The sequence below is a fragment of the Amyelois transitella genome, chromosome 18, assembly GCF_032362555.1.
Source record: "Amyelois transitella isolate CPQ chromosome 18, ilAmyTran1.1, whole genome shotgun sequence".
Lineage (NCBI taxonomy): Eukaryota > Metazoa > Arthropoda > Insecta > Lepidoptera > Pyralidae > Amyelois > Amyelois transitella.
The window spans coordinates 251,029-395,207 of record NC_083521.1 but is presented as its reverse complement, the minus strand read 5'-3'; the positions used below and the strand labels follow the sequence as shown (position 1 = coordinate 395,207).

General features: G+C 37.1%; 6 protein-coding genes across 6 annotated transcripts in view; 3 read left to right on the top strand and 3 right to left on the bottom strand.

The window, feature by feature from the left end:
- The window catches only part of LOC106141970 (paired box protein Pax-1), a 23,426-nt gene extending 8,302 nt beyond the window's left edge, over window positions 1–15,124 (bottom strand). Inside the window, exon 1 of the mRNA XM_060949092.1 lies at window positions 14,979–15,124. Within this exon, the coding sequence (XP_060805075.1) occupies window positions 14,979–15,060 (82 nt within the window). The 5' untranslated portion in view covers window positions 15,061–15,124. The remainder of the gene's footprint in view (window positions 1–14,978) is intronic.
- A 16,279-nt stretch (window positions 15,125–31,403) lies between these two features.
- On the bottom strand, window positions 31,404–38,366 carry LOC106133041 (uncharacterized). Its single transcript, XM_060949218.1, has 2 exons — window positions 37,741–38,366; window positions 31,404–33,603 (listed from the first exon to the last, which is right to left on the bottom strand). Exons 1-2 carry the CDS (start codon window positions 38,364–38,366, stop codon window positions 31,701–31,703), a joined length of 2,529 nt encoding a protein of 842 aa, XP_060805201.1. The 3' UTR covers window positions 31,404–31,700.
- Window positions 38,367–45,632: 7,266 nt separating this feature from the next.
- On the top strand, window positions 45,633–58,664 carry LOC106138877 (pinin). Its single transcript, XM_060949170.1, has 7 exons — window positions 45,633–45,829; window positions 45,903–46,043; window positions 46,542–46,764; window positions 52,136–52,430; window positions 54,375–54,509; window positions 56,316–56,444; window positions 57,661–58,664. The coding sequence occupies exons 1-7, from the start codon at window positions 45,702–45,704 to the stop codon at window positions 57,912–57,914; spliced, it is 1,305 nt and encodes a 434-aa protein (XP_060805153.1). The 5' UTR covers window positions 45,633–45,701; the 3' UTR covers window positions 57,915–58,664.
- A 727-nt stretch (window positions 58,665–59,391) lies between these two features.
- On the bottom strand, window positions 59,392–64,222 carry LOC106138804 (ADP-ribosylation factor-like protein 2). The gene is made up of 5 exons (XM_060949395.1): window positions 63,936–64,222; window positions 61,896–62,142; window positions 61,658–61,813; window positions 60,980–61,178; window positions 59,392–60,495 (listed from the first exon to the last, which is right to left on the bottom strand). Exons 2-5 carry the CDS (start codon window positions 61,958–61,960, stop codon window positions 60,361–60,363), a joined length of 555 nt encoding a protein of 184 aa, XP_060805378.1. The 5' UTR covers window positions 61,961–62,142; window positions 63,936–64,222; the 3' UTR covers window positions 59,392–60,360.
- LOC106138353 (protein kinase C) lies at window positions 63,141–95,642 on the top strand. Its single transcript, XM_060949396.1, has 19 exons — window positions 63,141–63,452; window positions 63,624–63,756; window positions 64,077–64,191; window positions 65,221–65,281; window positions 65,721–65,910; window positions 67,093–67,124; window positions 68,007–68,077; window positions 69,277–69,424; window positions 72,129–72,271; window positions 73,421–73,532; window positions 74,696–74,755; window positions 76,935–77,059; window positions 77,632–77,864; window positions 78,084–78,238; window positions 79,375–79,421; window positions 80,610–80,796; window positions 81,921–82,060; window positions 84,036–84,134; window positions 84,626–95,642. Exons 1-19 carry the CDS (start codon window positions 63,356–63,358, stop codon window positions 84,695–84,697), a joined length of 2,220 nt encoding a protein of 739 aa, XP_060805379.1. The 5' UTR covers window positions 63,141–63,355; the 3' UTR covers window positions 84,698–95,642.
- Window positions 95,643–124,681: 29,039 nt separating this feature from the next.
- On the top strand, window positions 124,682–126,720 carry LOC132902822 (uncharacterized). The gene has a single exon (XM_060949269.1). It carries the CDS (start codon window positions 124,822–124,824, stop codon window positions 126,016–126,018), a length of 1,197 nt encoding a protein of 398 aa, XP_060805252.1. The 5' UTR covers window positions 124,682–124,821; the 3' UTR covers window positions 126,019–126,720.
- The last annotated feature ends 17,459 nt before the right edge of the window (window positions 126,721–144,179 follow it).

Sequence of the window (144,179 nt, the reverse complement as noted above, 5' to 3'; positions counted from 1 at the left end):
TACTCATATATTGATAACATCTTTATTTATACTCTTAAAAACAATAAAAAAATTGTCGGTTTGTTTATATTTTGGCACAAATCAGTAGTTACTATGTTAATTTTATCGTTTCAATTAGACTATTGATAAGATAAAAAACTTAAATCTGGTAAAGGTAACGCTAGACATATTGATAAGATGAAATCGATAACCAATATCAGCACATCACTATGCATCATATGGGAGATTCGTTTTTTGAGTCGGCTAATTGGTGTTAGAGGAGGAGGGTTATAATTAAAATGCTGTAAGTAAGAGCGAGAGAACAATACAGCGGGAAACATCTTTCTTTACCGAGCTAATTTATGACTTCTCTTTGACGTTTCTCCGTTGACAGTTACTAGTGTTTTCGGCGAATATAAGACATTCATTAATTCAACCGCGACTTCTGAGGAGTTTAATATTTCGGAATACATTGATGTTTTCGCTTGAAAGAGCCCAGATTGGTAAGAACAAAGGCTAAAATGGTTCGTTAAAATTGTTAGTGTGCGTTCGATATTTAAAACACGCGCACAAATTGTTTAAATGTGTCGTTGAAAGTATTCTTTTCCGAGTTCCATTTTCAAACGATATCAAATGAAACAGTTTCTTTTAATGTTTTCGATACGACGACGCAAAGGAATTGTGATTAACGCACGAACTTAAAACGCAACAATAAAAAAGTTGTAATTCTTATCAAAGTGGTTTTTATTGATGTTTTTATTTCCTATTTTTTTGTGTTGCTTTATCAGCTCTGAAATTCTAAGCAAAGGTATAGGTAATTTACATTTCTCATTACACAAGTGTATGTGAAATAAGTACCTACTACTCGACGAGAAATATTTAATGTTTATTCCCTGATTTAGTTCGATTTAATGATAACTCTTCTTCTTATGTTAATTAAAAAAAAATTGGAGATTATTTTTTATTTGTAGCGAATTCCAAAGATTGCAAGTATATTTATACTCTGTGCGAATCATACAATTCTAACTGTTACCCGCACAGTCTTGAACTTCAAACCCATATTGCCTAAAAATCGTCCTGTAAAGAATAACAGACGGCCTTTGGTATTTATAATTTATTTAAAAAAAAGTCAAGCACATCTGACGGTCGCGTCGCCAAGTCACTCGACTCTTGACCAGCCGAACTGGACCTCACACGACGACAGGCGCCGACAGTGGACACCGCTAAGCAAATACCTCGAGGGCCCTCCACGCGAACTGAGCTGGGGATCGCTGCCTGTTTTAACCTACGAGCGATAATGGAGAGTGTCTCGCCGGTATACATATGGTCACGTCTATGCCCCTTGCGGGGTAGACGGAGCGAACAGTCTTGAAAAGACCGAATGGCCACGTTCAGCTATTTGGCTTAATGATAGAATTGAGATTCAAATAGTGACAGGTTGCTAGCCCATCGTCTTAAAAAAGAATCCCAAGTTTGTATGCCTATCCCTTAGTCGCCTTTTACGAAATCCATGGGAAAGAGATGGAGTGGTCCTATTCATTTTTGTATTGGTGCCGGGAACCACACGGCACATCAGTTACAGTCATTTCAGTCCATCATTAGTTAAATCCCATCCAAACTGTAATAATTAGGTGCACACGCCGAGAACCCTTCGGAGAGCCATCCACTTGGCTTCAGCTGCCCTTATTAACCCCTATAAACAGTGTCAAACTATTCCTAAACCATATTTCATGTCCAACTAATTTGGCCACGTGCCTCCACAGTCTAGTGAAGCGTGGAACAAAGACGCCTAGTGAAACCACACCATTCTTAACTGATTTGTTCCTCTGTGGCAGTTTTATGGAGTGGTAGGTGATTTTGATTTGTTAAGCTATTTTCGGTAAGACAATTGGCCAGGTGGACCACCATTGAGTAATGATGGTGGATGTTTGACTTGGCTGTCTGAATGTGCAACCCCTCTTTTGGATATCATTAGTCAAAATTTTGTAAAAGAAATAGGTATGTTACGAAACTTAGTTACGTATTGTCAGTCAATTTGACTGGAAGGGAATGGAGTGGTTAGCTTCGTAAACGAAAATTAAAAGCGATTGACGCCATCATAATGCTTAAAATACATACAATTATGTCCACATCCCTTGCAAGGTATACAGAGTTAACAGTCTTAAAAAGACAGATAGGCCACGCTCAGCCGTTCAGCTCAATCAATATTACTAGCCATTCGCCTAAAATAATCCCGAGGTTATAAAAGAATAGGACCACTCCATCTCTTTCCCATTGATGTCGTAAAAGGCGACTAAGGGATAGGCTTACAAAATCGGGATTCTTTTTCTAGGCGATGGGCTAGCAACCTGTCACTATTTGAATCTCAATTCTATCATTAAGCCAAATAGCTGAACGTGGCCTATCAGTCTTCTCAAGCCTGTTGGCTCTGTCTATCCCGCAAGGGATATAGACGTGACCATATGTATGTATAAGTTTACTACTAGCTGAAAAGGCCGCATTTTTCAAGTAGCTGCTACCTCATGATTAAAAAAAAATTATCACAAAATATCCCGCTACTTTTGCATCTGTCAAAGCCGGTAGCTCCCACAAGACCAGCAGTGAGAACGAGGGGGGGGGGGGACAGTAGTCGGGGGGGAAGGGGGGAGTGTTTACCGCCATTACGGTGTTTGTCCTCGCCGGCGACTAATGCGTTGGTAAACATGGCCGACTCTAGTGGTCTCCGGCCAAGATAGGAGGCGAAGTCGGGTTTGAAGCTTTCTTTTGCCGTGTTTAATGCACGAGCACGTCTTCTTAATTGACGGGGTGAATGGCGCTAATTTTTTTGTTCTGTTACGTCGGAGTGTTCATCTCGGAAAAATTACATGGAACCATATTATGTCAAGAAACTTTTTCCCGGAAAGTTATAATTTGAAATCTGCTTGTGAGCGATGAGCTAGCAAACTGTTACAGTCTGAATCTTAATTCCATCGCCAAATCATTAAACTGTCTACCCCGTAACGTAAAAACAAGAGAACATTATATGTATGTATGCACGTTGAAATTCATGGCATGTACTAAAGGCTAGGATCTAAATCCATACTACATAATATTATAAAGCTGAAGAGTTCGTTTGTTTGTTTGAACGCGCTAATCTCAGGAACTACCGGTTCGAATTGAAAAATTATTTTTGTGTTGAATAGACCATTTATCGAGGAAGGCTTTAGGCTATAAAACATCACGCTGCAACTATAAGGAGCAAAGAAATAATGGAATATGTAAAAAAACGGGGAAAATTATTCATCGTTGAGGCAATGATGCCCAAAATAACTTTTCCACGCGGACAAAGTCGCTGGCACAGCTGGTAATAACATAAATTAAGAGTGAATCCGCAGACAGAAGTAAGATGAGTTGGTAGTCATTCAGTAGCAGTGTTTGTATAACTCGCGCCGCCGCCCGGGTTCGCCTGCCGACCGTAAGCAGAGCCGGCAAACACAAATAGAGGTATTTGTTTGTGTGCTCAATAAACTAACGACATCATTGGCTCCTAATAGTTCAAGTTAAGTTTTATTTTAAATATAGTTTTTACGAGGATCAAAAAAAAAATAGTTGTAGGTAGTTTTTTTTTAATGTTTATTTGGAGCTTGTTTCAAACACAATTACAATTAAAAATTAAAAACTAGAAAATGTATAATTGATCAGTTTAAAAAAAAAGAATGCTTTTTTTTTCTCAAGATTCAACGTTTTTCGCTGAGTCAGTCAGTGTTCTCTTTTTTAAATTTGGATTTTATTATGAATTTTTTTTGTTAAAGTTATTTTGGTTAAAATATTAATCCTCTTTCGCATTTTTTTGGAACAAACAATTCGAATTCAGTAACTTGATAGTTTCTCTAAGTAGATACACAAACAGGCGTAATGTTACAGTACCCACTCAATTTGTATCTCGGTTTGTTTGAACTGTCAGCATTCGATAAACTCGGTTGTGATGGAAATTTGAACTCAAATTGCAAATAGATTAGAGTTCGTTTTTAGATTTTTGTTTGTGTTTTAATAAATAAACAATAATCTAGTGGAACAAATGTGGATATGTCGTCACGTCGGTAAGTAAATCGTCTGAACTAAGCGCATTGCACATTTTGGTATTACAAGGACTATAGCAGCGGTTGCCCGTGTGGTTCCCGGCACTTTAGGATAGGAACACTTTATGTCTTTCCCATGGATGTCGTAAAAGGCGAATAAGAGAAAGGCTAATTAACTTGAGATTCTTTTTTTTAGGTGATGGGCTAGCAAATGTGTAAGCCATACAGCTGAACGTGGCCTTTCAGTACTTGCGAGTTAGTTGACTCTGTCTTCCCCGTAAACGTGATTATATATATGTATGTATGTACTACAACATTATCAGTTTTTCTATTTTGAAGTACAATTTGATTGAAGAAGGTGGAAAAGAGTTTTTATTTTAATCAAACTTTCAATCGTAAGAATACTTATCGGGAATGCGGTAACACACAAACGAATAAACTCACTTTTGCATTACAATATTTATTGGATTCGGATTATTTTTCTCGTTTCTTGTTTCTCCTTTAATCACGTTCCTACTTCATAAAAAGAAAGAGATTTCAGAAGAGAATAATTAAGAACCTCTTTATTCTTCTGAACAATGTCTACATACATACATACATATGATCACGTCTATATCCCTTGCGGGGTAGACAGAGCCAACAGTCTTGAAAAGACTGAATGGCCACGTTCAGCTATTTGGCTTAATGATAGAACCGAGATTCAAATAGTGACAGGTTGCTAGCCCATCGCCTAAAAGAGGAATCCTAAGTTTATAAGCCTATCCCTTAGTCGCCTTTTACGACATCCATGGGAAAGAGATGGAGTGGTCCTATTCTTTTTTGTAATAGTGCCGGGAACCACACGGCACAATGTCTGCTTGGACGAAATCTTTATTTCTCAAAAATTATAAAAATAATGCATTATACAACAATGTGAGTTATTGCGAGATTGTTAGATGCGCATGGGTTTCTCTCGTCGGCACGTTTGTTTTCGGCCTAAAACCACAGACGCCGAGACGAACACTCCATTCTTTGCTCATTCTAGTGTTTTCTGTCAATTTTGGACTTTATCTCATAAATATAAAGTCTCTCCTACAACCTCTGAGTAAAACTACGAGAAAATACGAAAAAACAAACAGACATTCGGTAGCTGTTTGCCGATATAGAACGCATGACGAGATTTTCCACTTCACCTAAAACAAATAGGTATTAAGTGCACCCGTTGAAGTTACGTCACTGGACGTAGACGGCGGTGACAAAAGTCTTAATCGCGATATGTAAGATCAATATGGAACAGATTTATTTCCAAAATTTGAAAAGTATCACTTATTGACGTCAATATAACTTAAGTCTTATTATATCTACTACCGCTTTCAAAGCGCATGTGCTAAAGAAGCGTCGGAACAAACTAAATTTAAGTATTTTCAACGGACGTCAATTTACAAATATAGATCTCTTAAATATAAATCGTGGACGAATGCAACTTTTGGATTACCTATTCACGTAAAAATTTCTTTCAGTATTTGGAAGATGTACTTTTTGCAATGCTAACTCCTACTATAACTATAAGCTTATCTTAGCCTTGTCATTTAGTAATGTATAAAATAAAATTTAATGCATTTAAATTTATTTTCAATTGACAAAAGGAGAGTGAATTAATCAAAACTTGTTGAAAAAACATTCGCACGGATTTCTCCTTAGTACGAGCCCAATAGGTAAACTTGTAAGTTTAATGACAATATCTGAAGCCACGGTGTAAATAATCTGACCACCGTTACCTTTGCAGGGAGACCTAACCCGTATTGGATCATATAGTTACACATCCAGTTGTAGGTCATATTTATAGTACATTTAAAATTTTAACGGTTTTATTAATCTCATTTCTATAATTAAACCGTACAGCTGCACGTGGTCATAACCTTCTCAAAAGACCGTTGTCTCAGTCTGCCCCGTAGTTGATAAAGACGTGATTATATGTATGTCTGCTGTAACGATTTGGATACAGTCACAATACATAATTTAGTTGCACTAACAGGTTGTCCGCCGGGGACCGTCGGCACATTAGTGACGCGCGTCTGTTATCGCTATCGATAACCTCTGGCCTTGTCGATAAACTGCACTACGCACGACGCCTACTAAACAGGTAATAAATTAAAATAATTATTTTCGTTATAAATTGAATTAAATTTATTTTCATTCAGAATTAGGTACATAACTAAGGCTTATTATGCTTTTGGCTCTGTCTACCCCATAAATGGTGTATATATAATAGTTTTAACTGTTAATATAACGATATTGGTAAAGGATGACCATGATGACATATTGTTTGTGCAAATAATGTATGGGTTAAAGATAATTATCTTAAATCCATAAAAAGTTCGTGTTAACTTACTTTAATGTTGTTAAACATTAAATTTTATAATTTAAATATTAACTAAAAGTGATACAATATGGTTGACTGGAAGAAATCCCAATTGGGATTATTCCGGCCTTGTACATACTCTTCTAAATCCAATAACTGTTTTGTAATTTCTGGTATTTACTTTAATTTGCAATAAAGATTTAACAAATAAACAAACAATGATATTACCTAGTGATCACAAACTAACTAGTAAAATAGTTTAAGTTTGTAATCACTAATGTTAGTTAACAAAAGAAATATAAAAAAGAGTAATTATAGTTTTAAGGTTTATATAATAATGGTACTTGTCTTTTCGAGTGATAAACACAAGTGACCACCCACCACGCTCGTTGTAGGTATGATGATGTACATCATACTACGTACTGGTACTATCGGCAACAGCGAAGCCTATCTGGTTTTACGACAAAATAGTTTGCACGTAAAGATACATAGTAGACACGTCTCTAACTATGACAACCAACTAACCAAACATGTACTTTTGTACTTAAAAAAACATGCGGAACTTATTACGTCTCAAGAAATAAGTTATAAACAAAAGAAAAAAGATTAAGTGGATTTTCGCAATACTTATAACGACAACAATCATGGATCCAATTCGAGGCACCTGCAAAGGTTGCAAAGGTCAGGTGGGAGTCACTTCGTGTAAAATCCAGACTCACCCACTCCAGGAACCAAGGTCAAAGGCATACCCCGGGCTCCTCTCCAGAGAGGTGAGGTGAAGATGCAACCGGGACTAAAGCCAGGAAGTAATATACATATATAGAATGCCTCAAAGTAACGCTTACCACCGACTGAAAGTCAATAAATATACAAATAACACTAAAACATAATTAACAATATATAATGCCTGCATTCCGATAAACTACGCACTGATAGTGTTATTATTTAAATGATTTATTTTTGGTTGTTATTTTTATGCGACTCGAATCGTGTGGTGCCGTGACCCGTGACACTATTGTTTGGAAAGATTAGGTGCTATGGATTACGTTACAAATTTAGGATCACTCCATATCTTTCCCATGAATGTCGTAAAAGGCTAATAAATTTGAGATTCTTCTTGTAAGCGATGGGCTAGCAACCTGTCGCTATTTGAGTCTCAATTCTATCATTGAGCCAAACAGCTGAACATGGCATTTCAGTCTTTTCAAGACTGTTGGCTTTGTTTACCCCGGAAGGGATATAGTCGTGATTATATGTATTTAAACTATATAAATGCATGTCAAATGTGATGGACTTAATGCCACAAGTATACTTATATATGTATACTAAATATAATTTTAAATGCGAACGAGAGGTATCTCTAATTATAGCGCTTTCCTATAGTAGATATTTTTTACTGTACTCTCTTATTATGCTTTATGCAGAACACATATGTATTTAGCATAGATTGCATTCAATATCTACCTAACAAAAACCACCTCGCACCAGTCTCCTCTTAAGAGCTGCTGTGAAGTGTACACACTTTTTTTTCTGAAGCTTTACTATGTTTGCCGTATGGTTTTTGGCACTTTAGAATAGAACCTTCGGCACTTTAGAAGGAATGTTTCCCATGGATGTCGTTAAAGGCGATTAAGTGTTAGGCTTATAAACTTGGGATTCTTCTTGTAGGCTATGGATGGATATAGGATGGGCTAGCAACATAAAACCATACAGCTGAACGTGGCTTTTCAATATTTTCAAGACAATGAGCCCTGTCTACCCCGCAAGGGATAAAGAGTATATGCATGTATGTATGTCACTATGAAAAGTAATATTTTACTGTGATCCGTTTTTAAAACATCACGGGCAAAAATTTACTTAAAGAAATCCCATTCTATAACATTCGAGCGCTCAAACTTTCAACTAAAGCAAATGTTTTATATATAAATAAAGACATTATTTATTACAATACATGAATGAAACTCACACACGTGTCAAACAGTCGATTGTCAGTTGACCCGCGACATCGACACTCGATAATCGCGCGCGTCACGCACTATCGATGGTCTGACGTCTTCAATGCAACATCAGTACTTATTCTAAGATCATTATGTAATTTTTTTTATTGTTGAAATATCTCTATCTCTTTACCATGGATGTCGTAAAAGAAGATTGAGGGATAGGTTTATATACTTGGGATCTGGTGATGGGCTAGCAACCTGTAACTATTTGAATCTCAATTGTATCATTGAGCCGGGTAGCTGAGCGTGGCATTTCAGTATTTTGATGACTGTTGGCTCAGTCTATCCCGCGGGGGATGTAGACGTGATTAAGTGTATGTATATATTTTCAATTTCAATTTATTTATTGCATATCATTTTGTACAATTTAGTTCTAACTACTACAATAGGCACTGTTTTAGTAATGGGTAATGTTAGCGCCAATTAGTTATCTGTGCGCAATTCCCATAGTAAAAAAAAAAGAAAAACCCCCGTCTTTTTTGAACGTTTACCGAATACGCATCTTTTTATCGAGTCCAGAGTTTTATTTCGTCAAAAAATTATAAATCAGCACTAGTTGTCCTCATCAGGTACAACATGAACCCCGAAGGGTATAGCAACATTATTTGTTTGTTTGTGGAGGGAAAGGTCGGAGTGGGAAGACCTAGACGAACGTATCTTGATCAAATTAAGGACGTCCTGGTAAAGGGTCAGGTCAAAAGTACCCGAAACCGCCGAGCTTGCATGAAGAGAGTTATGAATGTGGATGAAGCGAAGGAAGTATGCAGAGATCGTGGCAAGTGGAAAGAGATAGTCTCTGCCTACCCCTCCGGGAAAGAGGCGTGATTTTATGTATGTATGTATGTTGTTTGTTTGTAATATCTTTATTGCATAGAAATTTACACAGTAACAAGAAAATAGTATATAGTAGGTATATTATTATTGGAACAGCAAGCGGTTTTGTCAATTTAATTAAGTAAGTATAATTTGATTTTATTTAATTCGATTTTTTTATTTAATTCAATACAAATTAGCATAATATAAAATTTTATTGCGGCAATAAAATTAATTTTATGTAGGTAATTGTCTTTTATAAAGTTTAATTAAACTATTTGTCTCTTAAACCTCAAATCAATCAATGCATTTCAATTCAGTGCCTTAGAATATTTTTTTGCCACGAATTAAGAACTTCTTATAATTCTTTTATTTTACTAAAACTAAGGTTTCTCCTTTCCCAGATCAAAACTCTTTGGAGACGTGATCAAATACTATGAATCACACATAAAAATCGGTAAGTAGGTAAGTGCTTTACATTAAATATTTTTCCAAAAAAACTGATAGGTAGCGATTAGAGTAACAGAAACATACATATATATATACATACATATAATCAAGTCTATATTCCTTGCGGGGTAGACAGAGCTAACAGTCTTGAAAAGACTGATAGGCCACGTTCAGCTATTTGGCTTTATGGTAGAATATTGAGATTCAAATAGTGACAGGTCGCTAGCCTATCGCCTAAAAGAAGAATGCTAAGTTTATAAGCCAATCCCTTAGTCGTCTTTTACGACATCCATGGGAAAGAGGTGGAGTGGGCCTATTCTTTTTTCTATTGGTGCCGTGAACCACACGGCACAGAAACATTGTATTTTTTTTCTATCTGTCTGGTACGTTATAACTTGGAAACTACCTACCTACGCGGTTTTCACAGGTGAATAACATATAGGTAATTAATAAGAATTTATAGTCAATTGAACATTTACTTCAAGAACTGCTTCAAAATTTGGACAGAGTTAAATATGCGGTTTACATAAACGTAAGCTAAACGTGTGCCGTGTGGTTCCCGGCACCATTACAAAAGAATAGGACCACTCCATCTCTTTCCCACGGATGTCGTAAGAGCCGACTAAGGGATAGACTTGGGATTCCTCTTTAATGTAAATCCCTGCCAATCTAAGGTCTGCCGCGCCGATGGATGCATGGCTAGGGGCGAGCCTAGTCTCGAGCGTGCCACTTCCGCCATGGGGTTGGGCGACCCCCAGGTAATGGCTAGCCTTACCCTGGCATGCGGGGCTCTGCTGGGGCGGACAAAATTGTTCCCTTGCGTCTCGTGGGAATCGCATAGATGCAAATTTTTTAAAAGAGCACCTAAATGGCGGCGATGGTGTCCGCACCCCATCACGTCTCGTTCCCGGCGGGAGCGGTATGCGGTCTGCTGAAAGCCGCTTTGCGACGATGAATGTAAGAGGAGGAATGAAGGATAAGATTGAGGAAGTATGCCAGATGATGGATGAAAGACGTTTGGATGTGTTGTGCGTGAATGAAACGAAGCGGAAAGGATGCGACGCGACGCAGCACGGCCCTTACACGGCGTATTGGTCTGGAATTTCCAGTACCAGCCGAGGCTGTCAAGGGGTCGGTCTAATTCTTTCTGCACGAATGGCTGAGTGCGTGAATGAGTATGAGTGTGTCAGCCCTCGTCTTCTATGGATTAGGCTGAAAGTTGGAATCACTCGGATCTTCGTTCTAGGTGTTTATGCACCTTGGGATGTGGGTTCGAGGGGTACAACATCAGCAAAAAGCGAAAACGAGGAGTTCTGGAATAGTGTAAGAGAAGTATTGAAAGTTACCAAGCCAAATGAGAAGATTATTATGTTAGGTGATTTTAATGGATGGGTGGGTGTAAAGCGTGATGGATATGAGAAGGTGCTTGGTGCGTTTGGTGACGAAAAGGTGAATGATAATGGAAGAAGTGTATTAGAAATTTGTCTAGAGTGGGATCTTTTTGTGTCGAACTCAATGTTTCAACATAAAGAGATCCACACCTACACAAGAGTGGAAGGTATTTTAGAAAGTATGATAGACTTTGTGATTGTAGATGAAAGATTGAAGAACAAAGTGCTGGATACCCGTGCATATCGCGGTGCTGGCATTGACTCGGACCATTTACTGGTGATATCCCGGATAAGGGGTATCTTCAATCGCTGGCGGCACAGGGTAAGGGAGCAAACCAGCGCTTTGGAAAGAGTAAAAGTAGAAAATTTGCAAGATATGGATGTAGGTAAGAAGTATATTAATAGACTGAAGGATGAATTTGAAGATTTAGAGGAAATGAGCGATATTGAAGATGGATGGAAGGAATTTAAAGAAAGAATTGTGAAAGTAGCTGTTGAAGTGTGTGGTGTAAGTAGAAGAAGGAAAGGAAAAAATCACAAAAATGCGTGGATGAGTAAAGATGTGCAAGAACTTGTGCGATTAAAGAAGAAAGCATGGCTGGATTTGTTAGCAGCAAAAGCTAACTTAAGAATGCAAGAGGTTATAGATGAAGATGTGAATGAAGCACGTAAGGAATATAAGAAAATGAAAGATTTGGTTAAGAAAGCTGTGATTAGAAAGAAAGAAGAGTATAAAGAGGATTTTGATAAAAGGCTATCAGAAGACTTTCAGTCAAATCTGAAAGTATTCTGGAAATCCGTAAGGTCAGCCCGAGGAAATACTATAACCAGAGAGCTGACTAGGATCAGATGCCAGGATGGTAGCGTTGTGAAAGGAGAAGAATGTGTACTAAAGATATGGAAGGACTATTTTGAAAGTTTATTTGAAAAAAAGGAAGGAAATAAGAAAGATTTCTGCTATAGCGAAGAAAAAGAGAATGAGATGGAAGGCGAAATTGAAATGTTCGAAATTGTGGAAGCACTTAAGAGTATGAAAGCGGGAAAGGCTGCTGGGTGTGATAGAGTGTCGGTCGAGATGCTTAAAGCAGGAAAAGGCGTAGTAGCTAGTCAGTTGTACTGCCTTTTCAATTTGTGTTGGAGAAGCGGCCGAGTACCAAAAGATTGGTGTAAGGCTGTTATCGTGCCACTTTACAAAGGAAAAGGGTCACAGCTGGACTGCAAAAATTATCGTGGTATAAGCCTGCTTAGCGTCGTCGGCAAATTGTATGCTAAGGTATTGATTAATAGAGTCAGGAATGAAACTGATGACAAAATATGGGATGCTCAAGCGGGATTTCGAAAGGGAATGGGATGTACTGATCAGGTCTTTTCCTTGCGGTGCATAGCCGAAAAGTTTTTGGCCAAGAGTCAAAAGTCTATTGCACATTCGTAGATCTGGAAAAGGCCTATGACAGAGTTGAGAGGAATGAATTGTGGTCAGCACTTTCTATGCATGGGGTGAGCAGTCTCTTAATACGAGCACTGAAATCCTTATATGAGGATTCGAGTGCTTGTGTCAGGATAAACGGAGCGCACACTGAGTGGTTTAAGATTGAGAAAGGCGTTAGGCAAGGATGTGTTGCGTCACCGTGGCTGTTCAACCTATTTATGGATAGCTGCTTGACAGATTTGAAAGAGTCTAAAAGTGGATTAAGGATGAATGAGTTACTCGTCAAATGTCTGCTCTATGCCGACGATCAGGTTATACTGGCGTCATCAGCGGAGGAGTTACAGGAGATGGTAAACTGTATGCATGAAGCTTTAAAAGAGAAAGGAATGAAAGTGAACGTAAGTAAAACTAAAACACTGGTTTTTGAAATGGAGAAAGAAATGACAGCATGTAATATTTTGATTGGAGGAGAAAAAGTGGAGCAAGTGAAAGAGTTTGTATATCTAGGATCAAAGTTTACATCAGATGGCAAGTATGATAGTGATATTGAAAGGAGAGTGAACGCGGGGAACATGGTGAATGGAGCTTTGCATGCCTTTATGAGCAGTCAGAAACTATCCAAAAAGGCTCGACTGGCTGTGCACAGGGGCGTGTTGGTCCCGACATTAATGTATGGGAGTGAAAGTTGGGTATGGCAAAAGAAGCATGAAAGCAGAATAAATGCAGTGGAAATGAGAGCGTTAAGGAGTATGATGGGTGTGAAATTGAGTGACAGGATAAGGAACAGCGTGATAAGGGAATGTTGTGATGTGAAAGAAGATGTAGTTACAGGAATAGAAAAGGGTATGTTAAGATGGTTCGGTCATGTGGAGAGGATGAATGAAAGCAGGTTGACTAAGCAGATATACAAGGAGAGTGTGGAGGGAAAGGTCGGAGTGGGAAGACCTAGACGAACGTATCTTGATCAAATTAAGGACGTCCTGGTAAAGGGTCAGGTCAAAAGTACCCGAAACCGCCGAGCTTGTATGAAGAGAGTTATGAATGTGGACGAAGCGAAAGAAGTATGCAGAGATCGTGGCAAGTGGAAAGAGGTAGTCTCTGCCTACCCCTCCGGGAAAGAGGCGTGATTTTATGTATGTATGTATGTAAGCTAAATACATCCATCCATCCACATAATCACGTCTATATCCCTTGCGGGGTAGACAGAGCCAGCCACTTTGAAAGGCTGACAGGCCACGTTCAGCTGTTTAGCCTAATTATAGAATAAGTAAGCTAAATTAGTCAATAAAATTGAGTAATAATTTATCTTAGCTTTCAAGTGTTCTGGGACCGATTTCCGAAAACAAGTTGAACCTTTGGGTTATTTTATAACCACACAGGGTATTACCTACCCCACGCATCATTTAGAGGGCCTGTCACTTAAAAGGGACCTCTGATATTTAATTTAGATAAAGCTAGAATTTCTACTTGGTTTTATCAATATCAATACAGACAAAAGAGAAAGCCGTGTGGTTCACGGCACCAATATAAAAAGAACAGGACCACTCCATCTCACTCCCATAAAAGGCGGCTAAGGGATAGGCTTATAAACTTGGGATTTTTCCTTTAGGCGATGGGCTAGCAATCACTATTTGAATCTCAACTCTATCATTAAGCCTAACAGCTGAACGTAGCCTATCAGTCATTCAAGACTGCTGGTTCTGTCTGCCTCGCAAGAGATATAGACGTGTTTTTATAAGTAACAAAAGAAAAACACGCTGCAATCTCTACTTAATTTAAATTAAACAACAAATTGAATGTGGAAACAAGTGTAAACGAACACAGATTAAATTTTATCTGTTTACAAGCTGTGCCCGCGACTTCGTCCGCGTGGAATAGTTATTTTGGGCATCATTGAAGCCCTCAAGGATGAATAAGTTTCCCCGTTTTATTTTTCACATTTTCTATTATTTCTTCGCTCCTAATAGTTGCAGGGTGATTTTATATAGCCTTAAAGCCTTCCTCTATAAATGGTATTTTCAACACAAAAGGATTTTTTCAATTCGAACCAGTAGTTCCTGAGATTAGCGCGTTCAAACAAACAAACTCTTCAGCTTTATAATATTAGTATAGATTAAAGGTTTGGCTAACTCTAGTTTCTAAAGGTTACGCGCGGGCGGAGTCGCGAGGCAATAGCTTATAAAAAAACTGTCACGTCTAAGTGAGCTTTCTTATGTAAATAAGTAGATAGATAGTTAAGTAAGTACTTATTTTGAATTGCGATTGACCTCAGTTAGTAGCCTCACGTAAGTAAGTAGTCTAGCTGAATTATATTTAGCTTTTTCCCAAGTGATTTTTTTTATATTGAGATGGCGAAAAAGTTATTTTATACTCATTTTATAAAATTGACTCATGCTTCATGTGTTCAATTATACCTTGATAAGTAGCTCATGAATTTGAAATGTTGATATGCATTTACTATCAGGAAACGATACAAGAGATATCCTAAGTTACAAATAAGTATGACACGCTACTCACCACCTTCCATGGTGTACCCGGCCGCAGCCGCCGCGGCATGCAGCGCCCCATACTCCTTGCCGTCCATGCCGCCCAGCATCATGTCCGTTTGTCTGTCACTCACTCACACCGCACCATAACACCGCACACGAGCGCTCGCCCGGCCGCGACCGTGACATGTGTACTGCTGCGCGGGCGCACGCGACCCCGCCCGCGCGCCAAATCGAGCGCAGCCATTGGTGCGCGTCCGCCAATCGCCGCGCTTCATTTCGAACGCTTTCGTTTTTCCATGTCGCGTTCTATTTGAAGCGTGTTGATGCATCTTTCGTTCTGAGTAAAGGATTTTCTACCCTAAGTTGGTGCGATAGGATTGAGTTTTCTTTTCTTTGGGGTTTCGAAATGTCTGTTTTCCCGTTCGGTCGGTTGCGCACGGCCTGAAGCGAGACGAGAGAAGAGGAACGAGTGTACGGTCGAGTAGGCAGGCTGCACAATATAGGCAGGCTGCCACAACTCAACTATGTATGCAACTAGTTATGTAACTATGTTTGTGTATGTAACCGCTCGGTTACGACCTCTGTCGCGATGTAATTGATATTTTATGTTCGTTAATTCGAATCGGGAAATGGGTACAATGTATTTTTCAATTTTCCGTAGGTACCTACATGTGTTAGCGATAAAAGTAATCGGGACAAGGAGCGCAGTTAATTACTCGGTGGAAATGGTTCTGAGTTGTGTTGAGATCTAATTAAATATTTTCTCTATCTATAGGTACTAATACTTCTGAAGGGTTTGTTTGTATGTTTGTTTGAACGCGTTAATATCGGGAACTACTGGTTCGAATTGAATAATTATTTTTGCGTTGAATACTTAGACCATTTGTCGAGAAAGGCTTTAGGCTATATAACATTACGCTGCAACTACTTACTTATAAGGAGCAAAGAAATAATCAAAAATATCAGAATAGCTACTTCCTTAAGGTAATAAGTACCTTTAGTAAGAAAATAAAGTTTTGGATTTGTGTGTGTGCTTCAGAAGCAGATCACAGTTTGATTGTCTTAGAATAGTTATGTACTTACTAATGTACTCGATCAAAGCAATCAAACTTACTTTTCATAACTTTTATGGATTTTACAGAAATTCTGGAAGAGCAGATCTTCCTACTTAAATCGTTATAGGTAGACTAGCGGTGCCCGCGACTTCGTCCGCGTGGAATACTTATTTATTTTAGGCATCATTGAAGCCCTCAAGGAGGAATAATTATCCCCGTTTATTTCACATTTTCCATTATTTCTTCGCTCTTAATAGTTGCGAAATTGCATTAATAAATAGCCTAAAGCCTTCCTCGATAAATGGTCTATTAAATCCTGAGTTTAGCGCGTTCAAACAAACAAACAAACAAACTCTTCAGATTTATAATATTAGTATAGATTGGCAATACTAGCATACATCAAAATGCAATTTATAACATCACCACCGCGCCGGCGGCATCACAGAAGCCCACATGTCGCCAATAAACGTGGTAGCGTCAGCAAAAACGCTTCACTAGCGCCGCGGGCGGGACCCCGTTAATTACCACAAATATGTCTGCAAAAACAGACGGACACGCAAATTGCTGCGAGCAATGAAGCAGCGAGCGAACAGACAGACGCGCCGACGCAGGTATTTGTCGGACTTAGTAGAATGTAGTGAGCGTACTTTTATTAAAAAAAATATATGAATAGTGTGGTTCCCGGCACCAATACAAAAGAGAATTGGACCACTCCATCTCTCTCCCATGGATGTCGTAAAAGGCGACTAAGGGATAGGCTTGCAAACTTTTGGACGATAGCCTAGCAGCCTGTCACTATTTGAATCTCAATTCTATCATTAAGCCAAATAGCTGAACGTGGCCATTCAGTCTTTTCAAGACTGTTGACTCTGTCTACCTCGCAAAGCAAGACGTGAGCGTATGTATGTATATGCATGTTGAAATGATAAATAAATAAATAAATATAAATATATACGGGACAAATTAGGTACACAGATTGCGTTAGCCTCGAAGTAAGTTCGAGACTTGTGTTACGAGATACTAACACAACGATACTATATTTTATAATAAATACGTATATAGATAAACATCCAAGACCCAGGCCAATCAGAAAAAGTTCTTTTCTCATCATGCCCTGACCGGGATTGGAACCCGGGACCTCCGGTGTCACAGACAAGCGTACTACCGCTGCGCCACAGATGCCGTCCAAGATACTAAGCTATATTAGTGTGCCTTATAAACTACTTAGCGATTTTTACTGGTCTATTCAACGCAAAAAGAATTTTTCAATTCGAACCAGTAGTTCCTGAGATTAGCGCGCTGAAACAAACAAACTCTTCAGCTTTATAATATAAGTAGGTATAGACATGCACAAACTCATGTATACATTTGTGAACATATTGAAATATGGATTAAGGTAAAATTTTTGCCTTTTCAACAATAAAAATCGTATTTAATACATTTTCCCAAGCTATACATATATTTGGAACGCCTCATACTGCGTAATGAGCCGCCGGCCGCGCATTGTGCGGTTGCAGTGCGTGACTTATGTGCGATTGTCCGGGGCCCAGGTTCAATCCGGGATTGCTTTGTTTATCTTTTCTATAGCTATTATATGCGAGAGTCGTAAAATTCCGTCACATTTGGCGAGTGTTAGTAAAATTGAATGTTACGAAGGATTTTCTATAAAGGATTTTTGTAATTACAATAAAGCCAAAGAAGGATAGGTGTTTATTTTATGAATTGCGTTTAGTAAGAGGAAATTTATTAAACAATACATTAACGTGCCGTGTGATTCCCGGCACCATTAAAAAAAACTATAGTACCTACCACTCCAAGTCGTTCCCATGGATGTCGTAAAAGGCGACTTAGGGATAGGTTTATAAACTTGGGATTCTTCTTTTAGGCGATGGGCTAGCAACCTGTCACTATTTGAATCACAATTCTATCATTAAGCCAAACAGCTGAGCGTGGCTTATCAGTCTTTTCAAGACTGTTGGCTCTGTCTACCCCACAAGGAATGTAGACGTGACTAAATGTATGTATGTATGTCTTATAAATTTATGTACTCTATAAAGAATTTTTGAATTTGAATTTGATTAATCAAACCGGCCATTACAATGTCATAGAAAAAAATTGTAGAAATAAGCTATGCTACGATGAAGCGACACAGTGCTACGAATGTTGCTACGAGCTACGAAAGAGCTACGACACAGCTACGAAATTAAGCAATGCGCGTATCATTTTTAACCGACTTCAAAAAATTAGAAGTTCTTTATTCGACCGTATTTTTTTTAAGAAAAACGTTCATACCTACATATATATAATCACGTTTATATACTTTGCGGGGTAGACAGAGCCAACAGTCTTAAAAAGAGTTAAAGGCCACGTTCAGCTCATGGCTTAATGAATGGATGGAATTTCTAAAACTAATTATTTCTTTTATACGCAAGAAAAACGCCGTGTGGTTCCCGGCACCAATACAAAAAAGAATAGGACCACTCCATCTCTTTCCCGTGGATGTCGTAAAAGGCGACTAAGGGTTAGTCTTACAAACTTAGGGTTCTTTTTTAGGCGATGGGCTAGCAACCTGTCACTATTTGAATCTCAATTCTATCATTAAGCCAAATAACTGAATGTGGCCATTTAGTCTTTTCAAGACTGTTGGCTCTGTCTACCCCGCAAGGGATATAGACGTGACCATATGTATGTATGTATACGCAAGTAAAGCAGCCAACATACAAATATCACGGATTCATCACTTACGGGTTGTCAGAGCCAATAGTCAGAGGTCATATTTAGCTAGTTGTCTTAATGATTTAAGTGAGACCAATAGATAATGAGATTTTTTTTTCCTTATTTTAATTGATAATTAGTATTTATTAACTTATAATTTGAACCTGAATTGTATGATCAAGCCAAAAAGCTGAACGTGGCCTATAAGTCTTTTCTAGACTGTTGGCTCTAGCTACCCCGCAAGGGATATATTATACGTGATTATATGATGTACCTATGTTGTATTTAATTAATTTTGATGTTAAGAAATCCTGAGATCCTTGACAATCTATGAAGGAATTAACATCAATGTCAATATCCTAATATTATATGACTCAATATAATTACCGTGTGGTTCCCGGCACCAATAGTAATCAATAGGATCACTCTATCTTTTTCCCATGGATATCGTAAAAAGCGACTAATGGATAGTTCCTATAAATTCGGGAATCTTCTTTTATGCGACGGGTTAGCAACCTGTCACTATTTGAATCTCAACTCTATCATTAAGCCAAACAGCTGAATGTGGCCTATCAGTCTTTTCCAGGCTGTTGGCTCTGTCTACCCTAAAAGGGTTATAGACGTGATTGTATGTATGTATGTATGCAATAACAATAACCACAATATGTTTCTGCCAGTAATTTAACTAATTTCCTTTCAAACTTACTCGACCAATCTGAACATTTCCTTAATGTTATACTTACAATTGAATGTGCATTTCTGATAAAATAGTTATTCAATAAAGCGAATGTAAGAACATCTGATTATAACTGTGTTTTTATGAACACTTTTATGTAAATGTGCCGTGCGGTTCCCGGCACTCATAAATAAAGAATACTTTAGAATAGAATCACACCATCTCTCATTTAAATAGAATTACTTATCATTGACGTCCTCGGTGGCGCAGCGGTAGTACGCTTGTCTGCGACACCGAAGGTCCCGGGTTCGAATCCCGTCCAGGGCATGATGAGAAAATAACTTTTTCTGATTGGCCTGAGTCTTTCATGGTTATCTATATAAGTATTTATTATAAAAAATAGTATCATTGAGTTAGAAGTTCGTAACACAAGTCTCGAACTTATTTCGAGGCTAACTCAATCTGTGTAATTTGTCCCTTATATATTTATTTATTATTTGTTTCTCATTGATGTCGTAAAAGGCTACTAATAAATATACTTGGCATTCCTCTTTTAGGCGATGGGCTAGCAACCTATCACTATTTGAATCTTAATTCTATCATTAAGCCAAACAGCTGAACGTGGCCTATCAGTATTTTCAAGACGTGACTATATGTATGAATGTATGAGGAATAATTTTAAACATAGAGTGATGAATTTTCAGAGATTTTGAATTGAATTTTATTGAGTACAAAGCAAAGTCACTTTCCGCGTTATATGTAGGTACTTAGTCAGACAAAGATCTATCAAACTTTACAAGGGATTTTGATGTAGTTTTTTTAATAGATAGACTAATTCATGACGAAGGTCTAAATGTATAAATGCAACCCGTGCGAAGGTATTGCCGGGGCGTATCTCTTGTGTCTTATACAAAGTGTTATTCCAAAAATTAATACAAAATCATCAACTTGTACTGCACTTGTTAAAAGGAATAAATGAATTTTGAATTTTGAATTTGAATCAACGAGTAGTTTTTTTTTTGCAAACCACACGGTTTCTGACACAAAGAGAGACAAACATACAGATTTAATAATATAAATATTTTTATTTCTACATCTACATTAATTTACGCTGTCGCCTGTCCCTTCGCGTCGCGGTCGGCGGCGCGTGACGCCGCGTCGCGCGGGACGCCGCGGTGTGACGTGACAGCGGATCTGCGCTTGTTTACAAAAATGCGGTGTTTTGTTGCACTTGTAATAGATACAGTTAATGAATCTCGAGTTAAACAGTGACGTTTCCGTTGCATCTTGTTAAATTAGCTTAAAGTTTATTTAAGAGTTCTGAAAATGATAGAGATATCATCGTTATGTTATTAGTAAACACATAAAAACTTTAATAAATGTGACATTTTGGGACTTCCCGAGACTTTCTTCGCTGTGTCTACTCCGTAAGGGGAAAAGGACGTGATATATGTATGTAAGAATCCACATGACAGATTAACTAAACAAGTGAGGAGACCCAAACCCGAAATAAAGATAAGGGTTCGACAAAAAAGTATAAGATATGTATGTAAGAATCTTTACATACATACATAAAATCGGAGCCGCGGTTCGCCAGGCATAACACCTAGCCTGGTGGAAGATCTTCGCTTTGGTGGCGGTCGAGCTGAATCATCGCTCCCGCTACAAATTCTTTTTGCATTGATGGTCTATCCATTTATCGAGGAAAGCTTTAGGCTATATAAGTAACATCACGCTGCAACTATGAGGAGCAAAGAAATAATGGAACATGTGAGAAAAAAGGGGGAAAATTATTCATCTTTGAGGGCTTCAATGATACCAAAAATAACTATTCCACGCGGACGAAGTCGCGGGCTCAGCTAGTATACTTATATTCACAGACCAAACTTTTGTTATAAACAATACATTTCTCCTCAGTATCCGCTCATAACATAATTCCTCAAACGAGGCTCTAACTGCGCCGTAAAGCCACGAAATGTCCCAAAGCGGCCGTTGCCAGTCTGTCAAAAGCGGCGAGCGACAAAGAGATGGAGCCAGCCACCGCAGCCAGTGTTGCCAACTTAGAGCTTTAGGCGCTAAAATTCGCGCTTTTTAGAATGTTAGCGTTCCAATTCGAAACTTTGCGTCTAGAGTCCATTTTCGGTAATCGTTGGCATTTTTTAATTGTTTAATTATAAGCGTAATCTGATGTTAAAATAAAACAGTAAGTATATTCAAATTCCAAATTTTTATTCATTATTATAGGACACTTCATATCACTTAATAATTGTCATCTTTTGGTTTTACAACATTGGTTGACGTCAAATTATTACTTGAAACTAAGTTTACTGCCGCTTCCAAAGCGTCAGTGCCGAAGAAGCGGTAACAAATTGCAATGCAGCATTTTCTTCAACAACATCAACATCTTATCTTTATTACAAAACCTGGAAGGCGACGTTTTCTGTTCCTCAAATTTGTGAATGTTATATGTACAAAAAGACACACCTCTTACCGAAGGGGTAGGCAGAGAATACATCTTTTCACATACAGCGATTCTTGCATACTTCATTAACCAGTAGTTCCTGAGATTAGCGCGTTCAAACAAACAAACAAACTCTTCAGTTTTATAATATTACATACACATACATACATATGGTCACGTCTATATCCCTTGCGGGGTAGACAGAGCCAACAGTCTTGAATTTGCCACATTCAGCTATTTGGCTTAATGAGAGTTTGTAAGCCTATCCCTTAGTCGCCTTTTACATCAATGGGAAAGAGATGGAGTGTCCTATTCTTTTTGGTATTGGTGCCGGGAACCACACGGCACTTATAATATTAGTATAGATTTACCGCCTTTTCTCCAGAGACAGTTGGCAACCCCTACCGCAGCCCGTCAGATATAAATACCGCATATAATACCGCCCTGAAGCCTCTGATCTCTGCGGCGGGCGCTTCGGTCCACCGCCCGCGGTAATCGTACCGCCTACCCTACATTGAAAACAAACTTAAATCATGTCAAAATCTACTTTAAAGCACTGTAAATTGAGTCGAAACTCGAGTGGTGATTCAACAAAGTCGTGAGGTTATTCTGAAACTTTGAAAACGCAAGTTATTTTGAAGCTTTGTGCGAGGTATTAAAGTGTGTTTTTCATTGGATAGAGTACAAAGGGCGTAAAAGACAACGGAAGCTAAATAGCCGATGGTATCGAGTCTGTAATTAGTAGTTTAATTAAGAAACGTTAGTTAAGAAGCGATAATTACGTCATTAATTTGAATTCCGCCGCGGAGGGAGAATTGGATTTTTAATTGGAAAAATTACATACATACATACATATTGATATAATCACGTCTATATCACTTGCGGGGTAGACAGAGCCAACAGTCCCGAAAATACTGATAGGCCACGTTCAGCTATTTAGCTCAATAGAATTAAGATTCATATAAAGTGACAGGTTGCTAGCCCCTCGCCTAGAAGTAGAATCTCAAGTTTAAAAAATTAACTGAAACTATTTCAGTGTATGAGCTATACAGTTATTCAATAGCTTTAATTGGATTCTCGAAAAGTCAATATAAATCTAAGATATTGCTTAAAATAGTTACATACATATTAAAACGTCTTTAAATTTTGCAGGGTAGACAGAGCCAACAGCCTTGAAAAGACTGATAGGCCACAATCAGGTATTTGGTTTATTGATAGAATTGAGATTCAAATAGTGACAGGTTGCTAGCCCATCGCTTAAAAAAAACCCAAGTTTATAAGCCTTATAGCCTTTTACGACATCCATGGGAACGAGATGGAGTGGTCCTTTCCTTTTTTTTTATTGGTGACCACACGGAAAAAGTTGTATGATTGTAAATATGTATGTTATGTTACTTTTAAACATTAACATAAGATACAGATAACTTTTTTACATTTTCCTATCGTGGGCCTGCTGGAAGAAATTTCTCTGGAAATTAGTATTGCCGTTGTATTAAATTACTCTTTATTTTAAGTTCTATTCATATTTTTTTAAGGAAAATTTAAAACAGGTCTTAGCAAGGGATAGATTTATAAACTTGAGATTCTTCTTTTAGGCCATGGGCTAGCCTGTCACTATTTGAATCTTAATTTTAACATTACGCTAAACAGCTGAACTTGCCCTACTTATTGGTCTTTTCGAGACTGTTAGCTCTGTCTACCCGCAAGGCATATCTATGATTGTATGTATGTGTAGAATATAAAAATAGGCATTTATAAGACAAAAAAATGTGTTCCCGATTTTCAGCTGGCGCCCCCAGAATTGCGCGAGCTATCAAAATACAAAATTCAAAATTTTTTGTTCATTATTATAGGATACTATATATCGCTTAATAATTGTCAAAACGGTTGGTTTAACAACATTGGTTGACGTCAAATAAATTACTTAAAAACTAAGTTTACTGCCGTTTCCAAGGCGTCAGTGCAGAAGAAGCGGTAACAAACTGCACTGCAGCATTTTCTTCAACAACGTCAACTTCACAATATTAATTATACTTAGAATAGAATGTGGACGAGAGAATACATTGTTCAGATTTATATATTTATGAGATTTAATATTGAAAAAAGAAAAATATATTATGGATTGCCAATTTTAAAAAGATTTATGTACAGAGTGTACTGAATTTTGATTTAAGTTCAAATCAAACTACAATTAATTACGAGGTTCCTGTGCCATCTTTTTCATTTCAGTGACACCACACAAAAACTGAAATGTTAACAAACAGGATTAAGTTTCGGCTTACGTACTCATAGAGGGGTCGGGAGTTGGTGTATCGATATCAAAGGAGCCGCGTTTCCCACACATTGCACCAGAGTAGGGCTACGCCAAGATGCGAGGGTTTAGTTACTAGCTGTACATATCATCACGTCTATGTCCCTTGCGGGGTAGACAGAGCCAACAGCCTTGAAAAGACTGAAGGGCCACGTTCAGCTGTTCGGTTTAATGATAGAATTGAGAATCAAATAGTGACAGATTGCGAGTCTATCGTCTAAAAGAAGAATCGCAAGTTTATAAGGCAGTCCCTTAGTCGCTTTTTACGACATCCGTAGGGAAAAGATGGAGTAGTCCTATTATTTTTTCCATTAGAGCCGGGAATCACACGGCACCTTTACTAGTTATACTTACAACTATGGTTTAAGCGATATTTTATGTAGGTACATAAGCATTACTACATATTCAAGGAACTGACTCTGTTTACATACATACATATAGTCACGTCTATATCTCTTGCGGGGTATACAGAGCCAACAGTCTTAAAAAGACTGATGGGCCACGTTCAGCTGACTCTGAAGGACTCTTTTTATTTATGCAAGATTCTCATCATGGGTTTATGGTACATAGTTATAATTGCAGCGTGATGTTATATAGCCTTAAGCCTTCCTCGAGAAATGATAATCAACGCAAAAATAATTTTTCAATTCGAACCAGTAGTTACTGAGATTAAGGCGTTCAAACAAACAAACTCTTCAGCTTTATAATATAAGTATAGATTTTTAAAATAAATCAAAATATGCCGAAGTATCAACCCTGCGCATGTCATGACAAACAGACACAGCAATGTGACAACCGTATCTACGTTTGTTATGTGGAGAGCTACTGAACTGAGGACATGTGGAGCTTATTAGTCGGAGGCGCCTCGCCGCAGACGACGGAATATACTAGCTGCCGCTTGTTACTCCGCTCTTGTGGGAAATTTGGGATATCTCTTCAGCGATATAACATATGTACATACATACATACATAAAATCACGCCTCTTTCCCGGAGGGGTAGGCAGAGACTACCTCTTTCCACTTGCCACGATCTCTGCATACTTCCTTCGCTTCATCCACATTCATAACTCTCTTCATACAAGCTCGGCGGTTTCGGATACTTTTGACCTGACCCTTTACCAGGACGTCCTAAATTTGATCAAGATACGTTCGTCGAGGTCTTCCCACTCCGCCCTTTCACTTTCTTTCAGCGATATAATCCTACGAATATTATAAATGCGAAAGTTTGTGAGTATGTCAGGATGTCAGTGTGGATGTTTGTTACTCTTTCACGCAAAAACTACGGAACCGATTACGATGAAATTTGGTGTGTGGGTAGCTGAAGACCCAGAATAACATATAGGCTACTTTTTATTCCGAAACTCCCGCGGGATTGATAGGGTTTTCATTCCAGGGCGGACGAAGTCGCGGGCGGCCTCTAGTATATAATAAAAACAGCACCACTATCTCGTTCCCATAGATGTCGTAAAAGGCGACTAAGAGGTAGGCTTATAAACTTGGGAACTTGTTCTTTTAGGCGATGGGCAAGCAACCTGTCACTATTTGAATCTCAATTCTATCATCAAGCCAAAAAGCTGAACGTGGTCCATCAGTCTTCTGAAGACTTTTGGCCATGTCTACCCCGCAAGGGGAATAGACGTGACTTTATGTATGTATGTATATCTCCTACTCACAATACCTACTTAAAGTATAAGCGTAAAGAATGCGCTTGCGCCGCACGGCTGGCGTGTCGGCGCGCCGCCGCCCCCGGCTGCCCGCGACTTCGCTTCAGCACACCTCGACGCGCTCCGCACACACGAACATACAATAATTTATCCAATTTATATTGATGAATGTGCCGTGTAGTTCCCGCCATTTTAATACCTAATAATAATATGACGTCAAACAATGTTGTGAAACCAAAAGATATGGAAATTATTAAGTGATACCATTATCCTACAAATATTATAAATGCGAAAGTTTGTAAAGACTGAATGACCACGTTCAGCTATTTGGCTTAATGATAGAATTGAGATTCAAATAGTGACATGTTGCTAGCCCATCGCCTAAAAAATAATCCCAAGTTTGTAAGCCTATATTAACCAGTAGTTCCTGAGATTAGCGCGTTCAAACAAACAAACAAAATCTTCAGTTTTATAATATTACATACACATACATACATATGGTCACGTCTATATCCCTTGCGGGGTAGACAGAGCCAACAGTCTTGAATGGCCACATTCAGCTATTTCGCTTAATGAGAGTTTGTAAGCCTATCCCTTAGTCGCCTTTTACGACATCCATGGGAAAGAAATGGAGTGGTCCTATTCTTTTTTGTATTGGTGCCGGGAACCACACGGCACATATAATCTAGAAAAAAAATGTCTCACTCTAAAAGCCAGAACTCCAAATTTAGACTAAAGCTTACTAGAGCTTTGAGCTTTTGATGTAGCGGGTCGTAAATCGCGTGACGGGCGGTGCGTGACGCTCGCCGCCGCCGCGACGTCACACACAAACCAACCTTAGTCTTATATTGTCTATACTAGCTGTGCCCGCGACTTCGTCCGCGTGGTATAGTTATTTTGGGCATCATTGAAGCCCTCAAAGATGAATAATTTACCCCGTTTTTTTTCACATATTCCATTATTTCTTTGCTCATTATAGTTGCAGCGTGATGTTATACAGCCTTAAGCCTTCCTCGACATAACAATATTACTTTCTAATGAAAATAATTCACATATTTTCCAACTAATAATTATATTATCAAATTAAGGACGTCCTGCTAAAGGGTCAGGTCAAAAGTACCCGAAACCGTCGAGCTTGCATGAAGAGAGTTATGAATGTGGATGAAGCAAAGGAAGTATGCAGGGATCGTGGCAAGTGGAAAGAGGTAGTCTCTGCCTACCCCTCCGGGAAAGAGACGTAATTTTATGTATGTATGTATGTGTATGTATTTTCCAACAAATAATTCCAAATCTAGTTAGTTAATAGTAAACCTGGAATTTTCCGCCGTCAACCAACCGGTCAAGCGTGAGTCGTGGAGTTGCTTTACGACACTATTTTAATATATAAATGTCACATAATTTGTGGCTCTCTGCTTGATAAAACTTTAGTGATTATGTTACGGCTATACGAGTCGTTAATATTCTAATAGGGGTATGGTTGATCAAAGGAATTCATATTATGCAGTCCTCTTAGTGGTAATCAAATAATTTTCTTAACATAACATATAATGACGTCTATATCCGGGGTAGACAGAGCCAACAGTCTCGAAATACCAATAGGTCACGTTCAGCCAAACTTAATGATAGAATTGAGATTCAAATAGAGACAGATTACTAGCCCATCGCCTTAAAGAAGAATCTCAAGTTAATAAACCTATCCCTTGCTAAGACGTTGTTTTAAATTTTCCGCATAGATGAAGTAACTCTACTGTCACACAATATAATTCTAAAATTAGAGAGAAAACGAGACAACGGCTAATTCATAAACGTAATGTAATATCATTGAATCAAAGATAGTGAGCCGAAATAGACCCGTCCACTCCCAGCGAAGCGAAGCGACGCGACGTAGCTGACACTGGCGGCATAGTTTCAGACACGCTTTCATCTTATACCTATGCAGTTGTCATCATAGCTTCCAAAGTAATGAAGGGTTAATAATTGAAGTTGCAATATAAAGGACTTAATGTAAGGGGTATTGATTTTTATATAAGTTATAAAAAAGTATTGCCGTGTGGTTCCCGGCACCAATACAAAAAGAATAGGACCACTCCATCTCTTTCCCATGGATGTCGTAAAAGGCGACTAAGGGATAGGCTTACAAACTTGGAATTCTTTTTTAGGCGATGGACTAGCAACCTATCACTATTTAAATCTCAATTCTATCATTAAGCCAAATAGCTGAACGTGGCCATTCGGTCTTTTCAAGACTGTTGGCTCTGTCTAGCCCACAAGGGATATAGACGTGACCATATGTATGTATATATAAAAAAGTATTCGGGAATAGTAATATTTATAAGGTTTAGGTACGGCAGCTTAAAATTGGGTTTGTCCAAGGGTTATCTAATAATATACTATACATAAATAAATAATGTAAATATATACGGGACAAATTACATTATATTTTATAATAAATTCTTAGATAGATAAACATCCAAGACCAATCAGAGGAAGTTCGTTTCTCACCATGCCCTGACCGAGATTCGAACTCGGGACCTCCGGTATCACAGACAAGCGTATTACCACTGCGCCATAGAGGCCGTCTATAATAATTTCAATTGTAATATTTAGGTCATATTATATTAATTGGGTTTGTCTCAATGCCGTTCAGCTGAACGTGACATTACATACTATTGACTGTGTCCATCTCGTAAGGGATAAAGATGTGGTGTACTTACTTATGTATATAAGAACCAGCGGCGTGAGCTATAAATCTAAACTATCTTTAGACTCTTTACTAATTCTTTTTGCCCCGTTAGTATTTATTGAATCAATCCCGCGGGAACTCCGGGATAAAAAGTAGCCTACATATTATTCTGGATCTTCAGCTACCCACATACAAAATTTCATTGTAATCACTTCAGTAGCTTTTGCGTGAAAGAGTAACAAACATCCATACTGACATAGTACTCACAAACTTTCGCATTTATAATATTAGTATAGACTGATACCACCGTAGCAATACCGCGGCACATCGTCTGAAGCCGGCTGTATCCGCCAACGGATCGCAGCGGACCGCAACGGATCGCAGCGGACCGCAACGCAACGCGACGCACCGCGACGCACCGCCTCGATGCAGGTGCTTAGTGGGATGATTGCGTGACGTGGGGCTGACAGCTAGTTACTTAGAGAAATGAAGTGATACATACATACATATGGTCACGTCTATATCCCTTGCGGGTTAGACAGAGCCAGCAGTCTTGAAAAGACAGTATGGCCACGTTCAGCTATTTAGCTTAATGATAGAATTGAGATTCAAATAGCGACAGGTTGCTAGCCCATCGCCTAAAATAAGAATCTCAAGTTTAACCTATCCCTTAGGCATGTCGGTACCTTTATCAAATAGCAGGTACCTATCACCGCTAATCTTCCGACAATTAAATGTAAGTAGAAGACTTACCATATCTATTTTTTTTTGCCCAAAAAACACATTTGCGAATAAAAAAAAACCTATCCCTTAGTCTTACGACATCAACGAGAAATTAGATAGAGTCATCCTATTCTTTTTTATATTGGTGCCGGGAACCACACGGCACTAGAATACTCATTTAAGATTTTTATCTAAAACTCAACCTAATATTTTTCCATCTTTTCGTGTGGATAATTGTAAACATAATTTATTGTCCACACGTAATAAAAACTTAAAAGTTAATATACTTACTTAAATGTCATGAAAATCGTTTTACGAGGGCAAGCTTCGTTTCCCTTTGTTCCGGTGGTCGCGAATTAAAAATATTTTCCGTTCCGCTTCGAAGCGACGGCGACGTCACGAACTGAAAAACGCGCGCGCATAATATTTCGATTATTATGCGCGCGCGTTTCTCAGTGGTGAAGGTGTCCTGTGGTTCCCGGCGCCAATAGGAAAAAGGAATAGGACCACGCTATCTCTTTCCCACGATGTCTGAACCTGTCATTATATGAATCTCAATTCTATCATTGAACCAAAGAGCTGAACGTGGCCATTCAGTCTTTTCATGACATGTCGGTCTTTTTTAAGTCTGTTAGCTCTGTCTACCTTGCAAGGGATATAGACGTGACTAAATGTAGGTATGTATGTGTGTTAAAGATCCTTTGCAGTCTTTTAGAATTTTGTAAATCAGAAAAGACCGCCGTATGTACTCGGCACCAGTTCAAAAAAGAATAGGTCTACTCCATTTTTTTCCCATGGATGTCGTAAAAGGCGACTAAGGAATAGGCTTATAAACTTGGGATTCGTCTTTAAGGCGACGGACTAGCAACCTGTCATTATATGAATCTCAATTCTATCATTGAACCAAACAGCTGAACGTGGCCTGTCGGTTTTTTTTTAAGTCTGTTGGCTCTGTCTACCTATGTATGTATGTTAAAGATACCTCTTATTAAGTCGCTGTAAATAAATAATCATACCTATTTTGTAAAACAGAAAAAACCGTGCTATAATCTTCATTTAACTAACAAGCCAGCCATCGCCATTATAGAATATTCCTATTCCTATACAAAACATTGCCTGTCTGTCTGTCAGTCCCGACATATCTGGCAGAACGGCCGCCGCTCCCCGGTAATAAAACGCATCCCTGATTAATTGCGACGTCCATGTACGCATCACTCAGGACACGGCTTGTCTGTTTGTCTGTGCAGTGAAACCGTCTGAACTTTATGTCATACAAATTGAAATGAGTAAAAATAATATTGTTGTTGGTATTCGCGTACTATCTCTTGTCCAAACTTTATATAAACTTCAATACACACGTCACGTGTATTCATACTTTACGGGGTTAACAGAGACTTTTGTCTCGAAAAGACTACAACCTCTTTTCCCCTATACATACAAGGATTTTCAGGGCAAGAGTGAAAAGGTACTATTTTAAGTATCATGCTTACCACAAGACAGGTAAATCGCACTCAAATTCTTATAAAAAAATCTATCTATCTTTGTTTGACACATACAGATATACTAAGCATTCAAGTCTATGGTCTGTATTTCTGTTACTAAAACTATTTTTAAGTTACTTTGTAAATTAGGTACTAACAATATATGAATTATGTCCGAAATAAACATTTATTTATTATTTATTGTCAATTCAGCAATGCATAAAGGCATGATAGTAAGAACTGAAAACAAAAGATAAATTAAATGTAAAATAATGAGCACTTTTTACAATAAGTGATATAGAATTAATTTTTCAAACCTTTAATTATTCTCTAATAATTTTGTCTTCATAAAGCTATAATTTTTCGATTAATTCATGCACTTTTCATCATATCGCGTTCTTAGCATTACAAAAATAGTTTGACACAAAAAACCGGAAGATGGGCCAAGGAAAGTCGCGTTCAATCTTTCTATTTTCAACAATTTGTTGTACAAGCTACCGCGAGGCAATAAATGTTCATCGGAGCGCACATCCCCGGCGCAGGCGCAGGCGCATCGCTTTGTGAAACCGCCGGGTGTAGTGAAAAAAGCAATTAACTGAAATGTGGAGCCGCTAAATCCGTTCGATTCCCGGCCGAGCGTTCACGCGTGCCATGAAAAATGGTGCGCGTACTGTTACGCGGACAGCGTTGAATGCCTTTTTAAAAAAAAAGATTATTTAAAGAAACTTAATTTTATTCACTGGATAAAAGTACATGAACTTATTTTACTTATTGGATAGATTTATAACGTTATGGAGGCAACCGCTCTGCAAGAGGTTCTAATGTGGACTGGCTATGAGAGCAACGCTCAGGACTGAGGCGTTGTGAGGGGGTGATGAGCAAGCCTGAAGGGTTTGCTCTGTCAGCACTATCACTAACATTAGCGGGATGTAACACCTCCCCCTTTAAGAGGAGACTTTGGGGTAGTTTCAAAGTATCCGTTTAAATTCTAGTTCTAAGAGGGGCAACAGGGTTGATTGTCTCAGGTCCAGGGTCATGTCTGTCGGTAAGTTCTACGGTTTCGGGGGTCGTTTGAGATTTTACTTTCTTTAAATTGAGATTGAATTTAACAGGGCGGTTGCTGCCAGATTTACAGAAATTTTTGATAATAATAAAACTTAAAAATACTATGAACATAATTGCTAATATTATAGTAACGATAGAATAGTGTGTCCCATATTTTATAATATGTGGGCTTTGCTGATTTTCCAAAGCTTCTAGGTCGCTTAGAAGGGACTTGACCATGTTATTGCCACGTTGGCCGAAATCATCTAAGTCTACATTACTTAAGTGTACAGGGGGTGTATCAAATGCTAGTCTATTTAATTTTATATAATTACAACATGAATCGTTAATTAGGTTGAAATCCGGGAAATTGTTTATAGGTGAAGTTATATTAAAAATATTATATTTAGGTGTTAGTGTAGTACTTTTACAATACCCAACACAGTTCTTAGGTAATGTGAGTATTCCCGTTCCTAGAATTGTGGTCTCATACAATTGAGCGTTAAGACAGTCTATTGTTATTCTAATGGGTTCCGTCTGAACAAATATCCATTTATTGTTTGTAAGGGGTTTCCAAATGTCTAGTGTTCCGATGATCACTTTAGTTTCACACTGTAATGGTTTTACACTATTTATTTTTGTTAACAATTCACTTTCACATATAGGCTTTACGTCGGTTGAATATATACTTCCAATATCACATATATAGGATCCGGGATTCACTAGCTTGCAGGGTTTTAAATCATCGAGGATGCAGTAGTAAGCCTTGTCTTTGGTCATTGCTATGTATTTATTGGCCGGAGAAATTAGGCTAAAACTATTCGGTTCACGAGGGTCATATGGTACAGGTAATGCTATGTTATGGAATAACACATATTCTTTAGTGTTCACAAGTGGTACTTGTAAAACAAATACTATCTTATTACTAACATAATAACATACTAATTTTGATATACTTAAAATTAAGTGTATAGAATTAATATCTAGTGTTACAGGCAGCTCAAGGTCACTAGGCAAATGTCTATAGTTATTGGCAAGCTCTCGATGTAATTGAATGGGTGTTATGATAGCAGGATGTAGAATATCCTGGCTACTAAATAAAATGCTATTAGTTATATCTTCTAATTGGAAGGACAATGTTAGTATTGATGTTTCAAGTGAATCAAATATTCTGTTAATATCGGTAAGTATTTGTAGTTCGTTGGTAGCGTCGGATATATTTTTTATAAAAAGGGAGAGCTTGTCAATAGCTTCGTATAATTTTATTTCATTTTCTTTAATTGTAGCTATTGTTTTATTATATTGTTCTAGTACAGAAGTGGTGACCAAAATATTTTCTTTCATGAGTTTAGTTAGGCGTTTTTCATCATTCTGTAAAGTGGCTATTGCTTCTTCATATTGAATGCCGTCATTTTCATCTAATGTGCCAAAAATATATTTAAATACTGTACCTATACCTCCTATCCATGCACTACGCTTAGCTCTATTATCTATTAGATGCGAGATAGAATCATATTCTCTATTCATGTCCTTAAATCGCACTATCAGTGGTTGTAACCAACTGTTACATTCGGCAATAATTTGTTCAGCCCGTGTTGCTTTGCATAATAGTCTGGTGTTTTCTAAAGCTATTTTAATATTCTGTATATGAGGTTGGAAATGCGAGATATCCACTGGAATTATAATTTTCAGTTCATTGTTTTTAATCTTAAGAGTTCCCAGGTAGTCATAGTAGAGGCCCGAACTGAAGGTGATTGGTTGGATGAAATCTCCGTGAGATTGCCCTCGAGCTGAACTGTAAGTAACATTACTTATTAATATAAGACTACTAAGGTAAGTATTTTTTGTTATTTATTTTTTATTTATTATTGTTATTATTTTTTTTATTTATTATTTATATATCTATGTTTACTACTAATATTTACTTTACTCATTTGCAGGTTTTACCTGGTCATAATGATGGGTGACGTGACGTCGGTTTATTAACAAGGTAAGTGTATTGTTACCGTTAATCTTAACTACTTTATAAGGTCCTTTCCAGAGGGGTGAGAGCGCTTTCCGCATTCTCAAATGATTCTTTAAATACACATAATCACCTATTTTATATTTAGATGGGCGAGTGTGCGAGTCATAGTAAGTTTTGGATGACTCTTTTGATCTCCTTATGAGGTCCAGAGCCTTTTCACGTGAATACCTTAATCTGTTCTGGAGCATGCGGACATAATCTGGGTATGTTGCCGCAGAAGAGTCTTCATAGATGGAACTCGGGAGTGTCGGTTTATTACCAAACATTAATTCATATGGAGTGAAGTTTGTTGTGGAATGTACTGTGGTATTGTATGTGAGCATAGCTGTATATACGTAACGAGGCCAATTAGTTTGTTCTTCATCAGTAAAAGACCTAAGGTACTCTTTGAGAGTCGAATGGCTTCTCTCAAGAGCACCTTGGGTTTGTGGATGGTAGGGAGAAGACCACAAATTCTTTATTTTAAGGAACTCACAGGTTTTCCTGAAGAGTTCAGAAGTGAAGTTTGTACCCTGATCCGTGAGGATGGTTTTAGGTATACCAAAGATAGATATGTAGTGAAGCAGGCATTCACTGGTTTCCTCAGCAGTAGTGCTGCGGATTGGGTATGCGGAGGAGAATTTTGTAAGATCATCTTGTATTGTTAGTATATATCTTAATTTGGCAGGTCCGGCTTCAGGTAGAGGCCCGACTATATCAAGGGATACGCGCTGACAAGGTTCAGTAGAGGTGCTTGTGATTTGCATAGGGGCGCGATTAATCTGTCTCAGGGCTTTATTAGTTTGGCATTGTGGGCATTTCTTTACAAAATTTTCGATATCACTGCGCATATTTTTCCAATAAAAGATTTCTTGGATTCTTTTAACCATACGATTCATGCCCAGATGACCGGCTATTGGGATATCGTGGTTTTCCCTAAGAATTTTGGGAATTTCAGAAAGTGAAGGGTATATTATTTTATCTTTATATATATGTACATTAATATTTGTATTATTAAAAAGGTAAAGTATCATATTATATATTTTGATAAATTGATGGGTATCGAAAGGATTTTTGAAATCAGTTATGGCAATATCAGGGATAGAGTCAAAGTTAATTACGAATTCATTTCTGAGTGCTTTTAGGCTTTCATATAGGTCTTTGTAACTGGCTTTGTCAAAGTGATATACTTTAAAAAAGAGGAGGTATATTGTTTTATTACCTAGATTGAACGATATGAAGGAATTTAAGGTTCTTTCTTTTCCTAAAATTTCAGAATTATCAGGTATATTTTCAAGATAGGTTTGAACATAGGGGTTTGATTCATCTAGATCGATAGAGGTAGGGAGAATAATGACTTTATGTTCCGTTTTAGTGATTTCTTGGTTATGTTCTATTATTTTAGTATTAAAAGGTTTATTTTTATTCATTATTTCTTTTAGGAAGGTGGAGTAATCATCATTAGGTAAATCCAGGTTAACAGTGGAGGGGGCAGCGGTTTCTCTTGTTGTGATTTCAGGAGATAAGGAGTTTTCGGGGCCTTGTGTAGGCGTACCGCTGGGTGTAAGGACTTCAGGATTATCAGGTAAGTTAATAGTTTCATTATTTTGAATATTAGGCAGAGACTCAGTTTCGGGTAAAGGAAGAGTGTTATTATCGATTGGATCAGGATGATTGGAAGTAGGTAAGTTAATGTCGGGAAAGGAAGGATCGATGTCACCCAAGTCGAGGGGTTCAACTGATGTTGGTCCTAATTCTTCTGGATCGAAGGAGGCAGGAGATATTAATAAATCCATTAGATCTCTATCTATGGTTGTTGGAGATTGAGAGGACGCTTCTTTTGAAGAATCAGGAGCAGGATCATCATTATGCTGGACAGGATTGACGGGGTACCGAGAGAGGGCATCAGCGTTAGTATTAATTTTCCCTTTTTTATATTTAATGTCATATTCGAATTCTTCTAATTTTAGGCGCCATCTAATAAGGCGTGACCCTGGGTCTTTGCATTTGAACAACCATTCTAAGGGTTTATGATCTGTGACGACTGTGAATCTGTGACCATATAAGTAGGGTCTGAAAGTTTTAGTACCGAAAATGACTGCCAGGCATTCCTTCTCAGTAACACTATAATTGCATTCCGCTTTATTGAGGGTACGAGAAGCATATGCAATAGGGCGGTCCTGCCCTATTGGACCTTGAGATAGGATAGCGGATATTGCATAGTTAGAGGCGTCACACGTTAAAAGAAATGGTTGTGTGAAATCAGGATAAGCAAGGATTGGGGCAGTAACGAGTTTATTTTTCAAGGATTCAAAGGCTAGTTGTTGTTCGTTCTGCCAATTGAAAGGAATGTCCTTTTTTAAGAGGGATGTGAGAGGCTTGGCGAGTTTGGCAAATTCTGGTATGAACCTTCGGTAATAAGATACGAGACCTAAAAAGGATTTTATATCCTTGGGGGATTGAGGGATAGGAAATTCGGATACTGCTTTTGTTTTTTCAGGATTTGGTTTTACTCCGATTTCACTTATGACGTGGCCTAAATATGCTACTTCTTTTCGCAGAAATTCGCATTTTTCTGGTTGAAGTTTCAGGTTGAACTTACGGATTCTGTCAAAGACAGCTCTTATATTTTCGATATGTGAGGGAAGATCATAGCTATAGATAACGATGTCATCAAGGTAGACGAAACAGCGTGTACCCTGAAGACCGGAAAGACAATTATTCATAAGTTTTTGGAAGGTAGATGGGGCATTTTTCAGTCCGAATGGCATACGGTTAAATTGGAATTGGCCTTGAGGCACACAAAACGATGTTTTAGGTGCATCTTCAGGAGATATTAAGATTTGGTGAAAACCAGAAGATAAATCGAGTGTGGTGAAGTATTTGCTGTTTCCTAATTGGTCTAAAATCTCAGATATTTGTGGTATAGGGTAGACTTCGCCGATAGTGATGTCATTTAATTTTCGGTAGTCTATTACGATGCGCCATTTGCGCTGGCCTTGGGAATCTAATTTTTTCGGAACTATCCATATCGGTGAGCTCCAGGGAGAAGAAGAAGGTTCTATGATGTTTTGTTCGAGCATTTTGTCGATTTGTTTTTCTACTTCCTTTTTATGACATTCCGGAAATCGGTAAGATTTGGTATGAATTGGGATATCGGAAGTAGTTTTGATTTGATGTTGGATTGCAGGGGTATGAGTGAGTTGGTCGTTAGGTAGGTGAAAGATGTCAGAATACCAAGAGCAGAGCTCTACGAGGGCATCCCTCTCTTCTAGATTTAAGTGATTTAACCTTAATGAATTTATTACATCCTTAGTTCTTGTAGATGTACTTTGGGAATTTGTATTGACGGGATAAGATTCAGAGAATAATGGTTGTACATTAAGTTTTAAATTCGTTTTGACATTAACGTAGTTTTCGGAAATATTAGCTACAGTAAGATTTATGCGATTATTATCTTTGATTTTCACAATACAGTTGGATACTAATATATTATTAGAAATATGTTGGTCTACAATGATGCCTTCCTTGAGGTCTGTGTCCTGAACAGAGCATTCAACGACAGCCTCTGTCCGAGGTGGAATAATATAAAATGGCTCTGAGAAATGTAATTTAACATTTAAAGGTCCTATTTTTAATATATCATGAGTATAGTCGATTTTGCAACCAAAAGCTGTTAAAAGATCGGTACCAATAATACCATCGTAAGGTAGGTTAATATTTTTTACAACATGAAATTTGTAAGAGATGGATTTTCTTTTATCTAATTTTAGTTTGAGTTGAAAGTGTCCTTCGGTTTGGGTTGGATCATCACCGGGGTCAATGCCTTTGAGTTTGATTGATTCTTTAACTAAGTTCATTTTATTTTGGATACTGGATTCCTTAATTAAACATATGCTAGATCCTGAGTCGACTAGTAGTGATAATGGGATATCTGATATTTGGGATTCTAGTAAGACATGAGGCAATAGCCTTTTGGTTGTATCTATGTTGATTTCATAAATGCGTTTGTTGCAGGAAGAGGAGTTCGATTTTGGAATATGGGTGCTAGCTTGGGGCTGGTTACCCGTGTTGTGACCCTTGGATACAGAGTTATGGGCGCTGGCTTGGGGCTGGTTACCCGTGTTGTGGCCCTTGGATACGGAGATATGGGCGTTAGCTTGGGGCTGGTTACCCGTGTCGTAGCCCTTGGATACAGAGATATGGGCGTTAGTTTGGGGCTGGTTACCCGTGTCGTAGCCCTTGGATACAGAGGTATGGGCGTTAGTTTGGGGCTGGTTACCCGTGTCGTAGCCCTTGGATACAGAGGTATGGGCGTTAGTTTGGGGCTGGTTACCCGTGTCGTAGCCCTTGGATACAGAGGTATGGGCGTTAGTTTGGGGCTGGTTACCCGTGTCGTAGCCCTTGGATACAGAGGTATGGGCGTTAGTTTGGGGCTGGTTACCCGTGTCGTAGCCCTTGGATACAGAGGTATGGGCGTTAGTTTGGGGCTGGTTACCCGTGTCGTAGCCCTTGGATACAGAGATGGTGTCTTGAAAGGTATTAGTGCTAGGTAATGATTTGGATTTGGGACTCGCGAGACACCGCCGCGAGCCCATTAGTCGTTTAAATCATTATTAGGTTGGAGGTCTACTTCATCGTGACCTTCTTCCTCATCAGGTTGTTCGAGGAAGTTCACACGTGGGGGTGGCCTAAATGATCCATGATTAGAATGAGGATTTTGATTCACTTTGTATCGGTTATTATTAAATTCCCGTTTTTTGCAATTTAATAGATCGTGCCCAAATAATTTACAGTAACGGCAAAATAGGCTAGAGGAGGCCCCTTGCGTCATTGTATTGGAGGTTCTTGGTTGCGGTTGGTTTGAGTAATAGGATTGTTTTTGAGAATTATTAGGCTTAAATTTATTGCTTTGTTGATTATTAGAGTTGGATTTAGTATCAGGTTGGGAACGTTTATATATTGTTTGCTGGATACGTTCTTCCGAAATCGCAAAGTTAATGGCTTCATTGAGGGTTTTGGGAGATTTGCATCTAACGATGTTGGATATACGGGGATGGAGCCCCATTACGAAGTGATGAAGTGCCAGGTCTTCCATGGCTGCGGTGCGACCAGGGAGCTCTTTGGGTTTAGAGGTAGAAAGTGATATTTCGGTAAGTAATTGAGAGAGATATGTTTCCGTTCTCAGAGCATAAACATTAACTGTTTCTTGGGGACCTTGTTTATTTTCTTGAAGGTCGGTTAAAAGATGTGAGTAATGTTTACGCTCACTGAACTGGGTTTTTAAGAATTCTTTTAGTTGTTCCCAGGATAGAAATTCTTTTATAGAACATGCTACTTCGGCTTTGCCGTTTAACTGACTTAAGATGAATTTGAATAAAATGGGTTTCTGAATTTCGGTAGCTAAATTTAGGGCATTATCGCAATTAACTAAGAATGAATTAAGGGTCTCCCGACTACCATCGTATGATTTAATAAATTTGAAAAGAACATTTAATTCTAGAGTAGACATCGCGAGAGCGGCTGTGGTTCTTCTTGTGATACGAGGGGAGCCGGGGGCGGATTTTGATTTTTCTTCCGTATCGCTAGCGGTTAGATCAGGGATATTAAGAGATAGCTCGCCTTCCTCAACCTTAGGCACTTTTGGCATTATAAAATAATACTATTATGATACAATAATTCTTTTGGTTCACAAAAAATAAAGTCTAACAGAACCCTAAGGTAACAAGCAATAAAATGTTATGTCTAGACTAAACAAAGCAATGACCAAGACTCACTACTCACAGGATGTGGGCGACTGATAAGAACGCGACGGCGGCGGCCGGGAACATTCCGATGTAGTTCAGCTTACTGTTTCTTGTTTCTTTCAGGATAATAGCGTGATTTGGATTTGAGCAAGGATGTCTTCTAGGATGAATGTCTTCTCGAGGTGTAATGTTGGTAGCGAAACAGGCTGCAGACTATGAGGAGTAGAGGATGTAATAGGTCCCTTTGTCTTCTTCGCGACACCGGGTTGAACAGGGCAAAGGGCTGGATACGAGCACCCTTCGCTTAAGGGTAGGGGGTTGCGGCTAGTGATGCAACCACGGGATAGACAGATCACTTGCAAGATCTCTCTCAACAGGATATTTTCTTTCACAGTAGCACTTTACACTCACTGCACTGGATTATTTATTTTATTTTGGATTTATTTAGGATTTTACGGGATCCGGGGGTGAGTCCACGAGCGGGCCTGGTTTACGATGTCGGATCCCACCGCTTTGCCACCAAAATGTTACGCGGACAGCGTTGAATGCCTTTTTAAAAAAAAAGATTATTTAAAGAAACTTAATTTTATTCACTGGATAAAAGTACATGAACTTATTTTACTTATTGGATAGATTTATAACGTTATGGAGGCAACCGCTCTGCAAGAGGTTCTAATGTGGACTGGCTATGAGAGCAACGCTCAGGACTGAGGCGTTGTGAGGGGGTGATGAGCAAGCCTGAAGGGTTTGCTCTGTCAGCACTATCACTAACATTAGCGGGATGTAACAGTACGCTGGGTATAGTCGAATGGAAAGTTCAGGTAACTTTGTTTCATTCGTTTTAGATACATATTATTAATAAGTAGTTGCTATCTCTTTGATCTAATTACATATTATCTACATATATCTATCATTTGACGGCCTCTGTGGCGCAGCGGTAGTACGCTTGCCTGTGACACCGGGGGTCCCGGGTTCGAATCCCGGCCAGGGCATGATGAGAAAAGAACTTTTTCTGATTGGCCTGGGTCTTGGATGTTTATCTATATAAGTATTTATTATAAAATATAGTATCGTTGAGTTAGTATCTCGTAACACAAGTGTCGAACTTACTTCGAGGCTAACTCAATCTGTGTAATTTGTCCCGTATATATTTATATATTTATTTATTATTTATTTATCTGCCTGGAATGCTTGAAAAACTTTAACGTCATCTCAATCGCGTCTCAAAAACTATGATCCTACTAATATTATAAATGCGAAAGTTTGTATGTCAGTATGGATGTTTGTTACTCTTTCACCCAAAAACTACTGAACCGATTACGATGAAATTTGGTATGTAGGTAGCTGAAGACATAGAATAACATATAGTCTACTTTTTATCCCGGAATTCCCGCAGGATTGATAGAGTTTCCTTGTAAACTATAATCGCCGTAAATATTTGGGTAACTGTGCACCCTCAAAACGAACACCTATGCTTCATCGAAGTTCATGAATAACCCTACAGCCACATGACCTAACTGGTAAAGCTTAGAGCACTATAACAAATACTAAGGTAGTGGGCTAAAACATGTTTAACTGGATTTTGATGAAATTTGGCACAGAGAAATGAACTATTTGAATAACAGGCTTTTTCTATACAATATCTACACTTGAATGGATACTTAGCAGCACTTTGAACAAATCATTGAAATAAATAATTTCTTAATTGTTTTTAAACTCTCACTTTGCATGAAACTATTTATAAATATACCTACAGGTATTAAACGCGCACGTAACGTAACTTATATCTCGGACGTTACGAATCATGTTACAATGATCCGTCGTCATCGTGTGATATTTCTTATAACTCTCCTACATACATACATATGATCACGTCTTTATCCCTTACGGGGTAGGCAGTCAGTAAGTAACAGTCTTGAAAAGACTGATAGCTGTATGGCTTAATGATAGAATTGAGATTCAAATAGTGACGGGTTGCTAGCCCATCGCCTAAAAGAAGAATCCCAAGTTTATAAGCCTATCTCTTAGTCGCCTGTAACGACATCCATGGGAACGAGATGGAGTGGTCGTATTCTTTTTTTTTATTGGTGCTGGGAACCAGACGGCAAACTCTAAGGCCCATAGCACACGGCGTATTTTAAACGCGCAGAAGACGCGCAGGAGACGCGCGTATAAGCACTTCAAACGCGATTCGGACGCAACTTTAGAACCTAAGCACACGGGGCGATCGTGAAACGCGCCTCTACTGCACGTAAACGCGCACCCCCTTCCCCTTCTGCCTCACTCCGCTCCTTTTTACGCGCCGCGTTTGAAACGCTTCAAACGCGCGTAAACGCGCTTCATATGCGCGTTTGTATCATCGATGCAAACGCAACAATCGACGTATACAGTGCCGAAAACGCGCGTTCGTAATACGCGCGTCGCCTGCGCGTTTAAAATACGCCGTGTGCTATGGGCCTAACTCTATTAAAATCAGTTTGGTCCAAAGGTTCGACTGGCAGAGAATGCCTTGTGGCATTAAGTCCACCTGTTGTACATTTTACGTGCATGAAGTTTAGGTAAATAAATAAATAAATAAAATAAAATGAAACATTTCTTATAACAGTTTTGCGTGGAACTGTACCCGGCGCGGTGTTTGTGTTGGTGTCGCGGCAACATTTTGTCGCTCGTCAGTCGTCACGGTGTCGCCTGTGATGGATGTCCTCGGGTGACGGACTCTGGTGGGTGAGGTAGAGAAGTATTAAAAAGAGAAGATTTTTCAAACATGCCTAGACTCCAATTATTTACCTCTTTTTTATTTCTCTCTCCAAATTGTTTGGTTATTGAAGACCAAAATTAATAAACTTGGGATTCTTCTGCATGGACCTGTAGGGACTATTCGAATTAAGCCATGCATCTAAATGTGGCTTTACAGTCTTTTCGAGACGGTTGGCTCTGTCTACCCCGTATGGGAGTCGTGATTTAGTTTTAAATAATTAAATAAAAAGTGGGGCTACGTAGGTAAGTAGCTAATGAAAAAATAGTAAACTAATTATACATACATACATACATATGTATGTATAATTAGTTTACGTCACGGTCACGTCTATATCCCTTGCGGGGTAGACAGAGCCAACAGTCTTGAAAAGACTGAATGGCCACGTTCAGCCATTTAGCTTAAGGATAGAATTGAGATTCAACTAGTGACAGGTTGCTAGCCCATCGCCTAAAAAGAATCCCAAGTTTGTAGCCTAAGGTAAAAGCACCTATTACGGAGGTATTTCGCAACATTTGAAAGTAAGAAGCAAAAATAAGCATAAGTAAGTATTTTTAAAGGTTCCAAACAAAATTATTATCTAAAATGGAATTTAAATTTTGTATTGCTGTTGAGTCTAAGTATCCTTTCATGCGATTTCTTATTTAAAAAAAATATTTAAAAAGGCAGGTCGATTTTCCCTAATACGGAGGTATGATTTTGGTCAGAGCCTATTACTGCGGTAGACGGCTCCTAATACGGAGGGTCAGGAAGTACATTAATTTAGGTTCCCTACAAATAATATGTATAACAATAATAGAAATGTGTAAGTACCTTTATTGTAAGTTTTTCGTTCATTGACTATTTAATTACATTATTTCACTTTAATGAAATTAAAGACGACTTTGAATTTTAAGTATATTATTTATTTAAAGTATATATATGTATATATTATTATTTAGTGTTTTCTACACGCGTGTGTACAGCTTTCACGGATTTAACAATATAAAAAAATGCAGGTTCATTTAGGAATTAAGTTTTATTTTTTATTACAATTAGTTACTTTGGCTAAGAAATAATGACGAACAATAACAATCATCTAAAATCTTTTAAAAATCAACACTTCGTAGAGGAACAAAAAGTAACAATAATGAAATATTTATAACATCAGTCTTTCAAAAACTAACACTCCGCAGAGGATAGTAAACTGTAACTAAAAGTTTTACATATTAAAAAATAATCACTTTAGTAATGGGAAGTGAACTTAATATAAGATACCTAAGTAAAGTTTAGGGTCAATTCAGGCTGCAGTTACAGTGGTCGACAGCAGCCCTAAGAGCATTTACAGCTTCGGAAGAATTTTAAACGTTCGCTACTAGACTAGCTTCGCTTCAAAACTGCTGGCTGTCGTCAGCAACCGACGCCGCATCAGCCACCAACAGTTTTATTTTTTCGAGCGATTACTGGTCTATAAAATAATGAAAATAAAGTTTAAAACTCTTTTAAAACTTGCGTCAATGCTGCCCGCTGCCACTGCTGCCTGAATTGAGCTATGAATAAAAGCGTAGTAAAAAATGAAAAGAACAATTACGTAGATTGCATTAATTTATATTAAAATATTTAATTATTTCAATGTTTTTGATTTTACAAAAAAAAAAAACATTTATAAAAAATAAGAATCAGAAAAAAGACGATTTTTTTATTTATTTACGAAACCCTAAAATCTTGTGATTTTCTGTTTAATTAATAAAGCCATAATAGGAAACCATATTACCTAATACAGAGTTACCTGGAAATAACTACCACCGTATCAGGAAAACTACTCGTGTTTTTAATAATCCTAATTCTGACCCATCAAAATTCCGATTAACAAAAGAGTGTAAATTTTTAATCAAACGACAACTATTTTGTGGCTAAGATGTGTAAAACTGAAGTAACAGTTATACACAGGATATTATTTGTGATAAATTAAAACACACCTCTCAATTTTTACCCCTCCTAAGAAACTAACATTTTGTACTCAACAGTTTTATTATTTAACTAGATTTCTAATTGAGAACACATACCTCAGAATATGGTTATTAATTTATGAGATTAATAATTATTTCAATTGAACTTTTAACTAATTCAAAAACTTAATAATTTGAAAGTTATAAACAATTAAATTTTATCAGTATTTTTCCTATTACGGAGTTATACCACCGAGTTAGGATTAGTCTATAAAATTCGTATCCTATTACGGCGATATTTTATTTCTTATTTTTTGGGTAAAAACTGAGTTACAAACGTGAAACAAGCTATTTAATTTAAAAATTTAAAAGTAGGGAAATGCTATAAGTTATTCATAAACAAACTTGAACGGCCTATTAATACGAAAAATTGCCTTTGTAAATATTAGTGTGCTTACTTTTGTTGTTCCGCGTTTGTATGAAAACACCTGTCCCGTCGATGCCGTGACATAAACTGATTGATTTTGTTGTGTTGCCAATGTGTTGTAGTTGCAAATGTCGGTTAAGTCGTGCCGTAATAAATTTAGAATAACACATTTGCGTTATGATGTACTTACACTGAACAGAACAGGAATAAAACTAAGAAATATAAATACCACCGTAATTGGAAGCGATTTTGACTACCGCCGTATTAGGAGCTTTTACCTTATATCCCTTAGTCGCCTTTTACGACATCGATGGAAAAGAGATGGAGTGGTCCTATTCTTTTTTATATTGGTGCCGGAAACCACACGGTACTAAACTAATTATTGCAGTACGAATATCGACCATGACGAAGCGCCTCGATGACAGCGAGTGGGTGCTCCGCTGACCGGCGTTTTAGCGTGAAATGGAACGTCTAGCGTGGTGGCCCGCCTCATCACTGCCAAATTGAATGATTTATAATTATGACCCAACTCAACTTTAGTGAGTGAATATTACCGGAACTTCAACAAGTACACACGAAACGAATATCGCGCGACATAGTTTCTGTGTAACCGATTCCCTATATTGTACATATATTAAAACCATAGAAACGGGAACGGAATTATTTCGGATTCTGTCTGTGATTTAAATCTTTTTTAACATGGACACTTACATTAATTGGTTACTAGCACGCCATCTAGGGACGAGTAGCTCGAATTCTACATGAGTGAGTTTAATAAGTAGTACAATAATAATTCAATAGAGGTCGCTGACACTAACTTGTGCTTTCTTTATTAAGAGCTTTTTTCGTCCTTTTGAAAAAAGTGGTATTTCTTTTTCTTTCACGTAATATTTTTTATCCCTTCTTTCAAAACATTAAAATAATTACAGAATATATTTTGTGGACAATATTTAACAACACTGTAAAGCACTTCCATGGCAACACCATCAATCGACATCAAACAAAAGTAAAAAAAAAGCAAAGCAAGCAAACGTCTAATGAAGTTATTATTTTGATATTTTTCCATTTCTAGAAAAATGGGGACAGAAGTAGCAATATCATTTAGTTCTTTACGTGCTCAACTAGAAAGTGAGAAAAGTAGTTTATTTAAAATAGACGAAAATATAAAGAAAATACAAGTTAGCGGAAGGTTTCCAAATGATAGGTTAGTGCTACCTAACTGTTTGACGTTTTATCGTATATTTTACAATATTTTACATGTGATTAATAATTTCCAGGTTCAATAATTCTTCCGGTGAATATGTGAGAGCTGGAAATCGATTAGGTGGCCGAAATTCTTTTCCAGACGCTGGCAATAATTACAAAAATGATGAGCTATACAACAAGCGGAAACATGAGACTAAAACTGTGTTTAGCAGGTAAATACAATCGCAAATTACTATGACGTTACTCATTACTGGTCGTTTTTACAAGTTTGGCCAAACGACTTGGCCATTTTTTTACTTAGCCAACTAGATGTTCTGCTTTGGACTGTCATAAGAATACAATCAAATTCATTAAAAAGATGACTAGAAGTAAGTCTATGTGAAGTGAAAAATCTCGCTAAATAATATCCATATAGGGATTGTCTCTTTATGCACTTCTAGACCACATTGTAAGGTCTTGCTTTTTGAAATAACCACACATACAAATTTACATATACAAAAGCTATGCTGAATTTTGTGAAGCCATGTTTCTCTGCAAGGAACTATACTATATCTTTTCCCTTTTTATATTCTTATGGACAAAGAACTAATTGGCTATAATTATCAACTTTGTAGGGAATTGAAGTTTATTTAATTTTTGTAATAAGAAAAGTCTGGGAAATTTTCACATAGATAAAATATGAGTAATAATTTGTTTTTTTGTCATAACAGGCTATCAGCTCGATCACAAGACAGCGATGGTGAGGAAGAGGGGCCTGGCGGTAAAAGAGCTCGGATGCCATCAGCAGTGACTCGGGAACTGCCCACCAGGGCCGCAGTGCTCCGGGCACAGGGGGACGATGAGCAGGCGAGGACTCGTAACAGACGCATCTTTGGATCTCTACTCGGGACGTTACAAAAGTTTAAGCAAGAGGAAATTGTTTTACAAACCAAGGTTGGTGACTAAATGAACTATCTTATTCATGTTATTGCTCCTAATTAAGTCATAAAGCATAACATGGCCTTTTCGAGACAGTTGGCTCAGTCTAACCCCATAAGGGATAAGACCTGATCATATTTATTTCAAAACAGAATACAATGTATGTCAACAAAACTTTATTATTTATGTATTAACCTTCAAAATTTGAGAAAGAAGCTAATAGCCAACAGAGTTGAATGCAAGATCAATTATCAACATGAGTCATGTTATCTCTTTGTAAAGATTTTCTATTTATATTGCAAATCACTATGTCGGCTGTCCTCAAGTTAGATAAGTTTGACTGCCTCATAGATTGAGGACAGCAGATGTGAATTTCAAACTTACAACTTTTAAATAACATAATATAATCACGTCTATATCCCTTGCGGGGTAGACAGCGCCAACAGTCTTAAAAAGACTGATAGGCCACATTCAACTGTTTGGCTTAATGATAGAATTTCAGTACCGGTCATCGATCTCTGCTATACGGACCGTGCTACGGTTATATCTAAATTCCATTGTTCATCAACATTTTCTCTTTTAGAATTTTATTAGTTATTTATTAAAAAAATTTCAAAGATGATGAAGTGTTCCGTTTGTGACGCGTCATTTAGTGATGGCGTGCAGTGTATGCATTGCAAGAGACACCTGGACTTCAGTTGTGCAAATATCACTGAGGCTGGATACAGGAAGCTGGGCACGGATAGAAGAGCTGCCTGGAAGTGTCCTATGTGCAGAAGGCTGTCGCCTACACCACCCACTATACCCACTAGTAACACAGTTACGCTTGATACTATTCTTGCCGAACTACGCGATGTTAAGAGTCAGCTATCAGGTCTCCCAGCTTTGCAAAAGGATATCAAATGCATCAGGGAAGAATTGGGTGATCTTAAGCATTCGCTTGAATACAATAGTGCTGCTATTACTGAGCATGCTCAAAGGATTGAAGCTCTCGAAGGCAAGTTATTGGTGATTGAGGATGTTCAGACTGGCATAAATAAGGTCCACCATGAATTAAATTTGGTAAATGGAAAATTGGCTGCATTCGAGCAAAGGGCAAGACTAAGCAATGTGGAAATAAAGGGAATCCCTCTGAAAAAAGATGAAAATTTATTTTCAATTATGGAATCCATTTGTCGATCTATTAACTTTAACTTCTCGAAGGAGTCTATCGGTTACATAACCAGAGTTCCAGTTTTTGGTGCTAAGGAAAAGTCAATTATTGCCACTTTCACCAATAGATATACTAAAGAAAATTTTATTGCTGCGGCACGTGCAAATAAAATCCTTCTAGCTAGGGACCTTGGATTCTCAAATACAGATGGCCGGGTATTTGTTAATGACCATCTTACGAGTCAGTCTAAAAATCTTCTCACTTTGTGCAAGACAACCTTAAAAGCTAAGGACTATAAGTATATTTGGGTTAAATTTGGAAAAATACATGTTCGCAAATCTGACACTTCGCGAGTTATTATTATTAATAGTGAATCCGATTTAAATGGTTTAAAATAATCTGTTTTTTGAAAAGTCTAGGGATTTTTGTTGATTTAAAAATATCTCTGTTTATATACATGTTTTTGTTTTCTTCTCATATACAATATTATTTCGTCGGCCAAAAATTGCATCGTTTGTTTAAAAATTATAAAATGTTTATTAACGCTGGCGTCGTTACCGGCCTATTGATTGTCTTTTGTTCTCTGCGTCGACGCATCCCTACCCGCTTTCTATACACTGTTTGCGCTCGGATCGTAGCATTTGTCACTTTATGTATCCTTTTTTCGCAAATGACCATTTGCTTTTGTTGTTTCTTTCTATTTTTGTTACCTGTCGCGGGCGAACATGTTTACATCAATGACCTGCATAACAACATAATAATATTTTATTTTGATTGCACGTTTCGTATTCCATGCACATACGTAGGTTTTATTTATATTTTGTTATTTACTTTAATGCTACATAATTTAAAGTACGATTATGGCTAATTTGACTCATTGTAACAGTACTGAGAAATTATGCATTTATTATCAGAATGTGCGTGGTCTACGAACGAAAACTGAAACATTTTATCGTAACATTTGTTCAATCAATATGTACCATGTTGTAGTCTTGACGGAAACATGGTTATTAGATAGTATTCAGGACGGTGAGTTATTTGACGGCAGGTATGTAGTGTGGCGGCGGGATCGTGATTATGTGTTGACGGGTCAGACGTTGGGTGGCGGTGTTCTTATTGCCGTTCGTAAGGACTTAGTTGCACAACAAGAAACTTCTCTGAATTCTTGTGCGGAGGATCTATGGATTAGCCTAAAAATACCGCAAAGTAAATTCAAATTGTATTTGTGCGTACTTTATCTTTGCGTACAGAATCAGGGCTATACATTTTCGCAACAATTGCATAATTTTTTTCAAGGGCTAAATGATAATATGTCTTCTTTCTGTGAATCGAATAAGTATTTAATTATTGGGGATTTCAACATGAGCGATATCAAGTGGACCCTGTCTACGGATACTACAGCACATCTTTTACCTACTAATTTTTCTAGACCTGACGAAACATTCCTGGTTGACGAGATAGCATTCCACAACTTGCACCAGTACAATGGAATTCAGAATGATTATCATAGAATACTTGATTTAGTGCTTTGTAATGACAGTGTGTCTGTCGCTGAATGTCCCGCTCCGTTAGTACCTATGGATAAAAATCATCCTGCTTTAGATATATTTGTGGAGTTTATTGAAGTTAAGCCACTAAAACCTGCCCCTTTACTCAAATATTTATTTAACAAGGGTGATTACGATAATATTACTCGGGAATTATTGTTGGTTGATTGGGAATTTGAATTGTCTAGTGGATCGCTTGAGGAGGCGACTAATTATTTTTACGACTTCTTTCACAGATTGCGGGATAAATACATACCTACTAAATTAATATCATCTGAAAATTTCCCTATTTGGTATTCATCTGCCTTAAAAAAAGCTATTAAAGAAAAGCATAAGTTTTATCGTAAATATAAGGTCTATGGTAATTTTGCTGATTTGCAGTCTTTTCAGATTCTTAGGGACAGAGTGAAGCGATTGGAGCGTTCCTGTTTTGAGTCGTATATCGCGTTGGTTGAAGATTCAATAGGTCGATCTCCAAAACAATTTTGGGCCTACTTTAAATCTAAATCTAACTTGAATGCCATGCCTAGCTGTGTCAAGTATGAGGATGTTGAAGCTAATACAGGTGAAGCGATTTGTGAGTTGTTCTCTCAGTACTTCAATTCCAACTTCTCTGCTCCAGATCCATTTGATTCGCAGAATGCCTTAGTCGACTCGAATGCTACAGTTAGTGACATTCACTCAATCGTAACTGATGAGGTTGAGGTGTATGATCTGATTACTCAGCTTGATGTGTCTAAATCGGCCGGGCCAGATAAATTGCCGGCTCGGTTTCTTATTGGCTGCGCTGGTGCGATTGCTATACCTATCTCAATTCTATTCAACAAATCATTTAGAGAGCATTGTGTTCCGGTAATTTGGAAATCGGCCTATATTACACCAGTTCCGAAAAAAGGCTCTAAGACTGATGTTAAGAATTTTAGACCGATCTCTAAACTATGTATTATCGTAAAATTGTTGGAAAGGCTAACTTATAAACGTATATATTCTGTTCTCAAGGAGTCAATAAGTATTGAACAACATGGATTTCTGAGAGGACGCTCAACTACATCTAACCTAATCCTGCTTAATGACTTTATTACCGAATCTATGGATAATGGATCTCAAGTTGACGTCATTTATACCGATTATAGCAAAGCTTTTGATCGAATAAGTCATAATTTGCTTATTAGAAAGTTGTTTGCTTCAGGCATCCGTGGTGACCTTCTCAGGTGGTTTATCTCATACCTGGAGAATAGATCACAAGCTGTGGTGGTTAGTAACTATATTTCTAGTTGGATTCCTGTCCCAAGCGGCGTTCCTCAGGGTTCACTGCTTGGTCCTTTGCTTTTTACTGTCTTTGTCAATGACATTACTAGCTGCTTTAATTCATCACAACTTTTGTGTTATGCAGATGACATGAAAGTTTTTCGTTCTATTTCTTCCGGTGTTGACGTTGAGCTACTTCAACAGGACTTAGATCGGTTATCTGACTATTGTCTACGTAATAAGTTGGATTTAAACGCTGATAAATGTGCGTTTGCCACGTTCACTCGAAAACGTAAACCAGTAAATTCACGATATTTTCTTAAAGGTACCGAATTGAAAAAACAGTCTGGCATTCGTGATTTAGGCGTATTTCATGACTCTAAATTATTATTTGATACTCACATTGCCAATATAATTAATAAAGCCTCCAAATCCTTAGGATTTGTGATGCGCAATTCCAAAAGTTTTAAAAAAGCCAAAACCTTAAAAATTTTATACTGTACTTATGTAAGGAGCCATCTGGAGTACGCTTGTCAGATTTGGAACCCAATTTATGATATTTATATTTCCAGAATTGAGGCAATTCAAAAAAGATTTTTACGTTATTTATGTTTTCAGTTACATATTTCTTATAGTTCTGATCAATATGACGAGTTGTGTGCGAAGCAACATCTCGTTCCTCTAGTCACTAGAAGGAATGTGGCAGATTTAATATTTTTCTCCAAAATAATCAATAGTATTGTTGATTGTCCTGATATTCTTGCAAAAATAGGCTTTAAAGTCCCACCTAGAACTATGCGTAGTAATCCATTGTTTAATACCCCCTTCGTCAACACTAATTATAGACAAAATTCTTATTTATGGAGAACCGCTCATCTGTACAATCGAATTTCAGTAGACGCTGATATTGATATCTTTGATTTTAGCATTCCTAAATTGAGGCGGACTCTTATACAATTCTTCTTTCCAAGCGATGTGGTTGATGGCTGACCGGAGATGATATCACAATAATTTATATATATTTAACTGTCGATAGAATTAAGTTCTTTTAAATTTAGTAACTAGACGTTAACTCATAGATTGTTATTGTTGATTGTTTAGAGATTGATGTTCCTTTTTTTTTTATTGTATTAGTGTTTTGTATCTGTGAGGACCTATAATTGACCATTTGTTTTACATATGTGACGCTATTTTTTGTAAACGGTTGTTGGTCTTCCAAATAAATAAATAAATAAATAAATAAATAAATAGAATTGAGATTTGAATAGTGACAGGTTGCTAACCCATCACCTAAAAGAATAATCCCACGTTTATAAGCCTATGCCTTAGTCGCCTTTTACGACATCAATGGGAAGGAGATGGAGTCGTCCTATTCTTTCTTTTTATTGGTGTCGGGAACCGACAACAACACTTTTAAATAAATTGTATCAAATTACAGGAAGAGAAAAAGGCGCAAGTTGAACGCAAAATAGAAGAGCAAGCGCGACAAGAAAAGGAAAGAGAACAGAGAGAGAGAAAGACTTTGTACGCAGAGAGAGAGCACAAGAAAGCCACTATCAAGGCTCTGGAGGCCAAGATGGCGCGCGTGGAAGAGTTTGAGCGGTGGGAGGCGTCTCAGAAACACTTGGCCAACTTCATACTGACCAAAGCGAAACCACACATATATTGGCTGCCAAAGAAGATGACAGATAAGGCTACGGAGAAGCTGACTTCCAGTAGAAAGTTCCATGAGAGTAAGTTTGTCTATATTTGCCATGTGGATGATATTGTATTTCAGTTTTTGTTATTAACAAAGCTCTGCATGTATGATCTGTACCCTACTGACGATTTATGATGTATGGGCAGAAATACATACATACATATAATTACGTCTATATCCCTGTTGGGGTAGACGGAACCAACATTCAGGTGTATGGCTTAATGATCGAATTGAGATTCAAATAGCAATAGGTTGCTGGCACATCGCCTACAAGGCAAATTCCGAGTTCATTAGCATTTTTCCTTAGTCCCCTTTTACAACATCGATGGGAAAGATATGGAGTGGTCCTATTCTAAACCACACGGTATGGGAAGAAATGTAAGTACTTATATGTTCTCACATATCAAAAATCGTCAGTGATTTTAGTTGAGCTTGAGTTGAGGTAGTTAGTATGGTAACCTATCTTACAGCAGATTGTCATGTAAGTACATGCCACCAAAATGATCTACCACACCACTTTTTTCGTAATCTTGTATGCAAATCAATTGTTTATTTTGTTGAATAAATAATGGTAATCGGAAAATTCATTTAATTTTTATGTCGTCTTATCACTCATTGTTGATAATTCCAGCTGTTTATGGGCCCTTGTATCGCAGTAAGTAGTTATTACAGTAAGCAGCATATTTTTAATACATACGTACATAAAATGACGCCTGTTTCCCGGAGGGGTAGGCAGAGACTTCATCTTTCCACTTGCTACGATCTCTGCATAATTCCTTTGCTTCATCCACATTCATAACTTTCTTCATGCAAGCTCGGCGGTTTCGGGTACTCTTGACAAGATACGTTCTTCTAGGCCTTTCCACACCTTTCCCTCCACACTCTCCTTGTATATCTGCTTAGTCAACCTGCATTCATTCATCCTCTCCACATGACCGAACCATCTTAACATACCCTTTTCTATTTCTGTAACTATGTCTTCGTTCACATCACAACATTCCCTTATCACGCTGTTCCTTATCCGGTCACTCAATTTCACACCCATCATACTCCTTAACGCTCTCATTTCCACTGCGTTTATTTTATTATTAATGTAAGAGTTAAATTGATGAAAACAATGTCATACTGCTTAATATTCAAAGGTGTGCCCCGGGCTCATTTCCAGGATGCCACTGGACTAAGAAAATAATGATGTTATGTAAAAAAATATTTACCATAAAGATGGCTTTAAAGTTGTTTTTTAAGCCAGAGGATCCACTTTGTCCAAAATGTAAATGAACGTATTATTGTGAAATTATAATTTTCTTGAATACAATCAATGTTAGTGAGTTGTCCATAACCAACCACTTTTCATCGTATGTGAAAAGAAATACCTACTTGAAATAAGTTTTTTACAAGTTTTAACATAATCAAAAAGAATAATACACACAGTAAAATTATTTATTTATTTACCAAACCACAATATTCACATAGAACATAATACTCGTATTATTCCGCAAAACTTTGCACAGACACACTCTGTTTTAATAACGTATTAATTATTTTTTGTTTAGCCTTTCAGCTTTGGTATACAATTTTGTTTTTTATTTTATTGTAAAAATTACATTACAGTTCATTAAGATTAAATTATAATCGGATAAGGTTATGGTCAGACATACAAATACTGATTGGTATAAATATTTTATTAGTTTTGCATATGTACTTAAATGGTCCTAGCAATACTATTTAAATCTCAATTCAATTGTAAACCATGCCTGCAACTGAACGTGGACTTTCGGTCTTTTCGAGACTGTTGGATCTGTCTACCTCGCAAAGGATACATACTTCGTTCACTTCATCCACTTATTATACATAATCTTCATTTTAAAAATTAAGAATAAGTATAAATTTAATAATTTCAATATAAATATTATGTCTATTAGTATAATAATATATGTACCTACTGTACAAATAATGTCATCGGTTACCAATTCTGCAGAGTGCATGTCTAAGAAGCGGCAGGAGTTGCAAGATGAGTTGCAGCGGATAGAGCAGCGCTGCCTGCGGCCCCGCGCCCCGGGCACCAAGGAGAACCTGCCGCAGCCGCGCGCCCACGTTGCCAAAGAGGAAGAAGGTAACACCTGGAATCATAGCCGCAGAAGAAAAGGCGGACGGGGTTTTACTATACGGCGAAATGAAGCACCAATCTATATTAATATTATAAAGCTGAAGAGTTTGTTTGTTTAAACGCGCTAATCTCAGGAACTACTGGTTCGAATTGAAAAATTCTTTGTATAGACGCATATTTGTTAGTCTTTCTCGCAAAAACTACTGAACGGATATGGATGAAATTTGGCAAACAGTTAGTTTTGGCTTGGAAATAACAACACTTATGTTACTTTTTACCGCGGGATAACATCTCAGACCCACGCGAAATGAAGCACCAATCTATACTAATATTATAAAGCTGAAGAGTTTGTTTGTTTGAACGCGCTAATCTCAAGAACTACTGGTTCGAATTGAAAAATTATTTTTGCGTTGAATAGACCATTTATCGGGGATGGCTTTAGGCTCTATAACATCACGCTGCAACTGTAAGGAGTAAATCAATAATGGAAAATGTGAAAAAAAAAAACGGGGAAAATTATTCATTATATCATCCTTGAGGACTTTCATGATGCCAAAAATAACTATTCCATGCAGACGAAGTCGCGGGCACAGCTAGTTGTTAATATATACGGCTCACGTGCACACTCCAACCAATAGTGTGAGTCGGCCGCCGTTACGTCATAGATTATGTCACGAATTGGAAAGTTTTCTCTCGTTCACACATGTGTACAATGCCGTCATAACGATGCTTCACTTTTTCTGAACCACACTCCGTCCGCCTTTTTTTATACGTCTATTCCCGGAATATAATATGCATCTTACCGATATAAATGGTGGTAGTGGCCTCACCCGGTTTCGCCTTGGCCAATATAATTATATACGGGACAAAATACACAGATTGAGTTAGCCTCGAAGTAAGTTCGAGACTTGTGTTACGAGATACTAACTCAACGATACTCTATTTTATAATAAATACTTATATATAGATAGACATCCAAGACCCAGGCCAATCGAACCAAAAATTCGAACCCGGGACCTCCGTTGTCACAGACAAGCGTACTACATATGTATGTATGATATGTAAAAATGACGTGAAAAAATGCCTGCCGCGGCCTGTTACCTGAATAAAATATTGATTTTTTTTTTGTCGTTCAAAAGAAGCCAAATGTGTGGGGGGCCTTAAATACGAAGCGAAGATAACATTGATATAAATTTGTAGGCAGCCTTCTTGGTATGCGCCATAGCAACGGTTACCATGATGTTGTTTGTTAGTGATATTTCAAAAATAATAATTTTTATTGTCAAATATTCTTAATAAATTTACGTTGAATAGACATTTTAAACTGAAATAATTTTAATTATTAGAATTTTAAACTGATTATTTCCTCCTCTTTTCTCCTTCTATCTTCTGTAGGAATAACATACATACGTACATAAAATCACGCCTCATTCCCGGAGGGGGTAAATAAATATATATGGGACAAATTACACAGATTGAGTTAGCCTCGAAGTAAGTTCGAAACTTGTGTTACGAGATAGGTACTAACTCAACGATACTATATTTTATAATAAATAATTATATAGATAAACATCCAAGACCCAGGCCAACCAGAAAAAGTTCTTTTCTCATCATGCCCTGGCCGGGATTCGTACCCGGGACCTCCGGTGTCACAGACAAGCGTACTACCGCTGCGCCACAGACGCCGTCTAGGGTAGGCAGAGACTACCTCTTTCCACTTGCCACGATCTCTGCGTACTTCCTTCGCTTCATCTGTAGGAATAACTAACTTCATAACTAAGTATACTTGCTACATATTGATTTGGCTTACAGGCGAGAAAAGCAGACGCAACAAGTTCGCAGCGGACGCCGACCAGAAGGAGGACAGCGACGCTGACGATCATCACGATGACAATCATCACGATGACGCCCACGTGGAGGTCCAGCCGCGGGTGGAGGAAGGTTTGTTTGCTCGGTCAACTTTTCCGTGCCTCCCTCCTATCCCTTAGTCTCTTAGTGTGGTTAAAGGCGACTATGGGATAATAAAATTGTGATTCTTCTTTTAGATGATGTGGTAGCTGTTTGTCACTGTTTGGATCACAATGCTGCTGGTTCCCAGCACCAATACAAAAAAGAATAGGACCACTCCATCTCTTTCCCATGGATGTAGTAATAGCGACTAGGGGATAGGCTTAAATCTTGGGATTCTTCTTTAACGCAATTAGGCTAGCAACCTGTCAATTTATATGAATCTTAATTCTATCCGTAAGCCAAACAGCCGAACGTGGCCTATCAGTCTTTTCAAGACTGTTGGCTCTGTCTACACCGCAAGGGATATAGACGTTATATGTATGTAGCAACTTTCCAGGGTCATGCCATGTGGTTGCCGGCATTTTAGAACCAGACCACTCCATTTTCTCCCCACATAAATTCACGCCTCTTTCCCGAAGGGGTAGGCAGAGACTACCTCTTTCCACTTGCCACGATCTCTGCATACTTCCTTCGCCACGGTTGTGGTTAAAGGCGACTAAGGGATAATAAAATTGTGATTCTTCTTTTAGATGATGTGGTAGCTGTTTGTCACTGTTTGAATCGCAATTCCGTAATTAACTAATATTAATACAGCTGCACGTTGCCTTTCAGTCTTTGCGTGACGTTGGCTCTGTCTACGTCGTTAGGGATAAAGACGTGATTAATGTAGTACCTATGTATTAATGTAGTAACACGTATTAATTTGGTTTGCAACATAGTTTTTGTAAGTACGATTTTTTCAATCTTCTAATTGTAAAAATAATGCTAGTACAAAGTTCATTCTTGGCTTTCTGACATTTTTTCCATCACTTTATCGCTTTAAAGCTCATATCAACCTTGGTGACGCGATGTGAAGTTAGGTTTTTTTGGTCTACCTTTCCTACCCGGGCTTTGAGGCGACATGACCCAGATATTCAATATTCAACATAGCTTTCAAGTGCTTTTAATAATTAACCGTTTTAATTGTTCTAGATTCTTCTAGAAATTTTCCTAATTTTAGATTTAAGTTCTAGAAGCAAAATTGTTGTTGGTTCCTGTTTAAAAAATCAACTCGAAGTAACATAATAACTACCTACTACTTTAAAATAATATGTGGTCAACCGAAGACCTTATTGGTTCTTGTATAATCAATTCTATATTATATCAGTTTCAGACGACTTGAAAGCGGACACCATCACAGATCAGAACACCGCCAGTATCGATGCCAACACTAGTAGCGATCACAACACAAGTATCGATTGTGACACAAGTATTACTAACACGAGTATCGAAGCCGCAGCTATCGACCCCAACACTAGCATGGTCATAGACGGACAGAACACACAAACAGACAAACATACAACCGCTGTTGAGGAAGATAAGGAGGAGATGATGAATATAGATAACTTGGAGCATTCCTAACATAATAGTACAAAGGGTTCGACTAGTTCTAGTAAATAAGATGAAGTGTTGGACAATCCTTGATAATACAAAAAATCGTTTTTAATTCTGTAACTGAGTTAATGGAACGCTTTGGCAATTTTAGGCAGAATTGCTCAACCTACCACCGAAACATACCGTATGAAAACACAATAAAATAACGACCTTATTACATTGACATTAAACTTAAAATACAAAATTTCTCCTGTCATGTCGCTCTTAATAACAGATTGCTTCTGTCATACCCAACTTTCACTCCCATACATTAATGTTGGGACCAACACGCCTTTGCACATCCATGCGAGCCTTTTTGGACAGTTTCTTAGTGCTATGCAGAGTCGGCTATTGGATATATAAAAACAGATTGACAGCTGCATATTTCATTTCGTGTAGAATATTCAAAGAATAGAATAGATTTATTTTCAAAATTGGATACAAGGAATCACTTATTGACGTCACATAACTTAAATCTAATTATAACTACTAAAAAGATGCTATATTTCTTTTATTTTATAACTTTATTACGACTACACGACCTCAGACCACCACAAAGTTATGGAACTAAAAACGCAAGCTCCTAAAGTGATAATCGTTCGAAGGTTGCGGTGACCGCTTACCATCAGCTTCAGGATTCGCGCACAGATTCAGTTTGCCCGGAAACGTGTGATGAAATGTAAATTGTAATTGAATTGTGTGAGATTTAGGTATAACATTAAATTGTACACAACTAGATTATTTGTTTTTTTTTTAGACACACTTTATAAAACCACTCCATATCTTTCCTATGTATGTCGTAAAAGGCGACTAAGGGATAGGAGGCTAATAAATTTGGGATTCCTCTCGTAGGCGATGGACTAGCAACCTGTCACTATTTGAACCTCAAACCATACTGCTGAACGTGGCCTTTCAGTATTTTCAAGTGCTGCGCCGTAGCATGAAATGCGCGACGGAGACATCATCGCCGCGCGATAAACTATCGCTGTCCCGTTTCACGTCATAATAAAAAATAAAATCAGCAACAATTTATCGCGCGATAAAAACGACGTCGCTCGTGCCATGCTACGGAGGCAGGTTTCACTCAACGTAAGGTGGGTTACCTATGGAATATCCTTTAAAGCTCATCAATAGATATATTATCTAATAATAATAGCCTTAATTCGAACTTTAGTTTTTTTTTCTTTCAATAATTTTCAACTTTCAACAATAATTTCAATAAATTAGAGTTACGTGTCCATTCATTCGTCTTTTGACGAAGGCCTCCTCCAACCTCTTCCACGTCTCTGTTACGTGCCTTTATTGTCCAGATTGCACCTGCAACCTCTGATTCCATCCACCCACCTTTTGTAGGGTCTACCTCTTTTTCTGGATAGGCCAGTCTTTTTCCGGGGTACCAGTGCATTACTGTTTTTGACTATTGACATGGACTATCCTTACCCTGACTAAAATAAAACTTTGTATATTATGTAAGTAAAAGAATATATTTTAATCAAAATACATCACAGTTTTAATAGCGTTAAGATTTTAAATTATATAAGATCGAACGAGTATGTTCTTATTGGGTGTACACCACAGAGCGTGCATTAGGATAACTGACTGGCTAACCTTGCTCTGTGATAAAATAAATTAATAAATTATAAATTAAGTTCATTATTTTGCATTTAATTAAGAAAAAAGACAAGTAATAAAAACGAAAATTGGAATTCTTCATGATGAGGAATAGATAAATATCTATATCCAATAGGCTGCTGACAATAGATTTGGCAGTTCCACCCTTTATAGGAAACTAGCGACCCGCCATGACATCGCACGGATAGCGTTTTTAGATATAAACCTTCCTCAAACAACTCTATTTCCAACATTTTAATACAGAAACAAAATCCATCCCCAACTTTCCGAAATCAGCGCATTCAAGCCAAGAGTTGCAGTGTTCCCTTTAAACCCTGCTAGAATCCATATTGCCAAACATGTGAGATCATATGCTTTACCTAATAGAATCTATTAAAAAATTAATCCAAAAGAACAGGTGAACAAAACGTATAAATTTGTAACTTTTTACATCAGATATTTTTTACCGAGAAATGTCAACAAATATATTTTACCTGTGTTGTAATTAATAAATAAAAAATAATGTTTAACCTATTCTTGTTAAAGGTTGATTGGAAGAGATTGCATTAGTGATAATTCCACCTTTGTGCCTGTCTCTATTGTGTTGTTATTCTATGTTTTTTTTATGGTATAATGACAAAGATTTTATCTATCTATGTTCATAATATAATTTGAAAGCATATCTACCCAATGTCTCATATTTTAGAAAAACTTAGCAATTTTCTTATGATAGCCAAACAAGGATCAAAAGCTAGTTAATTATTAGTTAAATTACTCCACAGCTCCAATGGCAGTAAAAAAGCGTCATAACACGTAATCTATCTCAATCTAAGGTAAATATTCTGGATGCGATGTCGTCCAGCATCCAATCCATTCCATCTAGAAGGTTCTCCCCGGTGACAGCTGAGCAGCGAACGATCCGCCAGTGATGCGTCTTGATGCTGTCCAAATCTAGAGCCTGGAAGATTGTTATAGTATACATTAGAAGATTGAAATAGCCTTAAAAAGAAATACAGAAGATTTTAAAATTGAATCATAATTTAAGTAAAAAGCCCATCACCTACAAGAATACATGGAAGTAGATGATTGATAACAATATGTACAGAAAAAATGGTTGTTACCAGACCAGTATTTAGCCTTCATTAGATAAATTTGCATATTCTTTTTCACTAATTATAAATACTAGAGGTATTGAAGGTGCTCAGTCAGTACCTTTATTCATGTTTCTTATGTAGAATTTATAAATAGTATAATGCATATAATAAAATCAGTTTTTTCACTAAAATTTAAACAGTTTTTGCCTTATTTATTATCTCTTTCTATCTCTCTAGTTATTCAAAATAATAGAGTGAAAAAGAAGATTTGTCTTATCTTCTATGCTTTGTCAACATTAATTAAACGGGGCAGAGCTGTATGGTTCCCTCCACTGCCAATAAACATACCTCTCTTATCTCCTGGAGTGTGAGCGCCCCGGGCAGGTCCGCCTTGTTGGCCAGGACCAGCAGTGTGGCTCCAGCCAGCCGCTCTTCTCTTAACAGTGAATGGAGCTCCCGGGCACAATCCGAAAGTCTCCGAGCATCAGCACTGTCTACCACCCACGCTACACCATCTGTGCTTTCAAAGTAGTTCTTCCAGTAAGATCTGAAAATAAAATTGGAAATTGACTTTATTATAGCGGAATAAGTTTCAGATTAGATTTTCTACTTTTTAGCAGATGTCTCATATGACAGCCTCCGTGGCGCAGCAGTAGTACGGTTGTCTGTGACACCGGAGGTCCTGGGTTCAAATCCTGGTCAGGACATGATGAGAAAAGAACTTTTTCTGATTGGCCTGGGTCTTAGATGATTATCTATATAAGTATTTATTATAAAATATAGTATGATTGGGTTAATATCTCGTAACACAAGTCTCGAACTTACATCGAGGCTACCTCAATCTGTGTAATAACATATATATATTTATTTATTTACTCTCAGCACTCATACACAATAAATGCTCAATTTTAATGAGATCTACAAGGACGCAGTTTGGCTGCCTGGAGTGAAAATGTGGTAAGATGTAAGTTTCTATCTTCCCCATAAGAAAATCAACGCGATTATATTTGTGTATATAAAACATACCGTAAAGACTTCTGCCCTCCCACGTCCCAAATATTTAGTTTAAAACCACGATGTTCCAAAGTTTTTATATTGAAGCCTAATGTTGGAGAAATGGTGTCTATTGGCTCCCCATTGAACCTCTTCAATATTGTAGTCTTCCCGGCGTTGTCTAGTCCTCTGAGAGTGTAAGTTAAAGAAATACACCTAATAGGAACACTGAGTCAGACAAAACAAAAACAACAGATTTTCAAAAGGATACAACATGAGTATTCGCATTTCTTTCTCTTTTTGCCGCAATTTCTTAAGAATAGTGAGGAAACCCATATCGAAATTTATATTACTTCCCTTGCCAAATGTTTTGATTAGGAATGTATAGAAATCTCCTACTTCTCACAAAATAAACCAATTCAAACAGCAATTTCTTTAAGTAGAGAGCTGTTCTGTCAGTGAAGTGACTTGACACGTCCTGCCAATAGTGACTTTGATGTAAACCGCCTAGTGCTGTGCTGAACAAAAAAAAACTAGGTATTGTCTAAGTAAATTGGTTGACAGAATTTAAAGGGATGTTGTAATGTGAAAGAAGATGTAGTGACAGGAAAAGAAAAGGAAATACTTTGATGGTTGTCATGTTGACAGGATGAATAAAAAAGCGTAGTAAAAACAGGCAACTAAATATGGGTACTTAGTGTGAATGGGAATATTGGAGTAGGAAGACCTAGTCGTATGGATCGTAAAAACATAGGGATCTTAATCAAATTGGAGAAGTTTTGGCAAAAGTTCACGTGGATACTTTATCCAAAACCGACGAGCTTTCAAGATGAGAATTATGAATGTGGATGAAACAAATGAAGTATGCAGGGATCGCGGCAAATGGAAAGATTAAATTTCTGCCTACCCCTCCGAGAAGGAGGCACACAATTACCTTAGCTCAGAAGATTAAATAAAAATGATGATGAAGAAGCAACTTCTTCATCATTAACTCCAATCCTTACCAGCATCACGGACGGACGGACGCATCTACCGCAGCCCACGCCTGGATCTCTTCGACGGCCGCTCTTCTCTCTAGCGTGGCAGCACTGCACGATATCTTCCGGCGCTACATAACAAAAGTCTACTTCGCTCTTTACTGTCTCGACTTACCGCAGATTATGGACAACGCAATGGCTCACTCCTAATTCACGAAGACTTCGAGCAACTCCCGACTCACTGGGATATAACTGGAACTTCCAAGCTACAACTGTAGGACAGATTGCACAATAAGACTCCAGGTCTCCGGTCCTATAGGGAGTGAAGAGTCTAAATCGTAATAACAAATATTTCACGGATTGGACCAAAAATACAACCACTGACCCAACAGCATCGGAGCTGCGGTTCCTAATCGCTTTCGCTACAGTTTCTTCATAATTAATATCTTTTTTTTAATAGGTATCAGATACGAACAGAATCTTATCTGATTGAATCTTATTTGATTGTTATATCCTCATCCCTCATCCCTAAAATCCAAAAACAAAGGTAAACTTTTTTGGGAAATCCAATAGGAATCCATTATTGACCATAGAGTTTAATATCCATCCATGGCCGATCTCGTCGCTGTCAAGCCTTTTATTTAATTTCTATTTTAAAATGAAGCATCTTCAATGATTTTAAGTGGGTTTGTAGTGTGGTAGTGATCGTGTGGCGGCGCGGTCTTGGTGATACGGTTCCTTGGTCGGCGGCACCATGTTCAGCGGAACGGTGCGCTTGAAGATTTGTGAGGCCACTGGTCTCAGGCCGACTGACTTCCAAAAAAGGCACAACATGACCTTCGGGAAGCCAGGTAAGCTATGTGCGGAAGCTTAAATTTCTTCTCCAGTTGATTCTGCGTTTATTTAAGTCAAGATTTCACCGATTTCGTTGTTGTTTATGCCCGAGATTGCTTACGAAATAGGCGTAGCATGTTTACCAAAATGGGTGTTGGTAATATATGTAAATACGCGAATGCTTGCAGACGACCAGCCGATTGATCCGTACGTCTCGATCGACGCCGACGAGCAACATATCGCGCGCTCGACCACCAAACCCAAAACTTTCGACCCTGTTTGGAATGAACACTTCACCCAAGATGTGCACGATGTCACCAGGTACCTAACATCGTAATCTCCAAACTTTTTTGTCATTCAATTAGTGGAATGAGTCAAAATTGTGTTTCTTGTTAGAATATTTTTTTAGTTCAATGTGATCAATAAAAATATTTCTAAAGTATAATTAATTAAAATATATAATATATTTATATTGTTGTTTACAAAATAACTACAATTACCAAAATAGTTTGTTCACAAATATTCTATGAAAAAATCTGTTTTGTACACAAGAGATTTTCTGGGCCAAAATATATTCTTGAAAAGTTACAAATTTTACACAAAGCACACCTGTCTTATACTAACAATGCTTTCACTTTCAGTCTGGGCATCACCGTATTTCACGATGCAGCCATACCACCAGATGACTTCGTCGCCAACTGCACTATCCTCTTTGCGGATCTAATGCAAAGAGATAAAGACGCCTCTGATTTCTGGGTGAGTGATAGACCGACAATTTACAACTGAAGGCAATCACTATAGCTACTTATCTATAAATCTTTAGATAAGATAGATGTGTAGTTCGAGCAAGGCGCTATCAAGGATCAGTGTATTGTTTGTTTTTGCTGATAAGTGTTTGAGATGATGTTTAATCACTTGTGTTTAATTGTGAAATTAATTGAGAAACTGGATAATGCATTACATTAGACGTAGATTCTCATCTCCTGACCCTCGGTATATTGAATTGGAAGATCAGGTGTGTTAAATAGATATTTAATAATTTTTTCACAAATATTTAAAGAGACCAATGATTTAAAAATGAAATCATTAGACTATAAATAAAGAAAAAAATTTTTGAATTATAGAAACTATTATATAAATCAAGAGTCCACTGATTATTGTTTGTTATACAAAAATTAAAGTTTTTCAATTAACAACTTCTTTTAACCTTTTGTCATAATTTTCGTAAACATGCACCCTTCTCACATGGCTAAGAACTGAAATAAGCTATGAGAGTGTAAGAGATCAAGTAAATGTTGCAATATATATAACACTAGCTTTTGTGTGGGGCGTCACAGCTGTGGGAAATTCCAGAGCCTATGTCAATCTCAAAGGTCTATTCTATATTTCTGAAAAAATTCATGAAAATCAGTCCAATGGTTTTTGAGTTTATTTATTGTAAACATATAAATTACAAATCTTTTATAAGAAATTCAGATGCACATTATTGCAATTTCTTTAGATCGCTTATCTATTGTAGTTTTTATGTATGTATATTATAATTATTTTATTTTATATTTTGTGTAGGTATAAATATATTTATTTAGTTTCAACTCGCATAAAGTTCTCTGTCAGCCCCAATGGTTGACTGCTAGATAATGCTTCTAGCATTAAGTCTGCCAATTGTGCTATACATTTGTATTTTGTGCAATGAAGTTTAAATAAATAATTGAAAAATGCCTAAGACATTTGCTTTTTCTTTATGTTAGATTATTCAAACAATAAATAATTTGTTTATTTTTACAGGTGGATTTAGAACCTCACGGCAAGCTCCACCTCAAAATTGAGTTGAAATGGAATTCTCAAAGTAAGTCTCTCCAATTGTTATTTTGCCGTTAGATAAGTCATTTCATATTAAATCATGGAGACTTGATCAAATACACTATATTTTTTGTTAATACTTTTAATTGCATCTTCCTTACTAATATCTTTGCATTGCGGTACCTAACACTTTTCACAAGAGTGCTCAACTTATTCAATAATATTGGTGTTATAAATAATTATCTATTTAAAGTTTTTTTTTTAAAGGAAAAAGCTAATAACCCTGTGATTCTTCTTGTAGGCGATGATCTTGCAATATTAGATTAGACATGGTACAAATAAAAAGATAATCAAAATCGGTTCATCTGTTTGTGATAAATATGCCACAGGCACGTCTAACTCTTTACCTTTTTTTCGTCGGGGCTTATAAGAGCAGTAGACGATGTGCATTCGTCCACGATTTAGATTTAAGAGATGTATATTAGCATCCCCCGCAGGCGGGCAGCAGGCGCAGGCGGGCCCGCGCGCGCGGGACCGCGAGTTCAAGGAGGGCGCGGGCTTCGCGCGGCGCCGCGGGGCCATGCGGCGCCGCGTGCACCAGGCGCAGGGCCACAAGTTCATGGCCACCTTCCTGCGGCAGCCCACCTTCTGCAGCCACTGCCGCGAGTTCATCTGGTACGTGGAAACCTACACAATTTTTAGGGTTCCCTATCTTACATACATACCTACACATACATATAGTCACGTCTATAGCCCTTACGGGGTAGACAGAGCCTATATAGTCCCGAAAAGACTGAATGGCCACGTTCAGCTGCTCGGCTTAATGATGGAATTGAGACTATTCCATCATTAAGCCGAGCATTTTATCTATTCCCTACCTTGAATAGATAAAATGGTTCCTCAATAGGATCGTTCCGTTGTTTATCTGTCGATCCTCAATTATTAAAGAAAGACTTGGAAGACTTTGGGAGTGACATAGGCTACTTCCAGCAGAAGCCCCGTGAAAAAACTAGTCTAGCCTATGAGATACTTTCCGTTAACATACAATTCTAAAATTTAGCACAAAATCAGAACATATAGTACTGATAAAGGTGAAATTCTTATATTTTGGAACTACTAGTATGAACATAGAACCACCAAAACCATCACGAAATTATACTTATAGTGCAGTTTATTAATTGATATTTATAATTGGAGTTCAGTAAATGCAAAACATGTGTATACTCCCGCTAATGTAAAATTACGTTGTCCAGTTTATTGGTATAAAATCTATAGTTTTTAGGGATCCAAACTTAAAAGAAAAAACGGGACTCTAATACTAAGTCTCCGCTGCCTGTCTGTCAATAGGTTGTATCTCATAAACAGTGACAACAAGAAAGCGTAATAAGCGTGTTTTTTTTGTATTTTTTGTTTAATAAAAAAAAAACGAAATCAGGTAGACGATAAAAATTTTCACAGAATATTTTCTTTTGCATTAAATTCAAATTCAAACTTTTATTTGCATAATATGAGTACAACAAGGTCTTAAATATTATGTATAGGTACCAGATCGTCATATTTACCCTTTAAAAATAAATAATTAATTAACAAATGTAATTTTTTCTAAATTTTTTGGTCGATTTTAATAAACAAGTAGAAACGTGAATATAATAAATAAAAATTTAAATAACAAACATGATGACGGTACGGAACCCTTCGTGCGCGAGTCCGACTTACACTTGGCCGATCATTATAATTATAATATTGTACGGAACATCACTATACAGTGCAATTCTACAACGAAAATGACCAACAGATTGTAATCTCATATCTAATAATTATGTATTTTTAATATTTAACACATTCTTTTTTTTTCAGGGGCTTGGGCAAACAGGGATACCAGTGCCAAGGTATGTACTCTCTCAATGTACAATAAATGTACAAACTTTGTTCTTCTTTTCTCTTTCTCATGGAAGTCGAAAAGAGCGACTAAGGGATAGTCTTATACACTTGGGATTCTTGTTTTACGCGATGAGCTAGCGACCTGTCACTTTTTCAATTCTCTATTCACTATTTCAATTTCTATTGCAAATCTCAATTCTATCATTAATCCAAACACTTGAATGTGGCCTATCAGACTTTTCAAGACTGTTGGTTCTGTCTACCCCGCAAGGGATATAGACGTGATTGCATGTATGTATATTCTTCTTCGTCCTGACTTTAGCAAGTAAGAACTTGCATCCTCCACACTGGAGAGAAGCTTGGCATGACTTTGACCATGGATCTTGGATGAGTCAGGTTTTTCCACAAAGGGACTACCATCTAACCTTTGAAACCTTTGCAAGGGAACCCAACTCTTATTGGATCGATCATGATTACACATCCAGTTGCCTGAATGTGCAGGTTTTTTCACCTCAAGGATGTAAGTTAGCACTCAACTAACGTACGTAACTCAGAAAAGAGTCAAAGGTCGAGCTTATATGTGCAACACCAAAGCTCCTTTACTATTTTTTAAATAAATTAATAATATAAATAAATATATATACGGGACAAATCACACAGATTGAGTTAGCCTCGCAGCAAGTTTGAAAGGTGTGGTATGAGATACTCAAAAATACCTATAAGCAAGACCTAGACCAATCAGAGAAAGTTCGTTTCTCATCATGCCCTGACCGGGATTCGAACTCGGTACCTCCGGTGTCGCAGACAAGCTTATCACCGCTGCGCCACCGAGGCCGTCAGATCTTCATCAATAAATGTTTACCTGACATTATTACGTTTATTTTGAACAGTGTGCACTTGCGTGGTACACAAGCGGTGTCACGCCTCTGTCGTCACAAAGTGCCCCGGCATGAAACAAGAGGTGAGTTTATGTTTATAGACTTTTTTCTTATCCTACTTACTATTATAAAGGCGAAAGTTTGTATGGATGTATGGATGTTTGTTACTCTTTCACGCAAAAACTACTGAACCGATTACCATGAAATTTGGTATGTAGGTAGCTGAAGACCCAGAATAACACATAGGCTACTTTTTATCCCAGAGTTCCCGCGGGATTGATAGGGTTTCCATGCGGACGAAGTCGCGGGCGGCCTCTAGTAAAGACATATTTTACATCACATAAAATACAAAAAAAAATAAATTATAATACATAAGTTCGTTGTCACACTAATAAACGAAATATAATCGCAAAAGTTCAGTAAATTGAGATTATGTGCTCGGCTAATTGTCTCCTGAGTACATCGAACGAAGTATTCTTGATATCAGAGGGTATCTTGTTAAAAAGGCGCGCACCTTCGGATGTTTTATAGATCTTTATTCTTTACTAGAGGCCGCCCGCGACTACGTTTGCATGGAAACCCTATCAATCTCACGGTAACTCCGGGATAAAAAGTAGCCTATATGTTATTCTGGGACTTCAGCTACCTACATACAAAATTTCATCGTAATCGGTTCAGTAGTTTTTGCGTGAGAGAGTAACAAACATCCATACTGACATACTCACAAACTTGCATTTATAATATTAGCAGGATTTTCTTTTTTTATAAATCTGAAGACCCAGGGTGTCTCTGGACTGTCCTGCTCTTATTATGGTGCGTACATATAACATAACATGATAAATAACGATGTTATTTAACATAACGTAACGTAACTTAAAGTGACGTAACATAACGTAACGTAATGTTATTTAACAATGATTCAGTAATGTGGGCGCTAAATGTTATATAACTGTACAACAGGTGGACTTAATGCCACAAGTCATTCTCTGCCAGTCGAATCTTTGGACCAAACCGAGATGGATGTACGGGACCGCTCCATCTCTTTCCCACGGATGTCGTAAAAGGCGACTGAGGGATAGGCTTATAAACTTGGGATTCTTCTTTAGGCGATGGGCTAGCAACCTGTCACTATTTGAATCTCAATTCTATCATTAAGCCAAACAGCTGAACGTGGCCTATCAGTCTTTTCAAGACTGTTGGCTCTGTCTACCCCGTAAGGGATAAAGACGTGATCATATATATTATATATATGTATGTATTATAATTTGATATTGTGTTCCAGCAACAAAACCTGAGCATCTTGGGCGGTCAGCGTTTCAACGTGAACGTTCCCCACCGCTTCGTCGTTCACTCGTACAAGCGGTTCACTTTCTGCGATCACTGCGGCTCTCTGCTGTACGGGCTCATCAAACAGGGGCTGCAATGCGAAGGTGAGTTATATTGGCTGTTTGGAACGTTCTCATTCGTTCGTTCATTCATTCGTTCATTAATGTTATCACGTCTTGAAGTTCTTATTCGTTCTTCCATATAATAACGTCTAATTGTTCTTATTCATTCATTCATATAATCAAGTCTAATTGTTCTTATTCATTCATTCATTCATGTAATCACGTCTTAAAGTTCTTATTCGTTCTTTCATATAATGACGTCTAATTGTTCTTATTCATTTCTATAATCCCGTCTATACCCTTTGCGGTAAAGACAGAGCCAGCGGTCTGAAAGACCGATAGGCCATGTTCAGTTGTGTCGCTTAATAGAATTGAGATTCAAATAGTGTATATGAACCTGTCTTTCAACCTTTATCGCCTGACGCTTTCATTTAACACGATCTTTGCATACTTCTTTCGCTTCATCCACATTCTTAACTCTCTTCATGCAAGCTCGGCGGTTTCGGGTACTCTTGACCTGACCATTTGCCAGAATGTCTTTAATCAATAAATCTTTTATTAGTAGTAGACTTAAATATAAATGTTTAATATTGAATTGATATATTTCAATTATTTCGTCAGTAACGTTTTGTGCTCAAAAATTTCATTTATCATAAGTATATCAAATGTCAGTTTGCCTATTTAAATATTGAACCACCAAATAAAAACACTTATCAACTTATTAATTAGTAATATATCAGAATGACATAGTTAAGGCATACGACAACTTGTAGTAAATTTTTATTAGTGATATAGTGACAATGTGTGCTATAAAACTGAGGTTTTATTTTTACCTGAAGGGATATTAAAATTGATTCGGTAACTTCATAATAGAGTGACTATTTTTGCTGTACAAGTGAGTTTCTTTTTATTAAAGGGATTATTATAATTGTAACTTCATCTTCTGTTCTGGTTTCGTAGCGAATAAAGAACATAGTTTTATTTTGTCAATAAACTTGGGTTGGGAGTAATATTTAGGCGATGGGCTAGCAACCTGTCACTATTTGAATGTCAATTCTATCATAAAACCATACAGCTAAACAAACTATTATCGATGGGCTTACCTGTCACTATTTGAATCTCAATTCTATTGTGGAACGTGGCCTGTCACACTTTTCAAGTCTGTTGGCTTTGTCTACCACGCAAGGGATATAGACGTGACTATATGTATGTGTACATCATCATCATCATCATGTTACTAAGACTAAGAATAGAATGGAATCATTCTTTGCTTTTGATAAGGGTTTACAAATGGTGTAGCATATAACATACAAAAATACAAATAAAGAATATAATATAATGGCTGTTAGGCTCTGGAATTCACTTTATATATTTCTCTTGAGTCGCGAGTTTATTGCTATAAGCCTTTTTACTCATTTCGGTAATCGCTGCACCTATTTATTTATACATACATACATACATACATAAAATCACGCCTCTTTCCCGGAGGGGTAGGCAGAGACTACCTCTTTCCACTTGCCACGATCTCTGCATACTTCTTTCGCTTCGTCCACATTCATAACTCTCTTCATACAAGCTCGGCGGTTTCGGGTACTTTTGACCTGACCCTTTACCAGGACGTCCTTAATTTGATCAAGATACGTTCGTCTAGGTCTTCCCACTCCGACCTTTCCCTCCACACTCTCCTTGTATATCTGCTTAGTCAACCTGCTTTCATTCATCCTCTCCACATGACCGAACCATCTTAACATACCCTTTTCTATTCCTGTAACTACATCTTCTTTCACATCACAACATTCCCTTATCACGCTGTTCCTTATCCTGTCAATCAATTTCACACCCATCATACTCCTTAACGCTCTCATTTCCACTGCATTTATTCTGCTTTCATGCTTCTTTTGCCATACCCAACTTTCACTCCCATACATTAATGTCAGGACCAACACGCCCCTGTGCACAGCCAGTCGAGCCTTTTTGGATAGTTTCTGACTGCTCATAAAGGCATGCAAAGCTCCATTCACCATGTTCCCCGCGTTCACTCTCCTTTCAATATCACTATCATACTTGCCATCTGATGTAAACTTTGATCCTAGATATACAAACTCTTTCACTTGCTCCACTTTTTCTCCTCCAATCAAAATATTACATGCTGTCATTTCTTTCTCCATTTCAAAAACCAGTGTTTTAGTTTTACTTACGTTCACTTTCATTCCTTTCTCTTTTAAAGCTTCATGCATACAGTTTACCATCTCCTGTAACTCCTCCGCTGATTTATTTATATATATTGTAGTTTTTATGCATGTATATTATGATTATTTTATGTAGGTATAAATATATTTATTTAGTTTCACCTCACATTAAGTTCTCTGTCAGCCCCAATGGTTGACTGGTAGATAATGCTTTTAGCATTAAGTTCGCCAATTGTGCTGTACATTTGTATTTTGTGCAATGAAGTTTAAATAAATCAATAAATAAATAAAAATACAAAAAAGAATAGGACCACTCCATCTGTTTCCCATGGAAGTCGTAAAAGGCGACTAAGGGATAGGCTTACAAACTTGGTATTCTTTTTTAGACGATGGGCCAGCAACCTGTCACTATTTGAATCTCAATTCTATCATTAAGCCAAACAGCTGAACGTGGCCTATCAGTCTTTTCAAGACTGTTGACTCTGTCTACCCCGCAAGGGATATAGACGTGACCATATGTATGTAGGTATAAATAAAAATGTCGGCAATTGTTCCAGTGTGCTCCATGAACGTCCACAAGCGTTGCCACAAGAACGTGGCGAACAATTGCGGCATCAACACAAAGCAGATGGCGGAGCTGCTCAGCTCCATGGGCATCACGCCCGACAACACGCAGAGCCAGAGACCCAAACCATCCAAGGTATATATATATGTATAAGGATAATATGTTATAATTGATTATACACTATCGCATTAGATTAAGTCTGTAATGGTAGATGTAAGAAAAGTAAATAAATAAATAAATAAATAAAATAAATAAATATATATATATAAACACGCTGCAGTGTAGTTTGTTCCGCCGCTTCTTCTACACACGCGCTTTGGAAGCGGTAGTGGTTATAATTAGATTTAAGTAGTGATGTGACGTCAATAAGTGATACCTTGTATCCAATTTTGAAAATAAATCTATTCTATTCTATACACATATGGTCACGTCTATATCCCTTGTGGGGTAGACAGAGCGAACAGTCTTGTAAAGACTGAAAGGCCACGTTCAGTTGTTTGGCTTAATGATAGAATTCACTTAACTCAATTAGTCACGTCTATATCCCATGCGGGTATAGACAGAGCGAACAGTCTTGTAAAGACTGAAAGGCCTCGTTCAGCTGTTTGGCTTGATGATAAAGTTGAGATTCAAATAGTGACAGGTTGCTAGCACGTCGCCTAAAAAGAATCCCAAGTTTATAAGCCTATCCCTCAGTCGCCTTTTACGACATCCATGGGAAAGAGATGGAATGGTCCTATTTTGTTTTATAAGTGCCGGGAACCACACGGCACACGGAAGACAAACGTGTAAAGTTAATTCGCCTATGTTTGTTTGTTTGTAATATCTTTATTGCATAGAAATTTACAAAGTAACAAGAAAATAGTACATAGTTATAAAAAAACAATTGCATCACTTGCAATGGCCGACTTATCTCATGAAGGTATATCGCATTTATAAGTTGGGGTGAACTCCATATATTGATGTAACGGAATGAAGTGCCGTGTGGTTCCCGGGTGCCGTGTGGTTCCCGGCATCAATTACAAAAAAGAATAGGACCACTCCATCTCTTTCCTACGGATGTCGTAAAAGGCGACTAAGGGATAGGCTTATAAACTTGGGATTCCTATTTTAGGCGATGGGCTAGCAACCTGTCACTATTTGAATCTCAATTCTATCTTAAAGCCAAATAGCTGAACGTGGCCTATCAGTCTTTACAAGACTGTTGGCTCTGTCTACCCCGCAAGGGATATAGACGTGATTGTGTGTGTGTGGAATGAAGTGGCTGTCTAATAAGAAGCGCAGTCGTGCGGCATGTTGCAGTACTCGGGCGGCGCCGCGCCCGACGGGGAGCCCGAGCCGGCGCCCGAGCGGCCGCGGGGCTCCGCTCGCGGCGCCGCCAAGGACGCCGATAAAGGTGACACTACTTTTTTTAACCAGTATCCTTAATTTAGATATATTGTGTCTAGAAATATCAATACTTTTGTTGTGTTGGTTTGTAAAAACCTGGTATTTTCTGATACCGTTCTCAATTTGACGAGTATTTGTAGTTGCGTTGCTTGATGTACTAGCATTTCCTTTAACAGTTCAGTAAATATCTATATTTAAATGAGACATAGGTACCTACTGGTATTACCTGGAATTGTTCCAGTAAGTACAAAACTTACAAGTATTTATTGTTATTATATACAGAAATACTTGTTAATTATAAACGAGTATCAAACAAATACTAGTATTTCTTGTTAGTGTATCAATTAATACTTGTTAATTTTAGTGTCCAAAAACAGTTTTTTTTTTATAGAGATACCACTGGTATCTCCTTATTATTTTGTCTATAGCAGCATAACTAAATTACAAAAAAAAAGGTAAATATCACGGATCACCGTGATTCGAAATTCAAAACTTCGCAAATCATTTATTTCTTTAGAATGAATTAGTCCTTAATGATGTGCGTTGTGTTTAAAAGTAGATGCAATAGCATTAGATATTTTTATTTTGTATGTTGTCATGTTTTTTTTGCCTTTTTATTTTTTGTTCATTTTGTTTCGTTCGAACAGTTGCTCATTTTGTACTTTAGATTTTGGACCAATCACAGAATATGCGGTAAATATTTGCGAAAAGTGTACATACAATTATTTACCGCGATAGATTTAAAATTGGTATAAGAAATAAGGTGAGGTGTCCATCCCACCATATGCTTTTAAAGTGAGACTTTTTGAGAAATTCAAAACTATATCTATAGTTTTTTTTTCTTTAAAACATCAGTAAAGCATAGCAAATTGCCTTCTAAACGAATAATAAATATATACGGGACAAATTACACCTATAGAGTTAGTCTCGCAGTAAGTTCGAGACATGTGTTACGAGATACTAACTCAACGATACTATATTTTATAAGAAATACTTATATTGATTGATTAATCAGATAATGTTCATTTCTCGTCATGCCCCGGCCGGGATTCAAACCCGGGACGTACTGTGACATAGACAAGCGTACTACCGCAGTACCATAGAGTCCGTCGAATGAGCAACTGTTCCCGCATGTGTTTTGTTAATCGTACGTTTCATCGCCCGCCATAGGTGATACCGGCCGCTCTCACTGGGACGAGTTGGCGGAGATATTCACCGCGCCGCTCACAGGTCGACATTTTATTGCCATAGCACCGATAGAACAGAAGGTTAGCTGCATACAATGAGAAAGGATAATGTAGCTATTCGAAAGTTGCGTTTAAATGACGATAAGAATGTTGCAATTGCTACGTATAATGAGTAAAGAAATGTAGCTATTGTATGTTTTGTTGAAAATTAAATGTAGACTGTTATTGGAGCTACGTATAGTGAGCAAGGTTATGTAGTTACTTATTCTGGGATTTGCTTGATTAATGTAGACTTCTACCGGATTTTTTTGTACTTGTAATTATTCGTAGAAAGCTGGGTTGGTGTACAAGGTAAATAAGTAAAAAAAGATTGTGTAATATAAAGAGTAAAGTTTGCTGAAATAAATAAATGGTGAAATAAAAAAGGGGTTTGTCTAAATAAACATTTTTATTTTGTTGAACTGACTAATGGGGAAATATTTTTAAGATGACGATAATATATTTGAATGAAATGGGTGGATGGCTACAGTCGCCTACGTGTAACATATAATCTCGAGTGTTCCATTGTATGAAGTTTACCTTCTGAAGTGGCTTATGTTGTGGCGGGTTTCTTGGTTAACGCTTTGGTTTGCTGGTTTTGTGCTTATTATGGTGTTTTTTTTATTATATAGGTATATTCTATTTTACTTTTACACAGACCAACATCTGACGAATATTTTATTGTATTGAGGTATATGATAAAGAATAGATATATAACAAGTACAGCAGATTACATAGAAAAGTAAAAAATCTGTATAATCCTGGGTGCCATACGTTTCTTTGTTTGCATTTATACATACATACAATCACGTTTAATATCCCTTGCAGAGTAGACAAAGCCAACAGTCGTGAAAAGACTGATAGGCCACGTTCAACTGTTTGGCTTAATGATACAATTGAGATTCAAACAATGACTGGTTACTAGTCCATCAGTTTAAAAAAAATATCCCAAGTTTATAAGCCTAACCTTTAGTCGCCTTTTGCGACATCCATGGGAAAGATTGGAGTGGTTCTATTCTAAATTTCTCATTCGATCATTACGCCATACAGCTGAACGTGGCCTTTCGTCTTTTCCAAACTTGGCTCTGTCTACTCCACAAGGTTAGACGTGATTATTCGTATGTATGTTATTTGAGGAATTGTACTCTGTAATTATTGGCACGTATGTATCTCCGACTATCGGTGCTATACAGAACTAAAGGCAGTCAAGAAATGGTGCGCTGTTAGAGAGCAAACGCTGTAGCAGTCTGACTGCACTCTGAACATCAGCTCGTGTATTTGGAAGGCTAGTAGAGCCATTGGTGGTGGTGGGATAATGTATTGATAGTGTACAAGATTGGCTTCCATACCTATATTATATTAATATTATAAAGCCGAAGAGTTTGTTTGTTTGTTTGTTTGAACGCGCTAATCTCAGGAACTAATGGTTCGAATCGAAAAATTCTTTTTGTGTTGAATAGACCGTTTATCGAGGAAGGCTTTAGGCTATATAATATCACGCTGCAACTATTAAGAGTAAAGAAATAATGGAAAATGTGAAAAAAAAAACGGGGAAAATTATTCATCCTTGAGGGCTTCAATGATGCCCAAAATAACTATTTCACGCGGACGAAGTCGCGGGCACAGCTAGTTGTAAATATATAATTAAAATAAATGTGTAAATGTAACAGCGTCTGTGGTGGAATCGGTAAGGCTTAGAATGCGTGATGCGCAGAAGGGCACAGGTTCGAATGACTATTTTAGAAAGTTATATACATTAGTTTGAATACTAACTGATGGTGAGGAAAGCTGCACATTAAGGAAACTGGATGCGTAACCATGATCGGTCCAATACGAATTAGGTTTACCTGCAAAGGTTGCGGAGGTCAGGTGGGGTCGCTTCGTGTAAAAACCTGACCACCTAATCCAGGCTCCATGGTCAAGGCATATCCCGGGCTCCTCTCCATAGTGGTGAGGATGCAACTGGGACTAAAAACTAGGAGGAAGAAGATTGGTTTCTACATTGTATTTACAGTCTTCTGCACAGAAACCTACAGTGCTGGTTTGTATGAAGATGCATTAAGTCCACCTGTTGTACATTTTACGTGCATGAAGTCTAAATAAATAAATAAGAGGATTTGTTTCTCAGCAAGTAACCATACCTTGGACTATCGTTAGTGAACAACGTTCTTCGTGTGTTCCAGACGAGAGTCCTGGCGGGGGTGCGGGCCGCGACCGCGTGGGTCTCCAGGACTTCCACTTCATCAAGGTGCTGGGCAAAGGCTCCTTCGGGAAGGTCATGCTGGCCGAGAAGAAGGGCACCGATGAGGTGAGACGCAAAATGTACAAGAATGTAGGAAGTATAGTCGCAAAGTTGGTTATTCACTTCAGAAGGAGAGAAATAATCAGTTTAAAATTACTATGCTTATTGTTGGACATAAAATAAAAATATTTGACGTCGCAGGTGAAGTTAATGACATTTTTTTACCGAGTTTTACTATGTTTACGAGAGCAAGGGTTTAGCTTAAGATACGAGATCCACCTAGTAACCGCCTGAGGATAGTGAGCTACTTGCTGAGCGCTGAAGTAGACCAAAGCATAGCGTCCATTGTATAAAGTCACAGCTATTGATATAAATTGGAAGAGTTCTATGATTGTAACTCACCGAAATAAAAAAAATGTCATCATAGGACCACTATATCTCTTATATTTCCCATGGATGTCCTAAAAAGCGACCAAGGGATAGGCTAATAAAATTGTGATTCTTCTTGTGGGCGATGGGCTACCAACATTTATAAAACCATACAGCTCAACGTGACCTTTCGGTCTTTTCAAGACTGTTGCCGCTGTATACTCCACAAGGGACGTGTTAATATGTGCGTCATGACATCATTTTCCCAGGTGTACGCCGTGAAAGTGCTGAAGAAGGATGCGATAATCCAAGACGACGACGTGGAGTGCACGCTGACGGAGCGGCGCGTGCTGGCGCTGGCCGCGCGCCACCCGTTCCTCACGGCGCTGCACTCCGCCTTCCAGACGCAGGACCGGCTGTTCTTCGTGATGGAGTACGTGGACGGCGGCGACCTCATGTTCCAGATACAGCGCGCCAGGAAGTTCGACGAGCCCCGCGCGCGGTATGTCCCTCTAACAGGGCTGCACTCCGCCTTCCAGACGCAGGACCGGCTGTTCTTCGTGATGGAGTACACCTGCAACATTATATTAAGTCAGGACCTTTCACATTTCACATTCACCTTTGTTATTACTTTTAATTATGTATGTTACCAACAAATGTATTGTGATAGTGAATAAAGCTGTTATCTATCTATCTGAATATATTTAAATGATTTCCGCAGATTCTACGCTGCGGAAGTGACCCTGGCGCTTCAGTTTCTCCACGAGCACGGCGTCATCTACCGCGACCTGAAGCTGGACAACATCCTGCTGGACAGCGAGGGCCACTGCAAGCTGGCGGACTTCGGCATGTGCAAGGAGGGCATCCTGGGTGAGTGCGGAGTGTCTGTGTGGCTGCTGGTACCTCGTCATCTACCGCGACCTGGAGCTGGACAACATCCTGCTGGACAGCGAGGGCCACTGCAAGCTGGCGGACTTCGGCATGTGCAAGGAGGGCATCCTGGGTGAGTGCGGAGTGTCTGTGTGGCTGCTGGTACCTCGTCATCTACCGCGACCTGGAGCTGGACAACATCCTGCTGGACAGCGAGGGCCACTGCAAGCTGGCGGACTTCGGCATGTGCAAGGAGGGCATCCTGGGTGAGTGCGGTGTGTCTGTGTGGCTGCTGGTACCTCGTCATCTACCGCAACCTGGAGCTGGACAACATCCTGCTGGACAGCGAGGGCCACTGCAAGCTGGCGGACTTCGGCATGTGCAAGGAGGGCATCCTGGGTGAGTGCGGTGTGTCTGTGTGGCTGCTGGTACCTCGTCATCTACCGCAACCTGGAGCTGGACAACATCCTGCTGGACAGCGAGGGCCACTGCAAGCTGGCGGACTTCGGCATGTGCAAGGAGGGCATCCTGGGTGAGTGCGGTGTGTCCGTGTGGCTGCTGGTACCTCGTCATCTACCGCAACCTGGAGCATCATAAACATAGACAGCAACAGATGTAGCAAAAAGCACCTAAGGAATGAGCTAATAAACTTTGCATTTGTCGTGTTCAAATACTGACAGATTTCTAGGTTATCACCTATAAGCTAGAAATCCGTCAGTATTTGAATCTCAATTCCATTAATAAGCCATACAACTATAAAATAAATACACACAAATAATCACGAAAGACCACATTCAGCTGTATAATAGGATTAAGATTCAAATATTGACAGGTTGCTAGCCCGTCGCCTATGGGAGAAATGCCAAGATCAAAAGCCTTTCCCTAAGTCGCCTTTTACGACCACCATGGGAAAGATATTGATTGGTTCTATTCTACAATGCGGGAAACCACACGGCACATTATTTGCAATAACATTCAAAATGATGATAAATGCGCTTGGAGGGGTGCTGCGAAGTAATTTAAAGTTACTGAGCAGAGTGGCCCAATGACTCATAGATTATGAGAGCTGATCATAGACTATAATGATAGTTACCATAGACAATATAGATGAAAGTTGACGCATATGTTTGTTACAGATGGAGCCACTACCACGACTTTCTGTGGCACTCCGGATTACATCGCGCCAGAGGTATGTTTTGTATTTTTTTAATGTCATTGCTATTGTCAAATCATACAGAACTTATTATCAGATGAATATTCAAAGTGATAGCATACATACATTCTGCGGAGGGTGCAACCGGGAGATGTAAAGATAAGAGAAAGAGATAGAATTAGAATCGGCACAAAACTAAATATAATATATACATATAGTTACGTCTTATATCCGCTGCGTGGTAGGCGAAGTTAACAGTTTCGAAAAGACTGAATGGCCACGTTCAGGTGTTTGGCTACATGATGAAATTGAGATTAATATACATAAAAATAAGATAAGACAGAGACACCTTGCTCCCAATCGCAATTCAATACGGGTCAGGTTCCCCTGCAAAGGTTGCGGAGGTCAGACGGGAGTTGCTTCGTGTAAAAAACCTGACTCACCCAATCCAGGGTCCACGGTCAAAGGCACACCCCGGGCTCCTCTCCAGAGCGGGCAGGAGGTTCTCAATCGCCGAGCTTATTAGAATAGAATAGATTTATTTTCAAAATTGGATACAAGGTATCACTTATTGACGTCACATCACTTAAATCGAATTATAACCACTACCGCTTCCAAAGCGCACGTGTAAAAGAAGCGGCGGAACAAACTACACTGCAGCATTTTCACCGGACGTCAATTTACAAATATACATACATACATACATAAAATCACGCCTCTTTCCCGGAGGGGTAGGCAGAGACTACCTCCTTCCACTTGCCACGATCTCTGCATATTTCCTTCGCTTCATCCACATTCGTAACTCTCTTCATGCAAGCTCGGCAGTTTCGGGTACTTTTGACCTGACCCTTTACCACATTTACAAATATAGATCTTTTAAATCTATCGTAAAAGGCGACTAAGGGATAGGCTTACAAACTTGGGATTCTTTTTTTAGGCGATGGGCTAGCAACCTGTCACTATATGAATCTCAATTCTATCATTAAGCCAAACAGCTGAACGTGGCCATTCAGTCTTTTCAACATTGTTGTCTCTGTCTACCCCGCAAGGGACATAGACGTGACCATATGTATGTATGTACCTCGCCCCGCAGATCCTGCAGGAGCTGGAGTACGGCCCGTCTGAACGTGGCCATTCAGTATTTTCAACACTGTTGTCTCTGTCTACCCCGCAAGGGACATAGACGTGACCATATGTATGTATGTGTGTATCTCGCCCCGGCAGATCCTGCAGGAGCTGGAGTACGGCCCGTCGGTGGACTGGTGGGCGCTGGGCGTGCTGCTGTACGAGATGCTGGCGGGCCAGCCGCCCTTCGAGGCCGACAATGAGGATGAGCTGTTCGAGAGCATCCTCCACGACGACGTGCTGTACCCCGTGTGGCTCTCCAAGGACGCCGTGGCCATCCTCAAAGGTGATGGTGCTGCTGGTGGTGACGGTACACGGGTATACTCAAAGGATTGCGTCACTCGAGGAAATTGTCAGAGACTCGTCAACTTTGCAATTCTAATTTCAGGCCCTGTTCTGAATTGTATTTTCAAGAATCAGGATCGGGATTTTATGCGTCAAAAACACTGGGTAACACTACGTACTGAGTGATCCAATTATTTTTTCTATTGCTGCCGGGAACCATATGGCATCAATAGAAAAAAGACACAGCGGCCTCTGTTGTGCAGCGGTAATACGCTTGCCTGTGACACCGGAGGTCCCGGGTTCGAATCCCGGTCAAGGCATAATGAGAAACGAACTTTCTCTGATTGGCCCTGGTCTTGGATGTATATCTAAGTATTGATTATAAAATATAGTATCGTTGAGTTAGTACCTCGCAACACAAGTCTCGAACTTCGACGCTAATTCAATCTGTGTAATTTGTCCTGTATATATTCTTGGAAATAAGACCAGAAGTGATGTTTTTTGAAAGAAATTTTAATAACCCAAAGGAATTAAACAATTTCTTACAAGTTCATTTAAACCAAGACAGTTACTTTTTAAAAACTACCCGACCAAATTACTATGCTTCTTACAAAACGATTTAACAATCAAAATAACGACTTCTAGATAAAAATAGACATAACTCATTAATTAATTAACGACAAAACTAAATAATTGACGAAATAATGAAAACAATAACGCAACGTTTTAAATTAAAAATCTAAACGGACAGAGTAACGACCGCGCGGGACGAGTGTTGCTCAGCGACTGCGTGCGGCGCCGTCGATGCGTCATCCTTTATAGTCACTTTTGGTCTCTTATCCAATAATATATATAATATATCGTGCCGTGTGGTTCCCGGCATCAATACAAAAAAGAATAGGACCACTCCATCTTTTTTTCATGGATGTCGTACAAGGCGACTAAGGGATACTTTTTTTAGGCGATGGGCTAGCAACCTGTCACTATTTGGATCTGAATTCCATCATTAAGCTGAGCAGCTGAATGTTGCCATTCAGTCTTTTCGGGACTGTTGTCTCTGTCTACCCCGTAAGGGATATAGACGTGAGTATATGTATGTATGTATGTATAATATATACTTGCCAGGGTTCATGACCAAGTCGCCGGCGCGGCGGCTGGGCGTGTGCGGCGGCGCGGACGGCATCCGCGCGCACGCCTTCTTCCGCGACGTGGACTGGCCCGCGCTCGCCGCGCGCCGCCTGCGCCCGCCCTTCCGCCCCAGGGTGGTCAGTGCGCCTTTGTGTACCTGTTAACACTAGAGATCAGATCGCTTTAGTAGCGTTTATACGTGTGAACCTCCCCTTTATGTACCTGTTAACACTAGAGATCAGATCGCTTTAGTAGCGTTTATACGTGTGAACCTCCCCTTTATGTACCTGTTAACACTAGAGATCAGATCACTTTAGTAGCGTTTATACGTGTGAACACCTCCATTAGAAATGAGAGCAGGTTGACTCAGCAGGTGTACAAGGAACAGCGTGATAGATCATAACACTAGAAATCAGACGCTTTAGTAGCGTTTATACGTGTGTACCTCCCTTAGGAATGAGAGTAGGTTGACTCAGCAGATGTACAAGGAACACCGTGATAGATCATAACACTAGAAATCAGACGCTTTAGTAGCGTTTATACGTGTGTACCTCCCTTAGGAATGAGAGCAGGTTGACTCAGCAGGTGTACAAGGAACAGAGTGATAGATCATAACACTAGAAATCAGACGCTTTAGTAGCGTTTATACGTGTGTACCTCCCTTAGGAATGAGAGCAGGTTGACTCAGCAGGTGTACAAGGAACAGAGTGATAGATCATAACACTAGAGATCAGATCACTTTAGTAGCGTTTATACGTGTGAATATCCCTTAGGAATGAGAGTAGGTTGACTCAGCAGATATACAAGGAAGACCGTGATAAGGGAATGTTGCGATGTGAAAGAAGATGTAATTACAGGAATAGAAAAGGGTATGTTGAGATGGTTCGGTCATGTGGAGAGGATGAATGAAAGCAGATTTACAAGGAGAGTGTGCAGGGGAAGGTCGAAGTGGGAACACCTAGACTCATACGTGTGAACCTCCCTTAGGAATGAGAGCAAGTTGACTGAGCAGATGTACAAGGAGAGTGTGGAAGGAAAGGTCGGAGTGGGAACACCTAGACTCATACGTGTGATGTGAACCTCCCTTAGGAATGAGAGCAGGTTGACTGAGCAGATGTACAAGGAGAGTGTGGAAGGAAAGGTCGGAGTGGGAACACCTAGACTCATACGGGTGAACCTCCCTTAGGGATGAAAGCAGGTTGACTAAGCAGATATACAAGGAAAGTGTGCAGTGAAAGGTCGGATTGGGAAGGCCTAGACTCATACGTGTGAACCTCCCTTAGGAATGAGAGCAGGTTGACTCAGAAGATATACAGGGAGAGTGTGATAAGGGAATGTTGCGATGTGAAAGAAGATGTAGTTACAGGAATAGAAAAGGGTATGTTGAGATGGTTCGGTCATGTGGAGAGGATGAATGAAAGCAGGTTGACTAAGCAGATATACAAGGAGAGTGTGGAGGGAATGGTCGGAGTGGGAACACCTAGACTCATACGTGTGAACCTCCCTTAGGAATGAGAGCAGGTTGACTCAGCAGATATACAAGGAGAGTGTGGAAGGAAAGGTCGGAGTGGGAAGACCTAGACTCATACGTGTGAACCTCCCTTAGGAATGAAAGTAGGTTGACTGAGCAGATATACAAGCAGAGTGTGGAGGGAACGGTAGGAGTGGGAAGACCTAGATACATACATATACATTATATACATATATAGGTCACAATAATTAATTAAACTAATTTGAAGTTATAGTGGTTTTTTAAATAGGTGAAAAAATGGGGGCGCTAAAAAATATTTATTCTCAAAGTGGGCAGTAGACAAAATAAGTTTGGGACTCTCTGACTTAGACGAACGTATCTTGATCAAATTAAGGACGTCCTGGTGAAGGGTCAGGTCAAAAGTACCTGCAACCGCCGAGCTTGCATGAAGAGAGTTATGAATGTGGATGAAGCGAAGGAAGTATGCAGAGATCGTGACAAGTGGAAAGAGGCGTGATTATATGTATATGTATGTATTAACTTAAATATCAGTGATTCATTTCTTTTGTAACTATGTACAATTTCTTGTAAGTTTGTGTGTAAAATAAAGATATAACAAACAAACATGTTTACAACAACAGCGGAGCCGCCGCGACGCCGCCAACTTCGACGCGGAGTTCACGAAGGAGGAGCCCGTGCTCACGCCCGTGCCCGGCGACGTGGTGCGCTCCATCAACCAGGTACGTCATTCCTTTGCATCAATCTAACCGACCGTGCGTTTTATAACCCCCTAAACACCGCCCCAATGATAGGGGGTTAAGCAGGGAAATGTGAACGATAGAAAAAACAGTATTATGGTCGCCGTCTGTATCATCAATCAGGTACACTTTTTCACGTGAATTCAGTTAAATCTCAATTCCATCATTGAACCAAACAGCTGAACGTGGTGAAGACCGTTGGCTCAGTCTGTCCTGCAAGGGATGTTATATACAAATGTCAAAATATATGCTATATACTAAATATTTTGGCTTAATGATCGAATTGAGATTCATTTAGTGACAGGTTGCTAGCCCTTCGCCTAAGAGTCCCAAGTTAGCCCTTAGTCGCCTTTTATGACATCTATGGGAAAGAGATGGGTTGGTCCTATTCTTTTTCTATCAGTGCCGGCAACCACACGGCACAAGGATAATTTAGTTCATTTATCAATTAATTGTTAATATGTCCAAAACAGGAGGAGTTCCAGGGCTTCTCGTTCGTGAACCCGGACTTCAACCCGGCGGCCGGCGAGCGCCCCCCGCCGTGAGCGCCCGCGGCAACGCGAGTAAACCCGGCTCATTTCCTTAGTCGTAGCCGTTCTTAAGGGAGGTTTCATCGCTCGCTGCTTTATATTACGCCTATTATAGATATATGTTATAGATTTACGGTGGTTATTAAAACGTTGTACTACGGAATTGGTAGGCGTTGCGTCACTAGTTGCAATGGTGGACTCTGTTGTCGTGGAGTTAACTTGCGGTTTTAGGAGTTGCCTCTGTAACAACGGAGTTTCTCGCTAAAAAAACAGAGTTTCTCTGTAGTAACGGGATTTCTCGTTACCGGTGTTCCTCTGTTGTAACGGAGTTTCTCTGTTCTCATGGAGTTTCTCTGTTAGAAAACAGATAATTACGTTAATCTGTAACCCCCCTTTGAGTTGGGGTTAGGATTAATGTTAAAATTTAATTTGTTTCAAGTACCTCAAGACTTCTATGGGTACAGTCATTGTTTTAGTAACTTTATTATTTATTTTAATAAGGAAATATTGTTTTACGAACCATCAAATAATTTATTACAAGTACCTAATAACTTCTTTAGGTATAAATGAATCGTTGTTTTTAAATTTATATATCCACGGGCAGGTGTCATGAACTCGTAAAAAATATACTGCTGAAAAAAGCTTAAAAGGATTATAAGGTTCGCTGATACTAAGGACAAATAATATTCTTAATGAATTCTGTGCAATATAAAGAACTTTTGTCCATAAACTTGCAGCGAAAGATGAAAAATGTTTCTCGACATTTCATACAAATTTGATCTACGATTTGTATGGGATGCAGAATGTAATTTCATGTTTCGCTAAACGTTTACCATTGTTCGTCATCCTTGACTCGTGCTTAGTTACAGCGCACTTTATAAACCACTTATATTTGAAGCATACCGTGGCTCTAAGGGTTATATTGCTTGTTCATTTCTTGAAAAGAAAATTGTAATAAATTATCGGATACAAAACAAAAACTAAAAAAAAAGCAGCGGCGAAACTAACCTAATATCAATTGTAATTAGTTGAAATCTCATTGCGCTGATTAACTAACAAATGTTAATATTTCATTGTAAAATTTGTCTGCATTTTGCAAACTGTAAAAGAGTTTTAACCCTCTAACTTAAGGATGACTTACTTTAATTATTATTTTCTAAAGTTTCTCGATCATGGGTACAAGATTTTTAAATCGTGTCTTTTAATTCGTATTTATTGGATAAGTATTTTAGTGACATTGGAAATATTTAGTTTATTTATTTAATTTTTTTAACTTCGACTTAGAAATAATTTGAAAATGATTTAACAAAATTATTTAAAGGACTTGTATCCATAGCCGTAAAACTCTGAAAAAAAAATCAGGTAACAATGTGTCCTAGTCAAAATAATACGACACATCAAAAAAAATGAATCTCCTAACTCTTAAATGTTTCTCTAATATACTTTTCCTTTTTTTTTCTTGCATTTTTCAAACATTCTTATCAAGTATAATATTTAGAGGGTGAATATTCTTAACAATAAATTGACGCCAATCCAAACGTTTGATAACTCAGTAGTGTAGTTCACTGGTTACCTCAAAAGTTTCTTGAAATGCCGAGATCTAACCGTGGATGCCGAAAAGATCTGTGTAAAATTGTTTTCTTATGATATTCTGTCCGTTATTACTAGCCAGATTATGATATATTTTTAACACCGGGCTGTTAAATAGAAGATGCCATAATAGTTCGAGTTATTACGTCTGGCGGCGAGAGTTACCGCGGTTTTTCTTACAAATCTTGTAAAAGCGATAACTCTACACCGCTTTAAAAATATATATATTTATATATATATATTAAGCGCAAATATCGCGTGATCAATATTGTCATGGAACGTTTATTAGATATTGTCAATGAAATGTGTTTCGGAGCGTTGAGAGCAATTATTGATTGTTGTAAATATTGAGAGTTTCGATGCTCGGGTGTAAATTTGACGCGTCTCGGTCGCCATACTGACGCCGCTCGTACGGAGACCGATATTTTGCGAGATAAAGCCGTCAGTCTCTTGAATTAAGGCTCAGATTTGAGCGCCTGAGGCTTTATCTCACTCACTGATGCTGTGAGGTAATCGGAATTTATTACCGAGCGAAGTCGATGGGCTGCCGTTCTCTCGTCGAAATAAGTAAACCCCATTCGTGTTAGTGCGGTGTGTGTGAGTGTGTGTGTACAGGGGGGCGCACGGGTGCAATCGGCGACAGATAAATGTCATCCATCTTAGCTTAATTGACAGTGGGTCGGATTCATCTGCCCCCGACTGTACAACTAACTGACCAATAGAGTGCCGATAACGATTGATCGAACTCTTTCAAGCCGATGGGGGAAGGTTGATTCGTTATTTACACCTCTTTGGCAGTATGCAGGGAAGAGGCGACATTGTAACGTTAATTTCGTAAAGAATTGTAGGTTATTGTTACTTAATTGTTTATTTGTGTTTTCGTATACTTTTTTCTACGAGATAATTCTATTTTTTTTTCTTTTTTTAACGCAATAAGACATGCTCTGCCAGTCAAACCTTCAGACAAAAGTGAGATCTTTATGAATGTATAGTATCAATGTCGCATCTTCCTTCCTTTGGTTCCGTTACGTTTCTTCGTGTTCCGTTACACGTTACGTTTCGTTCCGTTACGTTTCTTCGTGTTCCGTTACACGTTACGTTTCGTTCCGTTACGTTTCTTCGTGTTCCGTTACACGTTACGTTTCGTTCCGTTACGTTTCTTCGTGTTCCGCTACACGTTACGTTTCGTTTCGACAAGTTCCGTTAAGTTACATGTTCCGTCACGCCAGGTGCTCGGGACCCAGGGTCCCACACGTGTTCTAGTCCTTTGTTGTGCGTCGCAACGAACAATACTCATTTAGTTCGCGACAATCTCGTGCCCATATTGCAGTATTTACGCGTTATACGTCAATTTTTTTGTTAGTCTATAAAAATATAAGTTGATTTCTGTGACGATACGATAGCTATGTCGTAGGCTCGAAAAAGATGTATGCAATTGATGTCTGTCACAGAGATCGAGCTATATTATAAAGGCTGGAAAGTTGATTTTGTAAAGTATGCGAGTACTTCTAGGAATGTTTTTGGGCGTACAGTGGGCCTTATAGGAAGTATACTAACTTTGTGTCGAAGACATATCGAAGGTGGTATATTTTCCTATGTGGTTGACTGTACTTAATTTATTATTGAGTTGGCATTTGATTGAATTACGCAGTTATTTGAAAAAATGACGGAGATGAATCTTCTAAATTTATAATTTTATTATCAATCTGTATTTTGTTTATGAATAGGTACGACAGATATTAAACGCGTACGTAACGTACCTTAATTTTATCTCGGACGTATTGTGAGGGTGGTTGGCGTGTTATCACCTTGGCGGTAGAAGAACATTCTGCCTGCAGACAGAGCAGTAGCCGGCTGGTTTTCAGTCGCTCGGTGACTACGGATCATTGCAACATGATTCGAAATGTCCGAAATATAATAATGGTACGTTACGTGCGCGTTTAATACCGGTAGTATTTATAAATAGTGTAATGCATCGTGAAAGTTAAACATCTGTATTTTGATTGAAAATTCCTAGTAGTGCTTGAAGTAAGATTAATATTTTAATATTTTTTTTTTTTATATTTTTTAGGTTAATTTTTATTGTTACACTTTTGTGTTTGAGATTAATCGAAGTATTTTGTTAAAGTATTTTTTTTTTACTTTTATTTTTACGAGTACTCAAAGTACAAATGCTTACTGCGCCAGTTGTATTCGACATTGGATTGTTGTTGCAATTATTTAAACATTTTTTTTAAATCAAAGTATTATGTTAATCTCATTTTTACGGCTTGGTTATGAGAACAGACAGATCAAGAAAGAATAATAACTTTTTTTTAAATGAACCGCCTCAAATCAATATCTTCCTTTTTTGAAGTCTGTTTCTAAAACCTCCTAAGTATAAAAAAGCACTTTCCAGTCTCTCTTTACGACATTTATAGAAAGGAACGGTGATTTTCTATGAAGGCGCCGAGAACCACACGGCAAACATATATTTCTTTCTCTATATCTACAATGTCACCTTCAACAAGATGACTTCTGTTATATCCGATTAAGTTCCGACCAAGCCGTAACAACTACAGGCTTATTTACACCCGCTCGCTCCCAGAGTGAGCGGTTTTCTGATCTGTATAGTATTATATTTAGTTATAATTAAACCGATACCAAAGTTAAGTTAACGTTTTAAGTTTAACGGAACATAGATAAGTAATTTAATTTATAGTCGAATGTTTTTGACGTACACACCGCGGCGGGAAACTTGATCATTTTTACTCTGTATTTTTTTTTTACAAACATGTTTCTTTTTTTTTTTAATCAGTTGTTGTTATTGAAATCAGACATTTTATTGCCGCTCACTTATCTAAGTTAATATTTAGTTTATTGAAACAATTGAATAAGTAACAATAATTTGTATCATCAGAGAAAAATTGTCATAACTCTGAAATATTTGATTTGAAGTCAAGAACTCAGTTGTAGCGTTGCAGTTTTTCGAAAATCCTTTAATTTTTAAACTGAACAGGTTTTGTACGAAAAGTGATTAAATAATTTATGTACAAAGTGATGGAGTTTCCCCGCCGCGCGGTATAGTATTGTGCGTTCTCGCCTGAGAATCCAGGCCAACGCAGCGATCATTGCACAAATGTAATGCTTTATGTAGTTGTTAGTGTATTATATAATATAAAATTAAAATATAAATTATAAATCTCTGTACGTGTTCCCAATATATTGACATGTTAATGTATTTATCATTTTTTTTTATTAACTTTGTCGTTTATTTTTCTATTGTTTTGAGTGGACTAACATTGTACAGCTTTACGATTGAGGTGGTTTGAGGGCATTGACCTGTATCTATCTGTCTCTGTCATTCGTTTTGTAGTCTATTGTGCATCTCGCTCGATGAGACATGGTCCCCATATGTTGCAGATGATACAAAGATTTGTTAAGAAGAAAAATGATATGTGCTTAGGTCAATATTCTCAAATTTACCTCAGTTGATAGTCAGTTTAAGGCCGATAGACATTCTCGCGATGTTTTGTTGATCGTGACGATGTCTGTCTGTCTGTCAGAATTATATATATAATATGTTGTTTGTCCGCGGGAGGCTAATTATTTTCACACTCCGCGCGACGCTTTGTGTGTTTTCAGTTTTAGGGGGCGCATGTATCGCTACATATAATTTTTTTGTTGAAATTGAATTTGTTGATTGTATCAGTTGACAAATCTATAGAATATTTTTGGTAATTTTAATTTATTATTTATTTACGATGATTAAGAAACTATGGATTTGTCAATTGAATATTTTTGTTGTTCATGATATTGCTTTGGCTAATGTATGTAGTAATGCAGGCGGCCCCGCTGTCGGTTCGTACGCATCGTATTATGAACGTTTCTCTGTTTGTAGCGTAAGTTAATGTGCAGATTAATTTTTCGATGTGGATCATAAATACTAATACAAATTTATAGTGAATAGAGTTTTATTAGAGTAGGTGCCGACGCGTCGGCTGGTTTAAGTTACCGGAGTCATAGTTGTATGTTGATATGTTTCGTTCAAGAGTGTGTGTATGTGTATGAGTGTGCGTTTAGTCGTCACTTTGTCATCGTGTCGCTTTGCGATGCGGCGACCGCGTGGCAGCTCGGTAGCCATTCAGCTGAATGTAGGAAAATTTTTGATTGACACCGGAGCTAACATATCTGTTGAGGCTCTGAGGGTCACATTACTGTGTACTTCACTGTACTTTTGGAAATATCGGCTCAAGATGGCTCGACTGAACGATCCTATTGCGATTCATTGGCGCAATAGGGCGAAGCGAGTTGTCTACCGAACTACTTCAGCATAACACATGTTTTCAGTGCTAAATGATTATTTTACTTTCACTTTTTTTTTCTCCAAGTTTTTTTCTCCAAACCATAAGTTAAAACTATGTCCGTTTTATTTCTTCACAACCTTAAATTTTTTATTGACTTAATTTATTTCGGTACTTGCAAATAAATCTAAATATTTTTATTTTATTTATATTATGATCGAATCGATATAGATATTCGGTTAATAATTACTATGAAAACGCCACAATTCATGAGCGCTAATCAAATCTTAATATGCAATTATTGGACAAATATCTATATGAATGAAGTCGCGGTTTAAATGTCCGTTTTTAAAATGACATCTACAATTAGCTGAATTATATCAGAGCTGCTTCTAGTTAAGCTGTGATGTGAGGAACGTTTATTTTACAAATTGTATTCCAGTCGCAACACGTTATCTGCCGACCTCTCGCGTTTTTTGGATTTACATTTTTTAATTTTTTGACATTTTACACTTCGTTCTTATAATTGTGAAATATTGAATAGATGTTATTGCATAGTACAATTTATATGTAGAGGGTGTTGCGGTTGCTATGTACCACATACATATATAGATTGAAGCACAATACTTACACATAAATTATATCGAGATGCTATTTTGAATTGTATTTATATCTAGTGAAATTCGGGTGACAGCGCCTTGTTCCGTTCATCGGTTTGAGGTCGATGCGCAAAACCACACGGATAAATGTTTTTTAAGACATGAGCAAGCATATTTTACAACAGCAATATCGAATATTGATTATAATAATGCGATAACTTCTTCGACAATCACACATTATTTTTAACAACCTTTGTGGCATACTGATAATGTTTTTGCTTTTGAACTACAAGATCCCGGATTTTATTCCGACTCACCAAAGTGAATTTTATATCGTAAAAAGTATTTATTATTACAAGGTTAAATTTAATTTTTAATTTTTTTTTAACTAGAAATAACTTAAATATTTTTTTTATATGCCAAAACAACGTTTGCCGGGACAGCTAGTTAATAATAAAATATTGTGTAGGTAGCTCGTGTCTTATGGTGTGAGTTTGCGCAGCGATTTTACTGTAATTTTTTAAAATCGAGTTTCTGATATTTTCCAGCCTTCCATTAATTTTAAATTTGTTGGTGGGTCGCGCGTTTCCCTTAGGAATTTTGGAAAATTCTAATAATTTCTACAATAGATATTAATTCCGAGAATTATTTCTAAATTTTTTTTTTTTTAATTTTAGAACATTTCTATGACTGTTTTTTAATTCAGCATTAATTTCCGCGTAAAAATTGCATAGCGTATTATTTTTTACCTTTTGGTCCATCAGATATTCAAACCTGAAACTTCATAAAAATTAACGTTATTATTTACTTTTTTTTTTGCAAAACTTCAAACTTTAAGCAATAAAAAGTATAGAGAAACGCGCGCCACAATTATGTGCAATAGAACGTTTTATTATTATCTAGTATAACATAGTTTGAGCGGGTGCTTGTTTATCAGTTTGTTCGTCTGTCACCGACTGTGCCAAATGTCCTGCTATTGTCTGTGGTCGGTTCAGAGTATAACTTTATATCATTTTGTCATAAATAATAAAAACAGATCAAATGCGAGTAAACTCGTGGTAAGAGCTTTAGAATTATTTGTGATATAATTAACGACATTTCTTTTTAAATTTTAAGATCTTTTTGGATAGGGTTAGGCGTAGGGGAGGTGGTCTATTTTGTTTTTATCATATAAATATATTTTGAACCAACTCTTAGGGCTGTTTAATGCTGTTGTAAACAGAAAATCTTTTGACTATCAAACTCGGGTAAAATACCTGCATTTGTCTGATTGAACAGTCTTAAATGTTTTTGTTTCATAAATTGATAAAATTATATTATACTTCATACCGGCCACAGCTACATAGTTTATACATAGCTTGTATACATAGCATAGTGCGGCGGGCTACTGCGCTCCCACGAAGTACGCATTGCTAAAATTCATTTATGAATTGTATAAAATATTTTTTTTTTGTTCAGAATATAACGCTCTTTACATGGTTTCATTCGTTTAGTCTCAGAGTCTCGTATCGGCACGGCTTAAGCTTGTCAAAGGCTCACTGACAATCTTAAGGCACCGATTAGGGGCACCCGGTCTTAAACAAATGACACACTGTAAAAAAAATTTATTAACAATCTAAATTTTCATACATACATACATATAATCACATCTCTATCCCCTGCAGGGTAGACAGAGCCAACAGTCTTTAAATGACTGATAGGCCACGTTCAGCTATTAGGCTTTAAGATAGAATTGAGATTCAAATAGTGACAGGTTGTTAGCCCATCGCCTAAAAGAAGAATCCAAAGTTTATATATAGCCTATTCCTTAGTCGCCTTTTACGACATCCGTGGGAAAGAGAGGGTTGGTCCTATTCGTTTTTCTATTGGTGCCGGGAACCACACATATTGTGTTAATTTAATTAAAAAACGAAAATTCTTATTATGTCACGTTTAAAATCGCGTTATGAATTTTCTGACCAATTCACATGGAGAAATTGCGATCATAGTGTTTTCTAGTGATGCGTACGGAATGGGCCGCGCGCGATCGCGGGCAACCGATTTACTGCGGTAATTCTATGCGATAAATATATGGCTTCGTTTCATACATAGTCGAGAAGGGCGGTTTATACGTGCCGACAAAGTAATCGTTTTAATGTGTAACTTTTAAACCGTATTTGTATTTATTATTTCTGTAATGACGATGTTATTTGCAAATGTTTTAGCAGATTTGTTATCATGTATATAAATAAATTAGCTGTCCCATAGTTTCTAAGGGTTCCATTCAAATCGGAACCAGACTTGTTTATTTGCTAAAAGACATTTTATGTCTAAATTAATGTTCTTAAGATCGTTACGCTTAATCTCAAAACTATGAATCTCTTTAAAGTTTAATACATACATACATACATATAATCACATCTATATCCCTTGCGGGGTAGACAGAGCCAACAGTCCTGAGCGGACTGATAGGCCACGTTCAGCTATTTGGCTTTAAGATAGAATTGAGATTCGAATAGTGACAAGTTGCTAGCCTATCGCCTAAAAAAAGAATCTCAAGTTTGTAAGCCTATCCCTTAGTCGCCTTTTACGACATCCATGGGAAAGAGATGGAGTGGTCCTATTCTTTTTTGTATTGGTGCCGGGAACCACACGGCACTTTAAAGTTTAAATTACAGTTAATTGCTCAGTGTGTTTGATGATAAAACAAACCTTCAAGTCTCTGTTGCAACGCATTATAATCTAAAATCCTTTTGTCTGTGCGTATAAACGTCATCCCGGCCCTGAACCTCCGCTAGTTACCATTATAATAATAGACGGAAGATGATAGTTATGACCGCAGTTAAACCTTGCGTCGTGATCGTAGTCGCGCGACTGTCGCGTCGCAGTCGCGCGACTGTCGCGTCGCAGTCGCGCGACTGTCGCGTGTCGCAGTCGCCAGTTGCTCGGTCCAGCAACGGCAACGAAACTGTTCGATGCCATTTTTATAAGTTACGTTTGTAACTCGACATATCACGGTGATTTTGTTAATTTGACTATATATATATATATATATTTTATAATAGATTCAATATCGCCGATGTTCTGTGTCAAACATAGCACATTGTATTGGGTTCATTTGCAAATTTCATGTGGCTTCGTTTGTGGAGATGCGGTGGTGTATTTAGCGTTGTTTGGGACTCAATGGGAAGTCTCCATTGATTGATTGATTCTATGTCAATATGTCTGCAATCAGTCTGAATTACGGGTGGGTTGTGGTCAGTCACTAAATTTGAAAAAAAAAAACGATATAGTAATTTGACTTTTAACATTGGAACTTGCTCTTGAGTTCAAAGTACTATAAAACTATCGTGTCTTTATAAATTAAGCTGAACTACACATAAGGCCAATTCATGAGATAAAATTCTCGATCAGTTTTTTTTAAAGAGACTTTATTGGGTTATGAATTGGCTTGATTGTAAGTGTATGAGAAGGTTGGCGGGCGTGTATACGGATGTAACGGGCTAATTTGTGGTAATGCATGTTTTGGTGGCATGGTGATGGTTACATCAACTGATTTAAGGTGTCCAAATTTTAACCCGTACCTTTTGTGATGCTAATTTTGCAGTCTCTCAAATCCTCCCCATAAGGGTATAAAAATAATACTTATTTGCACATCCTTTGTCAGTTGTTATAATCAGTTTCTCGGCATAATATGAATCTATTTAATGTGAAACACTTAAGTAAGAAATTTATATGTATTTAATTTTTGTGAAAATTGCAAATGAACGGAGTATGTTATTTTGTACTCATTTTTAAGGGCTTTTATAAAAAGAATATATTTTACGCTTCCCAGAGGAGATGTAGCCAAAGAGTGGTATAATATTGTACAAAGTGGCTTTGAGCCTTATTTTGTTGTTTATTAGTTAAATATTGTCTTGCCAGTGGTTATCCCGTAATATACTGTGTAGGAAGCAGTTTGGATAATGTTACGCGTGTTTGATCGGGCGCAGTGTGAGGTGGGCCTTGTCGCACTTAGTGTATTGTAGGGTAATGTTACCAAAAATAGCATTTTTTGTATTAATTAATGTACGTATTAGCAGTCATAATTTTCGAATTTAATATTTCATCACAATCTCTTAATTTAAACTTATGCTAGTCATTCAAGTAATAATTTATTAAATCAAGGTTTGCCTCGCACTGAGCAATCGTATGTTTACATTATGTTAATTAATTGTAGCTAACACAGAGAATATGAGATCTGTTGGAGCGCTGCCGGGGACGATTGTTGCGGACACGTCTTATCTGTACAAGAGTTTGTTTCCAACTGAATAGTTTCCTGTCCCGCACGCCAGAGGGCGACACTCCGGTACTTCCCCACCAGCGCTCCTATATTTGTTGTTTGTTCACTGAATCACTATTAGGACACATTTAGCTGAGTAAATTAATGCATATAATATAGTTTTATGATGAAATAAAATATGTATATGTAATCCTACATGTCTATTAAATCAATGAAAATAGATTATATTCAGGCATTTTTATTTTAAATACCAACCCATTTGATATTGTGTTAATGATTTACAAAGATCAAGGACAACATAACAGTATTTTTCTGTACCTACTGTACTGCAGCGTTAAATCTTTATACGATCTATTGTGGACAGACTTAAACAACAACAAACCTGATTCCGCACATAAGTATTAGTATGAGTTGATGTGAAATTGGTCTAAAGTATAGAAAAATAGGGAATACTACTCGAACCTAACGCGCCATTAAGGTTTTCTCTATTGGTATATATCTGTGAACGAAAAAGGGCTATAAAATGTAGTTTAAAATCGTGTTAGCCCTGATAAAGATAATTCAATTTCTCAGTAAGACAGCGCAGATTCCTATAATGAAGCGGTATCGTGGGTCGCAGGTCGCGGCTGCGCCCGCGCCGTCTATGGGTAAGCCCGTTTTGGCAAACACTAATTCGCTAAGCAATTTGCTGGAAACATCGCTCCCATTTAAATGTATAGCGAAACAATGGCTGTTTTGCATTTATCGCACGTTTCGCGTCCATTCATGTAGAATAATCTGTTTTAATCGACCTCGTATTAAATAACAATAGATTTGTTCTGAGTCTGAGTTAGGTATGCGCCGTCGGCGTTAAGTTTTTTCCTTAGCCTCACCTTAATCCATCATTTTCTCCTTTATTTTACAGTTTGTATGAAAGATCTTTTGCTTTTTTTGTTAAGCTGTTTTGAGTTGCAAAAGATCTTTAATATTGTAAAAGTGTATCCCAATCAAGATTTCAATTAATGTTTTAAATGCGAAAGCATGTCTGTTCATTGCCTCTTCAAGCGCTTTCTTGGAATTATGCGTATAGGTACTTATAAAATGAAAGAGTCTGGACAAAGGGTACTTTTCGGTCCAGTATAAACTATTTTTCCCGTGGGATTTGCGAAAACGCTAACCTAACCCTGTATTGTTCTAGCGCACAATTCACGCGTGTCGGCATCGCTTAATTTGCAGCTAAAGGTGACACTAAATTCGTGTGGGCGAAGCGTTTGATAAAGCCTAGTACATAATATAATAATGGAGACTTCAATAAGTTATTTAAATAATTTAAAATCACGTCCTTACAAATACCTTATAATAAATCTATCTAATAATAAACGAAATATTTGAAGTTACTACTCTTCATTGTGGGATAGCCAATTTGCATAAAAATCTAAACATGTTTGATAAACATTTGCGAACGAGTGAACTGCCCACTTGTTGCAACTGTGCTCATTAATCTAATCCACAAAAAATGGGGTTAATATAAAGCGCGTTAGTTTTCGCAAGGGTCCTCCAACAATGCGAACCCCGGCAGGTTTTTTATAATGTCAGCTGCACAAGTGGGCCGTTCTTTTGTCTGTGGTTTGTCGCAAATGCCGCCAAAATTATTCTCACATCTATAATTGATTAATGCGATGATAAAAAATCTTAAATAAAAACGCATAAAGTCTATAATCCCGTAACAATTGATATCAAACATGTGGGCTCAATAACACCCCAGGGCAATCCGGAGCCCCTCGCGAAATTTATCTTTTTATTCATTATGGCGATTATTGTGTTTAGCTGTGAATCGCGGCGTGAAATCGGATCGATTATAGCTTTACAATAAATATCGAATAAATGAAGAGCCGAATATTTTAATACACTTTCCGCTACCGTTATTACGTGCGATCAAATCGTGACGAATCGGCCGATTTGAATGATGGCTTCTGTGTTTTCTAAATGCTTTTATACTTTTTTTTATGTTTGCTAAGAACCGTAGCGGAGTACCTACATTAATTTAAATTGGAAACAGGCACTCGTGTTTAGATGTGGCCGTTTAGATGTGCCAGCTAGATATTGGTTCACGTCGGGCACGTTTTAATTAATTTTATGAGGGTAACGTGGAACACACGTACTGTTTTTGAGATCATTAAATCGTCGATACAGTAAGGAAGTGTCTGCTGTAAGAATTAGGGAGATAGTTTGCGTGTGACAGCGGAGAGTCTTGTTCTATTGTGTGGGTTCATTATTTCACACCCGGGGTAAAATATGCGGCTATGTAGCTTTGTAACGAGCGTCGTGACGCGCCGGTCGTAAGGCAGAGGTAACTAGCGGCCGTGCCAGGGTGTGCTCGGGTAGTATTTCGTTGGTGAAGTGAATCGACGGGTGCCTAAGGTGACATGGTGTCACGCTACTGTTATGTATCGTTACTGTGACTAAAGATATATCGATTACAGTGTATGTTTACGTGTATTTAAATTAAAAACTATGGTTTTGAATGGCTTTTGAGATTATCAAACAAGCCTTTTTGCAAACCATGTGATTAAAATAAGTCTACAGATTTAACCTACAGAAATAAATTTTAAGAACCCCACGTCGTATCCTGGTATTGATTTGCTTGGGATGTTAGTGAAAGTACTGAAATTGGATTAGGTATATTTTCTTATTAATAGATAGATAGATAAAACTCTTAATTGCACCATAAGAGTAAAACATACAAAACAGCACAAAGCAGATAGAGATGGTACAAAGGCGGACTTATCGCTAATGCAATATCTTCCAGTCAACCTTTGAGTGGAAGGAAACCAAACAGGAGATTGGCGTTGGCGCAGATCCAATCCAATGTCTATGATTGGAAGTATTCTTTCCTTTATGTATCACGATTACTCACAGTTTTCACTGCACAATTAGCAATTAACGATTTACACCTAAGTATTCTTACCTAGGAATAGGGTGACTAGTTAACCAATGTTGTGAAACCAAAAGTTTTGACAATTATTAAGCGATATGAAGTATTCTATAAAAATGAATAAAAATTCTGAATTTGAGTTAACTAAAAATCGACTAAGGGATAGGCTTTCAAACTTGGATTCTTTTTAGGCGATGGGCTAGCATCCTGTCACTATTTGAATCTCAATTCTATCATTAAGTAAAATAGCTGAACGTGGCCATTTAGTCTTTTCAGGACTGTTAGCTCTGTCTACCCCGCAGGGGATGTGGACGTTACCATATGTACCTATGTATGTAAAAATCGTGCGCCGATTCATCTCACCACAATGGGCCTGAAGGAAGACTGAACTGTATCTACATTATTCCGCGATGGCTCAGCGCCAGTCAGCCGCCTGACAGCCGGCTAACAAGCGCGTGATGCGGACAGGTTCATGTCCTCGGCTCCTTATCGCAAAACACGCCTAGTTTACACGGATTGCGAGGCTTGAATCACACAGAAAATAGATTCGGGCTTCGAAATTTGCCTTAATCTGCTTTTATTGTGTGGAATGATCCGCCTTTCTACCCACAAGAAGGAATATGGGTGACACTATTTGGGAATTGGTCTGTCAACATTTAACAGGATTTTCCCCTTAAACTAATGTCTTATGCTATTTTGTCCAAAATAAAATAAAATTGTCTATTGGTAGTTGCAAAAACTTGGGATTCTTCATTTAGGTAATGGGCTAGCAACCTGTCACTATTTCAATCTCAGTTCTATCATTAAGCCAAACGTGGCCTTTCTGTTTTACAAGACTGTTGGCTCTGTCCACCCCGCAAGGGATATAGACATGATTACATGTATGTATATAACGGTGTATTTATTGTCACTATTTGAATCTCAATTCTATCATTAAGCCAAACAGCTGAACACGGCCTATCAGTCTTTTTGTGACTGTTGGCTCTGTCTTTCCCGCAAGGGATATAGACGTGGTGACGTATTTATGCAGCTGAGACAATGACTATACTCCCGTTAATTCTTTACGCACCGGGTTTCGAAGGACCATTATTATTTCCTAAGTCCCGCCTGTCTCGTTTAACCCGTAACGTGTAAACGAGGTGTCCCAGACGGGTGTTGAAGCGACAGAATGTTTTGTAAGTGTCGCCAGAAACAGCAAGCAGGCACGCGGGATCTTTAGCGGGGAAATGTTGTTCTGTGTGGTGAAGAAAACGTGAACGATTTGTTTATGTAGCTATCCATAGAAATCTAAAACAAAAATGTAGTGTAGACTTTGTGTGGAATGTCATATGGTCTGAACTAAACCTATATTTTGGTGCCGTGTGGTTCCTGGTACCAAAAAAAAACCCTTTAATAGGATCACTTTATTTCGTTCCCATAGATGTCGCAAAACGACTATTACTTGGGGGGTAGACAGAGCCAACAGTCTTGAAAAGACTGATTAGCCACGTTCAGCTGTTTGGCTTAATGATAGAATTGAGATTAAAATAATGACAGGTTGCTAGCCCATCCCAAATTTATAAGCCTGTCCCTTTGTCGCCTTTGACATCCATTGGAACAAGATAAAGTGGTCCTATTCTTTTTTTTTAATATTGCCGAGAACTACACGGCACTATAAATAAAATGTATAGTATTTTCTACCGCTTTACCAAGAGATCTATTTTCCAATGCACTTCCTATAACCTGCGTCTGCTAAAGCCGTTATCCAGGGCGCAACAGGTTAAGTGGCTCGTTCCGGGATCGTCTGGCTATCGTGACTCCGCATAGTTACATAATGGATTCCATGTTTACTAACTTACAGCTGCCAACCATTGCGGACTTGTTGCGAACAGCGAATAACAGAATTTTCGTTTTAAAACACGGGTCTTATTTCATACGAGGTGATGTCCGCGACTTTATTCGAATGGATGAACGATTTTTGATACGGTGTCAAATAAATATATAGGTACGGGTCAGATTACACAGATCGAGTTAGCCTCGAAGTAAGTTCGAGACTTGTGTTACGAGAACTAAACGATACTATATTTTATAATTAATACTTATATAGATAAACATCCAAGACCCAGGCCAATCAGAAAAAGTTATTTTCTCATTAGGCCCTGGACGGGATTCGTACCCGGGACCTCCGGTGTCACAGACAAGCGTACTACCGCTGCGCCACAGAGGCCGTCGCGAGAGAATTGTTCATTTATACACTAGCAATTGTCCGCGATATCGCTCGCCGTAAAACTTCACAAACAATCTATATATATAATTTTTCTTCATAGCTTAATTTTGTTTTAAATAATTTTTGATTCAATATAAAATTAGACATTTGTCTTCCATCTCATCTAGGTACATTATTCCACAGACATTATCTACGGTTTTTTTTTAATAAAATAATTAGAATTAACAATCTTCTGTAAGATTTTCGGTATACATATAATAATCATATCTACTGTTACCGAGAAGGCCAGTTAATTGTCTATTACAAAATTATTATGAACCAGTGGTAGCCGCACTAGACAGGTTTGCATTCCGACTGTGCCTGAGATGATCGTTTGAAAATTAAACCGGCTTTTATTTAGGTGTCAATTGATACTTAGCAGCCGCAGTAAAAATCTGCAATAAAATTATATACAAAACATTATTGAAATACATATAATCACGTCTATATCCCTTGCGGGGTAGACAGAGCCAACAGTCTCGAAAAGACTGATAGGCCAATTTCAGCTATTTGGCTTTAAGATAGAATTGAGATAGAGAGTGACAGGTTGCTAGCCCATCACCTAAGAGAAGAATACCAAGTTTATAAGTCTATCCCTTAGTCGCCTTTTACAACCACACCATTTATTGGACAATAAGGCATAATTTTGATGCCCACACATTTTATTGGTATATTTATAGCTTTTGGATTCCATATTATAGCGGCACTTCCTAATTGTGTAGATCAAAATATGTTTTTGATGTCTTACTGCGTTGTAGAATGAGTGCCTTTCAAATGGAGGTTTTATTTGTAGCCCACTGTACATTTTGGCAATAATTTATGGTCACTTATCTCTCTTTATGATCACTTCATAAAAGTGTCCGAGGCAATTGAACTCACGAGGAATATAATTTACTAGCTGTGCCCGCGACTTCATCCGCGTGGAATAGTTATTTAAGGCATCATTGAAGCCCTCAATGATGAATAACTTTCCCCGTCTTTCTTCACATTTTCCATTATTTCTTTTCTCCTTATAGTTGCAGCGTGATGTTATATAGCCGAAAGCCTTCCTCGATAATTTGTCTATTCAACGCAAAAATAATTTCTCAACTCGAACCAGTAGTTCCAAAGATTAGCGCGTTCAAACTAACAAACAAACTGTTCAGCTTTATAATATTAGTATAGATATGTTCGGATGTCTATTGGACAAAAAGTTTAAGCACATTGCAGTCAACGAACTTAGAGATTAATGTGCTGCAATTGTGCCGTGTGGTTCCCGGCACCAATATAAAAAAAAGATTAGGACCACTCCATCTCGTTCCCAGGGATGTCGTAAAAGGCGACTAAGGGATAGGCTTATAAACTTGGGATTCTTTCAGGCGATGGGCTAGCAACCTGTCACTATTTGAATCTCAATTCCATCATCGAGCCAAAAAACTGAACGTGGCTTGTCAGTCTTTTCAAGATTTTTGGCTCTGTCTAGCCCGTAAGGGATAAAGACGTGATCATATGTATGTATGTAAACAAACAAACAAACTGTTCAGCTTTATAATATTAGTATAGATATGTTGGGATGTCTATCGGACAAAAAGGTTAAGCACGTTGCAGTCAACGAACTGAGAGATTAACCATGATCATTGTTGATCGATGACTTTATAAACAATTTGTGGAACTCGACATGTTATGTTTATTAAAAACAGCTACCTATCTAATTATGTACATACATATAGTCACGTCTATATCCCTTGCGGGGTAGACAGAGCCAACAGTCTTTTTAAGACTAATAGGCCGCGTTCAGCTATTTGGCTTTAAGATAGAATTAAGATTCAAATAGTGACAGGTTGCTAGCCCATCGCCTAAAAGAGTAGGTATAATATCTTGCAAAACATAGAATAACAAAATAGGCATATGAGTTAATGACTCAATAATTAAGTACACCAAGGTACATTAAAAATATCATTATTTATGTTTGCGAGCTAAATAACTCCAAGTAATTAGTTATTTGTTTTGCTTTGTTTGCAAGGAGCATAAATGAAAAGTAATTTAACTCCGGCGCAGAACACGCCATGACAGACAGCGCTCGCCGCGACCTCTAGCGGGGATACTCACTATAGTGACCAAGCATTTTAGACCAAAACGTTGAATTTTTGTCTGTTCGTCTGTATGTTTGTACTTGCATCACGCTTGAACTATTGCAATGATTTGAATTCGATTTTCTCAGATGTGTAGGCTTAAGTGCAGCTTAAATAAAAAACGTTGAGGCTTTGAGCAGCTACATCTCAATACTAAAAGCCTGCTTTCTGTTTTAAGGTCAAATTAGAGCTATTCTGTATTCTTCTTCTTCCTGGCTATAGTCCTGGTTACATCCTCATCACTGGTGAGGAATCCAGGGTAACACACAGGGTACACATCCAGTTGCCTGAATGTGCAGGTTTCCTCACGATAAGAGCTCACCGTAAGAGCATTCAGACGAATGTGCATAATTTTGAAAAAAGTCATCGTGGGATTTGAATCTGTGCCTTTATGATGCGACCACCGTCGCTCGCAAGATACGGTGACTGCTGGGAACTTTAGCTATAAGACCAGTTATCCTCATTACATAGGTTCATAAACCCGCCTTTACTACGCCATTAACGGCCTTTTTCTATTTAAACTTGTAATTAAATGCTACACTTCACGACCCATAAAAGCCAAAAACAGCGGGTTACAGAAATTATTGGCAACATTAGAGTGACTCTTGTATGTACAGTGAAGCACATATCAAGTTGACTGGCATGGGTTTGGGTAGATTGATAAGCTGTTGACTGTAGGTACAGTCGCCTGCAGAGAAAAGTGATCCCCTGTTTATGTATAAATCTAAACTATTACGAAGTTAAATTACCATGAAATAAATTAATCTAATGAAGCTGACGTTATTCAAGAAAATGCTGCAGTGCAGTTTGTTACCGCTTCTTCTGCACTAACGGTTTGTTGAAAGTAAATAGTCCTTATTTTTACAAACTGAAAATATAACACGAATGTTAAACTATAATAACTACTCGTAAAACTTTGTTTATGTTTGGTGCGATACAGTTTCAGTATCTTGTCTACTTTTTATTATTATTAAATTTGTTTAATTTTTGTTTTTTTTCTCTCTCTCTGACTCATTATTTCAACTTGCCATAAATATTTTTACTTTAAATACCATTCTATAATCTTAAGTTTGCAAGCTATGTATGTTATAAAATTCCTCACATGTAATGACGATATGAAATGACTATATCTATAAAATATCGGTAAGATTATCTGTTTTATTATCATAATCATTACCGTTTACAGCTTCCGCGTTTATGAGTTTATTGCAAAGTAACAATCGGTGCCTGGGAAGATTACAATATTGTCAGAAAGCCTGCAAGATGGCAATTTTAATTGGAAACATTTTTGCAATACTTAACTACAGAAAAGTGTGTAATTAACAAATTCAATCAACAAAACTTTTGGCCTCTGTGGCGCAGCGGTAGTACGCTTGTCTGTGACACCGGAGGTCCCGGGTTCGAATCCCGGCCAGGGCATGATGAGAAAAGATCTTTTTCTGATTGTCCTGGGTCTTGGATGTTTATCTTTATAAGTATTTATTATAAAATATAGTATCGTTGAGTTAGTATCTCGTAACACAAGTCTCGAACTTACTTCGAGGCTAACTCAATCTGTGTAATTTGTCCCGTATATATATAAATATATAATATATAATAATATATAAACTTTTCAAACTGTGTCCCGACAATCTAATGAATGAAAAGACCAAGTCTTACATACATACCTACATAAAATCACGCCTTTTTTCCGGATGGGTGGCCAGAGACTACATCTTTCCACTTGTCACGATCTTTGCATACTTCTTTCGCGTCATCCACATTCATTACTCTCCTCATGCAAGCTCGGCGGTTTCGAGTATCTTACATTAAGCCAAATAGCTGAACGTGGCCTATCAGTCTTTTCAAGACTGTCGGCTCTGTCTACCCCGCAAGGGATATGACCATATGTATGTTTGAGTAGGTAGGCAATAAATATGTCAGGTTCGTCCGTACATTCTATGAAATCCGATTTGCCTCCCAACTCATGGAGTCCTCAGGATCCTGGCAGGGCAGGGAGCGAAATAAGAAATGGTCTCATAAACAAGGGCGCTGTCGGGCGCGGCGTGTAATTGTGCGCGACCTCACGAAATCTGGCGCGTCGTGCCGTACTGGGGGCAGAGTCTGCTATTAAATTAAAAAAAAAAAAAAACAAAATTAAATTTTTTTATTCATTATTTTAGAATACTTCATATCGCTTAATAATTGTCAAAACTTTTAGTTTCACAACATTGGTTGATGTCAAATAAATTACTTAAAAACCAAGTTTACCTACTGCCGCTTCCAAGGCGTCAGTGCAGAAGAAGCGGTAACAAACTGTACTGCAGCATTTTCTTTAACAACGTCAACTTCACAAATATCCAAACTTAGAATAGAATGTGGTCGAGAGAATACATTGTTATAGCCGTGCTTTTAATACACACACATATATCACATCTCTTTCTCACTTTTCCTTGACGAGACAGAGAGAGCCAATTGTCATAGAAGTCAAGAAGTGCCACGTTCAAGATGACTTCATGAGTTAGAGAACCATTTTTTTTTATCACAATTGAAATAAGCGAGTTAGAAACGCTGTTATGACTCACAATAACTAGGTACTCTTTGAAGAATGTAAATTAGTTACTTGCTTTGCTCACAGCTTTGTAGGTACTCATTCACGGTAAAGATTAGGTATAAGGTCTATTAAAACAGCGCCGTTAGTAAAAATTGTCCATTTTATTTAAATACGATTAATATATGGATTGTACTACTTACTAATTGAATATAAGAAGTTTTATAATTTTAAAATGAACATTGATGTTTTTTTTATTGTGTTTACATACATATAATCACGTCTATATCCCTTGCGGGGTAGACAGAGCCAACAATCTAAAAAAAGACTGATAGGCCACGTTCAGTTGTTTGGCTTGATGATATAATTGAGATTCAAATAGACAAAGGTTGCTAACCTGTCGTCTAAAAGAAGATCCCAAGTTTATAACCCTATCCCTTAGTCGCCTTTTACGGCATCAATGGGAAAGAGATGGAGTGGTACTTTTATTTTTTAATGGTGTCTGGAACCACACGGCAGAAAGAAACACATTATTATATTTATTGTGTTTCTTTAAAAGAAACGCGATAAAGGCAATTGTGATAAAGACTCTGGTCCCGAGCCCGGCCGCGGTGGTCAGCGTGCAAACCACGTCTGTTATTTACGGTCGGGACCTGGTCTAGCCGCGTCTACAATCGATATCTGTAATACCTTTCTTGAACGGTTAGTTGTACTTATTATGAGGTACATACATACATGAAGAGAGATTGCATGAAGAGAGTTAAAAATGTGGATGAAGCGAAGGAAGTATGCAGAGATCGTGGCAAGTGGAAAGAGGTAGTCTCTGCCTACCCCTCCGGGAAACAGGCGTGATTTTATGTATGTATGTATGTATACATACATAAAACCACGCCTCTTTCCCGCGGGGTAATCAGGGACTACAGCATTCCAGGATCCCTGCACACTTCTTTGGTTTCATACAAGCTGTATACATTAATAGATTAACGGTTTAAGGTAAAACTGATTGTGAGATGCCGCGGGTGGATCTTAGTCTTTTTTTTTCTCATTGTTCTCATTAACTTTTATTCTTACAGCATACACCTGTATTGGTGCAGCGGTAGTACGCTTGACTGTGTCACCGGAGTTCCCGGGTTCGAATCCCGGCCAGGGCAAGATCAGAAAAGATTTTTTTCTGATTGTCCTGGGTCTTGGATGTTTATTTATATAAGTATTTATTATAAAATATAGTATCGTTGAGTTAGCATCTCGTAACACAAGTCTCGAACTTACTTCGAGGCTAACTCAATCTGTGTAATTTGTCCCGTATATATTTATAAAGATCTCTACGCGTTACTTAGAATTTGATGGACGGACAAGTGATCCTAGAGTCTCATATTTTCTTTTCGCGATAAAAGCAGTAAGACTAGCAGTTCAACCTTGAATTCCTCGGCAGTCGGCAGTCGGGTCGCTATTGTGTTATTACTGATCGTTGAACTGTAATGAATGTTGGGATAATTGCCCACTTATAACTGGCAGCTCGGATCAGAGAAACGGGAGATATGATTTTAGTGGAGCTGCAATTCGTCTAAAAGTTTGTGTAAATGTTCATCTCGGATTTACGTAAAAAATAATATAAACTAGCTGTTGCTTTCCTCATTTCACTCGTGATAAACAAAAACTCCCGTTTTGTTTGTTTAAAATATTATTGAATTACCAAAAATTGTTTGTAGCGTCACAAAAAAAAAGTAAAAAGCATAAGTATGACCTTCCAAGCTATCAACTACTACCAGGTGATGTAAATAATGCACTTAGTTATTATTATTGATGGATTTATTAGGATTAACTTTTACTATGACCGGATACAACAAAATTGTAATTACAAAGAGAGCGGAAGTAACTTGTCACAGATAAAACAAAGTATTAGTGTTGCCAGAAAGGTGCCAAATTTTAATTAACACTAACACCAGGTTTCATGAAAATGTTCAATTTGCCTGAGTATACAGATTTCTTTACGATGTTTTCCTTCTCTGTAAGATCTAAGTTAGCACTCGAACTAATGTAACTACATAACTCGGAAAAGAGTCAATTGGTATTGGCCGAGGTAGGACTTGAACCTGAGCCTCCACGCGCATTACTTACACATTTTAGCCGGGCATCTTAACCGTTCCACCAGCGATCATTATTAAAAAATACCATATTAACCACTCATTAATAACTTTGTTACTAAGAACATGCCTTATAGCCAAGCCAATAAACAAAGTTGATTTTTAAAAACATCTCCTTGTTTCTTAGATCTAAGGTTGACATGTCGGCGCCCGCGTCTATCACTGAGCGCACCCGATCATTGTGTGAAATTATGAGCACATGAGGAAGCTACATTGTTTTCATAAATGCACATTCTTAGTGGCCTGGCCAATCACAATGACTACGCCTATATTAAAATGTACAATGAGGAGTTCCTGTTTTTAAATATTTTATTCCGTCTAAGGTCTCTAAAAAAATTTAAATTCAGATATAAGGGACAGGGACAATAATAGATACCATTTTATCTTTAATTTTATTCAAAATTCAATTTGCAATGTGGGTTTCTCACTACAATCAACTTATAAAATTTTTACCTTTTGAGATAACGATTTAAATGAAGGGTGAATGTTGGCATCGTCAACATAGATCTCATATGTACATTCTGTAGCATAGAAGCTGTAACTAGTACATTCATCTCCTCTTCGCATGGCTTTGCTGAGTTCATCTACGGTTCCGGTAGAATCATCAGCGTCGCGGTTTACCTTTACACCTGCGACATTATGCTGAGTCAGGACCTTTTCACTGTCCACTATTGTTCGTGGTACATACATGCACATTGCACATTCACATTGTTTATAACTGTTACTTATGTATGTGTGACATTTATTGTGAAATTGAATAAAGCTTTTATCTATATATCTATTTACCTATCTAACATTGAACTATATCATAAAAAGCAACTGCCAGGCATGGTATCCGATCCTTGTACCTTTCGCTTCCGACTTGAATACCACGATCACGTTCGCACTCCACATAAACATAAGTCAGTGAATATTGTTCATTGTAACTTATAGCTCCGACTCAGTTCGTGCAGCGTCAGAGGCAGCGTGAGAGGTATTCTCCCAAATTTAGGGGAAAATTAAGGGGAAATTAATTGAAAAGTGATTGGATTTTTAGGGGGAAGCTTATAAACTGAGGATTTTTTTAGGCGGGGGGCTAGCAACTTGTCTCTATTAGATTCTGTATTTCATATCATTAAACCATACCAACCCCACATGGGATCGAGACATGATTGAAATAAAATTTATAAGTGCCAGCATTTTTTTTACGTTTCTAGCGTCACTAATATTATTGAAATCAAAAAATACGTCTTCAGTTGACAAAACTATTTAATGTATGTATGAACACTTTATAAATAAAAAGCATTAAAAAAACCAAAAATGAATTTAAAAAAATACCAAAATTTTCCTTTAATTTTTAGAACTTTTTAATTAGAACTATTTATCTGACTATAGCTTAGGGGTAAATATTTGTGAGAGTTGGCAACACTGATCAGAGGCGCAGTGTGGCGTGTTCCTAGCACTGCTGTATCTCAGTAATTATATCCTCCATCTGATACGCGGTTATCACGCCCGGGTGTTTTATTGCCTGTACCGGATCTGAGTTATAGACAGAGTAATCCTTCAGATAGCGCGCAGGCGATATATCCAATGTTACCTTTCAACTGGTATTTCAGTTGATAGTTCGAGTTGCGTTATTTATTTCTTAATCGCGTAAGATTCATATTAAGTACTAGGTACCTAGTTACCTAGGTAAATGGGAAACCAAAAATGATACTAAGACCTATTAATTAATGGGCAAATATGTTTTCTCTGCGCTTAACGTCTTTTTTCATTAAGTAAACACAAGCACATAGTAAGGACAACAAAGAGGCTTGTTTTTCCTTTCATCTGGAAAAAAGACAAGGTTTCTCTTAGGAATTGTAATTAATAATAATAATTCTCCTGCCGAGACCTGTTAATGGACATATCATACATTGATATGCCCGGGAACGGGTTTTGCCAGGAGAACAACATGACATTAATTTCTCCAAAGGGCCCTTACGTGTTGGGCTTATATCCCCACGCAAGCCTCTCAAAAATCCGGGGTGAATAGACCCGTGATATCCAAATGGAGATATAATAATAATAAGCATTTATTTCTCTCCTCAAAAGCTATATTTATACATACATACATATGATCACGTCTATATCCCTTTCGGGGTAGACAGAGCCAACATTCTTGAAAAGACTGAATGGCCACGTTTAGCTGTTTGGCTTAATGATAGAACTGAGATTCAAATAGTGACAGGTTGCAAGCCCATCGCCTAAAAAAGAATCCCAAGGTTGTAAGCCTATCCCTTAGTCGCCTTTTATGACATCCATGGGAAAGAGATGGAGTGGTCCTATTCTTTTTTGTATTGGTGTCGGGAACCACACGGATGTTGTAAAAGGCGACTAAGGTCTAGGCTTATAGTCTTGGGATTTCACTTGTAGGCGGTGGGCTAGCAACCTGTCACCACTATTTGAATCTCAATTCCACCATGAAGCCATTACAGGTGAACGTGGCCTTTCAGTCTTATCGAGAATGTCGGCCCTGTCTACCCCGCTAGGGATATAGACGTGACTATATATATGTATGATATTTTTTTTTAAGTAAAATAGTACATAATGTAACTTTCCCTCGTCTCATGACGTAGCTGTAAGGATTTTTATTATCCATACATACATAAAATCACGCCTCTTTCCCGGAGGGGTAGGCAGAGACTACCTCTATCCATTTGCCACGATCTATGCATACTTCCTTCGCTTCAATATATCCATACAAAACTTAAAATAACAACGTACTTACTTATAAGCATTAAACATCCTTTGATACAATCGCGTAGGTAGCTCCGTGACCTCGTTACAGTTTCAGGGTGGTGGGGTCACATAGGCTGCGCCCGCGCAGGCGGGGGCGGGGGGCGTGCCGGCCGCCCATTGGCTGGCCGGGAGAAAGGCTCCGACGGTCAAATGTGACTAACTGAAACGTGACCCCGCTCTTTATAAGTTTTTGTTCTAGTTCATTCGTTTCGCAAGCCCTGTATGTATACAGGTTGTTTAAGTCAATCTTGCATAGGTATGTGTAAAATTCTCGTGTCACAATGTTCGTTCCCGTACTCCTCCGAAACGGTTTGACCGATTCTCATGAAATTTTGTGAGCATATTGAGTAGGTCTGAGAATCGGTCAACATCTTTTTTTCATACCCCTTCTATTAATTTTCGATCGAATTCGAAAATACAACCTGGATTGATGTCAGACAGAACTGTGTCAAATATGTTCTTAGCATGTAAAATATAATCAAACCGCGAAGAATTTTTTAACTTATGACATAACTATCTTGGATTCGGTAAATTTACCTTAACCGCTCAATTGACGCTCTAGAAAATAATTTATCACCTTTTACTAAAAACGTCATACTGTAGGTATACCAGAATACCAACTCAAGTTGCAACTGCGGTGGGTGGTACGAGCGCAGTAACGTAGCTAAGTACTTTTATGACTTTCAAAGGCATTATTAAACGCATGAAATGTTAATTTAATGCTGATCTCTTCTAAGACAACACAAATTGCCAGGTCGTTAAAATAACTCGGATAATCTGTTCATCATAAGCCATTGTTTCTAAACAGCTGAACGGGAGATAGAAGCGTAATTAGATTAAATACGTCCTGTCTTTAGATTTTACTGTATTTAGTCTAAAAAAGGATAGGAAAACTCCATCTCTTTCCCATGGATGTCGTGAAAGGCGACTAAGGGATAGGCTTATAAACTTGGGAATCTTCTTATAGGCGATGGGCTTTAAATCAGACCAGGCACTTAAATCACAAAAATATTTGAATTTCATTAAAAAAAAAATTGAAAAAATAAATTTGAAATCAACGTAATCCCGAAATGTTTTAAGCTTATTGTAAAATGAAAGTGTTAGGTAATGTTGAGAAGGTTGTTTTAAAACCTTCTCAACATTGAGTACAAGAAAACCAACAATTTAATCGCGATCTCGATACGTCCCCAATATGGCGGCAAAATAGAGTTTGCATATTAAAGAGACACCTTAGAAGATAGATATCTCAGAAATATCTAGATTCAGTGTCAGAAACCAGGGCATAGAGCGTTCACCTGGCATGTTGGGAAACCAAGATTTATACCAACTTGGTAATTGTTCGAAAAATTATTGCGAATCGTGTAACGTCTAATTCTGGATACAACTGCGGAAAAGGTCTCCTTAATTTATTTATTTTGCACCACTAGTACATAAAGGCAATTTTTTTCAATTATTTCCTTCAAATGTTTCACGATAATAATAAACAGAAAATGAGAAAGCTTATTTTTTAGATATTTGTCCAGGGAATGTGGAATATTGTAGCAGCATAAACACTTGTTCCTTTCAATGAAGAACAGTGAAGACCTTAAATCGAAACAAAAACATAATTCAATTATAAATTATAGTGAAAAATAATTCTACAGTAGAGGCCGGCTGTTATGTAAGTATTTATGTATGATTGTGGCAATAAAAAATAGATCAATTTAACGATTAAGGAATGTGTTCGGGCGGTCATCCCCTTATGGTTTCTTGAAAGAAATGACTGTATATCTTCAAGAACATTTCAAGGAGCACTGGATCACATACAAGCAATTTCACCTCCAAGAAATATGCACATACTAACGGGCAGTTGTTATAATTGCAGTGAATGTTGCCAGAACAAATAAATCTTAGCTACGATCGGTATACGAGCAGCGGCGGTACCATAGACTGTTTCATTGATAGACTGCGCAATGCTTAGGGATGCAACGATATATCGAAAACCCGATAAATATCGATATATCGACCCAAAAAAATATTGATATTTATCGATATCGATGAACCACCGATATATTGACGTTCTAGGCCGATGTATCGATATATTGATATCGACTTATTTTAAAAAAATTTGCATCCCTAGCAATGCTGCATTAATTTATTGCATATTATATTTTAACTTACAGATATGTAGTAAACTATTGCGATTTTGTTAAATTATATCTAATTAACAACAACTTAATAGCACAATATGAAATTTAAAAGTTCCAGACTCGTCAGTTATGTTCCTATCTCTCTGTTTGTCAGCTTGTGTATTTCTAAGCACACCTATTTAGTCATATTGGTTTAGAGCTCTAAATCTCGTAAGGAAAATTTGTAAGTGTTGATATACTGTGAAAACATTTGACTAACCTGTCACTATTTGAATCTCAATTCTATCGTTAAGCCAAACAGCTGAACGTGGCATATCAGTCTTTTTAAGACTATTGGCTCGGTCTACCCCGCAAGGGATATGACGTGATTATATGTCTATGTATGTAGATTTGATTAACTTTTAAGACAAGTAATGCCTGGGGGAAAATAAAAGATTCATAAGGCTTGTCAAAAAATTCATTAAACCCGCTATTGTCATCTAAAGTTTAATTTATCTGTGGAGGCGCGAACGTTACTGTTTATTGTCTATGCCCCGAACAGGTTGCATAGGTTTCTAATGGCGCGCTAATTTGCACAATATGCGGTGCGCCGGCGCAGTTCTCCGGACGCTCCGAGCTATAAACCTGCCGCTCGGTAAATTTATATTAATTAATCTCTCTATAGCGATGTTGGCGTGCTATGAACAAACGATTTTACTGTTTGTAGAGCACTGTGTTGAAATTATAACTTTAGTAGGTACATAATATGAGCGGTGTGTTTTTTTATTACCTATTTTTTTTATTGTTCCCGGCACCAATAAAAAAAATAGGACCGCTTCATCTCTTTCCCATGGATGTCGTAAGAGGCGACTAAGGGATAGGCTTATATACTTGGGATTCCTCTTTTAGGCGATGGGCTAGCGACCTGTCACTATTTGAATCATTAAGTCAAGCATAATTTTAATAAGATACCCTCTGACATTAAAAAGATTAACTCGTTCGAAGTATTTAAGAAACAGTTAGCCAAACACATTGTTTCCATTTACTAAACTTGACCGGTAATTGTGTATTGTTCTTTTTTAGTGTGACAACGAACAAATTATAATGTATGTCATAATTTTAAGTTCTCATGTAAGTGATGTAAATTATGTCTTAATGAGAATAAAAGTCTTTAAACCTAAACCTAAGCAGCTGAGCATGGCCTTTCAGTCTTTTGATAACTGTTGGCTCTGTCTACCCCGCAGGGGATGTAGACGTGATTATTTTTTATTTTTTAATATGAGCCCTGCAGCGGGTAAATTTACAAAAAGAGACCATCTGAGCGTTTCTTATCAATCAAATTAATATACATAACATTGCCATTCAAAGTGGCAATGCTGCCAGCCTTCTGGGCACACTCCCGCAAGTTGATGCTATGCAGGGACTGTACAATTTGTAAACTTAATTTTAGTTAGTGATCTTTTTTTTTTCTTTCTTTTTTATAAGATGTTTTAGACTTAATTTGAATTCATTTTAATTAAATAATTTCAATACATTACTGACTTCCTTATAGATCATGAAAGTTATTTTTAATAAAATTACCTTATACATATACATGACTCAGGAATGAGTCAATGGTACATGGCCGTCTAGGATTGAATCTGCACATCACGTTTTTCAGTCCTTATTATTAACCTTAAGATCACCAAAGCCCAAATTATAACCTCTACAGTATAGGTACTAAATAAAATAGATTTGTAGGTAGCTTATTAGATAGATTTGACGGCCTCTGTGGCGCAGCGGTAGTACGCTTGTCTGTGACACCGGAGGTCCCGGGTTCGAATCCCGGCGAATGATGAGAAAAGAACTTTTTCTGATTAGCCTGGGTCTTGGATGTTTATCTATATAAATATTAATTATTAAATATAGTATCGTTGAGTTAGTATCTCGTAACACAAGTCTCGAACTTACTTCGAGGCTAACTCAATCTGTGTAATTTGTCCCGTATATATTTATTTATTATTTTATTATAGCTGGATAAGTCTCCACCTTCCAGGAAGGCGTGTCCTGACTGAAGTACGTCCCGCCCCCGATCAGATCAGCTGATTAGATGACCATGAACCACCTTGTCACACAACTGGAGAGACAGGAAGTGTAATACGTGCATTTTTTTTTGTGGGTAAATGTACGATTATAACGGTTTATGAAGTGAACCTGTGAATCGAATTGTAAATTAAATAATTTAGTGTAACAAAATTAGTGGACTTTCTTATAAATCGTTATTTACATATAATCACGTCTACTTCCCTTGCTGGGTAGACAGAGCCAACTGTCACCAAAAGACTGAAAGGCCACGTTCAGCTGTTCGACTTGAGGCGGAATTGAGATACAAACAGTGACAGGTTGCTATCCCATCGCCTATAAGAAGAATTCCAAGTTAATCAGCCCTCTCTTAGTCGCCTTTTTCGACATCCATGGGAAAGCAATCCACGTCGCAATGGGAAAGAAGACCTATTATTTTAATATTGGTGCCGGGAACCACACGGCAATCTTAATTTGTTAAAGAGAAAAGAATTCTCAATAATGATGTTACAAAAATAAAGGTTTAAGCAACATAAGATAATTTTATGTTATTTTTCACTGCTGAAAATCAACCTCCCCTTAGGTTTTCACTTTTAATTCTTGAAAACGGCCAGTATCCATCTAGAGGATAGATCTGCAAAGTAAAAAACTTCATCGGACCACTTCGAACCTAGTGCTTGTAATTAGGCGATTGGTGGTAGGTCTGAAGTCTGATGGTTTGTGGGTTCGATACTTAATCAAGTTGAGAGGAAATCTGGAGATCTTTCTTAGTGTAATCTGTCTCAATCTTTTGCAGTCAGCTGCTTAAACCGTTGACAACGTCCACAGAATGATAAGAGTGATATTGATATACTTTCATATAATAAATTGCCGAAAGAATTAAAAGTGGAGCGAAATCGTTCCAAATTGAAAAATAACTTAAGATCATTACTGCTGGATAGGTGTTGTTATTGTGTAGATGATTTTTTTTTTTTTTTTGACATTTGAATTATACATTATTTTTGACATTTGATATTAGAATGTTATTATATTATATTTGGGCTTGGTAATTAATTGTATAGATTTTTAATTTTTGTATGTAATGATTTTTTCTTTCGAATGCAATGTAGGTATGTTGTTTCTGAAAATAAATTGAATTGAATTGAATATTTCTTATTATATGTGATGAACCTTTCACCATCAGTAAGGTAAGACAGCGTCTGCAGCAACTTGCATAAACCCTCGTTCAGAGGCACTCCGCAGATAACGGACGACCGCCATCACTCACAGTTTTAGAGTTCAGTTGCTGAAAATAGATAAAATAAGTGTCTATGAGAGCTTAAATTCTGATCGGAATATTTTGGTATTGTAAAGCTTGGTATTGTATTGGGGTTTGTTATCACGTTTTGTGAGAAAGATGAATGTTCTTCAACTTGTTTGTTTCTGTAAGTAACTTCTTTAGTTTCTTGCCCTTATTATACTTTTTCTTTGTCCTTTGTATTTGAAATGAATACACTGTTAAGATTATATCACGATAACATTGTAAAAAAAAATTAAGTTAATTTTGTCTTAATTTTTTTTTTAGATCTATATCCTGGTAAAGGGTCAGGTCAAGAGTACCCCAAACCGCCGAGCTTGCATGAAGACAGTTATGAATGTGGATGAAGCGAAGGAAGTATTCAGAGATCGTGGAAGTGGAAAGATTTAGTCTCTGCCTACCCCTTCGAGAAAGAGGCGTGATTTTATGTATGTATGTATGTAAACAACTGAAGACAAATTAAAGGAAGGAACTGCCTGTTCACGGAACCCTCTCCACCTACCGTCGGCTGTAGCACGCCAGCATTTGTTTTCCAGTTAGAACGCATGATGCACGCCGCACGTCGCTGCAATTAAGAACGTGAGGGGAATGGCGAGGGAACTCACCACAGATAATGTTAAATTATAGGATAAAGGGAAAGGCTGCTGGGTGTGATAGAGTGTCGGTCGAGATGCTTAAAGCAGGAAAAGGCGTAGTAGCTAGTCAGTTGTACTGCCTTTTCAATTTGTGTTGGAGAAGCGGCCGAGTACCAAAAGATTGGTGTAAGGCTGTTATCGTGCCACTTTACAAAGGAAAAGGGTCACAGCTGGACTGCAAAAATTATCGTGGTATAAGCCTGCTTAGCGTCGTCGGCAAATTGTATGCTAAGGTATTGATTAATAGAGTCAGGAATGAAACTGATGACAAAATATGGGATGCTCAAGCGGGATTTCGAAAGGGAATGGGATGTACTGATCAGATCTTTTCCTTGCGGTGCATAGCCGAAAAGTTTTTGGCCAAGAGTCAAAAAGTCTATTGCACATTCGTAGATCTGGAAAAGGCCTATGACAGAGTTGAGAGGAATGAATTGTGGTCAGCACTTTCTATGCATGGGGTGAGCAGTCTCTTAATACGAGCACTGAAATCCTTATATGAGGATTCGAGTGCTTGTGTCAGGATAAACGGAGCGCACACTGAGTGGTTTAAGATTGAGAAAGGCGTTAGGCAAGGATGTGTTGCGTCACCGTGGCTGTTCAACCTATTTATGGATAGCTGTTTGACAGATTTGAAAGAGTCTAAAAGTGGATTAAGGATGAATGAGTTACTCGTCAAATGTCTGCTCTATGCCGACGATCAGGTTATACTGGCGTCATCAGCGGAGGAGTTACAGGAGATGGTAAACTGTATGCATGAAGCTTTAAAAGAGAAAGGAATGAAAGTGAACGTAAGTAAAACTAAAACACTGGTTTTTGAAATGGAGAAAGAAGTGACAGCATGTAATATTTTGATTGGAGGAGAAAAAGTGGAGCAAGTGAAAGAGTTTGTATATCTAGGATCAAAGTTTACATCAGATGGCAAGTATGATAGTGATATTGAAAGGAGAGTGAACGCGGGGAACATGGTGAATGGAGCTTTGCATGCCTTTATGAGCAGTCAGAAACTATCCAAAAAGGCTCGACTGGCTGTGCACAGGGGCGTGTTGGTCCCGACATTAATGTATGGGAGTGAAAGTTGGGTATGGCAAAAGAAGCATGAAAGCAGAATAAATGCAGTGGAAATGAGAGCGTTAAGGAGTATGATGGGTGTGAAATTGAGTGACAGGATAAGGAACAGCGTGATAAGGGAATGTTGTGATGTGAAAGAAGATGTAGTTACAGGAATAGAAAAGGGTATGTTAAGATGGTTCGGTCATGTGGAGAGGATGAATGAAAGCAGGTTGACTAAGCAGATATACAAGGAGAGTGTGGAGGGAAAGGTCGGAGTGGGAAGACCTAGACGAACGTATCTTGATCAAATTAAGGACGTCCTGGTAAAGGGTCAGGTCAAAAGTACCCGAAACCGCCGAGCTTGTATGAAGAGAGTTATGAATGTGGACGAAGCGAAAGAAGTATGCAGAGATCGTGGCAAGTGGAAAGAGGTAGTCTCTGCCTACCCCTCCGGGAAAGAGGCGTGATTTTATGTATGTATGTATGTATGTATAGGATAAATGCCACATAATAAAATTTTAGCAAAATGTTTCCACTGTCAGAATTCCGCCAATTATTAATCATTCTTTTTCTACATTTTTTTTTTACTGGGGAGGATTCAGACCGCCTACGACCACAATCTTAGAGTGGATGTAATTATTTATAAATATTACTTAATCATTAATTAAAAATTATATTTCGACCTAAACTAGACCTAGTGTCAGAGTTATTTAGTCAGTTCTTAAATGATTCTACATCGATTTTATCAGCTTCCTGGCATTAGGTTACGTTCTCCCTAGGGAGTTGCTCAATGTGTTCTGTGCAAAGCTCTCCTGTGTCTTTACCCTAAATTACATGGAACAGAACTTGACTTTCTCTCATCTCTCCACCGCTATGGTAAGTGGTCCGGTGTCCACTTTAGTCGCCTCCGGAGAAATAAATCTGTGATCATGTCTAATTTCTACATAAAAATTCTGAAACCATCTGAGATCCCCATCACTCTTCTGACGGTACCGAATCTTGTCTACGGCGCACGAATGACAAATGGCTATTTATGTTCTTTTACGTTTATCTCCCAAACATGACTCCGTATAGAAAGCTGATTTGCATAATATCTCGGAGGATTCATCTTTTTGTTTTATTGCCACAGCTAAGGTTACGAAATGTATATTTAGCTCTTGATGTGGTGTTATGGTGAGGTTATGAAGTAACTATAATTCCGCCCAGGCTTTAGACACACCTAGATCTCTACGTGAGTAATGTCACGTCTTTATCCCTAATACAGAGCCTAAAATTGTACATACACAGAGTAGACAGAGCCAACTGTAGCTTTAGAATGAAATATAGCGATTCAATTAGAATCCCAAGTTTATAAACCTCACCCTTGTTTGATTTTTTACATCTGCACGGAATGTGAAGCAGCTGACAGACAATTTTTTTTTTTAATCGGCTTTGACCTCGTCCTATATAATAATTATTATAAAAAACAAACTAACCTCGGAAACATGTCATTTTGTTGTTACTCTCATCAAAGTTTCCAATTTTCTCAGGGTCTCATAAAAATAATAATGTTATTAGATTCTTCAAGTTTACAAGTTGTAAAAGATTTCAGCCGGCACCGATGTACTTAGTTAAGATCTTATCGAACATTGGAATCGTTTAACTAAATTACCTTTCCATAATTATTACTGCAGCTCCAAATACAATGGTAGGGCGATATAAGTCTTATCTTAATGAAGGGCTCACGTATTGCAGATAACGCTAAATTGGCGTAATATGCGGCACACGATGTATCGATACAAGTATCGACTAATGTATCGATACATCGGTTAGTTAATTGCATACGTGGGGCGATTTACACCTCCAGTGTAATTATTGATTGCAAGCGATTACTGGTTTAAGAAAAAAAAATCGTAAAAGGTCCGATCATCAGTAGGTACCCGAAACTGATGAGCTTGCATGAAGCTAGGGAGTTATGAATTTGGATGAAGCGAAAGGAGTATGCGGGGATCGTGGCTAAAGAAATTCGTCGCGATGAGAGAGAGAGAGAGATCTTATCAAGCAAGTAACAATTTAATTGGCAGTTAAATAATAAATATTTGTAGGCAATTGAGTACATCATTTTCAATTTTGATGGAGACTTACCAAAACCAAACTTACCAATTGTGTTAGAATGTCAGTCAGTCATGTCAGCGAGGAATATAATAAGCCTGGAAATGATCGCTTTACAAAGATTTAGAAATACATACATACATACATATATATGGTCACGTCTATATCCCTTGCGGGGTAGGCAGAGCCAACAGTCTTGAAAATACCGAATGGCCGCGCTCAGCTATTTAACTTAATGGTAGAATTGAGATTCAAACAATGACAGGCTGCTAGCCCAACCCCTAAAAAAAGAATCCCAACTTTGTTAGCCTATCCCTTAGTCGCCTTTTACGACATCCATGGGAAAATATTAGAAATATTTAAGTACCGATAAAACGCCCGCCGATGTTTGAAAGTGGCCAGCGATCATCTGAATAGGTCAAAGGTCGACTAAGGCCGTAAACTAAAGTTAACTATTACCTTTACTGTGGTCACAACAAGTCCCGCTTTCCTTATTGTCATTGACGTCGTAAACGCACAAATTAACGAACTCAGAGAAGCTTTTCATCCAATCTTCCTTTTCGTATCAGTTATTTAAAAGGCGACTAAGGGATAGACTTATAAACTTGGGATTCCTGTTGTAGGCGATGGCCTAGCAACCTGTCACTATTTGAATCTGAATTCCATCATAAAGCCATGCAGCTGAGCGTGGTCTTTCAGTCTTTTCGAGGCTGTTGGCTCTGTCTACCCCGCATGGGATATAGACGTGACTATATGTATGTATATGATTCAAAATATTAAACTAGTCGAATTTGATTTTCAAAGCATTGCTTCCGAAATGTTCTTATGAGAGCAAAATAAGTATTTTCAAGTTAAGTAGTTAGTGTGTTGTAAGTATTTCAGCTGAATTTGTTCAATGAAACTATTGTTATGTTATTAACCAGATTCTGTTCTGATCAATCACCCACATTTAATTTAAAAGATTAAAAGATTGTGCCGTGTGACCACTCCACCTCTTTCCCATGGATGTCGTAAAAGGCGACTAAGGGATAGGCTTACAAACTTGAGATACTTTTTTAAGCGACGGGCTAGCAACCTGTCACTATTTGAATCTCAATTCTATCATTAAGCCAAATAGCTGAACGTGGCCATTCAGTCTTTTCAAGACTGTTCGCTCTGTCTATCCCACAAGGGATAAAGACGTGACCATATGTATGTATTAAAAAGATTAGCTGGATGAGGTGTGTTCAACTTTCTACTTTTAATTGGCAAGATCATTCTTAGACGAAAAAGTATCCATCTTCACACAATAGATATTTTATACTATTCCGAATGAAATCAACGTTTGGTAAAGCGTGACGTATAAAACCAACAGATATCTGAACACGAATGGTTGGTAGAAATTTATGACTTTATTACTTACATTGATGCTTAAGTTAATGCTGAATGGAGGCAATTCTTGGGGCTTAGTCGCGCCATTTATGGTGTAAAATATATAAGTTTGTTGGCAACAAGTGTAACTGAGGTTGTAGAGTGTTACAATTACTAGACAGAATAAATAAATATAAATAAATAAATATATACGAGCCTCGAAGTAAGTTCGAGACATGTGTTACGAGATACTAACTCAACGATACTATATTTTATAATAAATACTTATATAGATAAACATCTGAAACCCTGGCCAATCAGAAAAAGTTATTTTAGCATCATGCCCTGGCCGGGATTTGATTTCGGGACCTCCGGTGTCACAGACAAGCGTAGTACCGCTGCGCCACAGAGGCCGTCAATTATTTTAATATTTGTCGAGTGTTGAAGACATCAAAAATATGTATATTCATTTATATCAAATTCAGAATATTGATGGTTGTTTTTATGGGACATTTCAATATCACTTAATAATTGTCATATCTTTTGGTTTCATAGCATTGGTTGACGTCAAATTAATTACTTAAAACTAAGTTTACTGCCGCTTCCAAAGCGTCAGCACAGAAGCGGTAACAAATTGCACTGCAACATATTTTTTAATAACGTCAACTTCACAATTATTCAAACTTAGAATAGAAATGTGGACCAGAGTATAAAATGTTATGATTAATGTGTAAAAATAAATACTGGTTGTGTTCTGGCAATAAACAACGAAGAGTGACAAATCATTGGACGAAAAAGTTACAATTAAACATGTATGGTCCTTGAGAAGTGTATGTATAGTTTGTCATCTTTTTGCATCCGCCACTATACGTCGGGGCTAGGGGTGTATTCCCCTAGGCGTGTTCCCAATTTAGAAGTTAAGTTTCCCATAAGGGATATAGACGTGACCATATGTATGTATGTGTTATGTTTTTCCTAAATTTCTTTTCCAATCCGTCTTTCACAGCGTATTTCGTTACATCGCGTCACATCCATCCACTCAGAAATAAAATAAAAAGTGAAGAAAAAAAGGTGTCCTTTCTACTTGTTCTTAACTCTACGCGCAACCTTATACAGTAAGAAATATGGCGGGCAGTCGCGCACAGACCGCGGCGGAGAGCGGACGCGGCGTCTAATGCTAACTTATTGCGCCCATTACTATAGAGTATTTACGGAGATAATTGGCCGGCTGGGTCACGACGTAATTATTTTAGTTGCAAGATGGATGCGTTTCCTGATGGCTGGCGGGGGGCGGCCCACTTCGATTTGTATCAATGAAGTTTCCGCTCTTAAAGGCTGTATTTATAATTAAATAAATCCTAATACGTAAAGATAGTTAGGTCTAATTGATCCGTTAAGTTTTATAAGATACAGTTAAATATATACCTAAGTCTTTTCGGGACTATCAGCTCGCTGTCAGTCCCGCAAAGGATAAGGACGTGATTACGTATCAATCTATGAATTATTGATAGATCATATGTTTATTTTGTTAAAACTTTATTTTATGAGCGTGCAACCTGTTGTTATTTCATTTAATTATATACGTGCCTTTTCAGATATTTCGAGATCGTTGGCTCTGTCCAGCATTTTCTACTACCTAGAGAAAACTAGTTTGGTAGCGACAAAAACCTAACGGGTGTGCTAAATTTTTTATATTTATTTTTTATATAATACTTTGAGGGCCGTATGGTTCCCGGCACCAATACAAAAAAGAATAGGATCACTCCATCTCTTTCCCATGGATGTCGTTAAAGGCGACTTAGGGATAAGCTTACAAACTTGGGATTCTTTTTAAGGCGATGGGCTAGCAACCTGTCAGGGCATTAAGTCAAATAGCTGAAAGTGGCCATTCAGTCTTTTCAAGACTGTTCACTCTGTCTACCTCGCAAGGGATATAAACGTGATTATAAGTATGTATGTATGTACTTTTAGGGCGTTTGACCCCAATCAGCCTGGTCGTAAGAAAGATTAGGCCAAAGCTGGTGCACGTAAGCTCAAATAATGCCTATTCGCTCTTGCATTGAAAATCTCCAAGTTGTATGTACCGGGGAAGAGAGGAAACGAAGAAGAGAATGGAAATAAATCTTGGGATTCTTCTTTAAGGCGATGGGCACACAACTGTCTCTATGGCTCAAACTCAATTTATCAACATCCAGCTTAAAGTGGACTTTGAGTCTTTGTCTACCCTGTTAGAAATAAAAACGTAAAGACGACATGTGCGTCTTTTGTAAAAATACCGTAAATATCTAAGCCTTGATGAGATCATATTCAAATTTTAAATTTCTTGGCAATAAAAGCGAACATAAACAACGGAATTTAGTAAATGGGTTCACTTATCTATGGTTTAATGCATCAATCGAGGGAGTCCGGACGTTCCCTCCGCGGCTGCGGTCCGTCACAGATAGATAGATAAAAGAAATTAATGTGACCCCAATAGGCCAACTAACCTATTGCACATGAGTAAATATATTACGAGAAGTAAAAGTATCGTGCTTAATTAAGTATTAACAGATAAATAAATATATACATACATATACATATAATCACGTCTATACACCTAAGACTGATGCCACATTGAGCTATTTGGCTTAATGATAGAATTGAGATTCAAAATAGTGACCCAAGTTTATAAACCTATAGTCGCCTTTTACGATATCCATGGTAACGAGATGGAGTGGTTCTATTCTTTTTTTTATTGGCGCCGGGAAACACACGGCACGGGTTAAATATAAAATAACAGATAAAACAAAAAAAAAAAACATCAATCTGATATTTTTGATGATGATGATGTTATATTTTTTGTTTTATCTGTTGTCAGAAATGGCATCATCTCAGCATGCTAGCTATACAGCTTGCACTGGTTTACCACCTCTAGGAAAAATCACTATTACTTTTAAAGGCCTTTAAATAGATTGAGTTGGGTACCTTGGGGATTTATGATGCATTATTTGTTGAAATTTTTATCATTTTGTGCGTACAATAAAAAAGATGGAGTCGTGGTACTCTTTCAAGTTCACTTTCTTATCTTTGCGGGGTTTTGCCCCGACATTCCTTCATTTTTTCCCGACATCAGCCTCTCAGTTAGTTTTCGTGTGAGGTTAGACTAAGTACCTATTTAATCTTCTATTATGTTAATCTTTGTACCACCTATATAATTGTGTTATTCCTTCAAATATAGTAGTATTATTCGAGCATTCACTCGTTTCATTTACCTGACTACGTCACACCCTTATATGGCGACCCTGCCTATGGAATCTTCCACCGCGCCGCGAATTTGAGACGTTACTCGTGTAATCGTTAATAAGGACAATGGAAAAGTACCAGTTCTATCTTTGTTTCGGACTAAACGCTAGTGTACACGTGAATAAAAAATTTCACAAAAATAATGGGCTCCCCACAGTCTAAAGAAGAAACCCTGGTCATCCAGAATGCTGCGGCTGGCGATAATAAAGCAACTACAGAACAAATTCGTTTTCATATGAGCACCACAAATATTATCCTGTGTGTTATCCTGTTAATTATACTGTGTGGCGTGCTGTTCTTCATATATCGACTATATAGAAAATGCCATAGAAAATGGATTGTTAAGGAGATAAATCGGGCGACTATAAGAAGATCACTTTTCCGGCGACAGTTGGAAGACCTTAACCCACCCCAAAAAATCTATTCAAAAGAAATGGTGTAAAAAATAAATAAAAATAAAAGTGCATAAATATATTTCAAAAGTGAAAATTTATTATATAAAAATAAATATAAAAAAAAAAAAAAAGTGAAAATAATAAAATACAATAATCTACTTAAAAAAAAAAAAAAAAAAGTATCTTAAATATATAATCAAATATCCTAATAATAATTTTATGTACGAGATATAGGTCACCGGTAAGGAATGCAGCGACTTTCCATATACGGACGGACGGATGATGTACTGTGACTGAACTTTGGACTTGATAGTGTTAATTGTAATCGCGATTATATTTTAAAGTCTATTTTTATTTATTTTTTAATGTGTTATGTTCTTTATGTGCACAGGTACAAGAATATTTTACTCTACGTTATGGTGGTAAGTGACTAATGGAAACTATTATATCATTGTATGAGGAATTAAAGAAAATTAGAGTATATTTAATTAAATTAGGAGCCAGTCGAAGAACGGAAAAAGTGTTAGTAAACAAATTAAATGAGATTAATGCAATCTATGAGAAATATGAGACGTGGCTGATAGGTTTTGAAGAAAAACTTAAGAGAAAATATTATAGTTCGGATGATATTATATTAATCAAAAATTATTGTAGTCGATTTTTAGAGTTACATGAAAATATTTTAGTGTTGTGTAATAGTGATAAGCCGAAGTCATCGTTCAACATGAATTCTTTTGATTTAAAAACGGCGTTAAATCTTTTACCTATTATGACAAATGAGGAGTCGAATACAAAACAGTTGATTGATAACATTGAATATTATAATACTTTATTGAAAGAAGATACATGTAAACAAAATTTAATTAATTTCGTATTAAAAAGTAGGCTTTCTCCTGAAGCTAAGTTAAAATTAAAATCAAAATATGAATCAGTTAATGAGTTAATTATTGATATGAGAAATGTATTATTGTGTAAGAAAGCTGCAACGGCAATACAAAATAAATTACAAAAAATTAGACAAAATGACTTGTCAATTGCTGACTATGGTAAAGAAATAACGGAACTATTTGTTGATTTAACGATAACGCAAGCTGACGGGAATGATCAATGCTATAAAATATTAAAACCTATTAATGAAAAAATGGCTGTTAAGCAATTTGCTGACGGCTTGCGTAATCGTCGACTTAGTACGATTATTTCTGCCAGGAATTATAGTTCACTTAAAGATGCTGTACAGGCAGCCCAAGATGAAGAAGTATCAATTCCTTCAACATCTGGAGAAATCATGGGTATGTACAAGAAACCATACCATAATAAATATTTCAACAATGGTTCAAATTATTATAGAAGCTGGCGTGGAGGACGTTGCCGCTATCCTGTACATAGAGGAAGAGCTCGAGGACAGCAAGCAGCTCATCTAGCTTCTCGAGGACAAGGGTCACGAGGTCAGTACACGCGAGGAAGTAGCGGAGGTCCACAGCAGAGAGGTAAATTTTTTAATTCAACTAGAGGAAATCAAGGGATGCGTAATAATCGTAATATTCATTTAATGCATGATAATGATAATAATAATTTCGAAAAATTTGAAGAGTCAGAACTTTCTTTGAATCAGTTTTTTCGTGAGGAATAGTGAAAAATTTATTTTAGCCAGTGATAGTAATTGTTATATTTCTTTACTTTCATCATCATGTAATAATTATAACAAAAAATATTTTTTAGTAGATTCTGGAGCATCAATATCGGCATGTACGTATAAACATGCTATAGAATGTAACATTCCAATCCATAAGGAGAATGTAACAATCAACGGTTTAGGTGGAAGTGTACAAGCAATAGGATACTTATTTTTACCATTAACTTTTAATAATGAAACATTCAATCATAAGTTTTTTGTTTTTCAAAATTTACCAATTAAAGGAAGTGGAATTTTAGGCCGTGATTTTTTAAATAGATGCAAAGCTCAATTAGACTTCAGTAAAAATACTTTGACATTATTTATTAATTCGAAAATTACTTTACCTTTAATAAATACATGTAATGTTATTTTTGAGATCCCAGCTAGAAGCGAGTCAATACATTTTATACATACGGACATTAATGAAGATTGTGTCATATTATCTCAAGAAATAAAACATGGTATATTTTTAGCAAGTTCCATATGTTCACCAAAAGATGGATTGATTCCTGTTAGAATACTTAATGTTACTGAAAATGATGTTCAACTCACAGAAATAAATCCAAAAATTGATAAAGTTAGTAACTATAATATTTGTGAATTTGAAAAGTCAACGACCGATTCAAATAGAGTGAAAAAACTTTTCTCATTAATGAAATTGCAACATTTAAATATTGAGGAACAAAAACTATTGAGAACATTTGCGCTAAATATTCAGATATATTTTACCTCCCTGGTGATAAATTAAGTACTACTGATGTATACACACATACTATTTCTGTCAAACCTAATACAAATCCAATCTTTTCAAAACAATATCGTTTGCCATACTCTCAAAAGGACGAAATTAAACGCCAAATTGATAAAATGTTAGAGGAAGGGATAATTGAACCTAGCAAGAGCGATTGGTCTAGTCCAATACTGTTAGTACCTAAAAAATCAGATTCAACAGGAGACAAAAAATGGAGGCTTGTCGTAGATTATAGGAAATTGAATAATCAGATTGAAGACGATAAATTCCCACTACCAGATATTACTGAAATTCTGGACTCGTTGTCAGGTAGCATTTATTTCACACATTTAGACTTGCATCAAGGATACTATAATGTTAATTTAGATGAAAACAGTAGAAAATTTACAGCTTTCCATTCAGGACAGTATCAGATGACACGTATGCCAATGGGACTTAAAACTAGCCCAAGTTCATTTTCCAGAATGATTACATTGGCAATGGCTGGTCTAAATTATGAAAAATGTCTAATTTATTTAGATGACTTAATTGTTTTTGGCCGTAATTTAACAATTCATAATAAAAATTTACAAGATGTTTTTGAAAGATTACGTCAGGTCAATTTAAAATTGAACCCAGTAAAATGCGATTTTCTTAAAAAAGAAATTTTGTATTTAGGTCATGTGATTTCTAATGAAGGTATAATGCCGGATCCTGCAAAAATATCTGCAGTACAAAATTATCCAGTTCCTACAAATTCAGACGAAGTAAAAAGATTTGTAGCTTTCACGAATTACTATAGAAAATTCATACCAAAATTTGCAGAAATCGCATATCCTTTAAATAAATTAACTAGAAAAGGCGTACCATTTGAATGGAATACCGAAAGTCAAAACTCTTTTGAAAAACTAAAAGAACTACTAATAAGCCCACCTGTGTTACAGTATCCCGATTTTTCGGAACAAAATAAATTTATAGTACAAACTGATGCTTCAAATAATGCTATAGGAGCAATTTTATCAAACAAAAATGGACGACCAATAGCTTATGCTAGTAGGAGCTTAAATAAAGGTGAAAAGAATTATCCAGTGATAGAAAAAGAATTGCTAGCAATAGTATGGGCTGTGAAGTATTTTCGTCCATATTTATATGGACGCCCATTTAAAATACTGACAGACCATAAACCACTAGTATACTTGTTCAATATGAGAGATCCTTCGAGTAGGCTCATGAAATTTAGAATCATATTAGAGGAATATAATTTTGAAGTAGAATATGTTAAAGGTTCTGAAAATGCAGCTGCAGATGCATTGTCTAGAATCACATTAAATGATTTAAAAGAAATGTACGAAAGTGTTATTAATGTTATGACAAGAGCGGGCGCAAGAAAATTAAATAAACTAGATTCATCGGTAGATATGGATGCTTTAGACTTGAGGCCTGATCAACCAAAGGTCGTAAGTACCCATATAAGACCGAAAGAATCAGTAGAATTAAAACTTATTGATATTAAGGGACTAAAACAATTTAAAAAAGAGGGAATTATCACAAAAGAAAATAAAATATTATGCTATATTGAAAGTAAAAGAACAATTTATGTGAAATTTCTAGATTCTCAATCACAAATGACGCGAGGCGAATTTGTGAGAGATTTAGATAATTTTTGTAATTTATTAAAGTTAGAAGAAATATACATATTAAAGAGTAAAGATAATGAAATTTTTATAGAAAAATTATTAGATAAAATAAAAAACGATAAGAATAGGTCCGGACCGCGTATATGTATTTTAAGTAATGTAAAAAGAATTGAGAATAAACATGATAGAAAAATAATTTTAAATGATTTTCATCTCTTGCCTAGCAGTGGCCATGCTGGTATGAGAAGAATGTCAAACAACATAAAGAAATATTATTTCTGGCCTGGTATTGATAAAGATGTTAGAGAATTTGTAAAACGTTGCGACAGTTGTCAACGTCAAAAACATTCAATACCAAAGAAAGAACCAATGGAAATTACTAGTACAGCGCATACTGCATTTGAAAAAGTATTCTTAGATCTTGTTGGTCCTTTGGAAAGAGATAATGATAATTATTCTTATATACTAACGTGTCAATGCGAACTGACAAAATATGTAGAAGGTTATCCCTTAATTTCCAAAAAAGCTGATGAAGTAGCAAGATCGTTTGTTAATAATTTTATTCTCAGGTATGGTGTGCCAAAATGTATAGCTACAGATAGAGGGAAGGAGTTTTTATCAGAAATTTTTCAAGAGGTATGTAAATTATTAAATATTAAACAACTCAACTCAACAGCCCACCATCACGAGTCCATAGGAGCTCTGGAAGTCACTCACAAACATTTGAATGCGTTTCTACGTATTCAAACAGAGAATCACCCGGAGATGTGGAGTAAGTGGATTCCTTTTTGGTGTTTCTCTTACAATACAGGAGTTCATACTGAAACAGATTTCACCCCGTACGAGTTGGTGTTTGGTAAGAAATGTTCTCTCCCTAGTAATCTGACAAATGATGTAGAACCTCTTTATAATTATGAGAGCTATCCACATGAATTGAAATACCGTTTGCAACTTTCTCAAAAAGAGGCTAGAAATAATTTGTTAAGAAGTAAGATAAATAGAAAGTATGTATATGACAAAAATATTAATCCTGTAAGCTATAAGGAAAATGATTTAATTTTAGTAAAAAATAATACACCTAGTAATAAATTAGATAATATATATTTAGGCCCTTATAAAGTTATTAAGGACATACCACCAAACGTAGAGATAATAAATAAGTATGGTAAAATAGACATTGTACATAAAAACCGTACAAAACCTTATTATAAAACGTAAAAAATAGATTATATTTTATCAATTTGACTGTAAAAAAAAATATATTATATAAATTCATTTTTTTTTTTTTCAATAAGTGCGGTGATGTGAGGTTAGACTAAGTACCTATTTAATCTTCTATTATGTTAATCTTTGTACCACCTATATAATTGTGTTATTCCTTCAAATATAGTAGTATTATTCGAGCATTCACTCGTTTCATTTACCTGACTACGTCACACCCTTATATTCGAAATACAATATCTTAGTTTTCTCTTTAAATGTTATGAGGACGCGTTTCAAAAATGTATGTTTACTCATGTGGCTGCGGTCATCAAAGACGGCCCATCCTCTCTTTATCAGACAAGCCATCTTAATACAATCGCTTCACGGGGATTAGCGTGCTTTTGTTTCGTTTTGGTTTACTTCAGCGCGGCCATCATGGATTTGCATTGTTTAACTATTACAACATACAAATATGAAAGAACAGTTTAGTTGTTAGGTTTAAGAATACTCTTCGCAATGCATGACCATTTCAGGTTGGGAAAGAAATGGCGGCTTAATTGCTAAACAAAAAAGTCAAAGAGACTGCTTCTCTTACGGTGAAATTTGATTCGTAATAAATAATGGAAATATTTATTAGTTTGGCTACAGTTTGTGATACCTATGTAATATAGAGATTAATAATAAATTTTGGCTTTTACCTAAGTATATAAGCTGTTGATTAATGCATTAAATAATTCCCATATTATTAACCGGACTTTGTGGCCCGATAAAATAAATGTTACTTATTTCCAACCCTGCACCTAATTATAAAAGATCATACTTATGTATTATGAGGATTTTACTTTTAACCACTTCACTAAACAAAAACACAGAACAATCCGAGGTTCTCGATTCATCCCATTACCACATATAAAACAAGTCTTGCGCAACAATACGAGAAAGCCAATCAAAACAAATTGGATACTCTCCAAACAATATGGCTGTGTTTTTAAGGCCCCTCGTAATCGAAGACACGGGTTTCCAATCAGAGGGTGTTTAATCAGCGCGGGTCACCGGCGGGTACAATAATAAAGTTCTATTGGCCGGTGTTGCCAGGGTGCTACTCTAAATACTCCTATATTTTAGGTAAAATTGACAAATATGCCGTAGTTGGGGTTCTTCTATTAGGTGATGGGCTAGCCTATCAGGCTTTAAGACTATTGGCTCTGTCTACCCTGCAAGGTATATAGACGTGAATATATGTATGTATGCCGTAGTTCCCGGTTTCATTTTAAAGTTTCATGTTGAGATAATTAAGTCTCCGATTTAAGGTTTTCGGTAACATTTTAATTATGTGCACTATATTTTTGTTTAACGCAAAACCCATGAGAACACTAGTTTTTTTCCGGCATTACAGGTCTTTCTTGTAATCTATTAGTACTCTCAAGTTTTATAAGGGAAATTAAAAAAAAAACGGGCCAAAATATGAACCATGTGTCAAAAAATGCTTAAAACAGAGTCCGATAAACAAAACAGAATCTTTCACTACTACCTTTTTTAAATTATAACTATTATACCTGGCAACCCCGGCAGTGACGGGTGGTCTGCGCGCGCGCTGTTGTTTTCATTCAAAGTAGTTTTAATGCGATTGTGTAAACTCGGCATATTAATTCTGAAACTCTCATTAGTAATGTATCGACACACTCCATATTTATTTCCTTCTATATTTTAATGTGACCCGTTGAGTATCGGATGTCATACCTAGTAAAGTTAATGCGTTTTATCTGATAGAGTTCTGGTGGTCTTTATTATTTCCATTAGTAATGTTAACATGATTATTTCGTTATAAATTGACGTGACTTGGGTTTCATTTGGTGATATTAAAGTGCACTGAACCAGTTATTATGAGATTTGTAGCTTTTTTATTATCTTGAGCTACAGATAATTCTTATAAACGCGAAAATCTGTCTATAGGTCTGTATGTATGCTTTAGCGGCTATAATAGTTATTTTGGGCATCATGATGAACCTTTTTTTCACATATTCCATTATTTCTTTGCTTCTTCTAGTTGCAGCCTGATGTTATACCTATACCTAAAGCCTTCCTCAATCGATTTATCGCAAATGATCTTTTCAACGCAAAAAGAATTTTTCAATTCGAACCAGTAGTTCCCGCGTTCAAACAAACAAACAAACTCTTCAGCTTTATAATTTTAGTATAGATTCTTAATTTGTACAATCGACGAAAGTCTTTGCTTCATACAAAAGCCTTGCAGAATTGAAATATTTACTAAATACAGTCCATTTCACTCACAGAAATCGCCTCCAACACCACATTTCAATAAATATTTATGTTCATAATATAATAATATGTCTCGTTCTTAAAGTATTTGAGTAAAAATTTAGTCACACTAATATGGCCCGTGTTATAATCAGGCAGATCAGTGAGATTTACGGCTATTCATATCTTCCAACATGGCCGGCTGTTAACGTGTCAAAATTGAATATTTGTCATTATTTAGTGAGGTGTCAAATGACCCCGACACGCCTAAACATGTTCATAAATATTAGAGAATTGCTTTTGTGAATGTGTCACCTAAAGAGGAAAAAAAAAGTTCATTTAAAAATTCTTCATTATTGCAATATCGTTTTAGATTATTGATATTTTTAGAATGAAACAAGCATTTTAGGATTTAATAGTTCTTAATTGACAAATGCAATATTTTATTTACAGTAAAAGAAAGTGCCGTGTGGTTCCCGGCGCCAATTCAAAAAAGAACAAAACCGGATGTCTTAAAGGCGACTAAGGGATGGTCTTAAAAAACTTGGGATTCTTCTTTTTCTTAAGAGACAGCAGTTTCTCACGACAATAGTCACTCACACGCACCTTCCACACTCAATAATTCAATTACCGACAAACTGCTACAATTGGAGTCTCAAAGGCGGCGTTTTGTTTGCTCTCATTACCGTCCCAACTAGATCGGTAATGATGTGGTTGAAATTAATGAGTCCCACGGTGATTCCGTGGTACAGTTCATGTCGTAAATACAATCACTGGAGTGCGCATGTGGCTTGGTAAAAGCGCAAACCAAAAACCCTGTTTCGTTTCCGTTTCCGTTCCCGCGGGATTTATTTTCGTTTATCACGTCTCTATCCCATGCGGAGTGGACAGAGCCAGCAGTATTGAAAGACTGTAAGGCCACGTTCAGCTGATAGGTTTAATGATAGAATTGAGATACAAATAGTGTCAGGTTGCTAGTCTATCCCTTAGTCGCCCTTTACGATCTCTATGTCTTTACGACCTGTATGTGATATCTCAATACTCCGGTTCGAACTTCATTTGAAGGTGGTGTTACTATGCATCGAGGCGCAGCTACAAAAAGTCCCGTTTACCTGGATTTGTCAATATATGAACAAACAAATGAAAATAGCACAATACCTTCTGATAGCGAACATGAAGACCAATTACAAGATCTCAAAAAAGAAATAGTAGAATTAAAAGAGAAATTAAAATTAGCAAATCAAAAAATTTCGGGATTATTAATGGAAAATGGCAACCTAAAACAAATGATAACAGATTTTAAAACTGTACATAAAACTTCAGAAAATCTTTCGTCTACGAAAAAAGGGAAACAGACATCGAATAATACTAAAAAAGCAAAAAATAATTTGGAAGGCCAAGAAAATACAGAAAAAAGGAGCAATATAAAGAATCAAAACCCTCTGACAATAAACCAAAAACCTGAAAATGTTACCAAAAAAATATGTATGATAAGTAGTAATAAGAATATTAAAATGGTCTCCATTGCCCAAAAACATTTTGGCGATTGTAATTTATGTCACTATCTTAAACCAAATTGTGGAATAAATAATCTGATTGATAATTTAGACACTAAATTGGAGGGATTTACACACAGAGATTGCTGTATAATTTTTATAGGAGAAGAGGATTTCAAGACCACTAATAATTATTTTGACTTGGTATTGAATCTAAGAGAGACGCTAAAAGTAATTACTCATACTAATATTGTTATATGTTTGCCGACTTTTGTATGTAATAATAGTTCAACAATATTCAACTGGAGATTGGAGTGTTTCAATAATTTATTAAATCTGGACATACACACACATAACTATGCCTATTTGTTAGATTCTAATTTAAATCTCACCTACGACTGTGACATGTTCTCAGTCCGATATGGTACAATTAAAAACAAAGGTATGAAAAAAATATTTGATGACCTGAAAGAACTAGTATTTAGTATAGTGACCGAGGATGACGTTAAAAACACCGAATTTGAAGACACAATTGTTAATACGTGTACAAATTTTTTTCGCAAATCAATCCAAGGGAAATAAATTAACTATCTTACATCAAAATATTGCGGGATTGTTAAATAAATCAGATTTGTTAACTGTAAATATAGAAGTATTAGCTGACCAGAAGATTGACATTGACATTATTTGCATATCGGAGCATTTTATACGGTCTGGTGAAGAAGATGAAATAGAACTTTCAAATTATGTTCCTGCAGCCATATATGCGAGACCGGATATTAAACGTGGTGGAACTTGTATATTATTAAAAAAATATTTTCGATACAATGAGTTGCATTATATAGCTGAACTGTCTGTACCTGGTGTTGTGGAATGCTGTGCAACGGAATTAATCCAATATCAAATGGTAATATTGTGTATATACAGACCATCTACTTCAAAAGATTTTGACATTTTTTATGAAAAATTAGATTTAATTTTAAAGACATTATATAATAAAAATTCTTATAAAAATAAAATAATGTGTGGGGATTTTAACATTAATGTACTGGTAAAAAATAATTTATCTCAAGACTTTGAATATTTTCTCATGAATTACAATCTTCAATTACAAATCAAAGAAGTTACAAGACCAAGCTCTCAAACTTGTCTTGATAATTTTGCTCACAATTTACGGGATCAATGCAACAGTCAAGTAATTGATATTGCTTTGTCGGATCACACAGCCCAAATTTTAGAGATCCCCATTAATAAAATTAATGAATTATATAACTGGCGTGTAAAAAGGAGAAATTTGTCAAATGAGCATATGAATTTATTTAAAAAATACATAAAATCTTTCCCTTTTGAGGGCATTTACAGTACAAACGATATCAATACAGCGTTTGATTATTTCTTTGATAATTTCAAAATGATCTATGATCTTTGCTTTCCCTTTAAAATTCAAACCGTTAACCGAAATAAAAAGAATTTGCGGTGGGTTTCAAAGGGGATTAAAATTTGTTCTAAAAAGAAAAGACTGCTGTTATGGAAACATAGAATAGCGCCATCCAGTCAGTCTAAAATAAACTTAGTTAATTATTCCAAAAAATTAAAAAAAATTATAAATATGACACAAAGGGTTCAAAATTCTTCATATATTAGTAATTCCCAAAATAAATCCAAGGCAACTTGGCAAATCATAAATAATAAAAATAACAAAAAAGACTTTATTTTAGAGATTGAAAATGAAGGAAACATAGTATCAGAACCAATTTTAATGGCAGACACTTTTAATACTTATTTTATTGACAAAATTGAAAATTCCTCTAATAACTTACAAGATAAGGTAGATCTAAAGGCTCAACCGCAGTCTATGTTCTTGTTGCCAATTATGGTCGAAGAAATTATTAAAATTATAAAAACATTAAAAAATACCAACAGTACTGGATATGATGATATCTCCACAAAAGCTGTAAAGTTTGTCTGCGAGGATATTGCAGATCATTTAGCTCACTTGATAAATATGTCTATATCGGCTGGTGTTTATCCTGATAATTTAAAGCCGACAATTATAATACCACTCCATAAAACAGGAGATAAAACACGCATGTCCAACTATAGACAAATAGCGCTAGGGTCTATCTTTACAAAAATATTTGAAAAATACTTGTACAACGCTCTTTATAATTACTTGACGAAATATGATATTTTATGCGACGAACAAAAGGGATTCAGGAAAAACAAAACCATCAATATGGCAATATATGACTTAATTGAAATTGTTATGAAAAATGTAGATAATCGTAATCCTGTTTGTGTTATGTATACTGATATGACACAAGCTTTTGACTATGTCAATCGTAAAAGACTGATAAACAAATTAGATAAGTATGGAATAAGAGGAAATGTATTAAACTTAATAAAGTCTTACTTAAATAATAGAATGCAATGTGTAAAATTAACTAGTCTATGTCATAAAACAAAACAAGAAACAAATAATGTGTCAAACTATAAACTAAACAGATTTGGCGTTCCTCAAGGAAGTGTCCTAGGACCGTTACTGTTCCTCATTTATATAAATGATTTGCCTTTGAACATTAAGCAAAATATGGTTTTATTCGCTGATGACAGTACTGCTGTGATAAAATGCGTTGACCCGAATTGTTATGAATTGGACGTAAATAATACATTAAATGATATAATTCAATGGTTAGACATAAATAATTTGAAAATCAATTTGCAAAAAACAAAACTAATGCATTTTTACAACAAAAAACTACCTTTAAATATTTGTGTGAAATACAATAATCTGAACATAGAAGAAGTGCAAGAAACTAGATTTTTAGGACTTAAAGTTGATAGCAAATTAACATGGGATTCTCACATTGAATCAATATGTAAAAAGTTACATAAATCAGCTTATGCATTATTCAGATTATCCAAAAAAGTCAAATTGGATGTTACACTTGTAGCTTACCACGGTATGGTAACGCCACATTTAAGTTATGGTGTAATATTTTGGGGTAACTCACGTGAAAATGACAAAGTATTTAAAGCTCAAAAAAGATGTCTCAGATCAATGTGTGGACTAAAGTCAATGGAAAGTTGTGTACCTATTTTTAAAACACTTAAACTTTTAACACTACCCTGTGTTTATATAATGGAAATATGTATTTTTGTTAAATCTAATCCGCACTTATTTCAAAAATTAATAGACACTAGAAAGAGACCAAATAATTTGAGATCCCAATATCAACTAAAACTGGCAACTGGAGGTCATAAGACTGCTATGCTTGGCAAGAGTGTGATTGGTATGGCTCCTATTATTTTTAACAAATTACCGGATTATCTAAAAAAATTGGACATAGTAACATTTAAAAAGGAAATAAAATTATTACTAACTGATAAGTGCTATTATAGCGTCAATGACTTTTTAAAAGATATTGTGACATAATTATTATATTTTATTTTTATTAAATATTAATTGATGACATTATTGCTAAATATATATTATTTTTAATTAAGTATAAATTAAGGCGAAATTTTGATTTTTAATTTATTATTGAATGATTTAAATTCAAAATGAAAAAAAAATATCTGACTGAAGATCACAGTGACACGAACTGTTTTGTATCATCTTTTCTACCTGTGTTTCCGCAATAAAGAGATTTGATTTGATTTGATTTGATATGGGTAAGAGATGGAGTGGTCCTATTCTATTAAAATGTCTGGAACCACACGGCACAACAAGTCTATTAAACTATTTTTTATCGTTTTGATGTTAGCTCTAGTGACACAATGCTATATGTCGAGATGTTACGGGTTGGATTGTACTTCCAGTCCGTATGTAAACAGTTGTAACATTTTACACTTGTGCTCAAACATTTGTACGAGACAATTACAAACACCGTTACATTTGTTTGTAGCTTTCATAGGAATATATTACTGGAGTGCGTGTTCACAAGTGCGTGTTATTATATTTCTTATTCACGAAAGAAATGGCGTACTTTAATTATAAAAAGAGTTCAGCTACGCCCGCGTAAAAAGAAAAGTCCCGTTAATTGCTGTTCCCGCGGGAATTTCGGGAAATTCTGTGTTAGCTCAACCCTAGACCACATAAAGAATCTACATGGTAAATTTCAAATTTGGAGACTTAGCGTTTTAATTATAATAAATATGTTTGTCTGTCAGTAATTCGGTAACAGAAGAGTTTTATAATTAAGATAACATACACAGGTTGAGAAATGTTACATTTTTTGCGTATTATTCAAAAGATTTTCAATGAAAAAGGTTAAATCTACTAAGTATATTTCTTCCAAAGGTGAGAGTTTGGCATATTTCTCAAGGTGATCTAAGTTTGTGCGAATTTCGGCCTTGAAAATTCCAGTAACGGCGACAGATGCAGATTTACCTAAAACTATTTAATCTAAAACTTTAGGTCTTACGCTAATCTAGGTATCATAGTATCATACATACACATACTTGCGAGGTAGACAGGGCCAACAATCTTAAGACTTATAGGCCACGTTCAGCTGTTTGGCTTAATGATAGAATTGAGATTCAAATAGTGACAGGTTGCTAGCATGTCGCCTAAAAGAAGAATCCCAAGTTAATAAATCTAGGTATCAATGTCTCATATTTCTATTGGGCCCACTGCTAGCCGGAGGCGCTTATTAGAAAGCAGCGAATCTTAGTCACCTCCCCTCCCATTCCCGTTTCCAATTAAATGATAACATCTGAAATTAAAAGCCGCGGGCGCAGCAGGCTGTGTGAATAGTATATTTATGAAGAGATATTTGGCCGCCTTGTATTATAGTAGTAGCTGTCAGCCTTCAGGCTCTCGTGAGAGTTTCTGTAAAACATCTTGTAAGGGATAAACACGTAATATAAGTAACTCAATCTGTGTGATTTGTCTTGTACAGTTATTCAAATATCAACGTCTAAATTTTATAGAATAACTAGTGCAAACCTTTTAACCTTGAAAGGTTCAAGAAATAGGGGAAGATCGAAAAAGAGATGGATGGACGGCGTAAAGGATAGTATGAGGAGAAAGGGAGTGACCAGTGAGATGGCAATTGACAGAAGTAATTGGGAGAAACTAACATACTGTGCCGACCCCGCGTAGAAAGTGGGAAAAAGTAACGACGAAGAAGAAGAACTAGTGCAATCCTTCTAACCTTTCTATCATCTCCCGTACTCTCCCGTAATTCCTCGTGTTATCAGGAACCAGGTCAGTCACGCCGGTACCAATCGTCACTCCTCTACATTCCTGTAACGGTGTATTGATAGCTGGATTGTTTCACAGACCCTTTAAATTGATAGACAACATTTTCTATGGGTGTATTGATATAAGTCATTTTAGCAATGAGTCGTGTATTAGTGCAGACTTATTTTAGATTAAAATTGCTCCTTTTAAATATTCTGTTGTTCGTAAATAAATAGTAATGATAAACCTTTACAGCAATTATTACTGGAATAGATTTCTTTTGAAATAAGTAGCACCTTTGTACTAGAATTACTGTATTAAATGCTCCTGAATACTGCGTGAATTAAAATAAGTACCTTCTTTGATTTATCTAGAAAGCTTTGGCCACGTTGTATGTTCACTCCTAATGAGTTCTGAGAAATGAAATATTAGATGGCCCTGTCGATAGACATTGACGGAGTTCATAAAAGAGTATTTTTTTAAATAATTTAGTTATAATTTGAAATGTGTCATCTTTATTTTATAAATAAATAAACCGTACCTATATACGTTGCTATAGAAATAAATTATTATGTACGTAATTTAAGTACTGAATTTAGAAATTATCCCTCGATTATAAATAAACAATTGAATTCGAATTGTAAAAGAACTAACCATAAAGTGTAAAGACACGATCGGGTTCATGTATCGATTCTATAATCGCGATTCGCGATGTATCGAGTGCGGCGATACCCTCCGATCCCGCAGATATGGCGAGTTACGACTCTTTCCGGGTTCAGTGCGATTCCCTCACTTTGTGTGAGATACAGGATTGATATTATAAAGTGATTGCATTATATAATAGTATGTTGCAATTTGATCTTAAAAGGTATACAAATATATAAGTTAGGTTAAGATCGTCAAAAAGGCGGTCCATTTTATATCATGTTTTTTTAAGACGTAGGCAGTGAAAATTGTCTCAAAAAGATATTAAAGCCATGTTCAATCATGTTGCTCGCCTATCGCTTATAAGAATAATCCTAAGATAATCAAATTAAACTAATTATATAAAATTTTTGAGTAAAAGTGTATAAATAAAATTCCAATTGTTAATTTCAATGCGATGTAATATATGGCTAATAAAGTATTGCGTATTTCCTGAAAATTACTTAAATTAACAAAGTAAAATAATAAGAAGCCTACATTTTAACCAGCCAAATTAATTTGGTTTATTTGTAGTCACAAGCCATAATTCCATTTTACCAAAGCCATCTAAACTCGCGTGGCCCGAGCCTCTCTCAATGTTTTCAAAACTGAACAAACACTGACGTGGGCGAAGTACGCTCTGGGCTTTAAGGCTATGTACATACTGACAGAAAATACTATAAAATGTGTAGTGATCGTGAAGTGATATTGATTTATCTATCACTGCAGTTTTCATGGTTCTTAATTTAAAAATAAAGAAATAAGTTAAGTAAACTACCCCATCCCAATATATCATTAAATCCCAATCAGAACTTGTATTATAAATGCCAAATCAAGTTTGTTACCTCTTAATGAACGATGGTAAATTAAACCACGAAATCGATTTTAATAAAAATTGTAGCAAATACAGTTTGGACGTTGGATAAAAGTTTATTTCTAAATTAAAACGGTCTTATCTTTGATATAATCACATATTTTATTTACTCTTTATTGTAACATACAATTTGAAGAGTATAAAAGGTGGACTTAATTCCACGCGGCAATTGTATACAAGACTCTGTCCCCGACCTTGTTTACCCACGATACGGCGTTAAACGGCCATTAACTATGATTCCCAAACAAAGACCCACGCGTGGGTCGCGAGTGGGCAACCGAAATATAGCTCAAAAAATAAAGAAATGTTTGTACTTGAAGACTTGTCGCATCATCACAGGAAATGAGGTCTTGGTATGAGTACTTTTGTTCTATGGTTAACGGCTTACCAGCATACGTACACGTCATAAAGTCATAATACTTTTTTGTATACTGTAGATTTGTAATACTTTCTCGTACTTGCCTTACTTATTCTAAACTGTAATTGTAGAAATCTATACTTATATTATAAAGCTGAAGAGTTTGTTTGTTTGAACGCACTTATCTCAGGAACCTGGTTTGAATTGATTTTGCGTCGAATAGACTATCTGTTAGAACAGTTGCAGCGTGATGTAATATAGCCTAATGTAAGATAGCCTAATGTATAGCGAAGAAATAATGGAAAATGTGAAAAATAGCGGGGAAAATTATTCATCCTTGAGGGCTTCAATGATGCCCAAACTAACTATTCCACGCGGACTACTACGCTACGTACTATACACGCGTCTATACTAATATTATAAAGCTGAAGAGTTTGTTTGTTTGTTTTAACGCGCCAATCTAATATCGAGGAAGGCTTTAGGCTATATAACATCACGCTGCAACTATACGGCGCAAAGAAATAATGAAATATGTGAAAAAAAAAACAAGGGAAAATTATTCAATAACTATTCCACGCGGACGAAGTCGCGGGCACAGCTAGTATTAAATAAAAGTTTATTATTATTATAAAAAAATTATAAATAAGGAACATTGACTGACATATTATCGGACAGCAAAACCTCCTGTGTTCAGAGATATTTAATTTGGCATATTGGTTCTTTGTAGGATTTCCTCTTTTAGTGCACCCCTGCTCCCGCAACAGATTACACGCGACGCCGTTTTTATCGCGCGGGAAACGGCATAATTAAAAGCGATACAGCGATAGTTTTTCGCGCGGTAAAGACGGTGTCGCGCGTGGCCTGTTACGAGACCAGGGGTGCATTAAGAGAGGAATTCCCTAGGGAACGGAGGACAAGTGAAATTTATCGTTATGTGCGGGTAACACCGCGAGCGCACTCTAGTAGCATTCCATATAATCACGTCTATTTTCCTTGCGGGGTAGACAGAGCCAACAGTCTTGAAAATACTGATAGGCCACGTTCGTTCAGCTATCACACTACAACAAGAACACTACAAGAATCAAAATTAATACATATTAAATAAAAGTTTATTTTTAACGACTTTAAAGATTAGATCAAACATTGATGAACATTTAAGTGACATGACAAAAGTTACTATATATTAAAAAAACGTCAGCCTAACCGTCTCTTATTAATTTAACACCTGCAATATTAATAAATAATGTACAATAAAAAATAGAAAAAAGACGATAAGAGGCTAAAAATATAATGTATTGATTGTTATATCTGGTAGTTACAAAGCAGTTTGTTCTACGGACGGACGGACAAAACGATAACTAATTTGTCGGGACTATGATAAGGTTTATATTAGTCGAGTTGTTTATGCTTCAGGCGAGTGGAAATGTGCAGTGAGTGAATAAGCTTACTTGGAATTACATACATACGTATAGTCACGTCTTAAATTTCCCTTGCGGGGTAGATAGAGTCATCAGTCTTGATAAGACAGAAAGGTCAAGTTCAGATGCATGAGTTTGTGATGGAATTGAGAAACGTGTATTTCTTTCGCTTCATTTAATTCTAAAGTATCTTCATGCCAGCTTACCGGGTTATAATATTCTTTGATATAAATCTTTAACGCACAATACAGCAACTAACATACATACATATGATCACGTCTATATCCCTTGCGGGGTAGACAGAGCCAACAGTCTTGAAAAGACTGAATGGCCACGTTCAGCTATTTGGCTTAATGATAGAACCGAGATTCAAATAGTGACAGGTTGCTAGCCCATCGCCTAAAAGAGGAATCCTAAGTTTATAAGCCTATCCCTTAGTCGCCTTTTACGACATCCATGGGAAAGAGATGGAGTGGTCCTATTCTTTTTTGTAATAGTGCCGGGAACCACACGGCACAACTAACGTTGTGCCAACGTTACAGCAACTAACGTTGGATCAATTTGCGTCATAATTCAGTAAGAAAGACTATGATATGAGTAGGTGAAAGACATCGACGGAAAGTAAATGTAGTGTACTGAATTAAAAATGTCAGGAACCACACGGCACAAAGACTGATCACTATTACGACTATCACGATTATACAAACACACATCACGTCTTTATGTCGTACTACCTTACAGAGCTAATAGTCTGCCTAGAATGCTTTAGCTGGAAGGTTTAATGATGGAAAAAACACGTAATAAGCAACCACTCGACATTTTACTCGCCTAACTACTCGACCAATGTGTACAAGAATTCTGGAGAAAATTTATAGTAGTTAGGGGTCGTGTGCCCGCCGCATAATGACGCTATAAATATAAACATTTCGTTAATCTTGTGTGTCTGTATGTATGTTTAGATCTATTGCCACCATAAACAATGGGGTATTTTGATACACCAGTGTTTATTATAAGAGTGAGTTAGAGGCTTGTTGGCTGGCGGAGAATGCTTATAGCGCACGATACAGTTGTTGTTATGTATTGAAATGAACAAGAAAATTTTGTTCAAGATAAATGCTTATAGACATATTCATAAGTCGTTAAAAGTTCAAAGCTTAAACTTTTATTCGAAATAAAAATTTTATAGTTTAATATAAAAAAAATACAAACCATCAAAAATTTTCTTTTAATTGAACAAGATTTCGCGTCGAGCTTCGCTCCCATGGGAATTTTTAGAATTTCTTTAGCTTTTTGCTTTTGTTACTCGTGAATTATTTCTCTCTGTGATAAATATCGTCATATCCAGTAGTTTATTAAGTTTTCGCTATAAAGATAAAACAACACGACTACACATCCCTTTTTCTTTATTATATTACATACATACATATATATAAAGCCACGTTTATATCCCTTGTGGGATAGACAGAGCCAACAGTATTAAAAAAACTGAAATACTACGTTTAGTTGTATGGCTTTGTGATGGAATTGAATTTACAATATGGATTTGGATATAATGTAGGTGCTATATCTCTCAGTCAGTGCATCCCCTTTTACATTTACATCAATTTATCCAATCAAAACCAAAAAAATGACGCTTAATGTAATTTAAACCGAAACCTTAAAACTATTACTTCTGAAGTTAAATAATTTCCCAGAATCAAACTGTAGACACATTAAAGTATGAGACTGCGTAAAATAAACCTGGAAACATATTAGTTTTGGTCACAACCGTGATATTAGCTTCGATCATAAACAGGGTTCATTTAATTAACCCCGCGGTTCCGACCTCGAAGATTAGCTTATAAAGCTCTTATAAAGCTCCCAGGAACTTATTAAGTTCTGATGGGGGCTCAGAAAAGAAAATGGTTTGCAATATGAGGCAAGTTATCGTGTGTGTTATTTGCTAGTTTATTTAATGCTATGTTAGGTCTAATAAGTTCTGCTGTTTAAAGATTTCTTTGCTATGAAATTGCAACCTTATTTGCTATATATTTTTGCTAAAAAGAAGTGAACAATTTTTTTTTTATTAAAATGTGCTCTTACTTTCAGAGTTATTTATTCATTAGCCAGTACTATTCGCTTCATAATTTTTCAATCGAGGGCGCTGGTCTGTAATATGTAGCTATGGAAAGACAACCAAAAAATAATCTTATCAATTTCTGATGTTGTTATCGACCACACAACAAAAAAAATCTTTATAAAGTTCACAAAGTAAATCATTGCTTATATG

What these genes read in the sequence shown, in the direction of transcription:
- LOC106138353 (XM_060949396.1), top strand. Translation starts at nt 63,356, where the DNA reads ATGTTCAGCGGAACGGTGCGCTTGAAGATTTGTGAGGCCACTGGTCTC. An exon ending in GTTGAAATGGAATTCTCAAA is followed by an intron (nt 65,282 to 65,720) that starts GTAAGTCTCTCC and finishes GATGTATATTAG; the next exon opens with CATCCCCCGCAGGCGGGCAG. An exon ending in CGCCGTGGCCATCCTCAAAG is followed by an intron (nt 80,797 to 81,920) that starts GTGATGGTGCTG and finishes TATACTTGCCAG; the next exon opens with GGTTCATGACCAAGTCGCCG.
- LOC106138804 (XM_060949395.1), bottom strand. Translation starts at nt 61,960, where the DNA reads ATGGGTTTCCTCACTATTCTTAAGAAATTGCGGCAAAAAGAGAAAGAA. An exon ending in GGAGGGCAGAAGTCTTTACG is followed by an intron (nt 61,179 to 61,657) that starts GTATGTTTTATA and finishes TTTTATTTTCAG; the next exon opens with ATCTTACTGGAAGAACTACT. An exon ending in CACTCCAGGAGATAAGAGAG is followed by an intron (nt 60,496 to 60,979) that starts GTATGTTTATTG and finishes ACAATCTTCCAG; the next exon opens with GCTCTAGATTTGGACAGCAT.
- LOC106138877 (XM_060949170.1), top strand. Translation starts at nt 45,702, where the DNA reads ATGGGGACAGAAGTAGCAATATCATTTAGTTCTTTACGTGCTCAACTA. An exon ending in AAATTGTTTTACAAACCAAG is followed by an intron (nt 46,765 to 52,135) that starts GTTGGTGACTAA and finishes ATCAAATTACAG; the next exon opens with GAAGAGAAAAAGGCGCAAGT. An exon ending in CCAGCCGCGGGTGGAGGAAG is followed by an intron (nt 56,445 to 57,660) that starts GTTTGTTTGCTC and finishes ATATTATATCAG; the next exon opens with TTTCAGACGACTTGAAAGCG.
- LOC106133041 (XM_060949218.1), bottom strand. Translation starts at nt 38,366, where the DNA reads ATGGGCTCGCGGCGGTGTCTCGCGAGTCCCAAATCCAAATCATTACCT. An exon ending in AACATAGATACAACCAAAAG is followed by an intron (nt 33,604 to 37,740) that starts GCTATTGCCTCA and finishes AATAACAAAAAA; the next exon opens with TACTTACCTTAGTAGTCTTA.
- LOC132902822 (XM_060949269.1), top strand. Translation starts at nt 124,822, where the DNA reads ATGGAAACTATTATATCATTGTATGAGGAATTAAAGAAAATTAGAGTA.